The 144179-nt window shown below is 36.1% G+C and overlaps 5 protein-coding genes, 1 non-coding gene and 1 pseudogene across 10 annotated transcripts; 2 read left to right on the top strand and 5 right to left on the bottom strand.

Moving 5' to 3' along the window:
• Nucleotides 1-30620: 30620 nt before the first annotated feature.
• On the bottom strand, nt 30621-33465 carry LOC140874694 (receptor-like cytosolic serine/threonine-protein kinase RBK2). 2 transcript variants are annotated; one of them, XM_073278050.1, is made up of 8 exons: nt 33330-33465; nt 32259-32651; nt 31898-32149; nt 31665-31819; nt 31469-31548; nt 31255-31390; nt 31023-31172; nt 30621-30845 (listed from the first exon to the last, which is right to left on the bottom strand). In XM_073278050.1, the coding sequence occupies exons 2-8, from the start codon at nt 32632-32634 to the stop codon at nt 30714-30716; spliced, it is 1281 nt and encodes a 426-aa protein (XP_073134151.1). In that variant the 5' UTR covers nt 32635-32651; nt 33330-33465; the 3' UTR covers nt 30621-30713. The 2 variants fall into 2 exon arrangements, with proteins under 2 accessions (XP_073134151.1, XP_073134150.1); XM_073278049.1 differs by lacking the exon at nt 33330-33465 and having other exon boundaries at nt 32259-33310.
• A 2149-nt stretch (nt 33466-35614) lies between these two features.
• On the bottom strand, nt 35615-35696 carry TRNAS-UGA (transfer RNA serine (anticodon UGA)). Its single transcript has one exon. It is a non-coding gene; the product is annotated as a tRNA-Ser (tRNA).
• An 18649-nt stretch (nt 35697-54345) lies between these two features.
• LOC140874252 (putative E3 ubiquitin-protein ligase RF298) lies at nt 54346-56500 on the bottom strand. The gene is made up of 2 exons (XM_073277529.1): nt 55073-56500; nt 54346-54567 (listed from the first exon to the last, which is right to left on the bottom strand). Exons 1-2 carry the CDS (start codon nt 56498-56500, stop codon nt 54346-54348), a joined length of 1650 nt encoding a protein of 549 aa, XP_073133630.1.
• An 8986-nt stretch (nt 56501-65486) lies between these two features.
• On the top strand, nt 65487-72140 carry LOC140874250 (bidirectional sugar transporter SWEET5-like). Its single transcript, XM_073277527.1, has 7 exons — nt 65487-65975; nt 70492-70564; nt 70960-70996; nt 71164-71380; nt 71508-71669; nt 71778-71900; nt 71988-72140. Exons 1-7 carry the CDS (start codon nt 65487-65489, stop codon nt 72138-72140), a joined length of 1254 nt encoding a protein of 417 aa, XP_073133628.1.
• Nucleotides 72141-75259: 3119 nt separating this feature from the next.
• LOC140874249 (uncharacterized protein At2g39795, mitochondrial-like) lies at nt 75260-77573 on the top strand (annotated as a pseudogene).
• Nucleotides 77574-93041: 15468 nt separating this feature from the next.
• Nucleotides 93042-106759, bottom strand: LOC140875543 (delta-1-pyrroline-5-carboxylate synthase). 4 transcript variants are annotated; one of them, XM_073279255.1, is made up of 22 exons: nt 106501-106759; nt 104935-105013; nt 104260-104338; nt 102846-102917; nt 102645-102748; nt 102182-102284; nt 101875-102036; nt 101432-101709; nt 98201-98351; nt 97948-98112; nt 97788-97865; nt 97122-97211; nt 96511-96597; nt 96310-96396; nt 96120-96216; nt 95891-95994; nt 95736-95811; nt 95189-95339; nt 95000-95068; nt 94828-94894; nt 94685-94755; nt 93042-93443 (listed from the first exon to the last, which is right to left on the bottom strand). In XM_073279255.1, the coding sequence occupies exons 3-22, from the start codon at nt 104317-104319 to the stop codon at nt 93362-93364; spliced, it is 2154 nt and encodes a 717-aa protein (XP_073135356.1). In that variant the 5' UTR covers nt 104320-104338; nt 104935-105013; nt 106501-106759; the 3' UTR covers nt 93042-93361. The 4 variants fall into 4 exon arrangements, 3 of the variants coding, with proteins under 3 accessions (XP_073135356.1, XP_073135355.1, XP_073135357.1); XM_073279254.1 differs by having other exon boundaries at nt 104260-104326; XM_073279256.1 differs by lacking the exons at nt 104260-104338; nt 104935-105013; nt 106501-106759 and adding an exon at nt 103652-103696 and having other exon boundaries at nt 93044-93443.
• Nucleotides 106760-115175: 8416 nt separating this feature from the next.
• On the bottom strand, nt 115176-118557 carry LOC140874247 (uncharacterized). The gene is made up of 3 exons (XM_073277526.1): nt 118207-118557; nt 117808-118032; nt 115176-115796 (listed from the first exon to the last, which is right to left on the bottom strand). The coding sequence occupies exons 1-3, from the start codon at nt 118555-118557 to the stop codon at nt 115176-115178; spliced, it is 1197 nt and encodes a 398-aa protein (XP_073133627.1).
• Between the last annotated feature and the right edge of the window lie 25622 nt (nt 118558-144179).

Below are 144179 nucleotides of genomic sequence, written 5' to 3'. Positions count from 1 at the left end.
CTCAAATATGTCTATCAATTAAGCTCGAATAAATCGCAAGTACACGAGTCAAGTAATAATATAGTGTACATGAGTATGAGTATCATCTCACAGAGATTGATTTATGACAAAATTACCTCAAGTATGATTCTTTAATTAATTATAACGATAAATGGAAAATAAACTAATAAACTAAAATAAAAATAAGAATTAAAAGCAAAAAAATGAATTAAGCTCAGAAAATAAATAAACAATTGTTAGGATCTCGGTTCACCTACCCCTTTCTTCTTTAATGATTGAATTTTATTTCTCAAGTCATGCTTTTGACGGAATTCCCTAATCTATCAATATACTCTCTCGAGCTTTATTAATCTAATTAACAAATTGTAATAACCAAGTCTCCTTGCGTTATTTAACAATTGCAATTGCATTAATGATTTGTGGAATCCTCTAGCTTTCGACCTGGTGGACTAAGACCATCAACATGTATTGTAAGGCCCGTGATTATTTAATTGAATCCAGGATTATTTAATTGAATCCGAGATTATTTAATTTTAATCCGAGTATATTTAATTTGGAAATATTTAGAGTTTTGATTTAAATTCTAATATTCTTAAATTATTTAGGATTGAAATTGAATTAAAATAAGGGTCGAGGACTGAATTGTAATTTTTGAAGTCTTGAGGGACTTAAGTGCAAATATAATTAAAGTTATCAGATTATTATTTGATGTATCAGCATGTGCACGTGTAATCTCCATCTCCAATTCAGTATTTCAGAACAGAGCAAGTCGATATCCTTTCTTCTTTTTTTTGGTTTTCTGATTTTCAAATCGCCGTATCTTTTGATCCGGTTGTCCGATTTTAATTTCGAAAAGTGTTCTGGAATCCTTACGATGTAGGCTTCGATTTGATGTAAGTCTTGATTTATTTCGACATGTTTTGTAGTTCGAAAGTTGGTAGATATCAGATATTGAGGATATGTTGATGTTCTTCGACGTTTATGTATTTCGATATCGAAACCGGGTTGAAAAATTCATGTTGCTTGTACTTAATCTTGATTTTCAATTTATGTTCGATGGTTATAGCTGCTGTTATCTTGTTCTTTGAGTTGTTATGGTTGAGATAATGTACGTATGAGTTGCATTCGAAGTCGGAAATGGTTTCGATATTTCGTCGGTTACCGATTTTCAGTCGCTATGCTGTCGGTTTATGATTTTAAGCCGTTTTGGTTTTGTGTTGTTTGAACTGAATATGATAGGAGTTCTTAGTGATATGTTGAGATTATAATCACCTTATTTCATATTGCTAAGAATTGACGAGCTCGAGATTGCAGCTGTCAAACCAAAGAAGAGTTGTTGAGGTTTGAAGTTGTTCTTGAGGATGGAACTTGAACAGATTGGTTTCTGAGGTTGATTAGAATTGATATATGTGTTCTTGTTACATGTTTCAGATTTGAAGCTTCAAGAACCAAGACTAAACGAGAAGGTATAAGACGACATCGCAAATAAGGAATTTGAAACTCAAGAATGAAGCTTCTTGAGTTGTCCCGCTAAAATCACATACTTGTTTATTGCTTTGATTATGTTATGATGTTGTCGATCCATCCCATGTAGTGAATCTTATTTGATATGAGATATGAATTGATTCTTATGTCAGGGTCTGAGGCGACCTTATTTTCTAGTCCGAAGAGACGATGATAGATGGATATCCATGTCAAGATCGTATACGAATCTTGATGGCAAAGAGTGTGATAGGAATCAATTCTTTATATATGCGTTTACTCTATTCTTGAGTTGAAATGTTTAGAGTCGATATGTTTTTATTTAACGCGTATATATGTTGATTATACTGAGATTGTATTCTCACCAGACGTTTCAGGATGTTGTCTTGTTTTGTATGTGTGCATGACGACAGATGGGGCAGGAGCTGGCCAAAATCGACGAGGGTAGATCATGAGAGAGTCTAGATATATGGACTCGGGTTGTTGTAGTTGAAACATTGTATATTAAGTCTAGAAAGCATGTTAGAAAATACTTTAGTTGTTGTTCTTGAAGAATTGATGCACACTTTGTATAATTCATGCTTTTGGTTGATTTAAACCTCTAGTTTGATGTATGAGCTTGATATAAACATGTTTAGATCTTGTTTTATATATATTTACATGTTTTGGGACATCATTTTGATGGATTGGAATTGATTGAAAGGATCAAAGTTGCTGACAAAAGAACAGAGCAGGTTTTCTGCCCAGGATGCGCCCACGCGGCATAAAACTACCGCCCGCGCACAGCCTGGAGCTCAGCCTACTGTTTTGGAAAAAAACAGGGGCGCCCGGGCGGTAGTTTTTGACCGCCCGTGCCCACCCCTTTTTGAAAAAAAAAAATAAAAATTCTTGATCCTTATTCTTTCCTTATTAGAATAATGATGCTTATTCATTAATTGCCCCTTAAGATTTGAGATTAGCAACCCGAGGCCCCACAACAGGTGGTATCAGAGCATAAGTTTCTCGGACTGAGAATAGATGAGCGGGGTAGATCGAGTCTTCTATGTTGATTGATTTATTCTTGAAGCATGTTTATTATCTGAAATGATTTACCGCTTTAAGAATTGCATGCTATCTGTTATTTGATATGATTGGAAGCATGTTAGACTGCAACTAAATCAGAACTCGATCTCTTGAGAAGGCATGGTGTGCTTATCAGAGGCGGACTGAAACAGAATTATGTTATGATATGATGATGAGTTGTACACTAATATGTTTGATTATCAGATATGCCTCCTCGACCAGCACCGACTACTAGACAGATTTTGGCAATGAATCAGCCAGAACAGACTAATGCGGCACAGATACCAGTGACAGCACTTGAACATGAACAGAGTAGTACTTCTGCTGATGTGTTTGGTGATGCTAATCCTATGGAAAAACTTCTGAAACGATTTCAATCCTTCAAACCACCAACGTTACAAGGAACTGAGAACTCTGTTGATTGTGAGAATTGGTTGGAGAATATCGAGCAGTTATTTGAATCTCTTGCGACGAAGAGAGCATTTGAAAATCAAGGTACTGTCATTACCTGGTTAGTGTTTCGAACTGCTTTTTATCAACGGTTCTTTCCTGTTTCTTATCGAAAGGACAAAGGAACAGAGTTTGCAAGTTTGCAACAGGGACAGTTGAATATCGAAGAATATGTTGCAAAGTTCACTAGCTTGTTGAAGTTTACTCCACATATTGCTGTTAATGATGAAGCTCAAGCCGATCAATTCATCAATGGCTTGAATCCCGATGTGTTCACTCTTGTTAATTCAGGAAGACCGAATACCTTTGCCGATGCTCTGAATCATGCAAAGGGGGCTGAAGCAGGAATACTGAGGCAACGAGGAGCACAATTTGTACCACAGCCGATGAGACAACCGCAAGAGCAACCACAGATTCCACCACCACCTCGATTTGATGTTGGAGGTAGCAGTAGTGGTAAGAAAAATTTCTTTAAAGGCAAAAGCAAACAGTTTAAGCGTCCAGGTGGTAGCTCTTCGAGTTCAAGTGGATCCAAACAGTTCAGGGGTGGACAGAAATCCAGTACTTCTGATGTTTACTGTTCCAAGTGTGGAGGACGTCATACCAGTGAACAATGCCGAGAAGTTTTTGGTACTTGTCACATTTTCAATCAGAAATGTCATTTTGCGAGAGTCTGCCCACAGCGAGGTTCTGGAGGTGCACAGGGTGCAAGTGGATCTCGAACAGTGACACAGCCTGAGAGGCAAGCATATTCGGTGCATTCATTCCAACCTCAGCAACCGTCACAGAGCCGTACTGGAGGAAATCAAGCTGGGAGTCATCAGCAGAGGCAACAAGCTCGAGTGCTTGCATTGACTGAAGAGCAAGCACAAGCTGCACCTGATGATGTGATTGCAGGTAATTGTTCTCTTTATGGTTATCCTGCATATGTGTTAGTTGATATAGGTGCTTCACACACATTTATATCTGAGAAATTTGTTGCATTACATGAATTGCCTGTTGAACCTTTAGTTACTGTAGTAGCTATATCGTCACCATTGGGAAAAGGTATAGTATATGTAAAGTTTGTCAGAAATTGTGTGCTACAGTATGAAGGTAGTGAGATAGAGCTGGATTGTATTGTTTTTGGTTTATCTGATTTTGATTGTATTATCGGTATCGATATGCTAACCAAGTACAGAGCCACAGTTGATTGCTTCCAGAAAATTGTGAGGTTCAGACCAGAGATGGCTGACGAATGGAAATTTTATGGTAAGGGTTCACGAGCCAGAATTCCTTTGATATCTGTTTTTGCTATGATTGATTTGTTGCAGAAAGGGGCAGAGAGATTTCTGATTTATGCAGTTGATGTACTGAAGACTAGCCCAAAATTGGCTGACTTTCCAGTGGTTAGTGAATTCGCTGATGTCTTTCCTGATGAGATTCCGGGATTGCCTCCATTTCGAGAGGTAGACTTCAGTATTGAATTGATGCCAGATACACAACCGATATCGAAAGCACCTTATCGTATAGCACCAATTGAATTGAGAGAACTGAAAGAACAGCTTGAAGATCTGTTGGCCAAAGGATATATTAGACCAAGTGTTTCCCATGGGGTGCCCCAGTATTATTTCTTAGAAATAAAGACAGATTGATGAGACTATGTATTGACTACCGGCAATTGAACAAAGCAACAGTAAAGAATCGTTATCCTTTACCTCGTATCGATGATTTATTTGATCAATTGCAGGGATCGTCGGTATATTCGAAGATTGATCTACGATCCGGTTATCATCAATTGAGGGTTAAAGACGAGGACATTCCTAAGACTGCATTTAGAACCAGGTATGGCCATTATGAATTCATAGTCATGCCTTTTGGTCTAACGAATGCACCAGCAGTATTTATGGGACTGATGAATAGAGTATTTCAAAAGTATCTAGATGACTTCGTGATCATATTTATCGATGATATTTTGATTTACTCCAAGAATTTATGTGATCATGCTGACCACTTGAGAACAGTTTTGAAGACGTTGAGAGATGAGAAACTGTATGCAAATCTATCCAAATGTGAGTTTTGGTTGAAACAGGTGGTATTTTTGGGTCATATTATTTCAGGAGATGGTATTGCAGTTGATCCAAGTAAAGTTGAAGTTGTGATCAGTTGGCAGAGACCGACATCTGTACCTGAAATCAAAAGTTTTATGGGCTTGACAGGATATTATCGTCGATTCATCCGAGATTTCTCATCTATTGCAAAGCCTATTACTCAGCTTACACAGAAGAATGCACCGTTTGTGTGGTCTGAAGCATGTGAAACAAGTTTTCTTGAGTTGAAGAAAAGATTGACTACAACACCAGTCTTGATAATCCCTTCAGGTACTGGTGATTTTGTTGTTTATTGCGATGCTTCTCACCGAGGTTTGGGATATATTTTAATGCAAAAAAGACATGTTGTTGCTTATGCTTCTCGACAACTGAAACCACATGAAGTCAGATATCCAATTCATGATCTTGAATTGGCAGCAATCATTTTTGCATTGAAGATCTGGCGACATTATTTGCATGGTGAGAAATTTGAAATCTTTTTTGATCACAAAAGTTTGAAGTATTTGTTTTCACAATCTGAACTGAATATGCGACAACGAAGATGGCTCGATTTATTGAAAGATTTTGACTGTGAAATTAAATATTATCCGAGAAAGTCGAATGCAGCAGCTGATGCCTTAAGTAGGAAGGTATGTGCTTTATCCTTGTCTACTATAGGTGTATCTACTTTGATTGAAGATTGCTGTATTTCTGGTTATATATTTGAGACAGATCGAAGACCGATGAGAATTTGTGCTATAAGTGTTGAGCTTGAATTATTGATTCGAGTCAAAGAAGCACAAAAATCTGATTTGAATGTACAGAAGTCGATTGAAATGATCAGATCAGGACATCAGTCTGAGTACAAGGTTAGTGATGATGATATTCTGTATGTGAATAACCGAATTGTTGTTCCCGATCTTTCAGATTTAAAACAGAGTATTTTGAAAGAAGCTCATTGTAGTCGATACAGTATTCATCCTGGAGGCAGAAAGATGTACAACGACTTGAAGTGTCAGTATTGGTGGAAACAAATGAAATCTGATGTGACTCAATTTGTATCAAAATGTCTGAATTGCCAACAGGTGAAGGCTGAAAGAAAAAAACCAGGTGGTTTATTACAGAGTTTATCTATTCTTGAATGGAAATGGGACCATATTTCCATGGACTTTGTGACAAAATTGCCACGATCATCCCGAGGATGCGATGCTATTTGGGTGATCATCGATAGATTGAAGAAATCTGCGTGTTTTATTCCCTATCGAATGACTTATCGTCATGATCAAATGACAGATCTCTATATTCGAGAAGTGGTAAGACTACACGGTGTGCCAAAGTCGATTGTATCTGATCGAGATCCTAGATTTACTTCGCACTTTTGGCATAGCCTACAGGAAGCTCTAGGTACGCGTTTACATTTGAGTATCGCTTATCATCCTCAAACTGACGGTCAATCTGAATGAACTATTCAGACTCTTGAGGATATGCTTAGAGCTATGATACTTGATTTTGGTGTTACATGGCAAGACTCTATTCCACTTGTGGAATTCTCTTATAACAACAGTTATCAGACGAGTATAGAGATGGCTCCATTTGAAGCATTATATGGGAAAAAGTGTCGATTGCCATTGTATTAGGATGATGTGTCAGAGGTGCCTGAGTTGGGACCGGATAGGATTAGACAGATGACTGAGAAAGTGAAGTTGATTCAGCAAAGAATGAGAACAGCACAGCACAGACAGACCAGATATGCGAATGTTCGACGTCGGCCGTTATCTTTTGAACAGGGAGATAGAGTGTTCTTGAAAATTTCACCATTCAGGGGCACAGTTAGATTTGGCAAACGAGGAAAGTTATCTCCGTAATTTATTGGGGCGTATGAGATTCTCGAGAAGATAGACAATCTTGCTTATCGACTCGCTCTTCCTCCATCTTTATCTGGGATACATGATGTCTTTCATGTATCTATGCTGAGGAAATATCTATCTGATGTGTCGCATATTATTCGATCTGATGAAGCTGAATTGGATGAAACTCTTAGCTATTTTGAACAACCGATTCAGATACTTGATAGGAAAGAAAAACAACTCCGAACGAAGACCATTCCATTGGTGAAGATTTAATGGAGTCGACACGAAGTTGAAGAAGCGACATGGGAAGTTGAAGATGACATGAGACAAATATTTCCTTATCTATTCCACTAATGTGAGTTCTTATTCAGTTTTCTGTTATTCTTTCCTCTTATGAGTATACCGATTGCATATCTATACTGCTTATGAATTCGAGGACGAACTCATGTCTTAGTGGGGGAGAAATGTAAGGCCCGGGATTATTTAATTGAATCCAAGATTATTTAATTGAATCCGAGATTATTTAATTTTAATCCGAGTATATTTAATTTTGGAATATTTAGAGTTTTGATTTAAATTCTAATATTTTTAAATTATTTAGGATTGAAATTGAATTAAAATAAGGTCCGAGGACTGAATTGTAATTTTTGAAGACTTGAGGGACTTAAGTGCAAATATAATTAAAGTTATCAGATTATTATTTGATGTATCAGCATGTGCATGAGCATGTGTAATCTCCATCTCCAATTCAGAATTTCAGAACAGAGCAAGTCGAGATCCTTTCCTTTTCTTTGATTTTCTGATTTTCAAATCGCCGTATCTTTTGATTCGATTGTCCGATTTTGATTTTGAAAAGTGTTCTGGAATCCTTACGATGTAGGCTTCGATTTGATGTAAGTCTTGATTTATTTCGACATGTTTTGTAGTTTGAAAGTTGGTAGATATCAGATATTGAGGATATGTTGATGTTCTTCGACGTTTATGTATTTCGATATCGAAACCGGGTTGAAGAATTCATGTTGCTTGTACTTAATCTTGATTTTCAGTTTATGTTCTATGGTTATAGCTGTTGTTATCTTGTTCTTTGAGTTGTTATGGTTGAGATAATGTACGTATGAGTTGCATTCGAAGTCGGAAATGGTTTCGATATTTCGTCAGTTACCGATTTTCAGTCGCTACGCTGTCGGTTTATGATTTTAAGCCTTTTTGGTTTTGTATTGTTTGAACTGAATATGATAGGAGTTCTTAGTGATATGTTGAGCTTATAATCACCTTATTTTAGATTGCTAAGAATTGACGAGCTCGAGATTGCAGCTGTCAAACCAAAGAAGAGTTGTTGAGGTTTGAAGTTGTTCTTGAGGATGGAACTTGAGCAGATTGGTTTCTGAGATTGATTAGAATTGATATATGTGTTCTTGTTATATGTTTCAGATTTGAAGCTTCAAGAACCAAGACTAAACGAGAAGGTATAAGACGACATCCCAAATAAGGGATTTGAAACTCAAGAATGAAGCTTCTTGAGTTGTCCTGCTAAAATCACATACTTGTTTATTGCTTTGATTATGTTATGATGTTGTCGATCCATCCCATGTAGTGGATCTTATTTGATATGAGATATGAATTGATTCTTATGCCAGGGTCTGAGGCGACCTTATTTTCTAGTCCGAAGAGACGACGATAGATGGATATCCATGTCAAGATCGTATACGAATCTTGATGGCAAAGATTGTGATAGGAATCAATTCTTTATATATGCGTTTACTCTATTCTTGAGTTGAAATGTTTAGAGTCGATATGTTTTTATTTAACGCGTATATATGTTGATTATACTGAGATTGTATTCTCACCGGACGTTTCCGGCTGTTGCCTTGTTTTGTATGTGTGCATGACGACAGATGGGGCAGGAGCTGGCCAAAATCGACGAGGGTAGATCATGAGAGAGTCTAGATATGTGGACTCGGGTTGTTGTAGTTGAAACATTATATATTAAGTCTAGAAAGCATGTTAGAAAACACTTTAGTTGTTGTTCTTGAAGAATTGATGCACACTTTGTATAATTCATGCTTTTGGTTGGATTTAAACCTCTAGTTTGATGTATGAGCTTGATATAAACATGTTTAGATCTTGTTTTATATATATTTACATGTTTTGGGACATCATTTTGATGGATTGGAATTGATTGAAAGGATCAAAGTTGCTGATAAAATAACAGAGTAGGTTTTCTGCCCAGGATGCGCCCACGCGGCATAAAACTACCGCCCGCGCGTAGCCTGGAGCTCAGCTTACTGTTTTGGAAAAAAACAGGGGCGCCCGGGCGGTAGTTTTTGACCGCCCGTGCCCACCCCTTTTTGAAAAAATAAAAAATAAAATATCTTGATCCTTATTCTTTCCTTATTAGATTAATGATGTTTATTCATTAATTTCCCCTTAAGATTTGAGATTAGCAACCCGAGGCCCCACATGTATCCAACCTCATATCTATATGCTAGTTGTTCATCCATGGATTATATTACTCTTTCATGTCATAAAATCTCCTCTCGGTATCTATAACATATAAAATCAATAAGAAGTTGATCAAACTCCAAAATTGCAATAAACACAATAATATAATCAAGAACACTTAAAAACCAAATTCAATCTTCAAAAATAAATCAAAACATAGTTTTGGGGGTAGGATCCCCTAAATCCCAACAAATAAAAGAAAAGGAAAAGAGAAAACTAGTGTTTGCGGTCTTGAGTTCTTCAAGTTTTCTCCCTCTTTTCGTTCTTCTCCTTGGATGGTCGCCACTTCCTCCTGCGTTTCTGATGTGTTTTTCCACCCTTGAAACATCTGAAAATGTTCTATATATATTGCCCCTCAGAGTCTTTTCCTTTTAAAACACCCGGAATAAAAATTTCCAACTTTACGCGCGGGCGCTCGGTCTGCGAAATTCTACCGACCGAGCGCTGGGAATTCGCCAACTTTCTGCCGTTTTTTTATCAGCGGGCGCTCGGTCCGCTAAATACTACCGACCGAGCGCCCAACTTTCTTCCCAACGCGCAAAAAGTTGTAAAATTAATAACTTAAGTTCTAACCGTCGGATTGAGCTGAAATTTTGACAGCATCTTCAAAACATCTTGAACTGTAATTTGGACGGTGGAGATTTGATTTAAAGCTCTATAAAATTAAATGTGATTTTTTTACCAAGGCTGCTCTGTAATTTATTCTTCAAAAACCCATTTTCCTACAAAATTAACCCGGAGAGTGAAATACACACACATGCACTAAAACACGTAAAAACACATAAAAACAATATGAATGCATACAAAATAGACATAAAAATATCACAAACTAATGCATACAAAATGCACTTATCAACACCCCCATACTTAAATCTTGCTCGCCCTCGAGCAAGACAAACAATGCAACAAGCACATCACAAAAACAAGAGTAGGAAAATTCATGGGAAGCTGCCTCAGAGAAGTCATATGTCAACTTAAAACACGAATGCTCTCAACCTTTTATAATACACCGTCGATTTAGCATGAACGTCTGTGTGTGCTTTGTCATTCCAGTTTCATGCAACTCAAATAGAATCCGTTTACACGACTGCTTAGTGACCTATAAACACATCAGTGAAAGTTCCTTCTCATGTAACCATTCCTTCCAGATAACACTAAAATTTACACATCCCTCAATATTTTGAAATAACAAAAAAAAAAAAAGGGTGATTTATATTTTTAACGCACCTCTGCCCCATAAATTACTCGCATACTTAGCTACAACTAAGATAGGATTAGGATTTCAATCCCCTCGTCTATAGCCCGGATGGAGCTCCAACCCCATTTCATCCGCATACTTAGCCTTTTATTTAGGGATTAGGATTTCAATCCCTTTTTTTCATGGCCCGGATGGAGTTGTTTTTTATATATTTATTTTTTTTAAAGTGCGTATACAAATCACTCAATTTTGAAGTTACAAAAAATAAATCCAAGATCATGAATGCACTTATTAGAGTATCACCAAAATTCACAGCAATACAATCAAGTTCCCTAATCATCTAGTGTCGTGCAATGGTCAAGCAGTCAAAAAAAAAATCATCAAATCCTTCGCTACAATTCACTAGTTTAACATGAGTGCTTTAAAATATTCACGCTATGTGGGCTCGAAACGTCGCCAAGGATTCGGAACTTGACGGCTTCAACTTACGGTTTCTCATGTCAAGTCAAGAGCAAAAATAAAAACTTTTCACAAAAATCATAAATTCATATCATCATTGGCTCCCATTAATCATCCTACTCAACTCAAATGCAAACAATGACTAAAACAAAATATATTCAAATAAACTAAACAATTATGAATGCAACACAAACATAACAAAATACCAAAATAAACTAGTCTACCCCCCATACTTATCCAAAACATTGCCCTCAATGCTCTAGAAACAATCACAAAATGCAAAACGAACAAATGAAAAGAAAACAAAAATAAAACTCCCCTGGTCATAAGAATCCTCTTCATCTTCCTCTTCGGCAGCATCTTTTGGGATGACAATAGCAGGCTGGATACATCAGTGAGGCACGGAAAACTGGAATGAAAAAGAAGCAAAAATAAAATAAAAAAAAACATAAACAAAAATTAAAAGAAAAGAGCAAGGAAAAGAACACTTGGTTGCCTCCCAGTCAGCGCTAAATTTATATTTTATAGCCCGACTTTGCAGAAGCAACCATCAAAGAGCGGTTGACGCCCAAAGTAAGTGTCATATGACACCACCAATGGGTCTTTGTTCCATATGCCCTCAAGCTTGGCCAGATGTAAGCAGTTTATGCTCGCCACCTCAACAACACTCCATAGCAGCTCATATACATGGGAATAGAACATCTCTGTGGGCTCTCGGAGAACAAATTCTTGTGAAATTGGTATTGGAGGTGTATCTGCATATATTTTCTCCCTCATAACTCCTTCCGGTCGAGGTTCAATGGAAATAGAAGACTCAAACACCTCACGATCTTCAACATGAATTGATTCGCACTCCAAATCATGGTTCTCTGAGTCATCATCATCGAACCAAATTTGGGGGATCACTGTTTGAGTATCTTTCTTCACTTCATGTTCTTGGTGTTCATGGATAATTGATATTTTGAGATTATCTATCTTCTCCTTAAGGTGACATCTAGAATTGATTAGATCTTCTATAGCTCGCTCGTTCATGGTCACGTACTTGTTCACCATATCCTCCAGTGAATGGAACATCAATTGAGAACAACTTACCTCCTCTTCTTGAAGCTCGAATGGTTGGTCTGAAAATTTTGGGTAATGAGCATCTTGTGGGTCTTGGTGGCTCCAAATATGTGGTGTAAGATCCCAATACCTGTTGTAGTCAAATTCCATATCCTCTAGTATGTATATCGCATTGTCATCATCTCAGCAAAATAATGGAAAACCAGTTTGCAAAGCTCCATTAATTACCCATCTCCTTGTCACTGCATCCAAACCATTAAGAAAAAATTTAAGAAGAGAATAATTAGAAAAATCATGATACCGGAATGTGTTCGCCAAATTATTGTATCTCTCCCATGCTGCGTAGAATGGCTCTCCATGTTTCTGGGTAAAACTCGTGAATACTTGTCGATGGAACATCTCAAAGTATTACACCAGATGAATTTCTGCAAAAATAAAATAGAAAATGGTAGATCACGCAAGAATACAATAGAACAAAGAAATAAAAAAAATTAACTAAAGATAACAAGAAGTAAAACTTGTCTATTCAATCCCCGGAAACGACGCCAAAAACTTGATCGAGCAAATAATACCACAGAAAATCAACTCAAATATGTCTATCAATTAAGGTTGAATAAATCGCAAGTGCACGAGTCAAGTAATAATATAGTGTACATGAGTATGGGTATCATCCCACAGAGATTGATTTATGACAAAATTACCTCAAGTATGATTCTTTAATTAATTATAACGATAGATGAAGAATAAATTAATAAACTAAAATAAAAATAAGAATTAAAAGCAAAACAATGAATTAAGCTCATAAAATAAATAAATGATTGCTAGGATCTCGGTTCACCTACCCCTTTCTTCTCTAATGATTGAATTTTATTTCTCAAGTCATGATTTTGACGGAATTCCCTAATCTATCAGTATACTCTCTCGAGCTTTATTAATCTAATTAACAAATTGTAATAACCAAGTCTCCTTGCGTTATTTAACAATTGCAATTGCAATAATGATTTGTGGAATCCTCTAGCTTTTGACCTGGTGGACTATAACTATCAACATGTATCCAACCTCATATCTCTATGCTAGTTGTAGATCCATGGATTATATTACTCTTTTATGTCATAAAATCTCCTCTCGGTATCAATTATAACACATAAAATCAATAAGAAGTTGATCAAACTCCAAAATTGCAATAAACACAATAATATAATCAAGAACGCTTAAAAACCAAATTCAATATTCAAGAATAAATCAAAACATAGTTTTGTGGGTAGGATCCCCTAAATCCCAACAAATAAAAGAAAAGGAAAAGAGAAAATTAGTGTTTGCGGTTCTTGAGTTCTTCAAGTTTTCTCCCTCTTTTCGTTCTTCTCCTTGGATGGTCGCCGCTTCCTCCTGCGTTTCTGATGTGTTTTTCCACCCTTGAAACGTCTGAAAATATTCTATATATATTGTCCCTCATAGTCTTTTCCTTTTAAAACACCCGAAATAAAAATTTCCAATCAGCATCTTCAAAACATCTTGAATTTAATTTGGACGGTGGAGATTTGATTTGGAGCTCTCTAAAATTAAATTTGAATTTTTTACCAAGGCTGCTCCGTAATTCATTCTTCAAAAACCCATTTTCCTACAAAATTAACCCGAAGAGTGAAATACACACACATGCACTAAAACACATAAAAACAATATGAATGCACACAAAATAGACATAAAAATATCACAAACTAATGCATACAAAATGCACTTATCAATGGCTTCCACTAGAAGTCTTTTATTCCAATAATATGTTATTTTTCATTATTTTTCCATATCTAGACATATAATATATATTTATTCTTGCACTATTTTTGCATGCATATAAAAATTTGTGCGTACACACGTATTTGACAACTAACCGCTCTTATGCATATGCTTCCTGAGTGCAGCATCTCTAAAGTGATTTGGACGGACCATATCATATTAATAGATCAAATCATTTGATCTGATATCAATGGCGAAGCCAAAATTATCAATCTATCCGGGCTAGAATTTGAAGCTCTCCAATGCTTTAATTTTTTGAATTGAGTTACCCGGGCTAATATCAAATTATTTCAAAATTATTCAAAATTTACATATAAAAAATTTTGAAAAAATTTTGTGCCGCTTGGGCTAAAGCCCGGGTAGCACTATACACAGCTCTGCCCTTGTCTGCTGTTCGATCTGGTCTGTCCAGATCATGTTGGTACAACTACACTCAGGATAGCATGTACTGGTCCGCTCCTGCAACATTCATATGTATTAAAATATTTGATATTAAATATTTTTGATTAAAAGATTTAGATATTATAAATTTATAAGATTTAAAACTTTAGAGATGTTTGTATAAGAGTTTATGACAATTTTTTCTTGATTATTTAAATATTTTAATCTTCTTGTTGGAACCTACACGATTTTGGGTATTGGCAAAACTAAGCTAAGTTCATGTGTCAAATGATCTAGCCCAACAACAAAGTAAAGTGAAACAAAGACATAAACTGAACGAGCTAAACTGAAGACATCAACTGAGTTGACCATTGACCAAAAAGCTCAACCGAAGATTTGAAGTAAACTGCATTCAGTTTAAGGATCTAAACTAAGTCATTTTTCCTTAAACTAAACGAATGATCGATTGAACTGCCCAAGAGACTGAGTAAGCAAGACCAAATCCACCTGACTCGTGTGGATAAAATGTTTCGTACATGGCTGACATTGCAAAAACCAGAGCACAACAGTATACTATCATGTCATAGAATGTACGAGAAAAAGACAAGTTAACGACATTTATTTAAATTTGACAGAGTTGTTGTCCGTCAAGCATAAATACACATTCAGGGGCTCTTGAAGTTGCATCTGACTCGTAAAGAATTTTCACATACACATTCAAGTTATTCAAAGGTAAACTGAACTTCTTTAGTTCACTCACAAACACTCAGCCGAGAAGCTAAAAGAGCAATATTTCAAATCTTATATTGAAGATTCGAAGAACTCACCCACACGCCTCAAGCATATCAGATCATTTAGGATCACCTTGTGCAAGTGTTGAGTTGTAACACAAGTGTTTATTGTAATCATATTAAGTAGTATCAGTTGAGGTGTTGCAAACCTCGCTGTAACAAGAATCAGTCGAGAGCTGAGTTCTTGAGTCTAGGAGTTATGAGATAAACAATTGTGTGTAAGTCCTAGTATTAGAGAGGGATGTTATTGTAATGACCCGCACCGTGATCACCTACTAATCAGAACTTAAGCATGCAATTAATCAATAAAATAATCTTAATCAGAGTAACTGCGGAATTAAAGTAAGTGAAAAATACCAGGTAAGCAAAACCTAATGGTCAACCCCGCTATCCAGCCTTGGTCACCACCTAACCTCCCTGTCTCCGGGAGAACTACCTACAACTGCCCCATGGAATAGGGCATCCAACCAACAGAAAATAACCGGAAGTGAGCCTAACATGCTCAGTACGAGATTATGAGTATACATTATTATATGCGCATGAATGCAAATGAACTGGGTACCAAGACACTCAGGTCAAGAAACAAGCTCATAGACCGGGCCTAGGGAATATAGCACGCTGCGCCGTCGCATCAGGAGGTGGCTCATATACCCAGTGGATAATGGTGATCTGATACTAGTACATGTCTCCATCCATAAAGGTGACCTGACACAAGACTTACGTATCCAACCATCCATAAACTCGTAGGGTGAGCGCCCTACTATAGGATACCTCTAAGGTAAAAGCTCAATATGCTCATGTATGCAACATACAGTCATGACATGCTGTATATAAAGGCATATAAAACATGCAATCACATAATCCATGCAAACACATAATATATGCATACTCAATTTGGATATCTCGAATAATAACCTACTATAGGATACCTCTAAGGCAGATCCTAGAAGCTCCCATCTAAGTCAAAACCTACCATGCAATACTACAACAAAAATAACCATGCATTACCTAGCATGTCAAACATCATCTACTAGGATCTAAAAGCCTTAATTAAACTATAGCCTACTCGTTATTTACTATAGGGAACCAAAGTCATACCTTCGTCCGTCGTCAGCCCGCTAATGACGCATGCCCCAGAGCCTGGGCATAGCCTAGCTACGACCCCTGGACGCCTCGCCAGAGCTCCGCCGCCTGGCTGCTACTGCCGACACTGTCCGCTATAAAAATACTATTTCCTACTCCAACTCTTAAAGAAAGAGTCCCGAAGCCCTTAAATAGAGCGATTACCGGGAGAGGAAAGGAAAATTTGCTCTTCAAAATGAGGATTTTGAACCTCTATTTATAGGCAAAGTTTGGACGGTCCGAACTGGGTTCGGACGGTCCGAACTGCCACTTGTCCGAGCCTTTTAGACACCTGGACCTTGCGGAGTTCGGACGGTCCGAACTCGGGTTCGGACGGCCCGAACTGGTTCGAAGGGCCCGAACTGGTCCGTGTGCTCCAAACTATTTTGGTCCTTCCGAAGTCATTTTTGGACTTCTTAAACATGTTTTGACACTTTTAAAATTATATATCATTTTCTAACATGTTTAAAATCATTTAATCTTGTAAAATGGAACCGGGCTACTACATTCTCTCCCTACTTAAGATATTTTGTCCTCGAAAAATCTTAAGTACTGAATGCAGTAAAATACTGAATAAACATCTTTTATTCAAATTGATTTATTTTATAAGTTACAATCTGTAAATACGACAATTCAAAATAAATCTGGATAATCTGTACGCATACGACTCTCAAGTTTCCAAGTGGCCTCCTCAGTGCCTAGGCGCTGCCACTGAACTAGAACAAGAGGAATAGTTTTGTTACGTAACACCTTATCTGTATGACCTATGATACGCAAAGGTCTCTCCACGTAGGTCAAATCCGAGTCCAACTGTACCTCAGACGGCTGTAAGATATGAGACTCATCTGCCACATACCGTCGCAATAGTGAAACATGAAACACATCGTGGATACTTGACAAATACGGCGGTAATGCGAACCTATAAGCCAGATCTCCAACACTCTCCAGAATCTCGAATGGACCAATGTACCTAGGAGATAGCTTATCCTTGAGACCAAATCTCAAAATTCTGCAAAATGGGAAGACTTTCAGGAACACTTTTTCTTCCACTTCGAACTTCAAAGGTCTGAGCTTGATATTCGCATAGCTAGCCTGTCGATCATGCACAACCTCTATTCTCTTATTGATCTGCCCAACGATATCAACAGTCTGTTGGACTAACTCTGGTCCCTCTATCTGTCGCTCCCCCACTTCTTCCCAGAACAGTGGAGTACTACATCATCGCCCGTACAACGCCTCAAACGGATCCATCCCAATACTGCGATGGTACCTGTTGTTGTACGCGAACTCAATCAATGACAACTGATCTTGCCATGTTGGACCTAAATCCATATAACATGCTCGCAACATGTCTTTAAGAATACGGATCGTGCGCTCTGACTGTCCGTCAGTCTTTGGGTGATATGATGTACTCAAGCTAAGAGTAGTACCCATAGCGCACTGAAGACTCCCCCAAAACCTGGAAGTAAACCTGGGATCTCGATCGCTGACTATGCTCATAGGCACTCCATGAAATCAAACAATCTCCTGGATGTACACCGTGTCATCCTATCAAAATTGTATTCCCGATTATAAGGAATGAAATGTGCTGGCTTGGTGAGTCGGTCCACCACAACCCAGATAGCATCACAATTCCTCGAGCTCATCGGTAAATGGGTCACGAAGTCCATCGTGATCAACTCTCATTTCCACTCAGGAATAGGTAAACTGTTAAGCAACCCTCCAGGTCTTCGTGCTCTGCCTTGACCCGCTAACACACCAAACATCTAGAAACATATAGATACACACTCCTTTTCATTCCTTTCCACCAGAACCTAGTATGCAAATCCTTGTACATCTTATTGCTCCCCGGATGAATACTCAACTTAAAACAATGAGCCTGGGATAAAATCTGCTCTTCAAAATGAGGATTTTGAACCTCTATTTATAGGAAAAGTTCGGACGGTCCGAACTGCCACTTGTCCGAGCCTTTTAGACACCTGGACCCCGCGGAGTTCGGACGGTCCGAACTCAAGTTCGGACGGCCCGAACTGGTTCAAAGGCCCGAACTGGTCCGTGTGCTCCAAACTGTTTTGGTCCTTCCGAAGTCATTTTTGGACTTCTTAAACATGTTTTGACACTTTTAAAATTATATATCATTTTCTAACATGTTTAAAATCACTTAATTTTGTAAAATGGAACCGGGCTACTACATTCTCTCCTTACTTAAGATATTTTGTCCTCGAAAAATCTTAAGTACTGAATGCAGTAAAATACTGAATAAACATCTTTTATTCAAATTGATTTATTTTACAAGTTACAATCTGTAAATACGACAATTCAAAATAAATCTGGATAATCTGTACGCATACGACTCTCAAGTTCCCAAGTGACCTCCTCAGTGCCTAGGCGCTGCCATTGAACTAGAACAAGAGGAATAGTTTTGTTACGTAACACCTTATCCGTATGACCTATGATACGCAAAGGTTTCTCCACGTAGGTCAAATCCGAGTCCAACTGTACCTCAGACGGCTGTAAGATATGAGACTCATCTGCCACATACCGTCGCAATAGTGAAACATGAAACACGTCGTGGATACTTGAAAAATACGGCGGTAATGCGAACCTATAAGCCAGATCTCCAACACTCTCCAGAATCTCGAATGGACCAATGTACCTAGGAGATAGCTTACCCTTGAGACCAAATCTCAAAATTCTGCAAAATGGGAAGACTTTCAGGAACACTTTCTCTTCCACTTCGAACTTCAAAGGTCTGAGCTTGATATTCGCATAGCTAGCCTGTCGATCATGCGCAACCTCTATTCTCTTCTTGATCTGCCCAACGATATCAACAGTCTATTGGACTAACTCTGGTCCCTCTATCTATCGCTCCCCCACTTCTTCCCAGAACAGTGGAGTACTACATCATCGCCCGTACAACGCCTCAAACGGATCCATCCCAATACTGCGATGGTACCTGTTGTTGTACGCGAACTCAATCAATGACAACTGATCTTGCCATTTTGGACCTAAATCCATATAACATGCTCGCAACATGTCTTCAAGAATACGGATCGTGCGCTCTGACTGTCCGTCAGTCTTTGGGAGATATGTTGTACTCAAGATAAGAGTAGTACCCATAGCGCGCTGAAGACTCCCCCAAAACCTGGAAGTAAACCTGGGATCTCGATCGCTGACTATGCTCACAGGCACTCTGTGAAATCGAACAATCTCCTGGATGTACACCGTGTCATCCTATCAAAATTGTATTCCCGATTATAAGGAATGAAATATGCTGGCTTGGTAAGTCGGTCCACCACAACCCAGATAGCATCACAATTCCTCGAGCTCATCGGTAAATGGGTCACGAAGTCCATCGTGATCAACTCTCATTTCCACTCAGGAATAGGTAAACTGTTAAGCAACCCTCCAGGTCTTCGATGCTCTGCCTTGACCCGCTAACAAACCAAACATCTAGAAACATATAGATACACACTCCTTTTCATTCCTTTCCACCAGAACCTAGTATGCAAATCCTTGTACATCTTGTTGCTCCCCGGATGAATACTCAACTTAGAACAATGAGCCTGGGATAAAATCTCCTCCCTCAGAGTATCATCCTCCGGAACGACAATACTGCCAGATAAACAAAGAAAACCATCTGACTGATAGTGGAATCCATACGAACTATCATCCCTGGCTAAACGAGCCAAACGCTGGGTCTTTGGATCAGCCATCGGAGCATCTCGAATCCGAGAATACAAAGCAGGCTCAGATAAGATCGCAAACATCTGGATACTCTGCATACCTTTCTTATGCTTGAAGGTATACCCTGAAGAACAACAATCTTCAATTGCAATAACCACAGAACAAGTCTGTCGTGCAGACACTCGCACCTTGCGACTTAAAGCATCAGCAGTGAGATTAGCAGCTCCTGGATGGTACTTAATTTCACAGTCATAATCCTTAAGCAAATCCATCCAACGTCTCTGTCTCATGTTCAATTCTGTCTGAGTAAACAAATACTTGAGACTTTTGTGGTCTGTGAAGATCTCAAATCTTTCTCCATAAAGATAATGATGCCAGATTTTCAATGCAAATACAATAGCTGCTAACTCAAGATCATGCACTGGGTAGTTATTTTTGTGAACTTTTAACTGTCTAGAGGCGTATGCAATCACATGCACATTCTGAGTCAGGACACATCCTAGTCCCTGAAGAGAAGCATCCGTGTACACTACATACCCTCCAGACCCAGACGGTAAAGCCAACACAGACGCAAAAGTCAACCGTCTACGAAGTTCACAAAAATTCTCTTCACATTCCGAGGACCACTCAAAATTCACGCCCTTTTGAGTAAGTTGTGTCAAAGGTCAAGCTAGCTGCGATAAATTCGCGATAAAACGACGATAATATCATGCTAGACCCAGAAAACTACGGATCTCAGCTACCATCATCGGACGCGACCAGTTCATGACTGCCTCAATCCCGCTCGGATCTACAGACACTTCATCCTTTGATATAATGTGGCCAAGAAATACCACCCTATCCTGCCAGAATTCACACTTACTCAATTTGGCATACAACTGTCTAACCCTCAGAGTTTGCAATACCAGCCTCAAATGATATGCATGTTCATTCACATTTGTGAATACACCAAGATATCATCAATAAATACGACGACAAACTTGTCTATAAATTCTCGGAATACACGATTCATCAGATCCATAAATACAGCCGGTGCATTAGTCAACCCAAATGGCATTACTAAGAACTCATAATGCCCATACCTGATCCTAAATATTGTCTTGGCTATATCCTGATCTTGGACTCTCATCTGATGATATCCAAATCTCAAATCAATCTTCGAGTAAACCAAAGTACCCTTCAACTGATCAAACAGATCATCTATACGAGGCAAAGGATACTTATTTTTTATTGTTACCCTATTCAACTGGCGATAGTCAATGCACAAACGCATAGACACATCATTTTTCTTCACGAACAGAACAGGTGCTCCCCAAGGAGAAACACTAGGACGAATGTAACCCTTTTCCAACAGATCCTGAAGCTGCTGCTTCAACTCACGCATCTCTGACGGAGCCATACAATATGGTGCTCGAGAAATAGGCGAAGTCCCTGGCATCAGCTCTATGCCAAACTCAACTTCGCGCACTGGAGGAAATCCTGGAATCACATCTGGATATACATCTGGAAATTCATTCACAACAGGAATAACTTCTATACCAAAACTTCCAGTGAATGTATCAACTTCATAGATGAGGTAGCCTTCCACGCCAGATTCCAAAGCTCGACAAGCTTTAAAAGCTGATACCAATGACATCTGAGGTCGCGCTCCCTCTCCATAAAATAACCAATTATCATCGCCAATCGGATGAAATTTTACCAATCTCTGGTAACAATCCACAGAAGCTTGGTATGTAGTTAACACATCAATTCCCAAAATGCAATCGAAATTCTCCATTGCTATTATCATGAGATTCACCATCAAGACATTCCCTTCGAACTCTAAAGGGCAACCCATCACTAGACGCTTAGCTGACGCAGACTGACCCATCGGGGTAGAAACAACAACCACTGTGTCTAGTGAAATGTATGACAACTTATATCTCTTAACAAAACGTGCAGATATGAAAGAATGAGATGCATCAGTGTCAATGAGTGTAAAAGCAGGTATATCAAATAACAAGAACGTACCCGTTATAACTTTCTCGTTCTCATCCACCGCCTGATCATGCCTCAAGACAAACACTTGGCTGGAAGTACGAGGTTTCAAATTAGAACCCCTTGTCGACTGTCCCTGTGGCCTCTGCTCCCCCAGCATGTGGGACAATCCTTCTTCAGGTGTCCAATCTCTCTGTATCGAAAGCACGCCCCTGAAACCTTTCGGTACCTGTTGGCAGGATGATTCCCACCACAATGCTTGCAAGGACCCTGATTCTTTTTGCCGAAACGCATCACATCTCCAGATCCTGAGGAAGAAGAAGTAGAACCAGACTTCTTGAACGACTGAGCACGGGGACCCAAAGAACTCGCGGGTCTAGATGAGTAGAAGGATCTGTTACGGCGGATGCTGTCATCTGCCTGGTGACATCGGCTCACTAATCCCTCGTAAGTCATGTCATCTCCCACAGCAACTCGGTCATGAATCTCCGGATGAAGGCCTTGAAGAAACAGATTATACTTCGCCTCAGTGTTATCAGAAATCTGGGGGCAATAGGGCAGTAACTCAAAGAACTTCAACTGGTATTCCTCGATCGACAACGATCCCTGCCGCAAACCCAGCAACTTACTTGTCTTCGTCTGTCGGAGAGCAGGAGAAAAATACATCTTATGAAAAGCCGTGCGGAACTCATCCCAAGTAGCAACTCCTCGGGCTGCAATAAAAGGCGCAGAAGTAGAATCCCACCACTTCCGAGCTCGTCCTTCGATCAGGAAATCAAGAGTCTCCATCCGCTGCTCCTCAGTGCATCGGAACTCCCAGAAACAAACTTCCATACGTCGTAGCCAGTTTCCCGCATCCTCCGGTGACTCTCCTCCGACTAAAGGTTTCGGACCATCTGCATAAACCTATGCATGCTGAAGCGCCTGCAATCATCATGGCGATGGTAATGACGGCCCCGACGATGCTCTCGATCGTCCTGATCATTCCAGCGTCCACCTACGCTGCCATGGCTACTCTCGTCACCATGACCCGCCATCTACACGATTATTAAAGGTTAAACCCAATTCCAACAATCTATATCCCAAGATTACTATGCATTCTCTGATACCATAAATGTAGTGACCCGTACCGTGATCACCTACTAATCAGAACTCAAGCATGCAATTAATCAATAAACTAATCTTAATCAGAGTAACTGCGGAATTAAAGTAAGTGAAAAATACCAGGTAAGCAAAACCTAGTGGTCAACCCCGCTATCCAGCCTTGGTCACCACCTAACCTCCTTGTCTCCAGGATAACTACCTGCAAGTGCCCTATGGAATAGGGCATCCAGCCAACATAAAATAACCGGAAGTGAGCCTAACATGCTTAGTACGAGAGTATGAGTATACATTATTATATGCGCATGAATGCAAATGAATTGGGTACCAAGACACTTAGGTCAAGAAACAAGCTCATAGACCGGGCCCAGGGTATATAGCACGCTGCGCCGTCGCATCAGGAGGTGGCTCATATACCCAGTGGATAATGGTGACATGATACTAGTACATGTGTCCAAACATAAAGGTGACCTGGCACAAGACTTACGTATTCAACCATCCATAAACTCGTAGGGTGAGCGCCCTACTATAGGATACCTCTAAGGTAGAAGCTCAATATACTCATGTATGCAACATACAGTCATGACATGATGTATATAAAGGCATATAAAACATGCAATCACATAATCCATGCAAACACATAATACATGCATACTCAATCTGGATATCTCGAATAATACTTCCGTACCTTTCTAAGGCAGATCCTAGAAGCTCCCATCTAAGTCCAAGCCTACCATGCAATACTACAACAAAAATAACCATGCATTACCTAGCATGCCAAACATCATCTACTGGACTCTAAAAGTCTTAATTAAACTATAGTCTACTCCCTATTTACTATATGGAATCAAAGCCATACATTCTTTCGTCGTCAGCCCGCTGATGACGCATGCCCCAGAGCCTGGGCATAGCCTAGCTACAACCCTTGGATGCCTCGCCAGAGCTCCGCCGCCTGGCCGCTATTGCGGACACTGTCCGCTATAAAAATACTATTTCCTACTCCAACCCTTAAAGAAAGAGTCCCGAAGCCCTTAAATAGATCGATTACCGGGAGAGGAGAGGAAAATTTGCTCTTCAAAATGAGGAATTTGGACTCCGAACTTCCACTTGTCCGAGCCTTTTAGACACCTGGACCCTGCGGAGTTCTACGGTCCGAACTTGGGTTCGGACAACCCGAACTGGTTTGGAGGGCCCGAACTGGTCCGTGTGCTCCGAACTGTTTTGGTCCTTCTGAAGTCATTTTTGGACCCCCGGGACCTAGCCTATCATTTTTGGACGTTCCGTATCTGATTTTCCACTTATTTTCACAAAATAAGGACTCCTTAAACATGTTTTGACACTTTTAAAATTATATATCATTTTCTAACATGTTTAAAATGACTTAATCTTGTAAAATGGAATCGGGCTACTACAGTTGTAAAATGTTGTAACAGTCAAAGTCTTCTAGAGCGAATCTCTCCGAGGTGGAAGAAGGGGTGACATAAGAGTATTGAAATCTCGGAACATCCAAAAACAAACTCTTGTGTATCTTACTTTTAGTCGACCACTTTCACCCACTCACCAATCATTTGAAATAAGTTCAATATGCCTCATTACACACTTATTCAAGTTAGTTGATTAACATAAACACGTGGGAAGGACAGTAGTTCAGTTGACCAACTTCAACTGAACTCCATCTTAAAGATTAAGTGGTCAACTGCTACATTGACATCAAAGCAGTTTACCTAACCCCAAACCGATCCCTATCACTTTTTATTTTAATTTTGTGATGTTTTATAATAATTTATTTAAAAAATATACATTGATAGTGATATAATTTTTAATTAATTTAGATAGTAATGGAAAAAAAATTGCATTTAAATTTGGATAAAATTTAAATAGTTTTATATTTAGTGAATTTACCATAACAGAGTAGTTTTCTCCATTTTATTTTTCAATATTAAACATTATAAAAAACTATATATAAATGAGGATTATACATACCGGTCGAATTAGTTAGTCTAAAAACCTCAAGTCTAATAATTATGTGTGCTTCTATACACACTATACATGCATATATATTAAATATTTTTGTTTCAAATAAATTTTTGTGAAAAATTAAAATTAAAATCTTTGATAAGCTCATAATATTTATATTTTTAGTATCATATTTCTCAAGTTTTTATCTTTTGCATATGTTAATTGATGCATTTTTGTCGTGTTTTGTAGTTGAAGGAAGTTTGATGATCTTGGTGAAAAATTTGGGCTAAAAAGTTGAATTCTATCACATTTAGAGTTGCCAAGAGAAATTTTGAGAAATTGAGCAAACTAGAAAAGGTACTGAAGCAAGGCGTGGGCGTGTTGTGTTACTACGATGTTACTGTTTGGTGGGAATAGAAGATTCCAAAATTTGAAATGAAAATATCATATTTGAGGAATTATAAATATGACCTTTAAGTTATGGAAGATTTTTTTGAAAAGAAGATTTTTAGATAAATAAAGATAGTTGGAGATTTTTTTATTCAAAACAATATCTCCACATTATCTTTTAGTTAGGCTTTATCTTTTTGTTTTTAATTTTAGACTTTATCTTTTTCCATTTTTACAAGTCCTTTACACGTTAAGTTTAGGGATGGAGAGAATCCCAGATTTCTGTTCCTGCGTTCTGCACGGCCAGAGAAAGGAATTTTCTTCTACTTTTTTTTTCATAATTTCTAGATTTAATCTTTTTTTTTTATTTCTAGGGAATTATGAAGCCAACTATGTTTGGCTAAGGTTTTATTTCTGATTCAAGGGATATTTTCCTGTATTTCAATTCATCACTGTGAGGTTATGCGTTTGAATTGATGTTCTTACTGGTTTCTAGTATTTGTTGATTTATGATTTATTTCATGAAAGTTGTAAGTCAATTAATCTGACAAATTAATTGGTTTTACGTTTTTTGAATACTATCCATGAATTCAGTGATCCGTAATTGTCATGAATGATTGTGGTACTTTGAGTAACGATAGATTATGTGTGTTGTGTTATCATAATATGTTTGATCTAAATAAATCAATGAAACTAGGTTTAAAAATTGCAGCTATCTCGATTGTTAGATTTTAGGATTAACTGTTTCACAAATCTAAAAGCTATTTTTAATCAATATGGAACGATATCGTGCCCAGTTGGTTATTGATAAGTTTTGACTGGATGCTGAGTTTGGTCAATTAAAATAGGAAAACACAAAAATCTTAGTGGTTATCCCTATGATTTTAAGGTTAATTGCTAGAAAATGCATGAATAAATTATTTGTTAGCCAAAATATGAAAATTCCTTGAATCAGAATTTGGTAAAGTAGTAAATTTTCTCTTTTAATTATTTGTTCATCTCATTTATTTAATTCTTGCTTATTTTTATTTTTATTTCCACTACAAAGCACAAATCCCTCTTTTTGTTTGTTATTCCTCAAAAGAAATAAATATCCGTTCCTTGTGGATTCGACTCTGCTCACCACTACACTCTTTTTTGTTAAGGAATAGGTATTTTAAGTTTGTTGGCTCACGACGGGCCCATCAATTTTTAAATTTTTTTATTGTGATATGACTAGCTATTCTAAAATTCTAAAATATAAATAAATATAAAATATAACTAGTATGATAAAATAGTTTTAGGTAAGATACATATATATTTTTATGATTTTTTTAATTTATAAAAAATAGAATTTTTTTGTAATAATTTGAGAAGGGGAGTATTTTTTATTTACAAAAAAATACGAAAAGACACCAAAATCAGCTACTCTATTCCCTCAACTTAGAATAATATAGTAGTATAGAAGTGTGTGTATGTATGTATAGTAAGTAAATTAATGTATAATTTGAATAGATAGATAATACCACACACATTATTATTATTATTATTATTATTTTTTATTTTTTAATTTTGAGTAAAGATATTATTTTGGAACAAGAGAATTAGGCGTCAATAATTAATGCGTGAGGGATGATTTATAAATTTAAAGACCAATTTCTTCTTCTTTTTTTTCCCGTTCTTCTTCTATTTTTTTTATAGTCCACATTACTATATATGGTCCTGTCGAGTGAGATTAATTGCACGTGAACACGTGTGGAGGACACCAACCAAGCAACCCATCATCGATCACTTGGAGCCAAAAATATTATTCTTCTGATGGACCAAAATTAAAAGCCTGTGTTTCAAAAAAAAAAAAAAATCTTCTAACGCAGTATATTCTCGTTCCATACTCAAAAAATAAAAATTGGATTATAATTTTAAAAAGCCATCACGTTGATGATTTGACCACATAAGTAGTGTTTGACATAGCTTCTAAAAAAACTTGGAAGTGATTCTTAAAAGCTATCTCAAATACTACCTTAATCGAACGAATACTCAAAGCAGCTGACGAATAAGTTCGAATCACAAACATTCGATTTTTCGATGGCGATACGTTGAATTTTATCCAAAAAATGTTAGGGAATTGTTGGGAGTGTACAAGTCCAGCGAATGTGGTTTTCGTGTCCCTTTCATCCAGCTACACCACTAGCATTTGCTCTCCCATTTCCACAGAAGAGAGTGATGGAACATGCAACACTTGCTTGTTAAAGTAACTATTTATTATTCACTAAAATGCCACCCGAAAGAAAGTGGGCTTCTTTATTTGGGCTTGAATCTTTGATTGGGTAATAGTTAGCCCAAAGGTTTAGGTTTGATTTGATGAAACAGCCCATGATATTGGTTTGGCGGGACGAAATATGTAAACAGCCCATGATGACTGTTGTCTGTCTCTACACCGATTTGGGCTTGTGGGCTGATCTTCAATTGCAAGTGATTGGTATGATTGGTTTTGGTATTATTTACGGTTCGTGTTTTGATTTCAAGCCAAGAATTCTTCGGCGTAGTGGTTAAGAGTTGACCTCAATATCAAAAAGTTGTCACATCGATCTTATACGGATCGATTCGACCTATATTTACAATTAAAAATAATATTTTTTCATTAGTCAGATCAAATAGGAGATTTGTCTCACAAAATTGACCTGTGAGACCGTTTCTTAGAAGTTTTAGCGTATGCGTACAAATAATGAGTTTAAAACGACTCGATCCAAATGCACAAATTTGAAATTTCTAGATTTTGTGCAATGTAAGTGCACATTCACAAATTTGAAAATTCTTGATTTTGTGCAATGCAAAATTTATTGATTTTGTGCAATACAAGTGCGCATGCACGAATTTAAAAATTTTTGATTTTGTACAATGCAAGTGCGCATGCACAAATTTGAAATTTATTGATTTTGTGCAATACAAGTGTGCATGCCCAAATTTTAATTTTCTTGATTTTGTGCGATACAAGTGCGCATGCACAAAATTGAAATTTCTTGATTTTCTGCAATTTTTCTTGATTTTGTGCGATACAAGTGCGCATGCACAAATTTGAAATTTCTTGATTTTGTGCAATACAAGTGTGTTTGCACAAATTTGAAATTCCTTGAAATGACAAATTTAAAATTTTTTGATTTTGTGCAATGCAAGTGCACATGCAATAATTTGAAATTTCTTGATTTTGTGCAATACAAGTGCGTATGCACAAATTTTGAATTTTTTTGATTTTGTGCAATACAAGTGCGCAAATTTCTTGATTTTGTGCAATACAAGTGCGCATGCACAAATTTAAAATTTCTTGATTTTGTGCGATACAAGTGCGCATGCACAAATTTAAAATTTCTTGATTTTGTGCCATGCAATGCGCATGCACAAATTTGAAATTTCTTGATTTTGTGCAATGCAAGTGCACATGCACAAATTTGAAATTTCTTGATTGTGCAATACAAGTGCATATGCACAAATTTTGAAATTTCTTGATTTTGTGCAATACTAGTGCGCAGATTTCTTGATTTTGTGCAATACAAGTGCGCATGCACAAATTTGAAATTTTTTTATTTTGTGCGATGCAAGTGCACAAATTTGATATTTCTTGATTTTGTGCAATACAAGTGCGTATGCATAAATTTTGAAATTTCTTGATTTTGTGCAATATAAGTGTGCAAATTTCTTGATTTTGTGCAATACAAGTGTGCATGCATAAATTTGAAATTTATTGATTTTGTGTGATACAAGTGCACATGCACAAATTTGAAATTTCTTGATGTTGTGCAATGCAAGTGCACATGCACAAATTTGAAATTTTTTGATTTTGTGCAATACAAGTGCATATGCACAAATTTTGAAATTTCTTGATTTTGTGCTTGAAAATTTCTTGATTTTGTGCGATAAAAGTGTGCATGCACAAATTTGAAATTTTTTTTGATTTTGTGCAATGCAAGTGCACATGCACAAATTTGATATTTCTTGATTTTGTGCAATACAAGTGTGTGTGCACAAATTTTGAAATTTCTTGATTTTGTGCAATACAAGTGCGCATGCATAAATTTGAAATTTCTTGATTTTGTGCGATACAAGTGCCCATGCACAAATTTGAAATTTCTTGATTTTGTGCAATGCAAGTGCACATGCACAAATTTGAAATTTCTTGATTTTGTGCAATACAAGTGTGCAAATTTCTTGATTTTGTGCAATACAAGTGCGCATGTACAAATTTGAATTTTTTTGATTTTGTGCAATACAAGTGTGCATGCACAAATTTAAAATTTCTTGATTTTGTGCGATACAAGTGTGCATGCAAAAATTTGATTTTTTTTTGTTTTTTGATTTTGTGCAATGCAAGTGCACATGCACAAATTTGATATTTCTTGATTTTGTGCAATACAAGTGCGTATGCATAAATTTTGAAATTTCTTGATTTTGTGCAATACAAGTGTGCATGTATAAAGTTGAAATTTCTTGATTTTGTGCGATACAAGTGCGCATGCACAAATTTGAAATTTCTTGATTTTGTGCAATGCAAGTGCACATGCACAAATTTGAAATTTCTTGATTTTGTGCAATACAAATGCATAAGCACAAATTTTAAAATTTCTTGATTTTGTGCAATACAAGTGTGCAAATTTCTTTATTTTGTGCAATACAAGTGTGTTTGCATAAATTTGAAATTTATTGATTTTGTGCAATGCAAGTGCACATGCCAAATTTGATATTTCTTGATTTTGTGCAATACAAGTGCACATGCACAAATTTTGAAATTTTATGATTTTGTGCAATACAAGTGCTTATGCACAAATTTGAAATTTCTTGATTTGTACGATACAAGTGCGTATGAACAAATTTGAAATTTTTTGATTTTGTGCAATATAAATGGGCATGCACAAGCGCGCACACAAATTTTATTGGTTCTTCTTGTCAAATTTATGTTGAATATGTACACCCATAATTCATATATTAAATAAAAATTTCGTTATTCCCCCATTTTTCAAATGGTTTTTGGAGTTGAATTTGTTTTAGATGTACAAAATTAAACTGATACAGCTAACTAAATTATTGGGCTACATGACCCATGAATCTTGACTTTTTTGACACAGCTACTTGGGCTTGGACCAATTAAATTAAATACTCCAAAAGATTCGGTGACCGTTACTGAGAATCAGAGCTACATTTAGGCCATTGGTCTATGTAGTATCTACCTTTATATTAAAGATTTATCAGTTGCAGAGTCAAATGTGAAAAAAGCTAGGGATGTTGAATTCTAAGAAACAAAATGATGCATAATTTAAACTTTTTCTTTCTTTCTTTTTGTTAAACTTAATGTTTCTCGACATTTACAAAGGAATCAAACAAATTTGTTGCAAATCTTTACCAGTACTACTCAAGCTTTTCTGGTTGAAGTCTGGTCTTCTGCACTAAAGAGCTCTTCATAATACTTCTTCCAGCTGGAAAGCTTGTTGAATTTTCTGACCAGCTCTAGGTCGCCGCAACGTCCTTTCAAGAGCATCAAAACCTACATCAAAGATCACAATCAATACGAGGTTTAAGCTATCAAAACTTGAGTTCGAAACAGGATATACTATTCGGACAACATAGTCAAGAAACCATGCTGAAGCTTTTCCTAGTGTTATTTTCTCGATAGTGTATTTATTTTTCGTTCCTTGTTTCCATTTGTAAGAATGGGACATGCCTGGCGCATACGAGGGCGTTTAGTGGAAGACTGTTGCACACAGAGAGAGGCAGCCAGAATCATGAGATTCATCTGTGAGGGATTGTAGTCGTTGGAGAGCGTGGAATCCACGAGCTCTTGGACTTTGTACTTCATGAGAAACGGTTTCGCCTGGCAGAAGCAAATCATCACAATATTATCATGAAAAACAGTATATATTCAGCACTCCTTTGAAAAAATTGAAATACCATACCCATATAACGAGGCTTTGCTGTGAATAATCAAGGGCTCGACGCCCGGTGATTAGTTCCAAAAGCAACACTCCAAAGGCAAAAATATCCGTTTTCTCATCTACTATTCCATGCATCAAGAATTCTGGTGCCAGATACCTTCAAAGACAAGGATTATGGCCAATTTTAATCATTCTAAATTGGATTGAAGATTGAAAAGCTTTAGATTCTAATTACCCGAAAGTGCCTTCAAACTTTGAAACTGTAAGGTGAGTCCACCGTTCCGGGAGCCATTTTGCAAGGCCAAAATCACATATCTAAAAAGAAAGAAGCTCTTATATTAATCCACTCAAACTCCTTGATTAACGCATGCAATTTTCTTGATCTTTAGGCCTACACATTTTATGCATATTTTGGACTTTGGGGAATATACCTGAGGTTCAAAATCATCAGCAAGCAATATGTTCGCAGCTTTAATATCTCTATGAATGATCCTTCTTTGACAACCCTCATGAAGATAAAGCAGCCCTTCAGCGACTCCTAGCGCAATCTTGTACCGAACATCCCACCTCAGCTTCTCCTTGGAACCTATTTAATTTGAAACATCATCAATTTGGTGCTTATAGAACGGAATATGAACTACAGATTCAAGAATTATGAACCAACTCTGAAGCATAGAAGCCAAGCTTCCACGGGGATATAACTCCATGATGAGAAACAATCCACCCTCGATCCCATATCCAACCATTGTAGCCGTGTTTGGATGATTCAGATGACCCATTATTCCGAGTTCTGATAGAAAATCGAGCATTCTCTCTCCCAAGGGCCCTCTTGTCAAACGTTTAACAGCTACTAGACGACCCCCGCGTAAACGTCCCTTGTAAACATCAGCATAACCACCTTTTCCAATCAAATTTCCTAGTCACATAAAAAAAGAACAATGTATAAACGAATATCGGATAAAGTTGGGACAATGTAAAGTTCAAATATGTATTGAACAGCTCTTTTCTTGAGCCAACTCAAAAACCTTGGGAGAAATTGCTGGTTGCCTTTTTAAGTTGGGACAATGTAAAGCTCTTCCATTGAGGCTTGAAGTACTGCAAACTGGAGTCAGTTAGAGGATCCAAGCTGCCACTAAATTCGACCATCAAATTAACACTACCACCAAATTTCTTTGACAGTTTGAGGGATCCCAAAGGATTCAATGAAGCTAATTTTCTTCTTGATTTATTCCTCAACGATGCGAAAAACCCTGTCAATGGGGTAACCGAATTGGCCTCGTTTTGCTCCTCTGATTCTGAAGTACTTGCTTTGGATGAATCTGTTAGATATTCCTCAGTTCTCAAGAAGTGTTCAAGAACTGAATCAGGGGAATAAACACTCCCTTCATCTTTCTGTTCCATTCTTGAAAATCGATTCTCTAACAGGGAAAAAACAGGTAGATTTAAATCAAACAACAGAAGAACCATGGAGATATGCCAAAATATTAACAACAGAAGAACCATGGAGATATTATTAAGCCGAAGAATGTATGAGATTAATAAATACATGACATGAACGTGAAAGAAACTTCAATTCTCATGTAAATTTCACGCCATAATACGCAAAATTGCGCACACAACCAAATCTGCAACTGGATAGCAATAATACAACATAATCTGTGGGATTAATTTGTTAAAGCTCAAATATTATAAAATTCACCCTCGAAGCTTCAAGAATGGAGTTTCAAGGGAGAAATTTTCTTGAAAAGCAAGTAACAGTAAGCAAATTCGAAGATATTACTAAATCTCAGCCCTGGAATCGAAACCATACGAACTACTGATACCCATTGAAAGACAAACTCAATGCAGCAAAAAAAAAAAAAAATCACCGCCAAAATTGCATAAGAAGAAACCAACGTTCTCTAAAACCCACAAAAAGCCAAAAATCAAATCTTCACAAAATTTCACCACAAAATAGAGATTGACACTTCTTAGAAACACAGACGAAAAAGAACACAACACGCAGGAACAAGAAACTCTCGATTCTTGAGGGAATTTTTCTTTCAGAAGCAGATGATTTTGTTGTTCATACATAACGAAAAAGATGGGATTTTTACTTTGTACACTTTCTTGGCTTTCGTTATACTCCTAATTCTTTTAGATTACAGTGCATGAAGTTGAATTGTAAGTGTCCTCCAAGGTTACTCTCCCAAGATAAAGCTGCAGAGCTTTACCCCACCTGACCAATTCTATTGGAAAGAAAGCGAAATTGCTGGAAAGAAAGATAATATGGTATATATATAATTTTTTTGTATTATTGTTCATAGAAATTAGAATTCGAGGAGGAAAAGGATAAGAAACGGAAATATATTCTCGTCCGTCTTTTGTTTTTTGTTTCTAAAATCTCTGTTGCTTTTTCAAGCTGGGTCATCACGTGTATATTAAAATTTCGCATAAAATCGTCACACGATTACCAGACGATTTTATGGTACGGTTCAATTTTATTAGATAGATATTTTATTTAACCTCGTAAATATAAAGTTATTAATTTTTATATTATAAATATTATTTTTATTATAAATATAGATCGAATCAATTCGTATAACAAATCATCATATGAGACACATAACACATTCAACATAAAATTTTTACGTTGCTATTAAATATTTTAGAGATATATGAATAAAAATACTTGAAATTAATTTTTTTCATAATATTTTTTTTTTTACGTTGAGATGATGTGATAATTTAAAATTTAAAAGTATCGATAAAGGTACAACAAAGATTTTATTAATAAAACTTATTAAAATATGTTTTTATGATATTTTATAATTAAACGAAAATAGAGTACTTTCCTAATTTTGTAAGTATAAGATAATTTATTTTTGAACGCTCGTGTTTTATAATTTAGTAAATGTAGTAGATTATATAGATAATAATTGTTATTATGTATTTTAAAATTAAAGAAAAAAATCATTAGTGATACAATTTATTTAAAATAAAAAAACTAGTAAGATTATGTTTAAAGGAATTATATATATATGATACGTAATAGAGAGTGAAGATAATATACGGATAAATTAAGAGGATTTGTTAGTTTTTTTTTTCCCCTTAGATTTGTTAGATTGTATTTTTTAAATATTTGTTCAAATATGTAAAATATATATATATATATATATATATATATATATTTAGAAATTTTCAGTTTCTCAACTAATGATGCCAACTCGTCTCCAAACACTAAAATCCAGTACCGTATTTTAGTTATACGAAAAATCAAAACAAAAAACAACTAACGAGAACGAAGTGAGAAAATATTGTTGGACAGCTGAAAAGTCATATATATATATATATATATATATATATAATTAGTATGCGTTTTTGGGTTGAGTAGACGCTACCCGCAGGGTAGTGCCCTGCGGGTGACGTGGCGGCTCATGATTGGTCAAAATCAGTAAGCCCCACATGAGACCCACTATTTTTGACCAATCATGTGGTTACACGTCACCCGCAGAGCACTACCCTGCGGATGACATATACTAAACCGCGTTTTTGTTTTAAAAAAACTAAATGTCAAGATATGTTATAGCATAGTAAACCATCCAATCAAATTAAATCCTTCGCACTGGATTTGCACAAGACTTGCATTGTGGAGTGCAATCAGTGCACGTGTATATTAGAATTGGGCTTGATCATTGTTTCAATTTTGTCTTGGACTCGAGATCTCTAGTTCAAATTTAGAATATTGATATCAAATAAATCATAAGTGGTTCACGAATATCTGGATCATCACATGCAAAAAAAATTAATACATTTTCTTATCATCTTGATTCGTATCGAACCGTAGGTGCTGAAAATCTTCTATAAAATAGGAACTTCCAAAAATAAAAAAAGAATTGCTAGCTAGGTGAACCCGATTCGAACCGAGGCCAAAAACATCCGACCTTAACTCGATATTTTTCAAACCGACTCGTGTTGAATTGACAGATTAAGTTAATTTTTGACACCCTTATAGAGAGCTACACCGTGCTTTGAAATCATGCATGCATGTTTTAAGAGTGAAGTTTGGTTGCGGCGCATTTTTCCATTATTTCAAACATGCATCAAATCGATTCATAGTTAAGGTATTAATTAATCAAATCACAAATTATTATTATTGGAAGAGAAATCACAAAATTAATACGTCAAGAACTGTGGGTGTCCAGACATAACATCAAAATATGAGGTTCTTCACCGAAATGGGCCAAAGTCCAGCCCAATAGCATGCTGAGAATCGGCCCAAATTTAAACCAAAAGGGTAAGTAAAAAGTCGCCGAAAACAGTATTCGGGCCAAAGTCCAGCCCAAGAATCTGGCTGAGGATAGGCCCAAATTTAAATCAAAAGGTAAAGTAGAAAAAAAGTCGTCGACAGCAGGGTTCGAACCTGCGCGGGCAAAGCCCAACAGATTTCAAGTCTGTCTCCTTAACCACTCGGACATATCGACTTAGTATTCTGATTTGGTTAACATGTTTATATAACATATAATACAAAAATTTGATTGTCCATTTGACATTTCTCACCAAGGTATATCAAATTTCACCCCATATCGAGGAATTTTATAAAAATAAAATAAGATAACTGTTTTATAACTTTCCCCTAATTTTAATTCATTTTTAGGAAAGCTCGAACATGTTAAGAATATCATTTTTTTAAAAAAATAATATAAATTAACCGTACCATTATGCAACATTTTATCCCGTCTTAATTTTTTTTCTCAAGAATCAAGATTAATTGATATTACAGCTATCTCTGTTGGTTCCAGGTGCGGCATTACGAGATAAAAACTATGGAAATTGAAGAATAAAATAGACACCAAGATTTACGTGGAAAACCCCCAAAGTTATTAGGGTAAAAACCACGGGCAAAACCAAAAAATTCCACTATAATATTTGGAGAATTACAACCTCTCTTTGTGTTTCCAAAGAGACACTCACTCTCTTATACAAAAAAAAAAACATATCTCACAAATATATATAGAAATAATTAGGGAGAGAAGAACATTCAAGATCAGAAGAATGCTTGAGGCTGAGGGATACATCTTTTGAAGGAGGGGAGCTCTATTTATAGAGCCCCCTCCGCGCACAAACGTCAAAAGGAAAATTGACAATTGAATTTTCCTTCAATATTTATCGTACACATGTCTTCAATATTTGCTTTTGAATTGCCACCTATTGCCTTATTAATTATGTTGGCTCATGTGTTTCCGACATTTCTCCCACTTGAAGATTTGATTGAGAATCAAACACATCTCCACACATCCTTTCAATCTTGTCATTCCCGCTGCTTACGTTTCTGCTAGGCCACTTGAGGATCTACACCACTCAAACTTCTCTGTACTCACTGGCTTGGTCAGAAAATCAGCTATGTTATCCTTTGTATGGATCTTCAGCATGTCCACACTTCCTTCCTCTACTACTTCCCGAACAAAGTAAAATTGAACTCCAATGTGTTTAGTCCTGGAATGAAAGGCTGGATTTCTTGCAATGTGCAATGCACTCTGACTGTCACAAAACAGAAGAATCTTTTCTTGTTTGTGCCCAAGCTCCTCCAATAACCTTTTAATCCATATTGCCTCCTTGCAAGCTTGAGTAGCTGCCATGTATTCTGCTTCCGTTGTAGATAACGCCACAACTGTTTGCACTTTTGAAACCCAGCTGGCTGCACCTCCTGCAACTGTAAACACATAACCAGTAGTAGATTTTCTTTTATTTGGATCACCCGCATAGTCTGAATACACATAGCCCCTGAGTGTAAAATCTGATCCTCCAAAACATAATGCAGTATCCGAGGTACCCTTAATATATCTAAGGATCCTCTTAACCGTGCTCCAATGCTCTTGTCCAGGATTCGCCATATACCGACTGACTGCTCCCACTGCTTGTGCAATGTCTGGTCTTGTAAAAATCATGGCGAACATCAAACTTCCCACTGCTGATGCATACGGTACCCGAGACATCTCCATCTTCTCTGCTTCACTGCTAGGACACATCTCAGAAGATAACTTGAAGTTAATAGGAAGAGGGGTTGAAACTGGCTTACTATCTTGCATGTTGAAGCGCTGCAAGACTTTCTTCAAATAATTTTTCTGGAAAAGCCAAATCTTCCTTTTACTTCTGTCTCGATGAACTTGCATCCCTAGAATCTTGTTTGCTGGTCCTAAGTCCTTCATATCAAATTCCCTAGTCAACTCTGCCTTCAATTCTTGGACCCAATCTTTGTTGGGGCCTGCTACCAACATGTCGTCCACGTACAACAGCAAAATGATATAATCATCATCACCAGACCTCTTGAAATACGTACAAGGGTCTGCACTGAGTCTGTTATACCCAAGGCTCATGATATAGGAATCAAATCTCTTGTACCAACACCTCGGTGCCTTTTGAGACCGTACAGAGATTTGTTCAACCTGCAAACCAAGTTCTCTTTGCATTTTTCTGCAAAACCTTCTGGCTGGAGCATATAGATTTTTTCTTCAAGATCGCCATGAAAAAATGCCGTTTTCACATCTAGCTGTTCTAGATGTAGGTCAAACACCGCACACAATGTCAATACTGCTCTGACTGTTGAAAGTCGAACCACAGGAGAAAATATCTCATTGAAGTCAATACCTTCTTTTTGAGCATACCCTTTGACAACTAATTTTGCACGATACCGCTCCACTTGGTTATTGCCATCACGCTTGATCTTATAAACCCATCTGTTACCGATAGCTTTCCTCCCTCGTGGTAGTGTAACAAGATCCCAAGTTTTATTCTTGTCCAATGCTTCCAATTCTTTCTGCATCACTGTCATCCACAGGGATACATCCGAGATTTGAGTAGCCTCATGGAAACTCGATGGCTCATCATCCTCTGTTAATAGACAATATGCAATGTTGCTTTCAGTGACATAATCTGAAAGCCAACCTGGTGGTCTTCTCTCTCGAGTTGACTGCCTCACTTTGGAAACCTCTGACTCAACTAGTTCTTGTTCCTCGTGCTCCGGTACTGCTTCACAAGAAACTTGATCTTCGTCTGTATTATTTTCCATCTGAATGATAGTAGTTTCTGAATTCAGTGTGCCTTTGTCTCCCTTCACTTTATCTTCCTCGAAGATAACATCTCTGCTGATGATAAGCTTGTGAACAGTAGGATCCCACAAGTGAAACCCCTTTACTCCATCAGCATAGCCCAAGAAGATATATTTTCTGGATTTAGAATCCAACTTTGATCTTTCTTGCTCATTGTACATAACGTACACCGGACTTACAAATGTATGTAGCCGAGAATAATCAGCTGGCTTGCCAGTCCACACCTTCATCGGAGTCTTCAAATCAATCGCCACTGAAGGAGAACGATTGATTATGTAAGAAGCGGTTTTGACTGCTTCTGCCCAAAATGACTTTGGTAGACCCGTAGTACTCAACATGGCCCTTGTTCTGTCCAACAAAGTTCTATTCATCCGTTCTGCCACTCCATTCTGCTGAGGCGTATACGCCGTCGTGGACTGTCTTTTGATGCCCTCATGCTGACAAAATGCATCAAACTCATCACTGGTATATTCTCCTCCATTGTCAGTCCTCAAACACTTGATTTTCTTGTCAGAATCAAGTTCAACCCGCGCTTTGAAAACTTTGAAGACTTCGAAAACATCTGACTTTTTCTTGATTGGATACACCCAACATCTCCTAGAGAAATCATCAATAAACGAGACAAAGTATCTTGCTTCTCCTAGGAACACCACCGGTGCTTGCCAAACATCAGAATGAATCAGCTCCAATATGCCTTTGCTTTTGGCAGTAGATGTGCCAAACTTAAATCTGTGTTGTTTACTGGTAACACAATGCTCACAAAAAGGTAGAGTCACTTTTGTAAGCCCTGGCAACAGCTTCCGTTCAGAGAGAATTTTCATTCCTCGTTCTGACATATGTCCAAGCTTTCTATGCCACAACACTGTTGATTCTTCTCCCGAACCAATTGATGCAACAGCTAGTTTCGCCTGTTTGTGTGTTTCCCCCAACAATACATATAGATTTGCAGCAACCTTTTCCGCCTTCATAACCACAAGCCTGCCTTTCACAATTTTCATGATCCCTTTCTTGATACGGGTTTTGCACCCAATATCATCCAGTTGCCTCAAAGAGAAAAGATTCTTTGTTAAGGCCTTCACATGTCGTACCTCCTGTATGGTGCAAATAGTGCCATCAAATATTTTGATTTTGATGGTACCGACCTCAGCAATTTTCAAGACATGATCATTTCCCATGAATACAGATCCTCCTGAGGCTGGTTCATACTGATCGAACCATTCTCTCCTTGACGTCATGTGTCACGTCGCTCCTGAATCCATAATCCATGCATCACAAAATTTGTGTCTGCCTTCCGCAATTGTTGCTGCTTCGCTGAATAATATTTCACCACTGCCTGAAGTACTGGCCACATTTCCTTGAGAACCCTTCTCGATGCTCTTCGTACACTCTCTCTTGAAGTGCCCTTTACCGCCACATTTAAAGCAGTAAATATTCTTCTTCTTACTTCTTGACTTGGATCTACCATATCTGTGGCTCCCACTGGAGTCACGCTCCGTCAATCTTCCTCTCGTCATCGGTAAAGCCTCTGCTTGCTTCGACGTTGCCAACCTATCTTCCTTGTTCCTTCGACGACTCTCTTCTCCAAGAACCGCAGTTAAGACGTCATCAAAATTTAAATTATCCGAAAGAACATTGTTGGTAACATTGATGATGAGCTGATCGTATGAATCTGGTAGAATTTGAAGTAGAAGCTCCGCACGTTCTTTTTCCTCTATTTTATGCCCCATAGATGTGAGCCGGGAAAATAAAGTATTCAGTGTGTTGATATGCTCGGTCATCGATGAGGATTCCGCCATCCGAAGAGTATAGAGCTTTCTCTTTAGGAAAATTTTGTTGTGTAGTGACTTGACCTCGTACAATTTTGTCAGAGTATCCCAAATAACTTTTGCGCTTTTTATTTCAGAGATACTTGACAAAACTTTCCACTATAGCCAAGTGCAAATTGGCAACATCATTGTGATTCATCTCGTTTCACTTTTGATCGTCCGTGACATCCGCCGGTCTATCTCCAATAGCTTCCAAGCAACGTTCCTTTGTTAGAATTGCTTGCACCTTCAATTTCCACAGCAAAAAATTGCTTCCGTTGAACTTTTCTATCTCGTATTTTGCCGACATCTTGACTACAAGAATCCTGCCTTATAAAATCTTCAAAAAATCTTTTCTAATGTGGAAGATCAGTCATAGCTGCAACCACAGAGCATACTCAGAATTTTAAGAAATTTTATGTCAAGGCTCTGATACCACTTGTTGGTCCCAGGTGCGGCATTACGAGATAGAAACTATGGAAATTGAAGAATAAAATAGACACCAAGATTTACGTGGAAAACCCCCAAAGTTATTAGGGTAAAAACCACGGGCAAAACCAAAAGATTTCACTATAATATTTGGAGAATTACAACCTCTCTCTGTGTTTTCAAAGAGATACTCACTCTCTTACACAAGAGAAAGCCTATCTCACAAATATATATAAAAATAATTAGGGAGAGAAGAACACTCAAGATCAGAAGAATGCTTGAGGCTGAGGGATACATCTTTTGAAGGAGGGGATCTCTATTTATAGACCCCTCCGCGCACAAACGTCAGAAGGAAAATTTACAATTGAATTTTCCTTCAATATTTATCGCACACATGTCTTCAATATTTGCTTTTGAATTGCCACCTACTGCCTTATTAATTATGTAGGCTCATGTGTTTCCGACAATCTCCTCTTATTTTATTTATTTATTAAAAAATATATTTTGTGCGTTAGATTTTATAGATTCAATCAAATAATTTTCCCAAAAATCGAAAATATAAATATTTTTTAAAAATAAAATCCATTTCGATACCCATTTTATCATCAATAACTACCCCAAACAGGTCTACTTTGTGCTCATTTAATTCATCAATTTTTTTTTTTTTCTGGTCATGAATTTTAATCAACTACGCGAAAAGTAAGTTCAGTAATTTCAGACGATTTAAAAACTAGAATTTAAGACATTAGAAACTAAAATTATTGAATCATCAATTAATTAATCAATTGTTTCTAAACTGATAATTCAATAAAAAAAACACACACACAAAAAGAAAATTTAATTTGAAAACATAAACTTCCAATAAAAATTGAAACAAGAAAAAAAATACTGACCTAAGATGTTTTAGAAAAAAATTAAAATTTAAGAATTTTTCTCACGATAATAACTTGAATAATCAGAATAAAATAAGTTGAAATTTTAAAACATGGCAATTTTCAAATTATAAAACATGTATACTTGTATTAATTTACACATTAAGAAAAGATACATAAAAGTAATGAGCATCCAGGGGCGGATCCAGGATTTAATGTTTAGGAAAGCCGCAGTTTATGTGATGACAAGTGATGCTGTCAAGTGTCGAAAAATGTCGTATACTAACGACATCATATTTAAGATTTATAAAGTATTTGTTATTGTTAATTTTGTTTAGTAATGCTAAAGTTACAACAAAAATTGTAAAAAAAATTCTTACACCATAAAAAAATTAAAAAACAAAAATTTTATTTATCAAATCTTGTAATACACTAAATAAAAAATCTCGCGATAAAATATCAAAATATTACGATACAATAGCAAAAATTTATTTTTTAAAGATATTTTTAAATAAGAAAAAAATTAGTGAAATAAATTTAAAAATTAAGGTTTTAGTTTCATATAATATTTCTTCGTTTAATGATAATACATTATAAAAAAACAAAAAATTCAGTCATCTCAACAAAGGCTCATTTTCAACTCAGAAAAATAAATATTGAAATTTGACGTCTATTAAATCAAACATAGAAAAATAATTAAAAATTTAAAACAAACTCAAAAATAGATAAATACATAAAAATTTTAAAACAAACTTAAAATTAATAATAATGATGAAAGATATTGAACCATGCACGGTTAGACGTAACCAATTACCTTGTCATTTAAGCCACGGCCCCCCCATTTTTTTTTTTTAAATGGTGTGTGTCTCTCTCTCTATACTAGCCATTTTGTTGTACTCATTGCGTGCTAAATAGTTTATTTTTATAATAAAATTATATTTTAATTAGAACTGCCAAATAAAATTATTGTATTATATATTAAATACAAAATTTGGTGGGAAAATAAAAAAAATAGTTAAATGAAAAAAAAAAGAAAAAAAGAAATCATAATTGATGGAAAAAAAATGAGATAGTGGAAGGAAGCGGTTGGGTGTTTTTTTTTTAATTTATATATTATTATAATGGGCATTAAAAAATGGGCACACCAAGAGACCACTATATGGCTCTTACATAATATATAAAAATATATATATATTTACTGCATGATATATGTAAATACAATAGGCAGAAAATTCATACTCAATCAATCGTTAAAATTAAAATTAATATTTTTGTAAACATTTTTTTGATTATTGTTAGTTTATACTTAAAATATCATTAGAATATACGAGAGATGTGAATTGTCTCACTACATATATACTTGGTTTTTAGATTTTAGAGAGCAATGTTAAATTTTTTTTTTGGCTTATAAAAATTGAATTAGATGTTTGTGTCAGAATCGAGTTGCTACTGCTACTGGATTGACAAGTAGCTAGTGAGCTACTATTGTTTTGATACTCATATGATGGTGCAGTAGCTCCTTGCTGCTGGTGAGTTCAGTAGTGTGAGCCACTGAACTTTCATTTCTTCTGAATCTCGAAAGTCGACCAACAAGTATACTTGTACGAAAAGTGGTCAACTTAGGAGAATGAAATGCATCAGTTGGTTAATTCTACTGGTTTTGTGAGTGTGTAAAACAGTAAATAATATAGATTGTTTCTGGATGTTCGGAGATTCAACTGCTCCTACGTCACCCCATCTTCTGGTTCTACCACAAAGTAACACTAGAAGACTTTGAGTATTACAACTCTTGCAACACTCCACCTCAACTAGGGCTTACTCTACTGCTATAACTGAGACTCCTAGATTCAACAAATCAGTTCTTGACTGATCTTACAAGAGTGTTTTGATCAGTTCACTCAACTGATTAGTTACATAGTTTGTACAACTCAACACATAACACAAAGTGATCCTAAGAGATCTGATATATCTTGATTGTGTGTAATAGTATTCTTTGGCTTCTGTATATGATCTTCTATGTAAGCGTCGAACTCTTCTTGTATGGAACAACTGAAAGTGAGTTGTTCTTTGCTAAGTTGTAAGTGGTGTGAGTTCTTATAAGCCGATATATTCGTCTGTATGTTGTGGTCTCTATTTACATGTACATGATAATTGTCATCTTAATTCAAATACATCCGTTGATAAATAACCGTTTTCTTGTCTTTTAGTTCACTGTAAAAAGGTACACTATGGCTGCGCAAGTCGAAGTCTACTCAGGGTACTAGAGACCTTTGGATCAGGGGTGGAGCCGGGATTAAATATTGAGGGGGGCCAGTAACAATATTGAAAAAAATGAAAAAAAGTTATCATATATAACAATAAAATTTAAATACGTTATAGTTTAATCAAATAATAATCAATATCCATCATTAATAAAAATTCTGAAATACATCGTTACTTTCCGAATAAATTAGAATTTAGAACGTTTCTCTTGCATCTCATGAAAAAATCTACTAATTTTTTTTTGAGCAACTAGCTTCTCAATATATATATCAACAATAGTAATTAAGAATATTATTTATTTAAATATAACACATTTTAATAGAAAAAAAATCTATCAATTTCAAGTTTTACTTTGTATCATAATGATCATTTTATCTAGTAATAGAAAATTAATATCAATGAAGTTTTTTTGTTTAAAACAAACATGTCTTACTAAAATTTAAAAGTGGATTAGAATTTAAGATAATAAAGATTGATGGAAAATCCTCACATAAAAGTGAGATGAATGGAGGGAAGAGACAAAAAATTGGAGTCAACAGATCATGTTTATAATTAGTTTTGTAAAATTAGTTCAAAAATTTAAAGATGCATTAACTATTGTTATATTAATTAGACTTTAGATATTAACTACAAGGAGTATTCATACAATAACTAAAAACTGTCATTATATTTTTTTAGATCGATTAAAAAAATTTTGAGCTTTTTATTACGAATGAAAAACAAAATATATATATATATATTGGTAATAGCTTTAACTAATTATATATCCGAAATATGATTATGTGCTTTGGGGCTTTGTTAACTTGTATTTTGGTTGATTGTTGTCGCCCGGGGATATCCGGCGTACTTGTATATATATTCATTTACCTTTTAATGAATTCTTCATTCATTAAAAAAAAATAGTTTTGACTAGTTAATAAGATAATCTGATCTGGTCTTCATCTACTTGTTTGTTATTTGAGTTTTTTTGCTTCTGCTTCTGCTTTTGCTTTTTGTTGTTAAGCTCTTTTGCTTCTGTTTCTGTTTTGCGGTTAAGTTCTTCTGCTTTTGTTTCAGCTTTGTTGTTTTTTGCTACTGTTGTTGATGTGCATAGTTATTTTGTTAAACACCAAAACTTAGATATTTGATTTTCTAACAGTTTGCGTTTTAGATTTTACAGAGCAATAAATTAGAAGTTTGTGTTTTTCATATTCACGTTTTAATTTTACAGTTAAGTGATTTGTGCTATTTAAATTTTGGCTATATAAATTTAAATGTTTGTTGGTTAAATAATCCTTGCTCATTGAAGTATCATATTTAAATTTTAGTTACATAATTCAGTGTGTCATGTGTGTTGGTTTATTAAATAATCCGCGCTACTAGTAGTATCCTATTTAAATTTCAGATATATGATTTAAATGTTCGTTGATTGAATATATAATCCGCTCGCTCTTAACGGTATTATAGTTAAATTTTAGCTACGATATTTTGGCTCGTACTATATTTATTAAACGAAAATTTTACCATCTATATCTTTTTACCATCTATATCTAAAATATCATCAAAGGATTATCATGTATGCATGTATAAATTTTTTTTTAGATGTCTCACTTATTAATTTTATGAAACGGATATCTGACCCGATTTAACTAATAAAAGATATCTTATACGTCAATAATATTATTTTTTTACTGCAGATAGAATTAGATCGACTCGTCTCATATATAGAAATCTATAAGACGATCGACGTTCAAACGAAAGACATGCAGATACTTTTAAACATGAGACGTTGGAGGTTTTTTTGTTTGTTTTTGTTTTTTTTTAATATTTATAAAATTACTAATTTCATCAACCTATACCAAAATCATGCTCTAAATTTTTTTAAAATAATATTATAAACAAAAAATAAATTTATTTTTTAAAAAAATTATTCCATAAATTTATTTTTGATTTCCACACGAAAATTTCTTTTTTTTTTTTCCCTTCTCTGTACCACGCCTAGACCTAAGAAATTTCCATCTTGATGCGTACTCTGATCCTAAGGATAAACCCGACCCCATGTTATACAATAAACACGCCCCGGACGGGGCAGAATAAGTAGATGACCAGCTGGGACGGAGCCACCTTGTCTCTTGGGGCCACCCCAACACCCCCCACCCAAGTATATATTGGCTATTTAATTTATCCTGGGCTCCCAAAGTACAAATATTGTTTTTTAATATTTAATATATCTTTTAGTTGATTTTTTAAATAAAATACAGTAATTATATTTTAAGTGGGCAAGTGGCTATTCTCTCTAGGACTGGGATTCCAAACCAAAATACCTACTTTTTGAGATACCGTACCGAAATATTTTCAAAATATAGACATTTTTTTGGTATGTTGAATTTTTTTGGGTATCTATACGGTATTAGTATGAATTTTTTCAATACCAAAATTTCATAATTTCAATATCGGTATCGGTATGAATTTTTTTCATACCAATATTTTTGATACGGTATACCGAAAACCTACCCCTAATCCTCTCGTCGTCCAGATTCTTCTCGTCTTCTTTATTTTTCTCTCTTCGACTCTTTTGAGAAAGTTTGATTTCTGAGTGGTCAAACAACACACAACACGACAACACTCAATTAAGATAATTTCGTAAATGTTTTATCAGCTTTTCTTTTGTGTATTTTATTTCTTCATTTAAGTCCTTTTTTTTTCCAAAAAAATTAGGTTTTAATTTCTTGAGAGCTTATATTTATGAATTCTTCTCTTTATATTTTTTTATTTAATTAAATCTTTGTTTTATTTAAATATGGAACTGATTGACGGAACATTTTATATCATGTTAGAAATACTAAAATTTCTTGTAGAAAATAAAATTAACATTGTTAATTTTTGTACGTGTCTTTGATTATTTCTGTTTGACTGTGTGTCTGTTTTTATCTATTGAACAATTGGTCAAAAATATTTGTGGGTAACAATGTATTTTTACTATATTCATGAATCATAATGTAATTTAGTTGATAAAGATAGACTAGATAGTGTTAAATAAACTAGCAAAAAATTGAAACAACCATGTTTTTCATTAAAATGTGTTATTAGCTATTGATTTTGTTTAATTCATTTGTAAATTAAAATATATGATAAGAATATACAATGTTAATTGTTAGGTACTAAGGTCATGATTGGTACATTGTAAACGAATAAGGTAGGAATAAAATTGATTTTGAAATGGAATGAGATTGGGAATGGAATGATTGTTTTATTCAATTCCAACGATTGATATTATTAAAATGAAAAATGAATGAAATGAAATAATTTTTAATAAAAAAATCATATTTTAACTATATATATCAAAATAATAGTAATTCATAAACTTTTTATTATTATTAATATTGAAGTTGTAGAAATTATTATAAAATTATCATTATATAGTTTCAATAATTAAAATTTTTATTTTATTATAATAATAAGATAAAATTATAATATTATTTTTTAATTTTTATAATTATAGATAAATAATATTAATTATTATTTTCAAAATAATATTAAATAATAATAAGTTTTTGTAATAAATAAATAAAAATATTTTTATTAATACCTTTATAAATAATAATAATAAATAAATCATAATACTAATAATTAATATTACAAAATATCATTATTAATATAATAATAAAATAATAACATAATTATTTTTATATATATTATAATATATTGTTATAATTATATAAGTAAATATTAATTTAAATAATTTAAATATGGAAAAAATTACACATAAATATGAAAATGGGAGGTGGGAATGGAATGGTCATTCCCATGTTCATGGGAATGTCCATTCCCATTCTCATGCCAAACCAAACATGAATATAGAAAATGAGATGTGAATGCTCCTTCCATTCCCACCTCATTCCTTTGTATCAATCATGCCCTAAAAATTGAACTATCATAGGAATGAGAACTAAAAAGTAAAAAATCTACCCACTTGTGTTTAGAGTCGTAACACTTATTCTCACGCTTCCAGTTTCTACGGCTACCACTGAGCGATTTTTTTTCTGCTATGAACATAGTCAAGACGCTTGATAGATTCGAAGAATAATGTTGTATTTTGAATATTATATGATGGAAATACAATATATTTAAAGTTTAGTATTATATAATAAATGTTTTATTTTTCTTTTCTGTTGACCCCCTTTTACGTGATTCTGGCTCCGCCCCTCATGACCAGAAAAATTGCGGCTAGGGATCCATATCACTCATGATTAGACATTACAATATCTCTATGATTGTTAAGAACCTTAAGGACCATGCATAATTGGTCATCTCTAACACAAACTAAAAACTTAATTTATCATAATTTGGCCTGGTGACATTATCTCGATTTCTTTTGATGAAATATTTTTCTTTATTAAAAGAATTATTTAATAAAAAACATATTTTCCTTACCTTTATAAATTATTTTTCTTATATACCATGTATAAACAATATGTGAGTATTAAATATTATTAATAACATTAACCAAACAACACAATTAAGTTGATCTAAATCCATGGGTTTGAAATCCAATTCTAATTCTAAATCCAAAACCAATTCAAAATCTCATTTTTAATTCTTTCAAGCATATATACACTCAGAAATCCGTGGTTAAGTTAGCAACGAAATATTAATTACTAATTTGGAACTAGTAGTGTGAATCAAGGTAATCAAGGTTAGGGCTGGGTAAGGTACGGTATACCGTACCGAACTACGATACCGTATATCGTACCATATCATATCGATATGAAGAAATTCATACCGGTACCATACCAAAAATTCGGTATGCCGAATTTTCGGTATGGAGAATTTTTATACCGGATACCGTACCGGAAATAAAAAAAATTTCGGTATACAGACAAATTTCGGTATACCGAAAAAAACTCGGTTACCGTGAAATTTTTTTTTAAAAAAATTTCGATATATTCGGTATACCGAAATAAAAAATTTTATATACCGATACCGATACCGAAAATTTCGGTACGATAGGTACGGTATCATATCGTACCGAAATTTTCGGTATACCGATTTTTCGGTGTATTCGATAAATTTTTCGGTACGATATGACGATATTTTCGGTATTCAGTATTTTTCTCCGGCCCTAATCAAGGTAAGCATCGACTTCGTTAGCTCTGCATTCAACTTATTGTATTGTAATTACTAATTTGGAACACATCAAAAACAAATTAATTATTTTTCAAGAGTGCCTGGAGCTGTTGTGCCCTATGATTTTCCCAATCATATTCTGGAAAATCTTCATCTTCTTGTGCCCATTGACTTCGCACGAATCTCGATCGATTCGTCAAACGAAGTTCAGATATCAACTTATGAACTAAAAGTGCACTCACAAAATCACGGGAATAATATATAAAGGCCCCTCCACACTTTTATCAAAAAAAAAAAAAATATCAAGACAACAAAATTATTTATTTTAAGACTCAACTTTAATAAGATAATATCGTATAGATAATAATATATAGATATAGGCAGTTGGGTTGAATTTTTTCCACCAACTTTGTGTTAACCTCACCAGTAGCATAATTTTCCGGTGGATTCTATATTAATATCCCAATACTAAAAAAACACAAAAAACAATAATTATTTTTTAAAAATTCTAAATCAAATTAAATAAAATTTTAAAAAAATATATTTGAACTTATATTATTTCATATATATAGATACATTTATATATTTCAGATATTAGTAAAACATATATATATATATATATATATATATATATATATATATATATAAAGTTCTTTTATGGTGCCCAACACTATATGTCCACTTCATGCCCACCATGTACAATAGATGAGTTGACCGGTACAATAGATGAGTTGACTTGTACATGGTGGGCATGAAGTGGGCATATAGCGTTGGGCACCATAAAAAAACTCTATATATATATATATATATATATATAATAATTTCTCAAATTTAAGCATGTGTCGTGCATGCAAATAAAGAAGACAAAAAAAAAATTTTGGTTCATTTTTTTTGTTTATTGTTTTTAAAATAAAGTTGGTAAGAGCATTAATTTATTTTAACATTTGATTACGTAAGTTCAACAAAATGAATTTATTGCATTTATACAAATATATATATATATATATATATATATCTAATTATTCAATTTTTTTAGTCTTTTTCCATAGATATACTAATTTCAAATTATAACTAGACACTATTTACAAATTTTGTTGCCACTAAGGGATTGTGGCACATCCGATGAGTGTATTTCATAAAAAAAAAAATCAAACATAACATAAAAAAATGTAATTGCATACCGTAAATAATGTATTTAGTTTGATAAGATTGAGGGTATTTTAGGTAAATATAAAATTACACAATGATCTCATATAGTTATAAGTATATGATTCTCTTATATATATATATATATTTATATATAATATATTAATATATAGAATCAACAACTAAACCTTTTATACATAAAGGAACATTTTGCTATACCAATTTGATTAGGAATAGGTCTTTCACGACAAGAAAAAATCAAATACACAACGCAAAAAAAAAAGAGAACGGTTTTAAGAGATACAATTTTGCATATATGTATGTATATATATATATATATAATACAATTTTGCATATATGTATGTATATATATATATATATATATATATATATATATATGTAACCGTAAGACATGTTAATCTAACTAATTATATCTATCTATAATAAAAAATACTATTTTTCAAATATATAAAAATAATACTTTTTTATTGATCGGAGTAAATATGATTATAAATGATATATCTCACCAAATTGATATGTGATATCATCTCATGATGAAAGTTTTGTGTGTGTGAGTAATTGGATGAATTATAAATTATTTTACCACCAAATACATTGTGGCAAATAGACATTTTTGTATAAATTCTTTTAAATCTTGCACCACAAATTTAGGTAACGTACAAATATTATAATCGGACAAAATTCATATATAATCGTCAAATTATATTTTTTTTAAAACTGTCAAATAACTTTGTTTAGTTAAAAAAAAATAAGTATAAATAAATTAAAACGTACGTCCTGCCATTGTTTTTAGTTTTTGTAAAAGAAAAAAAAAAGTTAAAAAAAAACTGTCCAACGGACGCATCTCAAATTTTAATGCATTTCTTTCATATTGGTAACACGTTTCAAAAACCAAATTTCAGTACATCGCAACTTTTCATCAAATTTTATTTGCCAAATAGGCCAAACCTAATAATTCTTATAATTTTATTGAATAACTTTGTAAAGTTAATATATAAAAAATAAAAACAAAAAATTAGAACACATGAATAATATAAAATCCACGATAAATTTAAGAGAAAATAAGTTTTTTGGTCCATTAACTTGTCCATATTTTGGTTTTGGTCCATCAACTTTTTCGACGTAGGTTTTGGTACTAACTTTTCATTTTTAGTGATTTTTGGTCCAGCTGCATACGTGTCAACTTCTGATTGGGCCAAAATGATGACGTGAACCAATAAAAAACTGACACGTATGCAATTGGACCAAAAATCACTGAAATTAATGAAAAGTTAGTGTACCAAAACCCACATCGAAAAAGTTAATGGACCAAAACCCAAAATAGGTAAAGTTACTGGACCAAAAAAAGGTATTTTCCCTAAATTTAAACTCTATCATTTTCTTTGATTATAAGTGCCTTATCTCCACGGAGTAGGCTCTTGAGAGATCCATATCACTCATGAGCAGACACTGCAATGCTTCTGTGGTTGTTAAGTTTGGCCTAGTTCTGAGGATCATGTTGGTCATCTCTAACACGAAGTATTTTGCCAAGCTCCTTAGTCCATTAGATCCACGATTTGGGCAATAATTCGAGCTATAAACCACTTCATTAGACCCACATTCAACTTGTTTTATTGCATTTTGGAAGTGCACGAGCAAATTATTAATCAAGAGTGCTTGGAGCTGATGTGCCCTGTGATCTTCCCAATCATATTCCGGCAAATCGTCATCGTCTTCTCGAGTAACAACATGATGATTTTCAGGTCTTGAAGAAGAAGATGATCCCATCTTGTGCCCCTTCATGATTTCACCAAACCCATAATTGCCAGCCATGATCAGTACTACTCTTGATATATCAACTACGTACATGAAAAATTAAATATTTGAAAAATCATCAATCCTCTGTAAGCTTCCAATAAAAATGAGAAAAATTAGAATGTGTTGATCAAACCTGAGATCATCCTCCAGCAAATAGCATGCAAAAATATATAAAATATTTTCAATTCAGATTGTACTAAAAGGCTACTAAATTCCAATTCAAAAGGCTAGCTAGCTACTAAAAGATAGCTGCAAAAAAATGTTTTGGAATTCAGAACAAACAAATCTTAGCACAAACTTTGCTTCAATTCAAATCACAAAAAACCATCGAAACATTGGCACTCACAAGAAAATCACCAAAGAAATAGACAATCACAAAAGCTCGTGAATCCAAAATGTGTCTCCACAATAATTTTTCACACCAAGTAATGAACATTGAACGAAATATATATGTCTTATATATATAGGCTGTTAGGATTAAATTTTTGTTATCCGCTTTTTGTCAACTTTCACTCACAATATATATATATATTCACTAGCAAGTGAATTCTGTAATCCAAATAACAATATTACATGAAAGATGCCCGTAATTCAAATTAATGTTTCACACCTTTTTGTATCAGTAGCATCTGTCTCTCTCTTCGACCAGATTTTCCTATTATTGTTTTACTACATGATGTAATACAATATGCAGACAATTCCAATTCAATAAATCATTAAAAATATTTATATTTATCAATTAAATTCACATGATATTTTGTAAATATTTTTTTATTACTGGTAGTATATGATTAAAATATCATTAGAATATAATATACTCGTGAGATGAGTTGTACGTCTCACTACATATATTACTTGGTTTTTAAAATTATATTTAGAGAGCAATGTAAATTTTGTCTACTTAAAAATGTTAAATGTTTTTTGTATTTTCCATAATGGCGTTTATATTTTAGTTGGTTAATTTAGTGATTTATGCATGCTAGATAATATATATGTAGGTAGTGTTTGCAATTTTATTCTTTTTTTTTTTTTTGTCATAAGATCAAAGACAAATACAATTTACTTTTTCGTGTAATATATTAGAATATATTGCATGTGTAACCGACTCTTTCTCAGTTATTTTACACAATGTGAATGGTTTGTGATATTATCAATTTCAGTTTTTAAGTTATTTTCTCATTTTCTAAATACTTCTTTTTACATCGTTGTTTATTTTTGAACATACATTGCTTGGGTTGTGTTAATATGCCTTTTTTTGAAAAAGAATTGTCGGCGTATTTCATTAAAGCTCGCTCATGTGTTTATGGATGGATTTCTTTTGGCATTTTGATCGTTTTAATTTTGACATTTTCTGGAAAACAAAAATTAAATAGTTGTATTATATTATTGCCAATATGTAAATACACTTGAATTTCCATGGTATTGTACTTATTTCATATTTATACACACACATTGTGTGTGTGTCGATTACTAGCATATGTAAACTTTCGTCTATCAAAATCATGGTCTAATTGTTCTTTTTTAAAAAAAACATTTTAAACAAAAACTATTTTATTTTATTTAAAGAAATTATTCAATCAATTTAGATCAAAGAAACAAATTTTACATATATATTTATATTATATGAATATTCAATATATTTGAAAAAAAAATATATTTCAAATATACGAAATGCCTATATGCAAAAGGTTTTCTCAAAATTTACCACATGTCCTGCATGCAAATAAAGCTAAAGACGACAAATTAAAATTCAAAACGCAATTGACTCGTGAGGTTTAACAAAATCATGGTGTAAATGTTTTTTTTAAAAAAACATTATACAAAAAAATCATTTTATTTTATTTAAAGAAATAATTCAATCAATTTATATCAAAGAAAATAAATTAACAATATATATTTATATTATGTGAATATTCAATATATAGAATTTTTTTTTTGAAATATACGCAATGCCTATATCCAAAAGGTTTTCTCAAAATTTACCACGTGTCCTGCTTGCAAATAAAGCTAAGAAGAACAAATTAAAATTCAAAACACAATTGACTCGTGATGTTTAATAGATTCTTTTTCCCTTTATTACTACATACACTTCTTGTAACCGCGGGAACAAAAAAAAGTTGGTGAGAACATTTGTTTTGGAAAACACAAACGAGGGTTCGTTTGAATTTTTTTTAAAGTATTTTATGAATTCAAAAATTTAAATATATGTTTGGATAAGATTTTTCTGAAATATTTTTAAAATTTTTAGAAGTCAATTAAATATTTAAAATTTTAAGAATGATAAGAATCTAATCTAAAAATTTAAAAATACAAACAAAGATAAAGCATGTCATTTTGGTAAATAAGATAAAATCTAATGGCAAAAGAAATAGGAGATCATATAAAATGAATAATTTGTATAATAATTTTGGTTTTTATTTTGGAATTAAATTAGGATAATATATACATTTATTATGTGCGACGTACGTGCACATGCCGGGCAGAAAGAAAAAACTGAAAGCTGGAAGATTCAATCTCAAAAAGCCTCCAACAGTATCAACATAAATAAAAACCTGGCCTCGATCGATGGGAAGAAGATGACATGAATTAAACCCGATCACGAAATCGAACCGGAATCCGTCTCTGGATGGTGGCTCTGCAGGAAGGGCAGTCGTTCATCCCAGGTTGCCTTTGGTGGAGGCCGTTGCACTCCAAGCAAAGCACCTGATGTGCACAAGGCAAGAACACCACCGCTGTCTCTTCGTGCATGCACATCACGCACTCCCTCGCACGTGCACGCCCCTCGCTGCAGGTCGTTGTCGTCGGCTGCTGCAGCCCGCGGAACGTGAAGATCATATCGCCGATTCTCGATCTCTGTCTCAGCTCGGAGATCCTTCTCTCCAGGTTCTTGATTTCGTCCCTGGTTTCCTTGATGTTCGTCTCGGCCATTTGTGCTATGCTCTCTGCCTCAGCACTGGCCACACCTTCATCTTCTTCTTTCTTCGACTGAAGGTATTCCAAACTCCCAATAGCCTTCGCTTTCTCCCTCTCCTCTTTCCTCAGCAAACCCTGCATGCATATAATTAAATGATCGATCGATCGTCACAACATACATATAATTAATTAAGCGTACCTCAAACCGGAGTCGGCTTTCGTTCATCTTTCCTAGCTGATTGCAGTTCAACTCAGCTATTTCATTCTTGGAACTTTCCAGTTGATCCAGGAACAAACCCTTTTCGGTTTCCAGCGATTGGCACTTCCTTATCGCCTCCTTCTCCCTCTCAACGGCGTCCTCCAAGAGTTGGAAAGACTGCGTCGCTCGCAGATTAGAAACCCCCATCCTCGTCTTCAACCTCGAATTCTCCTCTTGAAGCTTGAGGAAATAAGCGTTAGTCACCTCCATCTGCTTGTTGGCTTTGGACAGTGCAGTTTCAATCTCCAAGATCCTCTTACTTGCACTGTCCTTCATGGCTTGCTTCTCCTTGCGCAACTTCTTCAACTCCCCCTGCTCTTGTGCAAGCCTTGTGGTAGCCTGCACAACTTTCTCCTTCGCCCAGTCGCTCCAGTATTGGAGCTTCTTCTCGAGTTCTTGAGTGAGAGGCACCAGTGTCAGGATGTGTCTCTCCTTTTCATCGCGTGGGATGTGCTTTTCAAGAGTTTCGTCGTACGGGATCCCAGCGTAGTAATCAGGAGTTTCCCTTACGGGTTCAACCACCTTGGTCTTGCCCTTCAAACGAGGATCTTGAGGAGGATTGGATTTGGCTTTGACAGATGCAGATGCAGAAACAGGAGCAGGAGATGTGGATGCGTTTGCTTTTGCTTCGGCAATCTTCGCTAGGAGATGAGATTGTGACTTCAGGGTTTTCTCCAGCATTGCTTTCCCTAAGACACCAATCTTTGCTTTGGACTTGCTCTTTTTACTGGCACCGGCTTTCTCATTCATGGTCGCTCCAGCTTGTGCGGCCACCAAACGAATATGTTCTCTTGCAACACGTAAGTTGCACCTCATTTCCTCGACGGAAACCGAAACCTTATCCCATTTTGTCCCCGGATAGGTTCTGGATTTTGGTGGATGGGGCGTGGAATCAGCCATTGGCTTTTTATCATCACCTGAATGACTGGTTTGCGAAGCTCCGTCCTCTGCCGCCGCCGGACACGCCGTCGACAAATTCATGTCGTTCTTCAGCAGACAATACATTGCTTCTTTGGTTGTGAAATCTGGCCTTGTTTCAAGGATCACATTGGTCATCTCGAGTACCAAGTACTCTGACATCCTCTTTATCCCATCAAATACATGCTTGTTTGGTATGTTGCACTCTTTTTCTGTCTTAAGCATCTCCAAAGCCCCGTCCACAATATTCGACAGCACGTCTTTACTACCTCGGCTTAGGCCCGCGTGCAGTACCGCCCAGGCGGCGGCCACCTTGCTATATCCACATTCAACAACCTTGTTGATGGCGGTTTCCACGATCGCAAGCATGTTATTGTTCAAAACCACCTCAAGCTCACGGGCCGGATGTTCGTCCCACTCGTATTCCGGCAAATCATCATCCGCCGGTTGTTCTTCCAACTGATCTTTCAAAGCCATCGCCTTGTGGCCATGAAATTCATTCAGAGGTGCGGCCGATTCGTCGACCGGAGTTTCTATCACAGGCGCTGCATCAGATGAGATTGTGGTATAATTGCTACCACTTTCTTTATCAATGGTACTTGTCGATAGAACTCTGCTGCTCTCTTCTGATCCACGTCCGTGAGAATCCATTATAAAAACAACTCAAACCTGTTGCAAATCAATCGTCTGTGTGATTGCTACCTACCATGATAAAAAAATATATTTAAGAAGTCAGAATTAAAATTATTTTGCAAGCGACAAATATCATTAGTCTATATATCATGAACTCCTGGTCGATGACAAAAACACTAGAAAGAAAAGTCCATTTGAAAACACCAGATTAATTCCATTGAAAATTGCAAAAAAGAAAAAAAAAATACTGAAACCTGGGATCGATCTTCTGCACAAAAGCAAAAATTCTTTAGGCAAAAATTAACGACTTTTCCTGCACAAAAATCACTTGAAGAATCAGATTAAAACAAATTAGAGGCAAGAAAAATAAAGATTCATTCATTCCCGTTAACATCTAAAACATCCCCATTCCATACCAACAAATCACAAACACCAAAAAAAACTCTAAATCTCAATCCAAAAAGGCCAGATCAAAAGCCTCTCGACTTGATGTCACGCGATCTTTCCCAGACGAGGCTGGCCTAGTTTCAAATCCTCCACCCCTAATGTACGTATATACCCAAAAAAGTAAATTCTCAACCCAAAAAAAACTGTTCCAAAATGAAGAACAAGTAAATTCTTGCTTGAACTTGAGATCAATCTTGATTCAAAGTTACCAGCAAAAAGGGCACTCGCTAGCAAGAAAATGTGAATCGAAAACACACAATGCACACTCACTCACTCACGTTTTATGGTCTTTTGCAAGCCATAGCTTGTCTTATATAGGCCATTGGGCTACCAACTTTTTTGTTAAAAAACGTAATATTTGCCAGTGAATTTTGAAAACCAGATGGCAAGATTACAAAAATGGATTCCCTTAATACTCTTTAATGTTTCGCACCTTTCAGCCTCCATTTTTTTTAATCTCTTTTTACCAGATTTTCCCACTATTTTTTTTACTAAATGGTGTAATGTATTCAAATCCAATGAACCCATAATCCATACTCAGTCATATACATTAAATATATTCAAATCTAACGAATATATTGACATGATTTTTTTTTCTAAAAATTTTGTGATTATAATTGCCAACATATTAAAATAATATTATTACATATATATGCTTGTGATGTTGCACACTAACATACTTCACTTGACATATATTTCAGTTCAATCATGAACTATATAATTTAAATATTAGTACTGTTCGTCTAATTTGATTTTTTTTTTTAGTGGTAGCCTATTTAAATTGAAGTCGATCACGTAGTTTAATTTATGCCTATTTAGTTGGTTTAAATACATTTTTTTTAAGTAATTCGCGCTTTTTAGTGGTATATTATCGTTCTTAATTTCAGCTATTAATTTAAATGTTCATTGGCTAAATAATCCGCGTGTTTTGAATTTTAGTTATATAATTTAAATTTTCGTTGCCTAAATAATCCGCGTGTTTTGAATTTCAGTTATATAATTTAAATATTCATTGGGTAAGCAATCCGCTCTTTTGGTAATATTGTATTTGAATGTTATATAATTTAAATGTTCGTTGGCTAAATAATCCGCGTGTTTTAGTGGTACCATTTTTAAATTTCACCGATATAGTTCAAATGTTTGTTGGCTGAATAACTCGCGCGTTTTCAAAGTTCGGTTATATAATTTAAATTTTCGTTGGGTAAGAAATCCGCTCTTTTGGTAATATTGTATTTGAATATCAGTTATATAATTTAAATGTTCGTTGGCTAAATAATCCGCGTGTTTTAATGATACCGTTTTTAAATTTCACCGATATAGTTCAAATGTTCGTTGGCTGAATAACTCGTGCGTTTTCAAAGTTCAGTTATAAAATTTAAATGTTCGCTGGATAAATAATTTGCGCTTTGAATATATTATATTTAAATTTTAGTTATATAAATCAAATGTCCGTTGGCTGAATTCCTCGCGCGTTTTCAAAGTTCAGTTATATAATTTAAATGTTCGTTGGGTAAATAATTTGCGCTTTGAGTATATTATATTTATAGTTTTGCTATGTTGCCCATCCACCGTGTCCAACTAATGTGCCACCATGAGGCGGCATTAATCTATTGGATGTGTTGAATTGTGCATCCAATAGTTGAGTAACACATCATCGTGAACACATTAGTTGGGCATGATAGATGGACAACATAACAAAACTCATTATATTTAAATTTAGTTATATAAATAAGTCAAATGTCCGTTTGGCTAAATACTTTCGTGCTTATGGTATTACCTTATTTAAATTTCATTTAGATAAATTTTATTGTTCGTTGGCTAAGCAATTCGTGCTCTTAAATTTCAAAACTAATATAAATCATTCGACTTATTATTCTTAGAGTCGGTTTTTTGTAATATAGTCTCACAGATCTTTATTCGATCGTGAGATGGATCAACCTACTCTTATTTACAATAAAAATTAAAAATTTTGACATAAAAAATAATATTTTTTTATAGGTAACCCAAATAAAAGATCCATCTCATAAGAGTTTTTGCCTTATACTTATTAACGTAAATTTTACAACTAATACATCTATATATATATATATATATATATATATATTATATTATACCATATTATAAAGCATGAGAGCATTAATTGATTAACTATTTTCAAGTCTTCTTGCTGCCACATTTTTTAGGTACCAAAAATAATTCCTCTCAAATTTTTTTTACAAAAATTACAATTTTCATTTAATAAAAAAATCATAAAAATATATTTTAGTAAATTTGTAACTTATATATTCATACCTAAGATATCTTCTTCATTTTCCAAAATATTTTAAATTATTAAACATATTTATTATTTTTATCTATGTTTTAAAAAAATTAGATTATTATATCAAATAAAAAATGAAAAAAAATAATTTGAAAATAATATGTTTAAATTATTATTAAAGCTTTACAAGCATAAATGTAAATTGTTTAAATTTATCAAAATTAATTTTATCAAGCTGCAAAATCATGATCCCAAACAAAGAAACAAATATTCAATACACAAAAAAAAAAATACACATTTATTTATTTAAAAAAATCGATCAAACTAGTAAAAGTACAAAATATATTTTTATATTTATTTTGTATAGTTTTATTTTATTTTTTGGAAAATATTTTGTGAAAATATTTAGTATATAGAAAATAGTTTTAAACTATAAACAAAAAATAGATATAGAATAATATTTTCTCAAATTTAAGCATGTGTCGTGCATGCAAATAAAGAAGACAAACAAATTCAACGTAATTCACATTCTTTTGCCCTTTACTTGGTTGGAAAAAAAAACAACGGTGGTAAAAGTATTCTTTTTTTTAAAAAAAAATTAATTAATTTGGTGGGAGCATTAATTATAAAATTCCATTACGTAAATCCAACAAAATGCATTTATTGCATTTATACCGAAATAAAAATATATATATTGTTTCAAAATTTTAATAGATTCACTTAATATTCTTTCCAAAGATAAATTAAATTTAAATTATAATGAGATACAAACTCACTGTATATTATTATACTTGGGAAATCTAATGTAAAATTTGTAACCTAATTTACCAATATATTTGCATTCAAAATGATAATTAAATGACATGAATTTTTGGCTTGATAAAGATTTACAATAATCTTACTAAGAGGAAAGTTTTGGAACATAAATAACGATTGAAATTTGATATAGGCCGGTCATCTATGAGCTCGTTTTACAAATCTATATATGTGAGACGGATCGATCCGATCATATTTAGAATGAAAAATAATATTTTTAGTTTAAAAAATAATATTTTACATGGATCAGGTCGAATAGGAGAATCGTCGATCAAAATTGTACCATGAGACAGTTTCATTTTGTAATATGAGCATTAGATGATGACACGTGGTTTTTCATCACTGATGGACCTCTCACCATCACCAAAGTAAACACTGCAGTGGACATCTCCAGTGGTGGACCACAATATATCAAAAAACCAAGGATTGAATGGACTGCTGAAGATAAGAAGAAAGCAAATCTTGACAATGTTGCCAAGGACATTCTGTATAAACCCCTTGACAAAAATACTTTCAGCAAAATCAAAATGTGTAAAACTGGAAAAAGAGATTTGGGAAAATTGATTCAACTTTGCGAAGGAAATGAGCAGACTAAAGAGAACAAACTGTCTGTTGCTACTCAAAAGTTTGACAACATCAGAATGAAGCCTGGAGAATCAATGACCGAATTTGATGAGAGACTCAGTAGCATTGTCATTGAACTCAATGCACTAGGAAAGACATATCCCAACAGGGAAGTCATTCTCAAAGTTATTCGTGGTCTTCCCAAAGAATGAGATGTAAAGACAATGGCTATGAGGGAGTCAAAGGACTTGAATAAATTGGAACTGCATGATTTTTTTGCGGACTTAAAGGCCTATGAATTTGAGTTGCAAAATCAAGAGGAAGATCAGTCTACCTCTCAAATAACCAAGGCCTTAACAATAGTCAAAATAGAATCACCTACTCAACCAGAAAAGACTGTAGAACAGTTAAGCAGTGATGCCATGTCCTTATTTGTGAAGAAGTTTGGAAAATTCATTAGAAGAAATCAGTAGGGATCTTATAGAAGAAAACTTCAAAACAAGGATGCCGTCGAAGAACCCAGAAGTTGTTTCAATTGTGGAAAAACAGGGCACTTTATAGCCGACTGTCCCAAACCAAAGAAAGACAAAAAAAGACCAGTGGAAAAAGGAAAGAAGAAGTTCGAAGGTAAGAAAAGCTCTAAAGATGCCAAGTATTCTTCATGAAAGAAGCATGAAGCACTGGTCGCAGAGGACAGCAAAGCCAAATGAGCAGAAACGGATAGTGAATCGGAAGAATCCAACTACTCTTCCAGTTCCAGTGACGATGATGAAGAAGTCAAGTGTCTCATGACAAATGATCACGAGCAACCATCCATTAGTGAACACGTATTTGATTTCAGCTCTGAAGAGTTTAACAGAGAGGAATTGATCATGACACTATATGATATGGCCAATGAGTATCATCAACTGTCCATAGCATTCGATGAAGTCCGAGCCAAGAAAAATGATATGCAAGATACCTCAACTGAACCCACCTGGGAACAAGCAGTTGAGAAAAATTGTCTAAAAACAGAGATTGCTGCGCTCAAGACTGAGATTGAGCAACTCAAGATCAATATCATGAATCTTATCATAGAAAAACATAGGATGGATGATCTAGTAAGATCATGGAATAGATCTTCGAGTATGCTGACAGAAATGCATGACTTAAAAAAACTCTTAAATGACAAAACTGGTCTAGGGTATGGTAAAACAGTTGACATTGGTGAATCAAGTACTCTACCCAAACTGAATATGTGCAAAGAAAAGTTTATAAACTTTGTACGAGCAGTTAAGGAACATGAACATGATAAACCCAATCTTATGACTTGGCAATCAATAGAGCAGACAAACAGAAAAAGATTTGGTATTGGCTTCAATCCTCAGGAAACTAAGGTTGAAACTGCTCAAAGTCCTGAAAGGACTAACGCATATCAACCTAATCCTATGAGAGGAAATCGGGGTCAATATCACAATCAACGTTCAGTTCAGAAGCGATATCGAAAAGTAAAAGATACTGGAAAGGTAAACAACACATGGTTTCACAAGCACATCATACTTCACAATCTAGGGAACATAATTTAGTATGAACCTATAGGAACGCTACCACTGGTAAACTGGTCAAAGTATTCCAGGTTTGGGTTCCTAAAGGATTAATCTCTCGTGGACCCAAATAGATGTGGGTACCAAAAGTTATTCAACTCTGTGAATGCAGGTAAAAGGTACTAAAGAACAACCAGATGAATCATGGTATTTAGACAGTGGATATTTGAGGCACATGATGGGAAATGATAAACTACTAACGGAACTTATCAAATACAATAGTCCAACCATCACATTTGGTGACAACTCACAGGGTAGGACCGTAGGTAAGGGTAAGATTATCCACGGTAACATAATTGTTCAAAATGTTCTACTAGTTGAGAACTTGAAGTATAATTTAATTAGAATTAGTCAAATGTGTGACTATGTATATTTTGTTGAATTCCAAAGACTAACTTGTCTTGTTAAAGATGCTTCAGGTAACATTATTTTGACAGGAAACAAATGTGAAAATACATATAAAGTATGTTGGAATGTTCAGTCCAGAAAATCAGTTTGCCTCGTCGCTTCAACATGCTTGATCAAGACCCAAACTACAGTATAAACAATGAAAATCACCCTGACCCTAAACTAAAATGTTCCAAGAAGCACCCATTAACATCGATGATAGGAAATCCTTTAGCACCACTCAGGACACGAGGACAAATTATCAAAGAACTTCTTCATGCAGCTTCATATCTCAAATTGAACCCAAGAAGATTGACGATGCACTAGCTGATAGTTGTTGGATAGAGGCAATGTAAGAAGAATTAAATCAGTTTACTAGAAATTCAGTCTGGGATCTTGTTCCAAGACCATCACATCAAACCGTTATAGGCACCAGATGGGTCTTCAGAAACAATCTTAATGAAGATGGAACCATCATTAGGAACAAAGCTAGATTGGTAGCTCAAGGGTATAAGCAAGAGGAAGGAATTGATTATGATGAAACTTATGCACCAGTAGCTAGAATGGAAGCCATAAGAATATTCCTTGTTTATGCCTCATTCAAAAACTTCAAGGTTTATCAGATGGACGTCAAAAATGCTTTCTTAAATGACAAACTTCAAGAGAAAGTATTTGTTGAACAACCACCTGGATTTGCAAACCATCAGTTTCCAGATTATGTGTATCATCTCAACAAAGCTCTCTATGGACTAAAAGAGGCTCCTAGAGCTTGGTATGACACTTTAACAAAATTTCTCCTTGAACACGAATTCACCATAGACACAATTGATAAGACATTATTTACATTCACAATCACACACTTTTAGTCCAAATATATGTTGATGATATTATCTTCGGATCAACTAACCCCAAACTGTGCAAGAGATTCTCTAAGTTAATGCAGAAGAAATTCGAGATGAGCATGATGGGTGAACTGAATTTTTTTCTTGGATTGCAAGTTTGACAAATGGAGAATGAGATATTTATAAGCCAAACTAAATACACCAAGGAACTACTTAAAAGGTTTGGAATGGAAAACTGCACAGTTTCAACTACTCCCATGGGTGCATCAGTTAAGCTTGACAAAGACAAAAGGGGAATCCCAGTTGATGCAACAATGTATCGAGGTCTAATAGGGTCATTTTTATTTAACATCCAGTAGACCTGACATTGTGTTTGCAGTTTTTCAGTGTGCCAGGTTCCAATCCAATCCAAAGCAATCACATTTCACACCCGCTAAAAGGATACTAAAGTATCTTAAAGGAACTCAGAACGTATTTGTGGTAAGCTAAGGATAATTCTTTCAACTCAGTTGGATACTCAGATGCAGACTATGCCGGATGTAAACTCGATAGAAAAAGCAGAAGCGGATCATGTCAATTCATCCGGGATAGACTGATATCCTGGTTTAGTAATAAGCAAACATCCATAACCACTTCTACCACGGAAGCTGAGTATCTAGCTGCAGGCAGCTGCTGTGCTCAACTACTCTGGATGCAACAACGGTTGAGGGATTATGGAATAAAAGCAAAGGAATCACCTATATTTTGTGACAACACCAGTGCCATTGCAATCACTTACAACTCTATTCTTCATTCCAGAACTAAGCATATTGAATTCAGACATCATTTTATTCGAGATCATGCACTTCAAAAACACATTCGATTGGAACATATACCTAGGGGTGGGTCGGTACGGTATACCGTACCGAAAATCAGATACCGTATACCGTACCGAAAAAATCGGTATGAAATTTTTCCATACCGATACCGTACCGTATACCGAATATACCGAATTTTCGGTATGGCGAAAATCTATACCGTGTACCAATACCGAATTCAAAAAAAATTCAGTATACCGAAAAATTGCCGGTATACCGAAAAACATTCGGTATACCGGCAAAAAAGTCGGTATATCGAAAATTTTCATATATATATTTTAAAAAAAAAATTATTTTTCGGTATATACCGGTATACCGAAAAAAAAATTTATCATACCGATACCGATACCGAAAATTTCGGTACGGTATCATACCGTACCAAAATTTTTGGTATACCGATTTTTTCGGTAATTTCGGTAATTTTTTCGGTACGGTTTTCCGGTATTTCGGTATTTCGATATTTTTTTCCACCCCTACATATACCAACAGAGCAACAAATTGCAGATATCTTCACTAAACCACTTTCAGAGGCTAAGTTTTCTTATTTTCGAAATAATTTAGGGCTTATTGAACTGACTTAAATTTGTTTCGTTTTAAATTTTATCTTTTAAATTCTCACCAGTTTAGTACGGTCTAAACTGAATATAGTTCAAAATCATAAATCGCTCTTTACTTACTTGATTTACTCTTAATTTTTGGTTTCTAACTCATTTCTTCGTAGGTAATTCCTAACTTATAATTTCTTTTGTTTATTATTCTTTATATACTAACGTCATAGGCATATTTTAAGGGGGAACATTGTTACTTCATTGTTATTTTAACAGTTTATTCTTTTGCAGTTTATCAACAAGAAGCATCACGTATAAGTAAATTTCAAAGAAACACCAAATAAAAAAAAATCAAAAGAGAGAATTGTATTTCAATAATGGCCCAGTACAATTTCGATTTCCAATTCGACTGCCATTTTTCACAAGGACATGTGTTCCTCTAGCTCGCCCTCTTTTATTTCTTCAAAGCTGTGGAGGAAGGACACCACCCTCCACTTCTTCTTCAAGAGCAGCAGTTTAATGCCCTCCCGGCTGAGAACATAAGCAGGATCGTTGACTCCAAGCACCTGCTTATATTTTTCCAACTGTCGCACATCTTCAGGATTAAGGGCCTCCAACCCTCTGAACTGCATAAGGATAACTTTTGCCCGCAGCAGGGCAACTTTCTCATCAACAAGATTCTCATATGCAAACCTTTACCATGGCTACTTCATCAGCATTATACGGTCTCAATGCTCTCACCTTTGATTATGAATCACTTTACAAGATGAACAAACAGGGCATCACAGAGATTTGTAAGGCACTTGAACTATCTGGTCTTCGATCCTTTCTTGATCTCAAAGCTCTGGAATACTATCAAAAGGATTTACTTTCGTTATACCACAAGAGTAAGATCAAAGAAAATGGCCAACTCATACTATCTGTCGGCGGACATCATGAAGAAATCAGTGAAGGATTTTTTGCCGAAACCTTCAATTTACCTACTTCAGGTACTATTGACTTCAGCGCTATATCCACTACTGATATCACTGAAATGAAACACTCGTTTTCTGGGTCAAATCAACCAATATCTCTATCTGGATTTAAAAGAGACTTGAAGCTTGAATATCAACTATTAGCCGATATTGTTGCTAAGAGCATTTTGTCAAAAGGAGGATCCTTCGCCAAATTAACTGTAAAAAAGTTCAGAGTAATGACAACAATCATGAAAGGAGTAAAAATCAATTGGAGCGGTTTTCTATTCAAGATCTTCACTCAAATGATGACTGCCTCAAAACAATCTTCCGGATATGTGTTGCAAATTAGCAGAATACTTGAAAATAGGAGTGATTCTTCAAGATGTGATAAGTGCAATTTATGCACTTAATTTATATATGATTTGTCTTGACATTTGTGATGTATCGAGTGGATTTTATGCGTATTGGTTGTTGTTTTTGTGAGTTGCAAGGATTGAAAGAAAAGTATATAGCAAGAAAAAACGGAATGATACATTATGGAGTATCAACTTCAGAAAATTACCAGGAATTATTGAGGCATCAAAATCCAATATCCACCATTCATAATAAAGTTTAGGATTTTTGAAGCCGATGTCAAAATTTCAGCTCAATTCGACGGTTAGATTGTGAGATATGATTTTTTGAAAATTGTCGCGTGATGCAGAATTTCAAACCCGAGAGGCATGCGCGGGCGCGCCTATCCTCATGCGCGGGCACGCCTATCCTTATGCGCGGGCGTGCCGTCTGAGAAATTTTGAGCGTATAGGGATCAGAATCATATGCGCGGGCGCCCCTCTTCTAAAGCGCGCCCGCACCATCTCGAAAGTCAGTTTTTTGGGTTTTTCGGGAAGGAAACCTTCGGACTTTCGTGGGCTTTTATTTATTGGATTTGAAGCACATATAAAATGGATTATTTTGTACATAATTGAGGGAAAATCCGCCGCACATCGGAGGAGAATCACACGCTCGATCGAGAGAGAAAATTGAAGGAAAAATCTACGCAAACTTGAAGAGAAAATCTGGAACAAGGAAGAAGATCGCGTTATCCAGACACGGCATCGCATCTTTGAATTTGTTTTCTTTATCTTTTTTCATTAAACTTTGATTTGATGTCTAGTTTTATGAACATGATATATTTTTGCAATATTTTGATTATGAACTAAATTTCTTAGTCTAGAAGTTGATGTAGCCTGGTTGAGACCTTTTACAACTTTTTGATATTTTTGGATTGAATTCTAGTAGATTAATTGTTTTTCTAGTATTGATTGTCGTTTAAATTACTTGATCAATAATTGATTTGTTATATTTATTTGGAATCCGTCACTCGGGAGAGGGGATTTTGAATAGGAACAATAGAAATAACACTGTTAATTATTTATATAAATCGTGAGGGTTTATAATTTTAACAGAGCCTTTAGAAGAACATTGTTTTACATAGATCACTACAAGTAGATTCTTAATAGGGATATTAGAATTGAACTGTAGTTGATACATATTATTCGGCACTCGAAAGAGGGAATAATACACTTAAGTGTTCTTGGTAGGGATGTAAATGAGACGAACAGTTCGCAAACTGTTTGGGTCTCGACTCGTTAAAAGCTCGTTCGAGCTCGTTTAATGAGGCTCGTTAAGGCAAACGAACCAAGCTCGAGTTTTACAATATTCGGCTCGTTAGCTCGTGAACATGCTCGTTAACAGGCTCGTTAACAAGCTCGTAAGTCATCTCTTAGACGAAAAAATAATAGTATTGATATTTAATTTATAAATTTACACTTTACTTATGAAAAATATTGAAAAATCTATAAAAATTAATTTATTATAATAAAATTACAAATTTTAATAATAATATTATATTTTTTCAAATATATAATTTAGTTTTTAATTAATTTAATGAATATTTAAATTTATAGTTTAAATATATTAAGCTCGTTTAGGCTCGATAAAAGCTCGAATAAGCTCGTGAGCCATGAATATATTCGTTAAATAAGCTCAGGCTCAGCTTGTTTATAAATGAACCGAGCTTGAACATTCAAAAGTTCGGCTCGGCTCGTTTGCATCCCTAGTTCTTGGCTATTAATTGAAAGGAATTCATGAAAATAAATTATTTAGGAGTGATTGTTGTGAAAACCAGGTGAAATCTAAACCTCTAGACCATTTTTCCTTTGATTGATTAATCTCTGAACTTTGTGTGCGTGCTATAAAATCCTCTGCTTATTTAAATTTTATGCAAATCTTTTGATTATTGATTTTCTAAATAAAATTAAGACTATTTTAATTACAAGTACTGAATATTTTCATTTTACTCCTCGTGGGAACGATACTTGATTCATCACTTTATTAAAACTTGACATCGTGCACTTGCGGGCACAAATTACACAACAAGTTTTTGGCGCCGCTGTCGGGGAGTAATTTTTGAATTTATTTTAGTTTTGTTATCAATTAGTCTAGATTTTAATTTAGAGCTTTTATTTATTTTATTTTTAATTACAAATTAATTTGAATTATTCTCACTTGCAGTTTATGCGACGATCTCAAAGCGCTAATTCTCTACTCTTTGATCCGGAGATCAAACATACTGCAAGAGAACTGAGACGACTGAGGAGAAAAGAAGAATTGAACATGGCTGAATAGAACATTAATCAAGCTCCCATGGTGCCAATCAGAGATCACTTCAGGCCGACGATCCAGACTCACTATTCTGAAATCGCTCGAGGAACGATAAATGCCAACAACTTTGAACTGAAGCCGACTTTGATCAACATGGTTCAGCAGAACCAGTTCAATGGGAGCGCCCCAGCTGATCCTCATCTACACGTGCGAACTTTCCTGGAAATCACCGATACGGTAAAGATGAACGGTGTTCCTGAGGATATTATACGCTTACATATTTTTCTATTTTCTCTCAGGGATCAAGCGCGAAGTTGGTTACAATCACTACCGCTAGGAAGCATAACAACTTGGGAGGACATGGCGGTAAAATTTTACCGAAGTATTTTCCACCGGCCAAATCCACTCAATTGAAGATTGAGATCAGCACCTTTCATCAGCATGATTTAGAACAGCTATATGAGACATGGGAAAGGTATAAAGATTTGTTGAGATGTTGTCCTTTTATGTGTCACGTCTGTTGGTGTCTTAGGGGGGTGTATTAGTTGTATACTTTTAATGACTTTTATGGAGTTTAAAAGTCTATAGGTATTCAATCTAGACTTTTATATACTCCATAAAAATTTAGTGTTATTCAAGATGAACATTTGTAGAATTTTAAAAAATCATGTACTGGTATTCAAACTTGACTTTTAAAAACTCTACAAAAGTTTAGAGGTATTCAAAATGTCAATGAACTTTTAAAAACTTCATGGAATTTTATTAAGTACAATAATTAATATTAAAGCCAAAGGTACAACAATAAAATGTTCATAATTGTCTTTGGTTGAACCTAAAGATTTGGATGAACATTTTCACATTTTTTTTCATTTCTATTAAAATAGTCTATACACTAGCCACATAAATATTAACATATTTTTTCTATTTCTAAGAACCAATACACCCCTTCAAAATAAAATTAAATAAAATAAAATTTTTATCATTAATATTTTTTTGAATTTTAATTACAAAATCTCACGAGAATTAAAATCATATTGATTAAACTTTTAAATAAAAACTTATTATAATATTTTATTAATCATAAATTAAAAATAACAATAATTATTTTTATAATTAATTCATTATTAATTATATAAAATTGATGTTTTAATTATTTTTTATATTTTTTAATTTGTAGCTTAATTTTTATTATAACTCAAAATTTACATTTTATTCACTTTAATATACATATGTATATACATAGATAATAATAATAATAAAAAAAAATAATAATAATAATAATATATATTTATATGATTTATATATATTGACTTGATATATTGACATAGTTTTAAAAATTTATTAACATGAATGTGTGTGTGTATATATATATATATATACATTATATAAATAAGAATATACTATATAAAACTAAATATTTTCAAATTTTATAGATTCATATTAATTTTTTAATTGCAATAAGTTTAATAATACTTATTGATTTTTGTAAACCAAATTGATAAGTAAAAATTATTTATATGATAGATAAAAATATTTTAAAGAAATATAATTATTTTAAAAAAAGATAAATATATGTTATTGATACTCGATTAATAATTTCAATAAATAAATCAAAATCATGAATTACAAAACACATATGGTTCTATAAAAAAATTTACAAATGTTAATAAAAATCATGAAAAAAGTTTACAAATGTCAATAAAAGTCATGAAAAACAAATCTGCAAGATTCTGTGAAAGTCATTAAAAGTCTGTGAGATTCTATAAAAGTCTGCAGAAATCTATCAACTCCACAAAATTCTGTCATTTTAAAAAAATAATATATATATATATATAATAAAATTTTTTAATAAATTTGAGGCCCCACGGGCGGGCAGGGCCGCCCCTGATGACCGATGAGACTGTCTCACACAAGTGTTTTTGGATTTTCTTTCTATTTCAATGACAATAAAATTCTAATTTCTAACTTCTAATCCTAATAGCGTATCTAATTAGATTTTGAGTAGGACTCCAATATATATATGCCTATATATATGTGCGGTCTCAACCCCAAGTACATTACCTTACTCTTATTTTCCTCTTTCATCTTTTAACTTTGATTCAGAGTTTAGTTAATTTTGTTGAGGAGATGACGCACCCGGGACAAGCTCTAGCTCGCACCATAGTCGGCATCGTCGGTTCGTTTCATTTTCGTGCTTCCCTCCAATCGTATATTAATTATGTTCTAATTATTTCTTCCTTTTACTTTGTTTGTTATAGTTTCTTAAAAATATTACCGGTCACATTGTTTTTTTTCTTGATCCATAGAATATAACGGGGAGAGTACGTGTTGAGCCATTTGATTTTTGTTCTATGACAATTTTTTTTTTTTATATAAAAAAAAGCGCGTATCAGTTAGTTACAAGAATTCTTTTGGAAGTAAAAAAAAAAATCAAATCGTATAGATATGGTTTCGATATAATTATTAATTATCTTAATTATCCATTCGTATTCTATTTTATTATCATTATTTAAAAAAAATCAATTTTCGATTTTTGCCTAACTTATCCATCTTCTAAAATTTGTTTTGCAGGCAATGTTATATCATTTGGTCTCTTTATCTCTCCAGCGTACGTAATCTCCCCCCACCCTCTCTCTCTCAGCTTGTCAATCAAAATTTGATTTTATATTTCGACCATGATAAATTAGATATTATTAAAGAATGAAATAAAAAAAAATTAATTTTCCTGTAATAATTAAAACCAACTAATTAATTAATATATATAATAATGTATAGGGCAACTTTCAAGAGGATATGGCAGAAGAAGAGCACAGAGGAGTTCCATCCATACCCCTACCTTCTGTGTGTGCTCAACTGTGCATTCTGGGTGTTCTATGGTTTGCCGGTGGTTCATCCCGATAGCACGCTCGTCGTAACCATCAACGGCATCGGCCTGGCCTTGGAGTTGATCTACCTCGCCATTTTTTCCGCCTACACCAGCAAAAAGAACAGGGTACGTACGTAAGTGCATGCATATATATGATCATCGAATTAATTAATAGCTAGCTAGATCAAATTAAACTTACTTGATATATATATACCAAATTAATTAAAGTTCATGAATGAATTAATTTGTTCAGAAAATCATAGTGGGTTTTCTACTTGGAGAGGCAGCGTTGGTTGGGATCATAGCAACAATCACACTCCTTTGCTTCCACACACACACCAAAAGATCAACTTTTGTTGGGGCCATTTGTGTGGTTGCTGGTATTCTCATGTATGGATCCCCTCTCTCCATCCTTGTAAGTACTCCCATCCCATCCCGTCGGTTTTGATTCTTAATTTAATTAATCATCACTGCATAATTAATATTGATTGATATATTATATGTTTTTGACTCGACTCTACAGAAAAAAGTAATCGACACCAAGAGCGTGGAATTCCTCCCATTCTGGCTTTGCTTGGCTGGTTTCGTCAACGGCCTCGTGTGGTTTACTTACGCTAACCTCAAGTCCTTCGATCTCTTCATAGCCGTAAGTTAATTTATCAATTCCACATAAGTCGTATGTACCAAAAATTTCATAATTAATATGCTTTTTGATAATTATTTCAATGCACAGATTGGAAATGGAGTTGGAGCACTCCTGGGGCTCGTGCAACTCTCCGTCTACTTTTATTACAAACTATTCGGCAAACCCGCGGTCCAAGACGACGTGAAACCCACGGGAGAGGTGCAGCTCCAGACCTCCGATGTGGCATCGCTGCCAGTTTGAGACAAGAGATCGATGTTCTTTGTTTTGCTTTTAATATTCTCTTTTTACTTGTTTTGCTTTTATTCTCTTTTTTTTTATTATTATTATTATTATTATTGGATTGGATTTTATGAGACTTCATAATTCTTTCATTAGTGACTTTATACTTATATATTTCTTCGTGTCATTATCATTTTATTATTTCTTTATTTATTTTCTCGCGTTGCAAATTTTAAATAAAGCCATGAAGCAAAGAAAAAGAAAAAAAGAAATAGACTAAAATGTTATGAATTGACGATCAATTTAGTGAAATTGTAATCAAATCGAATTATTGTATTTATTAAGTTATTTTAACTCAACCAAAGTTTATATAATTGACATTTGTATAAAGTATATATGTAACATTTACAGTGAATTAACCAAAATTTCTATATATTCTTATTCAAAATTAGTATTTAATTTAATTATAATGTGTTCCATTTTTAACTTGAAATTAAAAATTGTAGACAGTTATCTTAAAATTTCATCAATAATAAACAGCTCGGATTTTCATGTTATAGCAAGATATATATATATATATATATATATATATATATATATATATATATATATATATATTTTTTTTTTTTAAAACGAACAAAGCTTCCTTCTATTAAAAAAATCACTCGGAATAAAATCAAATTTCTTTAAATTCAACGGAGTCTACTAAAGTTTTATTTGGGTGGAAGAATTTGATGTGAGAAGAGATTTGGATGATAGAATTGAAATGGTACATCTTGGGTGAATTTTCATATCCATCGCAATCATCATTATATTGCATTTATCTGACTATATTAGTATATATAGTAGAGACTCTTTTAATTAAATATTTTCATTTAATTGATTAAGCTTAAAATGAAATGACGATTAAATTTAACTGAATTCCCAACTAAAGCAGAATGCGTTGATGAAATTTATGAACTAAAAATTTAATCTTGATGAAACTGATGCATATTGAAAATCATGTAATCTGAAATTCGTGGAGGCGAGGATGATTAATTAATCGAGGAAGCAAAAGAAGAATTCGTTAGCGGATAGTTTATGTTATATTTAAGGAATCCAAGAAGATCAATGTCCATGAAGATCACATCCTTTGGATTCTATTCCAACTAGGAAACTTATATTCTAATTCTACTAGGAAACTTATTTTTGTTATCTTTTAACTGGATATAGATCCTCTAGACTGTGCTCCATCCACAGCATTGGATGCTGTGGGAGTTAATTATGAACTTTTTAGTCATTAGGAAATTAATTATGTTAACTTAAGTAATTTTAAATTCTTGTTAAATTCAAAATTTAAATAATAGTTAGATATATTCTTCTTCGAAACTTCTGTTAACTAATGCGTAAATTTTTTAAATAATTATATATATATATATATATATATATATATATATATCAAATTCTTTTTAATTTTTTGTAATATGAAAAATAATATATAAGAAATTATATTAACTTAAATTAATGATTTTACAATTAATATGATTATATTAAACTTTTACCTGTTAAAAAAATTACTTTGTATCATTTTTTTTCCGAATTTGATGAGTATTGATATTTTAATTTACACCAATGATCAATAAATTTTTTAACAATAAATATTATGAATATGTTAACACTTACATTTAATTTAGTACAATTTCAACATGCAATATAATTAATTAAATTCAATATCATATTTCCATCAAAAATAAATAATTCATGCGTTTTGAGGTTTTATTTCAATTAACATTATTAATCTGTTATTATTTCAAAAGAAAGACAACTACTGTTGAATCCTAACTTTTGGTGATAACAAAACAATACATCGTTGTTTTAGATCGGCCGTCGTTTACATGTATAACAGATGCTCTACCGACTCCAACATATCAGCTGACCTAGAGATATCAACCGGAATAAGCAGTATCAGTTGATCGAAGCACTTCAACCGTTATCTGTCAACCGAGCTAAGCATATCTACCAGCTAATGCTCAACTGATCTGGGTTATCAAAGCAAGGATATCTACCGCATTCAAAATTCACAAATCCCCAATTTTTTGGAAAGTTGACAAGACAACTTAAATGCAAAGGACAAAGCATTTAAGGAGGCATCTGATAAAGTAAGAAAAGCCATAAATAGCATTTAATGCGAAGACACATTGAATAGACAATTAAAGGCACTCCCAGTTCAAATATTCAGAAGATATAATCACAATTCATATTTCAAGGATTGATATCTGACACTCTAGACGTTTTTCTACCGTTTTCAAAAGGAAAAAGACGTTGGAGAAACTGATATAAATATCAGAGCATATCAACAAGGAAGAGAGAGTTACGCTTTCAAATATTTGCATACTTGAGCACTTGAAACTATCTTGAATACTCGACTGCTCATTCAACCCTTCGCTAAAAAGAATATCCGATATACAAAGAGATCTTTTCAAGGGTCACTCAAATCCTGTTGTTATCTGAAGAGCGCCATCTGCTACAAGGATTTGAGATTCTAAGCCTTCAAAAAGCTTAGACATTCTACGTCATCAACTGAAGAAAAGTTTGATAAGAACTTTAAATCTTATCAGTGTGAATCTAGGAATTCCATATTGGGCATTTGATAAGTCCTAACTTGGATCGGGTGTATTGCAAGACGTTGTAATAACCTAATTTTTCTAGTGTATCCTTCCCGTGAGGAAGAAGGGGTGACGTAGGAGATTGAGCTCCGAACATCCAGAATCATATCTGTGCTTATTTACGCTACTGCATTACACTATTTTATCATTCTTATCTAGTTTAATAAGAGCTGTTTCTGCACTACTCTAAGTAGCTCTTATATATCTGGAAAACCAAAAGAAAATCGGTTGAGTGAACTAACATTTGCTCAATCATATAGCATTAGAGTTAAAGGTTTTTCGAGTGTGTATTCACCCCCTCTCTACACACGCTATCGATCCTCAACAAGTGGTATCAGAGAGAGTTTTTTCTTTTAGCTGTTGATATTCATCATGACTTCACTAAACAAAATCTCTATGTTCTCTAAAGAAGATTATGATGACTGAAAAATTAGTATGCAAGCATATCTTTCTGCTCGAGATGATGATATGTGGTACGTCATCACTGACGGACCCATGAAAATTCTCAAAGTCAACACTGTTGTACCCATATCAGGAGAAGAACCACAGATAGTTGAGAAACCCAGAGCAGAATGGAGTAATGAGGACAAGAAGAAAGCAAATCTTGATGTTTTAATTATTTTTTATATTTTTTTGAATTTTAATTACAAAATCTCACGATAATTAAAATCATATTGATTAAATTTTTAAATAAAAACCTATTATAATATTTTATTAATCATAAATTAAAAATAACAATAATTATTTTTTATAATTAATTCATTATTAATTATATAAAATTTGATGTTTTAATTATTTTTTATATTTTTAATTTGTAGCTTAATTTTTATTATAACTCAAAATTTACATTTTATTCACTTTAATATACATATGTATTAATGTATATACATAGATAATAATAAAAATAATAATAAAAATAATAATAATAATAATAATAATAATAATAATAATAATAATAATAATAATAATAATAATAATAATAATAATAATATGTATATGTATATGATTTATATATATTGACGTAGTTTTAAAAATTTATTAACACGAATGTGTGTGTGTATGTATATATATATATATATATATATATAAATATTTTCAAATTTTATAGATTCATATTAATTTTTTAATTGCAATAAGTTTAATACTACTTATTGATTTTTGTAAACCAAATTGATAAGTAAAAATTATTTATATGATAGATAAAAATATTTTAAAGAAATATAATTATTTTAAAGAAAGATAAATATATGTTATTGATACTCGATTAATAATTTCAATAAATAAATCAAAATCATGAATTACAAAACACATATGGTTCTACAAAAAAATTTACAAATTTTAATAAAAGTCATGAAAAAAATTTACGAATGTCAATAAAAGTCATGAAAAACAAATCTGCAAGATTCTGTGAAAGTCATTAAAAGTCCGTGAGATGTTATAAAAGTTTGCAGAAATCTATCAACTCCACAAAATTCTGTAATTTAAAAAAAGTCAGTAAATCTCTGCAACGAATACACCTTCTTAAGTTTGTGTCCCGCGTCGATTGGTTATGAGGTTTTAGATTATCTTGTGGTTATAAGAAATCAGATTTTATTTTGGATAACTGTTTTAGTATATATATCCCCACGACTAATTTTTTCTTGTTATTTGTTTCTTTCTATCCAGTTAATTTAGAAGCCAAAAGGATAATTGGCTTGCTTTGTGTTTGCAATATTTGACAATTTGAACCATCATGGTTCTCTCATTTCCAATTATTTTGCAGGTTGAGGAGGTTCGACAGGGTTTCCCTTTTAAAATTGAAGACCATCACGGACAGCAGACTATAACTATTAACTCTAACCAGAGAATATCAAGGGGAAACCATATCTGTTGAAGTTCACATGCCTGACATTATTACTGGTGCGGAGGATGATGCTGATGACAATAATGAAGAAGGGGAGGAAAGTGCAAGCCAGCCTAGTATATCATTAGTCATTCAAGTTTCATATTCTTCTCTACATTATGTTTTTTCTTAGCTCCGAATAGGTTTTTGCATCTGGCGGAAAGGTCACGACCATATCAATGTGTTATGTTGAGATAAAAAGTCGAGTGAATGTTCAAATACAAGTTTCTTATTTTGAGTTGAGGGGTATGGACCACACCCCTCCTTACGCGCTTCCAACGGGGTCTATTCCTCCTTTATGATTTGTACTTTACTTTGTGATTTCTGGTGATATGCTAATATGTTTCCCGTGTTTTTTCAGGGATTTGAACGAGAATTTGCAGAAAGCTTTCCACAAGTATTTGGAGATCAGGGTGTTAGAAATGAGACTTGGACCTAACTCACCTCAAAAGCTAGCTCAAGAGGTGAGGTTTGCCCTTGTTCATATAAAGAGGTCCAGGTTATTTAGTCAACCTATGTGGGACATAAATCAATACACCAACACACCCCTCTCACGCCCAGGAATGAAACGACTGGAGCGTGGATATATGAAATGAGTGGCCAACTATGGGACGGGTGAGGCCAACTATGGGCCGTCCAACACATAACGGGAACCCGGGCTTTGATACCATGTTAAAAATGAGACTTGGACCTAACTCACCTCAAAAATGAGTTAGCTCAAAAGCTAGCTCAAGAGGTGAGGTTTGCCCTTGTTCATATAAAGAGGTCTAGGTTATTTAGCCAACCTATGTGGGACATAAATCAATACACCAACACAGGGGAATTCAGGCCAGCACAACCAATTTCTTGCATGGTTACATGGTCGACAAGGACAGCAAAGAGTACATAACATGGTTGAAGAACCTCGAGAAGTTCATTAAAGATTAGGAGGCAGAAAATTTACCTTTTTATTGTAAGAGTGGGTGCCCAGTGAGCCAACTGTGTGGCTATGGGCTTTGATGACTCTTTGTATAAACAATCTTTTGTTTAATATTATTTACACTTTTATTAATGGCAATGACTTTATATTACTTCATATTGTTATATTGTGATATACTATTGTTGTTTTGATAAAGACCTTGAATATACTATAGTGTATGTAAGATGTGGTAGAACATGGAGATGTCTATCATGAAATACATCTTATAGTCACTGTATATTCTAAACTGTTCCTAGTCGATTGAGCCGTCCGATAATAAGGATAAGGATCGCTCGAGTTTGAGACTAGAATTTGCGATGCGGAGTACCACGTTTCATTGGTAGGGAACATGGAGATGTTCGAAGCATGCAAATGGATATTCATAGGATGAATAGTCGAACTACCCTATCCGGACTTTCCAAGTGGTTATCACTTATCGAGTGGATAAAGTCCGCGGTTTTGGTTGTACACCATTAGTCCTTACGACTTGAAACATCATGGAGACTCTATATGCTAGTGCTGTGCTTTGACTCGTTTACCGACTCTATGGGGGTCATCAGGTGTCGAGATTGGGTACAGTTACGACACATATAGGAGTCGATGCATTGTTGTCAAGGATTCACCACATACTTGCGAGTGTGGATATCCTATGCGATCTGAGGAGATATTAGTGTGACAAATCTCTGGCCAGAGTACTTGATGTGATTTAAGAAATGGTTTCTTAGTAGCACATGCGATGTCACTAATTTGATCTTCAAGATGTATTGCATAGTTATCGAATCTTGAGCGACTCTCGATATACCAATGGTTGTTGATTCGATCGGGATATATGGATGAAGGGACCGTACTGTACGCTAACCAAAATCTACTGGTTCTTGTAGGCACTATCAGTGATACCTAGGGAATCATGGGGCGATGTTGCTAGGCGCTTTACCATGATTCGTTGGGCAAGTCGGAAAGTGTTGTTCCGAGTCACAAGGAGTTGTGAGCCCACGGCTAGCTGTATCCCTGAACCATTGAGGGTCACACAGTGTAATGGAGTTTTAATCCCCGTTGAGATAGTTAAATTTAAAGAGTTAAATTTAATGAACTAAGGAGTTGGACTTCTTAAATAAGAGTAAGGGAGTAGGATTTCCTAAAATGACATAGGGATGAACATTTTTGGAAACCACTGAATTCGGATTCAGGAAAATTTATTTTGACTTTAAAATGTGCAGAAATGGTTTCTGTGCACATTGGTGAAATCAGTTCATCAATCGGAGTCACGATGAATTTTATATTAATTTCTGAACGAGCGGGCTTTGCTTGTCGGGCCCCAGCTTATGATTAATGGGCCCTAAGGTGTTAGTGGCCTGCATTATAAATAAGTTATTTCAGTACAGAAATTACACACAACAGGTCATAATTTTTGAGACAGAGAAAATTTTCGAACCCTAGCTCTCTCTCTCTGTTCGGCCGACCCCTCCCCCTCTGCCCGAGATTTTCCGGTCTGTGATTTTAAATCGCAGTAAGGAATAACGAATCAGATTCGTTTATTCTCTTCGCAGAAAACTTCTGATAGATTTTCTAGTGCAATCTATCAGAGGGATTAAACCTCTGTTCGTGGACCTGATTGAAGGAGTTCATCGGTTCCAGGGAGAGACAACAAGAGCAGATAAAATTTGTTGGTGTCCAGTAATCTCGTTGCGAGATTGAAGGTAAAATTTAATAACTGTTATTTAAATTTTACACACACAATAATTTAATCGTTGAACGGTTGATACCCACACTATGGAATTGTTCCATAACAAAATTTTAAACTTCCGCTGCACCGGGTATCAATCGTGATTGATCTGACCGCCAGTTTTTCCAACAGTGGTATCAGAGCCAGGTTGCTCAGATCAAACGATTAAATTAATCAATTGTACAAAATTTTTGAGTCTCGGTTTTTGAAACAAAATAAATATTTTTAAATAAAAAAAAAAAAAAAAAAATTTCGGGGCAAAACCCGGGCAGCGATTGGATCGCTGCCCGGTGGGGCAGCAATTGTTGCTGCCCCGGGCGGCGCACGGCGCCGCCCAAAGGGGGCGCACGGCGCCGCCCAAGGCGGCGACCGTCGCCGCCCAGGGCAGCGCTGCGCTGGGCGCTGCGCAGGGCAGCGCTCGGCGCCGCCCAGGGCAGCGCACGGCGCCGCCCAGGGGCGGCGCCAGGCGCTGCCCCCGGCCCGCGCCCCGGGTGCGGGCCGGCCCGGGAGTGTCCCGGGCGGCCCGCGGGAAAAATTATATTTTTATTTAAAAATTAATTTTAATATTTAAAATTTTATTTTTGGTCCGGTCAAAAATTGTTTTTGATTGGTTCACGAGATTTCGGATCGAATTGTTCGAGTCCGTAAATTTTAAAATTGATTTTGGATAAATTTGAATTTTTGGAAAATTTTAATATTTTATCCGTAAATTGAATTTTGAAATCAATTATTTTGGTACAATTGATGATAAGATATGATCTTATGATATATTAAGTAAAATATGATTTTATTTGTAAAATTGGATTTTATAGATAAAATATGATTTTATTTGATATAGAGATAAAATATGATTTTATATGTGAAATGAGATTTTATATATAAAATATGATTTTATCTTGTTTAAATTTGAATTGCCACAGCATGTTATCCAATAAATTAATTTTGAATTAAATGTTATTGGATAAGGATGATCGATTGCCATGACCAATTTTGTAGGTGTATGTTAGGAATTTACATTTTGTCTTTATTATTGTTGGTTTTATTAATGGGCCTGGTTTATGGCCCGATATGAATGTCATATGTAATAAAAGTGGGCTTGGTTTATAGCCCGTTCCCACCCCCTAAAAATGTATCCCCTACTTGTCATTGTTATTTATTGTAAATACATTAGATTTAGTGGGAGATCAAGATTTGAAGATGGTGGGCCCAGCAGACAATGAAGACTGAAGAAATGTAAATTGGAAGCATATGTAATAGGATTGCATTTGCATACTGCATATTACCTAGGATTGGACTAAGACCCGTGATTGGCAACCACGGGTCAATTAGAAATGGAATCGATCATCCTATATAATATGTGATATTATGATTGTATGCATGTTTAGACATAAATTGCGTGAATCCGGCAATGCATGCAATAAATTAAATATGATGAGACAAATATTTTTATAAATAAAATCCCTCATTTTAAATATGATTTAAAATTTATATCAAGATAAATAAAGGAAATTTAAATATTGTTTAAATGTTCCTACCTTCCATCAACGGTCAATGTATGTGATGCTACCCGCGGATACGGTCCGGCTCATATTATTGGGGGGGCCCGTCCGTCGGAAAGCTGTACATTGGATTGACAAATGTTGTAAGTTGGGTGGAACTCCCATGGGATCGGCTCATATTATTGGGGGATCCACATGGCGACCGTCCATCACAACTTAATATTGGTGGGTCATCTTGACATGTCACTTTAAACGGCGTCATATTATTGGGCCCTTATTGGACATGAGGTAAATACATGGGGGTTGCTTTGGAAGCAATTGGGCTCTACCTTTTGAGAATTATGGTTGGCTGATATTATTCGGGACCATAAGTTTGTCAATTGGACTCCATGTTCTCACTAAGGAAAAGTTTCCCGTTTTCACTAGAGGGTGGTGAAATCGTTAAAATAGTGGGAGTGAGATTCATAAAATTAAATTCGCCTATTTTATGTCTTAGTAAATTGTTAAACAATCATTGATATATGTCTGTTTTCCTTTTCAGTATTTCATACAATGAATTCGCGAAATCCTTTATTCTCGATCCTCGAACAAAACAAGCTGACTGGCGCCAACTATACGGAATGGTTCCGGAAGTTGAAGATTGTCTTAACTTCGGAGAAAATGCTCTACGTGTTAGAGAAAGCACCTCCGAAGGAAGCACCAGCTGACATAAGTCCGGAGGAATTGGCCAAACTTGATGCATGGTGTGACCATGACATCAAGACCAAATGCTATATGCAAGCCTCGATGTCTGATGAACTCCAGAGGCGATTTGAGGACACGGTGAATGCTGCTGACATTCATACGCAACTCAAGGAAATTTTTGGGGCTCAGTCGAGGGCTGAAAGGTTCTCTACTGTTAAGGAGTTGATGACGTGCCGCATGCGTGAAGGGACTTCGGTCCGTGATCATGGGGTACGAGTGATTTGGCTCATACAGAAGTTAGCGACCCTTGATTTGGTGTTGGAGCATGAACTCAATGTGGACTTGCTGCTTCTATCTCTTCCTTCTTCATTTGATGGATTCGTGATAAATTTTAATATGAACAAGATAGAGGCCACCCTTGAAGAGATGGTCAATATGCTCGTTACATATGAATCCACACTTAAGAAGGATAAGCCAGCTTTCTTGGTGGGCTCCTCATCTTCTGCTAAGAAGGGGCCAAGTATGAAGGGCAAGAAACGTTCTGCCCCACCCAAGAAAGTGGAACCCGAGAAGAAGCAAAAGACAAAGGCTTCAAACAATGGAAAATCCAAGGATGTTTGCCATTACTGCAAGAAGCCGGGTCATTGGAAGCGCAACTGCAAGGAGTATCTTGAGCAGTTGGGAACTGCAAAGGGTATGTTCTATATCGAAATAAACATGTCACTTAATACAACTTCTTGGGTATTGGATACCGGATGTGGATCTCACATTTGCAATGATTTGCAGGTGATGACAAGAAGTCGCAGGCTTAGAATGGGTGAGACCCAGCTGAGGCTCGGGAATGGTTCCAGAGTTGAAGCTACGGCCATTGGAGATGTTTGTTTGATTTTGCAGAATGGTTTTAAATTATTGTTGAGAGATGTTTTATTTGTGCCAGATTTAATTAAAAACATTATTTCTATTTCTATGCTTGATAGAGATGGTTATTCTTGTAATTTTGTGAATGGGATTTGCAATATTTACAAGAATGAATGTTTAATTGGAAATGGACAACTTGAAAACGATCTATACAATTTAAAACTAAAAGACGTTCCAATTAATTATTTTGATAAACCGGCTACAACAAACAAAAGGAAAATCGATAGTCAAAACCCGGCAAACCTTTGGCACGCTAGGCTAGGTCATATTTCCTCAAAGAGGATGAACAAGCTAGTGGGAGAGGGCATGTTTGATATGTCTGATATTAACTCTCTACCTACTTGTGAATCCTGCCTAAAAGGAAAAATGACTAAATCTCCTTTTAAGGGGAAACCTGAGCGTAGTCAGAATCTGTTGGATTTGATCCATACAGATGTTTGTGGTCCATTTAGAGTAGGGACTCAACATGGCCACACCTACTTCATTACCTTTACTGATGATTATTCAAGGTATGGGTATTTATATTTAATGAAATATAAGTCTGAAGCATTTGAAAAGTTCAAAGAATTCAAGGCTGAAGTAGAAAACAAGCTAGGTAAAAGTATTAAGGCACTTCGATCGGATCGAGGTGGAGAATACTTGAGTACCGAGTTTTTGGACTATCTGAAAGAGAATGGGATTCTCTCTCAGTGGACTCCTCCTATGACACCACAGCTTAATGGTGTATCGGAGCGTCGTAATCGAACTTTGTTGGACATGGTTCGATCTATGATGAGCTTCACTGAGCTTCCACCTTCGTTTTGGGGCTATGCGCTTGAAACGGCGGTATTGTTGTTGAACAACGTCCACACTAAAGCAGTGGACAGAACACCATACGAGTTATGGAATGGCAAAGCTCCTAAGTATTCGTACTTGAGGATTTGGGGATGTCCTGCTTACGTGAAGCGGACAGTGGGAGATAAGTTGGATAGTCGATCCAGCTTATGTTATTTTGTAGGGTATCCGAAGAATTCAATCGGATATTATTTCTATTATCCTGCTGAAACAAAGGTGTTTGTTTCTAGGAATGCCACCTTCTTGGAGAAGGAGTTCTTATTGGATAAGAAAGGCGAGATGATGGAACTCGAAGAAGTTCGAGAAGAACCCGAAATACAAAATAACGATCCTACACCTCAGGAACCATTGCTGGACACGCCTGAACCTAGAAGATCCGAGAGGACTTCTAGACCTCCTATTCGATATGGTCTTCTTCTTGAAGGGGATCAAGATGAACCCGACATTGGATGTGATCCAAGAAACTTCAAGGAAGCAATTTCTGATGCGGATTCGAATTTATGGCTTGAAGCTATGCAGTCAGAATTGGATTCGATGCATACAAACCAAGTTTGGTCTTTGGTAGATCCTCCCGATGGAATTGTTCCAATAGGGTGTAAATGGATCTACAAAAGAAAGCTTGGGCCTGATGGTAAGGTATTGACCTACAAGGCGCGATTGGTGGCGAAAGGTTATACTCAAAGGCAAGGAGTTGACTATGATGAAACCTTTTCACCAGTTGCTATGTTCAAGTCCATAAGAATCCTTATTGCCATAGCTGCATGGTATGACTATGAGATATGGCAAATGGATGTGAAGACTGCTTTTCTTAATGGAGACATTAAGGAAGAAATCTATATGAAGCAGCCTGAGGGGTTCACATCCATGGGAAGCGAGCATAAGGTATGCAAGCTTCAGAGATCAATTTATGGTCTAAAACAAGCATCAAGAAGTTGGAACCAGAAATTTGATGAAACAATTAAAGATTTTGGTTTCATCAAGAACCCGGAGGAACCTTGCGTGTACAAGAAAGTATTTAAGGATGCGGTGACATTCTTAGTACTTTATGTTGATGACATCCTACTCATTGGGAATGATGTAGGGATGTTGCAGTCAACGAAGATATGGTTATCAGGTAGATTTTCGATGAAGGATTTGGGTGAGGCATCCTACATTCTAGGGATTCAGATCTATAGAGATAGATCTAAGAGAATGATAGGACTCACTCAATCAACCTACATCGATACCATATTGAAACGGTTTTCAATGGATGGGTCCAAAAGAGGACATCTACCCATGTGTCATGGAGTTTCTCTATCCAAGTCTATGTGTCCCAAGACTGATGAAGAGATAGAGAATATGACACATGTACCATATGCGTCAGCTATAGGTAGTATCATGTATGGGATGATATCTACCAGACCGGATGTAGCATTTGCTCTGAGTGTCACGAGCAGATATCAGTCTAATCCTGGTCAAATGCATTGGAAAGCCGTGAAGGACATTCTTAAGTACTTGCGAAGGACTAAGAATATGTTCATGGTTTATGGAGGACGAGAACTCAAACTGGAAGGCTATACCGACTCTAGCTTCCAAAGTGATGTGGATGACTCGAAGTCTACCTCTGGATTTGTGTTCATGCTCAATGGCGGTGCTGTCTCTTGGAAGAGTTCCAAGCAGGACACCACAGCGGATTCCACCACTGAGGCTGAATACATTGCAGCATCAGCTGCTGCTAAAGAGGCCGTTTGGATGAGGAATTTCGTCCAAGAGTTGGGCGTCATTCCTAAATTTGTTGGTCCAGTCCCGGTGTACTGCGACAACACGGGTGCCGTTGCTCAAGCAAAGGAACCAAGGTCTCATCAAAGATCCAAACACGTACTGAGGAAATACCACATCATCCGGGAGATTGTGGAAAGAGGAGACATCACTGTCGAACGAGTGGCCTCTGCAGACAATATCACTGATTCGCTTACTAAGCCTTTGCCAGGACCATTGTTTGACAAACATCGCGAAGCAATGGGTCTACGTAGTATGACTAGTTGGCTATAGGGCAAGTGGGAGATTGTAAGAGTGGGTGCCCAGTGAGCCAACTGTGTGGCTATGGGCTTTGATGACTCTTTGTATAAACAATCTTTTGTTTAATATTATTTACACTTTTATTAATGGCAATGACTTTATATTACTTCATATTGTTATATTGTGATATACTATTGTTGTTTTGATAAAGACCTTGAATATACTATAGTGTATGTAAGATGTGGTAGAACATGGAGATGTCTATCATGAAATACATCTTATAGTCACTGTATATTCTAAACTGTTCCTAGTCGATTGAGCCGTCCGATAATAAGGATAAGGATCGCTCGAGTTTGAGACTAGCATTTGCGATGCGGAGTACCACGTTTCATTGGTAGGGAACATGGAGATGTTCGAAGCATGCAAATGGATATTCATAGGATGAATAGTCGAACTACCCTATCCGGACTTTCCAAGTGGTTATCACTTATCGAGTGGATAAAGTCCGCGGTTTTGGTTGTACACCATTAGTCCTTACGACTTGAAACATCATGGAGACTCTATATGCTAGTGCTGTGCTTTGACTCGTTTACCGACTCTATGGGGGTCATCAGGTGTCGAGATTGGGTACAGTTACGACACATATAGGAGTCGATGCATTGTTGTCAAGGATTCACCACATACTTGCGAGTGTGGATATCCTATGCGATCTGAGGAGATATTAGTGTGACAAATCTCTGGCCAGAGTACTTGATGTGATTTAAGAAATGGTTTCTTAGTAGCACATGCGATGTCACTAATTTGATCTTCAAGATGTATTGCATAGTTATCGAATCTTGAGCGACTCTCGATATACCAATGGTTGTTGATTCGATCGGGATATATGGATGAAGGGACCGTACTGTACGCTAACCAAAATCTACTGGTTCTTGTAGGCACTATCAGTGATACCTAGGGAATCATGGGGCGATGTTGCTAGGCGCTTTACCATGATTCGTTGGGCAAGTCGGAAAGTGTTGTTCCGAGTCACAAGGAGTTGTGAGCCCACGGCTAGCTGTATCCCTGAACCATTGAGGGTCACACAGTGTAATGGAGTTTTAATCCCCGTTGAGATAGTTAAATTTAAAGAGTTAAATTTAATGAACTAAGGAGTTGGACTTCTTAAATAAGAGTAAGGGAGTAGGATTTCCTAAAATGACATAGGGATGGACATTTTTGGAAACCACTGAATTCGGATTCAGGAAAATTTATTTTGACTTTAAAATGTGCAGAAATGGTTTCTGTGCACATTGGTGAAATCAGTTCATCATGACTCCGATCCTTAGGGCAGCGCCTGGCGCCGCCCCTGGGCGGCGCCGTGCGCTGCCCTGGGCGGCGCCGAGCGCTGCCCTAAGGATCGGAGTCATGATGAACTGATTTCACCAATGTGCACAGAAACCATTTCTGCACATTTTAAAGTCAAAATAAATTTTCCTGAATCCGAATTCAGTGGTTTCCAAAATGTCCATCCCTATGTCATTTTAGGAAATCCTACTCCCTTACTCTTATTTAAGAAGTCCAACTCCTTAGTTCATTAAATTTAACTCTTTAAATTTAACTATCTCAACGGGGATTAAAACTCCATTACACTGTGTGACCCTCAATGGTTCAGGGATACAGCTAGCCGTGGGCTCACAACTCCTTGTGACTCGGAACAACACTTTCCGACTTGCCCAACGAATCATGGTAAAGCGCCTAGCAACATCGCCCCATGATTCCCTAGGTATCACTGATAGTGCCTACAAGAACCAGTAGATTTTGGTTAGCGTACAGTACGGTCCCTTCATCCATATATCTCGATACCTTTTTATGAGGAATGTTTTGATGAGCAAGTATTTTAAGTATTATTTAGGACACTTCGAATTTAAAACGTGGATGCACTGAACCTGGTTGGTTCCCAAATTATGAAAACACCGCTTGCAATGGTAATTGCATGGTGAACTTAAGTGAATTTGCTTGCAATAAAGCTTTGTTTTGCAAATTTTGAACACTGCTTTCGAATTCGTTTTTACTGGCTTGCAATACATAAAGGATTCAGGTGCTATGAATGTTCTTATCCCAGCACAATGAACTAGTGGACAAGCTTTTTCGTATTCAAATTTACAAGTTTCATGATCCGGTAATCAAGTCTATGTTAGCTGAGCCTTTTTTGAATCGTTTCTTGTTCTTATCCCAGCACAATGAACTGTTGGCTAACTTGTAAAAGAATTTTTGTCTGAACCAGAGAGCAACAGAAAATATACAACAGCTTTGTTTGTAAAACATTCAAGCTTCAGCTGATCGATATGCTGATTTAGTGATCGAGTATTTTAAGAAATGAATTGAAACTACGCGACCAAGTCGAATATATGCAGTGATATGATCGGTACCAGAAGGTTAAGGAATACAAGAATTATAGAGATTGGAAAGAGTTAGTTTAGAATTGCTAGTCTGAGAAGAATTAGATACACTTGTGATTTTTCTCGCATTTTTGCGTGAGTTGCCTCGATTGTTAGGAGAAGAAAAACTTCTTTAAGATTAATTAAGCTACTGAAAAAATCCAAGATGAAAAAGCCACCAAAACTTGAAGAATTAATGTTTTGGAGGTACAGAGTCATAATACAAAACTGAAGAATCCATTCATGTTCTTTTTTATTTCTATTTTATGAATTACCTGATATTTTGACGTCATTTATTTTTTTGAGATAAGAAATTATAAAAACTGATAAACTAGATGTTTGTAAGAGATTCCCATGAAAGAAAAAGTAGATATTTATTTATACGATCTCATGAATATATACTCATGACTCATAATGAGATAGTCTCATGGATTTATATCTGGAGACCGATTAATCCGGTCTATATTTCAATTAAAAATATTAATTTTGACGTAAAAACGTAATAAATTTTATAAATCGATCGAATTAAAGATATGTCTCACAAAATTAAATCGTGAAACAATTTCACCGAAGTTTTTGTCACGGAGGCAAATAATAAGGAGAATGCTTACGGGCAGTGGTTATTATTTAATTCAATTTGTGTGCTGTAAGATTTAATTTTGCCAGCAAATAAGGTTGGCTATGTGCATAATCCTAGCATATTAATTGTGATTTAAATTTTAGATTGGCTAATGTAATTGATCTGAATTGTATTATTTAATCAAATTCATATTGAAGAGAGACTTTCTTGGAAAATAATAATTGTCAATTTGTATTTATGCCATATGGTACTTCTTACATTTAAAAGTTTTTTTCTCCATCATTATTTTACATTTTTAATCATTATATTAAAAAGAAAAAAAATAAACAAAATTTACTTACCTCATACATATATAATATACATTATAAAAAATTTTGATCCTCTGCACGCTACATATATATACATATGGCTATGCTTGGTACGTGTGATGAAATTATTAGTGCAAAGACAAATTGTGGGATAAATATATATTTTAATATAATTATGAAATATATTTAAAAACTTTTAATTTGTTTGTTTGGTTTTTTGTATGTAGGATTAGAAGTTGGACTACACAATTTTTACCAAAATTACCCCTAGTCATTGTACAAGCACGTGAGATTTAAAAAAAAAAACATAATATCTATTTTCACTTTTTCTCCTCCAACTTTGTATCAACAGTCCACGCACACTCCATTATCATCCTTGTTTCTTGGTTTCAACCTATCATCCTCAAGGATGACCTCTGGAATCCAAAGACCCACCTCTGGAATTGGTGTAAAGCAACCTGTTTTGACTCCGCTGCCGCAATTCATTAGCTTTCAACCCGCGAGTCAGACTCAGCTCCGAGTGCCCGAAATAGAAGCGGAAGAACTCAAATATATATAGCTGAAAGACGTTGTAAAGCTCGTAGGTGTTGATTCCGTCAATCTCCGTGATATCATAGTAGCAGTAGAAATAGAAATAGCTGAAGAGGCGGTGGAAGAATTTGAGGGAAGTTCGGTGAGAAAACTGTTGCCATGGAGTCTGGATGAGGACGAAGGGTAGTGGGAGAAATGTGGGGCAGTAGATACGTTAGGCGAAGGGTAGATAGGTAATTTCGCTCATAATCCAAGGGACTGTTCATGAGAGGGACTGTAATACCACGGTTCCCCCATGTACTATAATCAACAACATTGTCCCATGAATAGGGTTTTTATCACGGGCCGGTGGTTAACAACCAAGACCTTAAAAACGAGACAAACAGTAGATAATTTGACAATCATGGCTTAATCCAATGTACCAAACACAGCCATACAGATAAATTTTCAGCTGTTCAACCATGTTTTTCCACTTGATCCGCGACCACTAAAACCCGGTAGTGGGTTTTAGTGGTTTTTTTTTCGCATCACTAAAACCCACTACCGGGTTGACCAAGTGGGAAAACATGATTGGACAGCTGAAAATTCCTCTACATATACATACATATATATATATATATATATATATATATAAATATAGTTTCGATCATATGGACAACCACCATGGACAACTACGTGAGCAGAGCCGATCCTTATTGTTCAAGGCAGTGTTTTTATAACCGGACCGATGATCGAATCGGTTTACCTGGAAAAAACGGTCCAACCGGTCGGACCGTTTTAACCGGGCGGTCGAACCGGAAAACCGTTTATATAATTTAATATAATAAATAATATATTTTAAAATTTAAAAACTCAAAAATTATATAAATAGACAAAAAAATATTTGAAAACTAAATAAACATTTAAATATATTCAAAATAAAAATTATAATTATAAATTATTTAAAAAATAAATTATTTAATTTTTAAAAAACAATTTTTTAAATAAAGTAAAAATTCTAAATAATAATGTATATATATATAAATAATAAATTTAAAGTTTTAAAAATAAAAAAAATCTTAAATTTTAAAAAATAAATAAAAAAAGTCGAAAAACCGGTTCAACCGATTGAACCGGTTTTCCGGTTCTTGACCGGTCCAACCGGTTCTTGACCGGTTTTGATCGATTGGACCGGTTTTCCGGTTTTTGGAGTTGGTCCGGACCGAAGAACCGACCGGTTCCCGGTCGAACCGGTCGAACCGGCCGGTCCGATCCGGTTCCAAAAACATTGGTTCAAGGGCCCTGGGCGAAACCATGAATTATGCCCTTATCTTCCAATCAATAATTTTTCTTTCACCCCGAGCACGAAATAAACTTTTACATCATCGATCATAGAACATATGTACCTACAAAAAACATCAAAATAACTCATTTAAAGTGTTGTCTTGAAGCACTTTTAGAGACAAAATCATCAATAATATCATCATAATAAAACCTGGATTCGATGGGAGATGGTTGGACCGCTGGATGCATGTAATATGAAGAATTCGAAATTCACTTGTTTAAGACCTAATAACACAAACTTCGTCTTCCTAAATGCTGCAAGTGTTAAGAATTTGATCCAAGTATTATTTTGAAAATTTTAATACTTGTCAAAGCACTTAAAAGGACAATAATTACATACCTAGGGCCGTGTTCTCTTCAATCTTCGCAAATTGATAATTGTTGAATGTTGTGAAGAGGTCGAAAATAAAGAGTGAAAGTTTTTTTTTTTAAAAAATGCTACAGTGGAAAAGAGTGGATGGTTAAGGATAAAGGGTTTATGACTCTTTTTTCACGCAAAGAATTTTGAGAATGATGTATTGGAAAGATACTAAGAGCTTCTCCAATTAGGCATCAATTACGCCAAATTGGTGCTTGAATTGGAGCTCCAACCCAGCATTATTTTTGGCGTTGGGTTGGCGTATTGCTACAGTGTTGCACGGGTTGGCGTATTGCTACAGTGTTGCATCAAATTTGGTGCAACACTGTAACTACGCCATCCCTTCTCCCTTTTTTTGTTTTTTCTTTCTATTTTTTTATTATAATAAATATTAAGATTTTTTATTAATAATTTAATTATATTATTATATAAATTTTTAATTATTTATTTTAAAATTTTAATTTATTCAATAATCAACTAAATTACATTTTGATTTATTCGGATTATTTTTACGTGTGATTTTAATGTTTTTTTAATAGTTAATTATTTATATTCAATTAATTAAGAAGTTTAAGTATTTAAATAATGAAATTAAATTTTAGAATTTTAAAAAAAAATATCTCCTAAAATAGATTTAATTTAAAGTTTTAATTCATCAATATTTCTAATTAATATCTATATAGAAATTATTTTAGGTATTATTGATATTTTAATTATGGTGTTTAAAAATATTTTGTGGAATAAATTAGTTGTTGTGAATAAAATAATAGAGAATATTTTGAGAATATTCTTTTTAGTGTAAAATTTAGAGTTAATGGGTTGGAGATGAGTTTTGAATTTGGTGTAAAAATTACATTATTTTGAAGTTAGTGTGACACCAAGATAGCGTAATGGGTTGGAAATGGCCTAAGGCCTAAGATATGATGGACTTATATTTGGGTTTATTTTTTTGGAATTTATATATATATATCTAAAAATTTTGGGCCCTAATTTTTTTAAATTTTTTTGGGCCCTGGGCAAGGGCCTTGGTAGCCCTCCCCCAGGGCCGGCTCTGTACATGAGCAACAACTTACGTGACACCTTGTACACAGGGGCAGAGCTAGGATTTTTATTCAGTGTAGGCATCAATATACTATAATTAATAAATAAAAAAGAGCACCGATTAATCGATAGTCGAAAATAATATTTTTTAAGGTTTGAACACATGTCTACACATAACCAGTAGCACCTGTTAATTGATGTTAAAACACCGAAAATATGACGAAGAACAGAGCGTACATAATTTTCAATAAAAAAAAAAATTGATATAAAATATAAATCTACATTTGAAAAAATGCAAAAATCATTCTCGATTGCAAAAACAACACAATTTTAAAACAATTGAATGATTGACTAACAATGAGAAAATAAATTACGAACCTAAATTTTGGTGAAATTTTAGATTTTATAAACAATATGGAAGGTGAAACAATAAGAAATATGCATTGAAATAATTATTAATCAAAGTGTACGAAGTTTTTGACTTGTGAGAAGAAAATATTGTAAAGAATTCTAAAAATTTGAGCCTAAAATTTGGGTATTAAAATTACTAAAAGAAAAAAATTATTGTTTTCTGGATCCGACATCTAAGCATGTAATTATAATAGGTAAAAAATTTAAAATTTAGGTAAAAAAAATTATATACATACATATGTATATACATATATATGTACATTATTTTTTGGGTCCAGTGTGGGCAAAAGCCCACACTAGGCCTAGGATGGCTCTGCCACTACTTGTGCATCCAATAAGTGATCGCCACGTAAGTTGTTGCTCACGTATTTGTCCATGGTGGTTGTCCATGTGATCGAAACTCTATATATATATATACATATATATTGATTGAAGTGGATGTACCTTAGATATATTCTACCAAGTACTTGAAAGTTTGATCAATTGTGTCACGTCTTTCAAGACAAATTTGGGGAAATAAATTTAATCAAACTTTGTTTTAGAATATAATCTTCCCCTTATATTGGACCGGCTTGCATTTCTTTTTTCTTTTTTTTTTAAGTTCAAGTAAGAATAATTTTTGAACTGTCCCAATTTTCATCTTGTATTTTTTTAGCTTGGAAGAGGCTTGATATAATTAACTTAATAACCAAAAATATCGTCTCAAAGTTGAAACTTTGATGCGAGTTAACAACCAAATAGAAAAGATTTAAAGACTAGCAATAACTTTTCCAAAAAAAAAAGACTAGCAATAAGTAACATTCAGAATATCAGTCATGCAAAATACATGGACATGAATTGAACTCACGATAATAAGGCTGAATGAACTCAAAATTCTCAAAGAATTCAAATATTATTTCTAAATGAATATCCTCAAATCATCTGATTTCTAACACATAATTGATCCTACAAGTTCTCATTCTTGCAAAATTTGACCCATCGAAATCTCAGTTATAATACAACATGATCATTATATTCTTCTCGTCAAAACATCAAACTGCCATTTCATCACATCCAAACCGAGCGATTTCCGGGGATAATTAACGAAACGGAGGGTCGGAGACCATTTCTTAATGCTGAAGCTTGCTTGGCCTCAAGATTTCAGGCTCAAGTCTTTGTGAGTGTACACAATGTCTTTATCACCATTCACCACTTGGCCATTTCCTCTGGCAATCCTGTTATCCAAACAAGAGCGCACGAATTCAATGGCCTCAAGATTAGTCGTTGAATGATAAGTAGAATCGTTCGAGTTAAAGTAATACAAAAACCCATAGTTAAGTGGTATTTTTACAAAGCACCAAAAGGCTTTGGACCTCTGGTCGATGGTACAATGAGATGGACTTTGTTACCGTTTTCATCACTCACACACTAGTCCGGTACTAATCAAGGTCAGTCATTTAAAAATAAATAAACCAGGAATCTAACTTGCAAAGCCTCGGGCATTCTCAAGACCCACTTGATTCTTCTCTATTGTAAAAGCATAGGTGTCAAAATTCGGACGTAAACGGAGCAAGTGAAGTAGAAATATCAGTGAACAAATTCCAAATGTAAAAAGTCCAGAGGCTGATATTTTATCAACTAACAGGAAGGACAACGAAACTGCAATCAGAACAGCTATATAAATACAAGTTTTTAGAGTACTGTGATCTAGCTGCTAAAGCAATCAATAGAAACTTCCAAGTCAAATTATAGATAGATATATTGACAATGGAATTATTTGAAAGAACTTTTAGTTCATATCCAAAAGAGGTAAGCAGTTAGCAGCGTTCTAAAAATCGGCGCTAGGCGGTTGTCCACCGCCCCGATTTTTAAACAATTTAAGTTTCTGAAAGTTATTACATTAATTGACCGTCTAGGCTGCCTAATCGCCGCCTAGATTACCATATAATATTTTATATTTTATATTTTTTTATTTTTAAAAAAATATTATTTGATATATTTGTCCATCAATTTGTATGAAAACGAGAAATATGTCATGTATGTCGAGTTGAATTCGATAACGAGGAATTATTGGAGATATATTAAGATGAACAAGAATAATTAGATATTTAGACTTGAAAAAACACCACTTAGGCAGGTAAATTAGATAAAGAAGAATTATTGGAGAAATATTAAGATAGATCGGACTAGAATAATTAAATATTTAGGCTAAAAATAAAAAACCGCCTAGGCGGCCGCCTAAGCGTCTAGGCGCTAGGCGGTGGGTGACCGTCCGCCTACCGCCTACCGCTTTTTAGAACATTGGAAGTAAGTAGCTAGTCAAGACATATTTCATAAATAATTTTATCTATTATTCAATCAAGATTCGGACAAAGGAATTGTTCCGTCGATTAGGCCAGACTATTGGTGACAATGAACATCATCAGGGAAAATATATATTCAATTTTGTCACAACAAAAAGGTCTTTTAGACATACCATCTTGTTGTAAGCAATCCTTCAACACCCACAGGACCTCGAGCATGGATGCGACTAGTACTAATGCCAACCTGTCAAGGACAACAAATACATGTAAATAACACATATCTGTAACTGATTCAACAGAAATTCTAATAGCATACCTCTGCGCCTAGTCCAAATCGGAAGCCGTCAGAAAATCTTGTACTTGCATTGTGAAATATTGCAGCACTGAAAAAAGTCAACATTTAATGCTGAGTTCATTGAAGTGCGAAAAATGCAATCACACTTATACCCTCATCTTTCAGAATTTGCTTCGATTGCATGGTTCATTACCTGTCAACTTGACGTAAAAAGATTTCTGCAACTTCAGTATCTTCAGTTATAATGCTGTCAGTGTGCGCACTGCCATTAAGAGAGCCTGATTAGTTCATCTGCATCCTCTTACCATAATAGAAGCAACAACCATACAGAGCACGAGAATCAAACTCAAAATAACTATAGGATTTCATGACGCTAACATGCCTTCCATGGAGATGAATATGATCAATGGCAGCATACACATCATCCACAATTTCAACAGTGCATGCGAGTGAACTGTATTCGTGGTGCAAGGAACGAGCTTGCGGAATATTTAGTATAGAGCTTGCTCGAGGTCCACCAAATATTGCGACACCTGAGATGTATGCACATCATTGCAGCATTATGGCCAAATCAAGGATTGTTTGAAGGGTAAATGGCTCCCGGATCAAATTTTAGTATACTCGCAAAATATTTATTAAAATCTGTCCAATGTGTTTAAGGTCCTTCCATACCAATTTAAGACACTTCTTTTAAGCTTACAGTAAGAGAATGATTCAACTTTTATTATTATTAATTTCCAATCACCCAGCTCAAAAAGATGCACAATTATAAAATAGTCGGGTGATAATCATAATACTGGAATTCATGTTCATACATATAAATAATGAACTTCTTGCCATCAATTTCTCAAACCAAGAAACTCCGATTAATTTAATCACCCACACAAAAAGGATTTTGGGGAGCGAGCGGGGATTTGGGAAAGCCCAACCTTTGATTTGAAGTTCCACAATAAGTTCATTTAGACCCCGAGTCTCTACCAAGTCCTTATGAACAAGCAGTGTTTCCTTCAAAATATAGGGAGCACCGTGGTGAGGGTCTATTAAAATTTTCAACAATTTTGTAATAATGAAGAGTTGAACACACCATTGCATTACATGCAGCAGGATAATCTGTTTTTGCGTCTAAAACGATCTGCTTCGCCATATCCATATTAGCTGATTTATCTACAAAAACATGACAGATTCCATCTGCGAAGAAAATAACACAGCTATTAAATTTCCCAGTGCAACGCATGCATGACTATTTGATCAAGAGTTATTAGCATTAACGTGCAAATGTATTAACTTAGAGTTAGAAATAAATTACATCCTACCGGCATGACCGAGAACAGGGATCTTGGTTGAAGCCTTAATTTGAGAAACAAGTTTATTGCTGCCTCTCGGGATAACCAGATCAATTACATCATCCAGCTTTGCCAGGAACAAAAAAAATTTAATTCCAAACTCATGTTCTGTGGACTCATGCGGGGTTTAGTACGATAAAAAAAAAATAACGCAATCCACCTTAAGCAATTCAGGGAGCTCTTCCCTGGAAGTTACAAGTCCAATAAGCCGTTCTCCAACACTTTTTGGGATGGCAGAAGTAATAATCTAACCACGAAAAGGGACAAGACAAATTGTAGAAAATGAAAAAAATAAAAACTGTCAAGACAAGTAATAAAACATTAGGTTAAAAAAAAAATCTACTATTAACAAGACTAAAACCTTATGCAGGATTGCATTTGTTCGTCTAGCTTCTTTTCCACCTTTTAACAGCAGACCATTCCCACTCCGAATTGCTAATGAAGCTATCTGTTAGAAGTTAAAGAATGACATGATTAATTATACATTCTTCAAGTCCATAGTTTAGATGTTGATGATAGTTTAACAAGTTTTCACATGACACAACAATGATAAAAAAGTAGTGGGAAGAACCATGTGAATCGTAAAACTGGATAGGAAGTGGATATAAGACAAACAATTCTTGCGAAATTCGAAACTAACTTGGTATTTTTGTAATGAAACTTTTTCTTGTCAGAAAAGCTTCAAAATTTTGAGAAAGGATAAAAGTGATGGCGAGGAGAAACTTGAACTTGTTTAACATGGGTGAACCAAGGTAATGAGGAAAATGAATGGCGAAGGTTTTTAAGTCATTCAAATGAATAGATCAAAAGAAAAAAAAAATCAAAATCATAATACGATAGCAAGGTTCAAACTAATAAAAGGACGTATGTCGAACTTCAACTTTTTTTCTTTTTTTGGTTGAGAACATATCACAGTAGTTGATAATATTCGAATTTACATGTAGACAGCCTACACAGAAAAGTTAATCTCACCTGAACTAGTGCATCAGGTCGAGACTCGAAAATGATCAAAAGAACACCCAAGGGAGATGACATCTTGTCCAATATAAATCCTTCTGAAAGCTGCAGTAATAATTGCCAGAAATTCGCAAAACGTGCCATAGTAAGTCAAGGTTATGAGATTTCCAAGAACATGTTCAGTACAAAGAGTCATTAACTTAAACTCTCAATCGCTAGAGGAAAACCAAACCAACTCAGGAGCTCTTTGCTCTCGGGTCAAGATTTTCATCAAGGACAAGTTGGTCAATTAGTTCGTGACCAAGTATAATAAAACAGAGGATTAATAATTCAAACTTTGATAATGATGTGTAACATGGAGTTTAATGTTAGAGACCACATGCAGACGATGCCTTAGTTTGAGTTTTTGTAATGTCTAAATTACATTTAGATAAGCTTAACATAAAGATAGCCTTTTCAAGTTTATTACCCATGCATTTCAACATGTTTGTCATTCATTCTCGTTATAACACAATTTGGTTTTCCGTTCAACGCCAGCTTATAAAGATTACACTTCTTCCTGTCCCAGAAGCTGGAGCGGCTAATTGCCTTTTGGACAAGGTTGACAGATCATAAATCCAATCAGCACATATTTGCTTTCATGCTATAACCACCAAGATCTTCAATAGCCCATATCCTTACCTCTGTTTTCTTCAAAACTCGTCCAATGGGCTCCTCCATGTTTGCAAGCACGCGAATAGCATTTGAAAGACTTGAAACCTACAAATGATATACCCTTTTATAAAGGGATAAATGAGATCTGAAGTCCTATAGAAATTTGAATTCACAAGCAGTATTTTACCTTACCAGGCTTCAAAGCTAGCCTAGAGATCAAAGCCTTTTCATATCCAGCTTGCTGTGCTTCAGAAACATCAGCTTCATTTTCAGCAAGTATCAACTTTTCACTCGCTTCCAGAGCATCAGCTACATCCAGCAAAATTTTACTCCTTTCTTGTGAAGGCACAGTCTACACGTTAGAAATAAACATGTTTATTAATAGCACTTGCTTTTTTTGTAGTAAAAACTACAAAAACTGTGCCACTTCAAATGATTACTTGCAGTCGTCTTGAACTTTCCCTAGCTGAAACCGCCATTTCAAGGGCTCCAACTTCTCCTTGAGGGGACCACTTATGCGCGTCTCGGTGAAACAACGTGCCGATACGCTTTCCATTTAGAACTTTTATAATATTGTCAGCGGCAAAACCACTATAACCACAAAGATAGGAAAGAATGGGAGCAAGCGAATTTAAATCTTGTAAACGGTAATTTTTTTCTTTTAATCATAATAGCAATCCAAATGTAAACTCATTTGACAGCTTGTTGCAGTTGAAGAAGTGATAAACTTCTAACTTTTACTGCATGACACAGTATAGTTACTAGAAGTGGGTCATTTCCAATTTAAGAACAAACCAAATGCAGATTCCTTTTCTTGCAATTGATGAAGAAACAAAACCAAGATTTTACTCCTTTAACAAGGCAGAGTAGCAAGAAATGAGCCATTTTCCCGCATTAATAATTATTTTATTCATTGCTGTTGGATCTCAAATATATACAAGTTGGACCCAATGAACATGCTCATGCAACATCTGAATCTTTTATTTAAATAATTGAGGAGCAAGACTCACAAAAGCACTTGGATATTATAGACCCTACGCGCAAATGCTGGGGAAGGCACATTACTTGCACATAGAGGTATCATATCCTAAAATCTACATATTTCAAAACATCTTCATGACTAGTCATTACCTGTTACGGACCTGGGCCTAGATCTAAATAGTCCAATAGGCATAGAAGAGTCTAGAAAGAGTGTATGAAATAAATATGTGAGGAACGTGAGTTGGGAGGCATTCAGTTCATTTTTCTTAAGAGTGAGAATATTAACTAGCTTGTGCTAGGGACTAGCTTGGGTAGGGACAGAGATTTCTCTGGGTTATCTTCTCTATTTCCAGATTGTTCATCCTTTATTCTTATAAGAAAAAAGTGTGGTTGTATCAATTGGTCCGACCTGCCGGATAATTTTTGGGAGAGAAGAAATGGCAACCACAGAACGAGAGACCTTGGAATTGGTGCAGCAAATTGTGCAGGAGACAAAGGCGATGTTGGATAAATACCTCAAACAGTAAAACCAGACTGATGGAAGAAGTTTCAGCTTGAATTCCAGAAACTCTACCCAAAAGCATATACACGATCAAGCTGAAGAAGAAACTAGTGAGGAACAGGCTGATGTGCAGGAGAGTGCAGAGGACGATCATAATCCATTTACAAAGATGCCGATCGATGACACTGACATGGAGGAAATATCAGTACCAGATTTTGTGCGAGTTAAGGAAAAAGGTGAATTCTCATCAGACGAAATGCTTGGCATTGAAGCTGAACCATATTCTGAACTGACCATTGGTTCTCCGATCAATCACCGGGAAGTCATGTTCAGTTGTGCGGAGGATTCCGCCCATCCTTGGTTTCAGGGGACGAAAGAAAGGGTTCGAGAAAATGCGACGCATCGTCGGTTCCAATGGGTTAAAAAGAAGAAGGCTCCAGATAAGGCAATAGAACCATGCAAAGGAATCGCCGATTGGAAGCCATGGCGGCGGAATCCAAGGCTTCAAAGCGAAGGGTTGCAGACTAAAAAAATTGAGTGGGCTTGGGCTAAATTACCATGCATAGTCCTGGTGTTTAAGGGGCCCAGTGAAAAAATTGGAGCAACCCTAATAAGGGTGGGCTGAACGCAAAAAGGCCAGTATACAAAGAGATTAATAGCTGGGCCATGGAATGGGCCCGATCTATTAAAAAACACTCAGATCAAGGCGATGTGAGTCCATTTATCAGCCGAGGCGCAGATCGAGAATGGACGAACGAGCTAGGGGTGTCGCGCTTGACGTTTCTCCACGAAAGTAAGGCCGGAACAAGCATCCGAGTAAGCCAATTGCAAGCACATAAAGAAATTGGAAAAAAGAAAGGGCAGGGCAAAGGCTTCAATGAAGCCGATATCTAACAGCCTATAAGTAAGCGGAAGGAGACTAGGAAGGCAGAGTCAAGATTTAAAAGGGCCGAAGATTGGAAATTGAAGCTCATAAATCAACTTTTGGATCAAGTGAAAGGTAAGTTTCAACTTAATAATCTGAGATCCTTTGATATGATTAGTGGATATGCACTTTTAGTATGGGAGGACAGTGATGGCAGCCACAGTTATATCTTTAGATCCTTATCAAAGGAGTTGGGCCCGCTGCTCCTTAAGAAGGACATGGTTGAAGTATGGGTAGGAGATGGGTTTCATGATAGGGTGATTGAAGTGTGTAAAGGCCTGGAAATAGGAGCTTGTACAATTACAATGGATAGAAGAGTTTTTAGAGTGAAATGGGTGGATTTCACGCTAATAATTGCTTGGACGTTATGTTTGGATGAGATGGCTGCATCAATTGTGCACTGGATAAGAGTTAGATGGCTGTTTGGGCAAGAATCTCCCTTAGATTTGGAGATTGATATGGCAAGTAATTATGAACCAGGGCAGATTTTAGCAAGAAGGGTCAAACGCCAAGAGGATGAAACTGATAAAAGGAAGCTATCACTCAGAGCTGCTGGATTTCTTTTTAGATTCAATGCTGCTCTCGGGATCGAAAGAGAACTCAGAGAAGCTAATTATGTGATCGTGAAATCCAATACAGGAAAGGCGGGGAGGAAGGGTTGTTGTGGAATGACCACTCAAGACTCTAAGAAGGTGGAGTTGAGGGATTTCTCTAGCAGATTTATTGTCGACAAAGCGCATTTTGGAAAGAATAAGCTTCGTAATTTTTACTCAAAAGTTGCAGGAATGTAACAATGAGTTCTTCGATCTTGGTTTTGAGGTTATTGTCTTTGATGTTGGCTGGAGGGAAGCAAGATTCATGGAAGATCAACTTTCAAGACTCAGCCTTGAGGACAAGGCTGATTTTGAAGACGGTGGTATTGTTACGGACCTGGGCCTAGATCTAAATAGCCCAATAGGCTTAGAAGAGTCTAGAAAGAGTGTGTGAAATAAATATGTGAGGAACGTGAGTTGGGAGGCATTCAGTTCATTTTTCTTAAGAGTGAATATTAACTAGCTTGTGCTAGGGACTAGCTTGGCCAGGGACAGAGATTTCTCTGGGTTATCTTCTCTATTTCCAGATTGTTCATCCTTTATTCTTATTCTTATAAGAAAAAAGTGTGGTTGTATCATTACCTTGCATTTCACTTTGAATTCAATGTTAGTAAAGTTAAGATGTGGTTAACGTTGCTCCGAATCTTTAAAAGCACACAAGGGAGTTTACCTGGTAATAACAACTGGAATGCCAGCATGAGAAGAATAAACTGCAGCTTTTACTTTGGCAGTCATACCCCCTCTTCCAACCCGAGACTTGTCTCCAAAAGTTATTACTCCCTCGTGCCTATCCTTAACGTATGTGTGAATTAATTCGGAATGTGGATCACTTGGAGGACCACTATAAAGACCATCCACATCACTCAACAATACAAGGAGGTCAGCTTTTAGCTCCATAGCTAACAATGCTGATAAACTGTCATTGTCCCAAAATATTCCCGAAGAGTCCTACAAAATGCCATGAGGCAGGAAAATTGTATGAGTTTGAGATTGTGCAATAAGAGTTGTGTAAATACATTTGTATCTCAGTAGGAATTTTATAAAAAAAATTAATCCCCTTAAGACTGTCAACAATCTCGTGAATGAGAAAATGCTGTAAATATAAATGCATACTTCATAAGGAGCCTTCCGGGTACTGACTGCATCATTTTCATTAAATATAGGAATAACCTTCAAAGAGAGCAGTGATTTCACAGTCTCATTCAGCTGCTTCCTAAAATCTGGATCTCTAAAGTCGCTATCAGTAACTAAAAGTTGAGCTGATGTAACATCCAACTGCATGAGAAAAGTGAAATCATCAAGAATAATGGACATGTGTGCAATGTAGTAGCACAATCATCGGGAGAAGACAGGGCATCCTTAAGTGAAGACTAAAAATATAGCAAAATTTTGCATTAAGGCACTGAAATTGTGATTTCACCTGACTGAACAAAGTATCATAGAGAGCCATAAGACCATTTTGTCCAACACCTGCACAAGCTTTCCCATCAAGCTCTACTTGTGGTTTTTGCAGATCAGCAAAACTGGAAAAAAATTTCAAAGTTCACGACAGTTGCGGAGAATACATGGAAAAATTGATTAAACACTGCTAAGTGAGGAAGTCAATGATTTTTAGGATAAAGCCATCCAAGGACTTTGCAAATTTGTTGTTGTTGGGCCAATAAAGTTCAGAATCAAGATCCTTCAAAATTTTTAGCAGTATAATATGTTCTATAGAACAGTTCCGTGACATGTCCACACAAACGCTACATTGAGCACAAAGATTGATTACTGAAAAAACACAGCTACAAATTCCTAACTATAATTTAGAAGGTAAATCTTTTTTCCCAAGTGCTTAACACTGTAATCCGAATTCTAAATAAGAAAAGATTAGGGAAAAAAACCTGCTGTTGACTAATTTCCTGTATCTAAGCCGCTGGCGACCAACACCAACGGCACCGGATGTCACCAAAATAACCTCATATCCCTGATGATTCAGCTCATGTATCTGTATTCACAACTCGAACATATAAGGTCAAGAAAATAATTGACAACTCATAAACCAAACATTAAAAGTTTAAGCCAGTTATAATCCTCTTATTCACCTGCTCGCAGAGTGCCCCTAATCTTCCAAGAGCTATCCTTCCATCAGCTCGAGTGACAACAGCAGTTCCAACCTGAGGTATGTAAGATGAAACATCAGTGAGAACTTCACATACATGGATTTCAAAGTATGTATTAGAGATAACGAGGCAAGAAATAATATTAAGATCAATGAAAACTACGATGTAAAATATTCAATTAAAAAGAATGAAAGCCATAATCACACAATCAACTGTTAATTTACACCTTTTCTCTAACAAAATACTGTTTAGAGCCCTTGAGCAAGAAACCAGAGGTATTGTTGGTGAAAGATCATATACTAACAGGATCTGGAGTCTACACCAAAGAATTTCTCACAGCTAGGACTCTATTTCAATTACATGCAACCAAGTTTGTTCAACAATAGGAAATTCCCTCGCCGCACCCCTACACCTCTGTTCACATGGTTAGATTATCGCGTTGCGCAAAATATTCATTTGGCGATAAAAAAAAACATAGGCCGCCAACTTGTGATACCAGAATGAGTGGTCAATCTATGCATGACTAAGAGAATCTATGCAAACCAAAAACTAAAAGTTTGCTGTCTAAAATCCAGAAGTTACACGCTCCTGCAATATTTATCCACATGCATGGTTTTCTTCTGAATGAGCGAAATAGAAATCTTGTTTACTAACATGCACAAAATTCGATTTTATGTAGAAATCTCTAACTTCTGACGACGAAATCTTAAAAATTCTTCACACTTTCTATCAAAAAATTATGATTTTATGCTACACAACGAAACTTTTGCGATTAAGTAAAGTCAAACCTTGTCAAAGCAAAGGTACCAAAATGAGATTCATTCCCTGAATTCTCAATTTCCAACATCTCTTTCCCCTCTAACTAACAAAGACAAATTCCAAAAATCAAACAAGCTTGAATGTCCAATGATGAACTAATATCATTGTGATACATATTCGTAACTACCCCAAAAATCATAGCATCGCCACAATTTTATTAAAAAAAAAAAGAAAACACTAAACCTTTCAATCCATTTCCCACCCCATTCCCATTACAGGAACTGCTCAATTTCCAGAATAGCTCAAATACACAACATCTTGTTCAATTAGAATCACCTCTAATAGCCTGATCACACAAGATTCCACCAAAAAACTAAAGTAAACCGAACATTCACAACACGACAAACAAACAAAACTCTAAAAATCCTATTTGCATTGACAACGACTTCACAGTCATTCAACTTTCTTCACTAACCAAAAAAAAAGCCAAAAAGCTTCCCCACCAATTACAAATCAAAACTCATGAATCCTCCATCAAAATAAACCAACATCTCAAAACAAAACCAATCAAATGAAGCCCACCAAAATCAATCAAATTCCCAGCAAGAAAATGCAAGAACAAGAAACAAAATTTGACCTTCACGATGACACGCTTAACATCCCTTACAAACGAACGAGTCGAATCCACAGCCTCCATTGCTTGGCTGCAAAAGGAACTGGGTTTTTCGTTGACAAAGGACAGCGGACAAAAAAAGTTCAAAAATAATAATAAAAAGCTGAAAATATTTAGGAGTAAACAAAAAATGAGGTGACCCGTGAGTAATCCTTGTATTTTATATAGGTTTTGCACGTTGTCTAGCGTACTGCCAAATTGCATGTCTCATTTAAAATTTTATATTGCCTCTTTATATAAAATTAAAAATAATATTGTTTCATGAGTATGTTGAATAAAAAATCCGTGAGAATGCTTCATAATTTTTTTGGTATTTTGTTGAACATCTCTATAAAATTTAGAGTATCCAGGTCTCTACGCAGTGAGTAACCTATATTCTTTTCTTTTTTTTTTTTTGAAGAGTGGCTAACCTATATTTTAACAATGATATAGCAAGATTTTATACATACACACAAAACAGAAATTCAAATATGTACTATATACCGAGTGCTTACTTTGATGATGATCATTCAAGTCCTATACTCCTAATTTTTTCTTGCGTTGACTAAAAATATTCAAAAACTAAAACCTAAGAAACCAAAAAAATTTCTTGCATGCAAGTACTCAATAAGGACAAGATAAATAAACAGATTAATTCACCTCTAACTTCTTTGCTATTAGCAAGGGAAAAACAAGATATTGGAAGCAAAATCTTGAATGAACTCTTCAACCTTGCAAGCTGCAACAGAAAATGGCATCAAGAAATTAATAGAATCCTACAAAAAATAATGTCAAGATTACTGGATGCTCATATATTCATAGTTAACTAGAATCCAACAACTGACTAGCTAGACACCCATCAGTCACACTTAGGGGTGGTCACGGGTCGGGTAGTACATGTTTCGGGTTATTCGGGTCGGGTACCCGATTAGTCGCGTAGAATTTTAAACTACTCGAAACCGAACCGACACCATCGGGTACCCGACTAGTCGAGTACCCGATTAAGTCGGGTTCGGTCCGGGTCAGTTCGGCTTCCTGCTTTTAAAAAAAATGAATAAAAAAGGATGCACACTACAAAATTAATTAATGTACTAAGAAAGAAATTCAAAGGTTATCAAAATATTCTTATCCAATGTCCACAAGTTCCAAGATAAAAACATAACATATATAATAAATTAAAAAATTTGATAAATCCAATCTTGACATCGTAACGTGTCTGAGGGGTTCTGAAATCTTTGATTGACTTCGCCATTGGGTTATCGATGTTGTGCTTAGGGGCGGAGCAAGGATTTATGTTCAGTGTAGGCAACAACATACTATAATTAAAAGAGCAAAAAACAAAAACACCGGTTAATCGATCAACTTGAAATAATATTTCATAAGCTTCGAACACGATCTACACACAACCATAGCAACTCTTAATTGATGTTAAAATGCTGGAAAAATGACGAAGAATAGAGTGTACAGAACCCACAATAAAAAAAATTGATAGAAAATATACTCTACCGTCGAAAATTTAGCATGAATTCATTCTCAATTGCAAAAAGAACACAAATTTTTTTAAAAAATTGAATGATTGACTAACAATGAAAGAAAACAAAACCTAATTTTTTGTGAAATTTTGGATTTTGTAGAGAATATAAAAGGTAAAATAGTAAGTAATATGAATTGAAATAGTTGTTAATCAAAGCGTGTGACGTTCGTGATTCGTGAGGAGAAAAGATTGTACAAAAAATTATTTACTAGATACCTAGGTAATAATAATATGTAAAAATTTGAGCCTAAAATTTGGGTATAAAAATTATGAAATGAAAAAAAAATGTTATTTTTCAGATTCAGCATAGATATATGAGCATGCAATAATAGTAGATACAAAATTTATAATTTGGATAAAAATTTATATATATATATATATATATATACACATACATATATCCATCCCCACATATGCGAGTTAGAAAATAATTGGGAGCAGAGGAATCAGCAAAGAAAAGATAGATAAAACATAAATTACTTTTCAAGATCACAAAAAATTTGCGACGACAGTAGATTTGCATAATTATTGAAAAATTTCTAACCCATACCACCAACACGAAGCTACTAATGTAATGAACAAAATCCCTCAAATGATTCGAAATCATCATGTTGGCCGAAAAAGCTATTTCAGATTACACAAATTTCTATCAAATATAATATATAAAGATTCTAAAATCCTAGCACACTTACCCGTTACCAGAGCAAGAAGCAAGCCGATAGAAGCTGAGGATAAATGAACTCGAACAGTCGAACTCCAGAAAACTCTTCAAGCATCGAAGCTGAGGAAAAAGGAACTCGAACTCGATTCCTTTGGCCTTTGATTGAACTCTCGAAGTTGATGATAAAGGAACTCGATTGCTTTCAATAATTGAATCGATGGTTTGTGTATAAGTGTATTATCGACGAGTGAACACTCCCATCCCCATGGAAGAACAAGGGCAGCGGCGGCTTTCTTCTCATGTCTCATTTCTGCTGGGTTACAAACTTACGGTCCAAAGCTAATGGGCCATATAAAACCTAATACTAACAGCCCATATAATATTTTTAAAAAATATATATATAAAAATAAATGAATACCCGATCGAGTAATATGGGTAGTGTTAAAATACTCAAACCCGAACCGACCAAATACATATCGTGTTCGGTTACTACCCGAACCCGACTAAATACCCGAACTACCCGTTTTATCCACCGATCGGTATCGGGTCGGGACCCGAAAAACCGGATCCGATTGCCCACCCCTAGTCACACTATTGTTTCTCTAATATCTAGCTGCTATAATTCAACGTGATTTCTTGAAGATCAAATTTATATTTCCCACTTGCGTAACAAGCTTCGACACAAAGAAAAAAAAAATCTAAACTTCAAATCCTTCGGTTGCAAATTTCAGCAAAACATCTTTTCACTTTGAGAACCCATGGATGGAAGAAGAAGATTTTACTAGAAATGTTACTTATATGTGGGAGTTTACGTCATCAGAGGTAATGATTGACAAACTTCAAGTGTTATCTACTAATCGTAGTACATGGAGTAAGACACTGTTTGGTTCGAGGATAGGATAAATAATACTTGGATAAGTAATATAATGTAATATAAAATAAATAGAAAATGATAGTTAATTTAGTATTTGATTTGATTGATAGATTATAGTTTATTTGATTTGATTGATTGAATTTTATATTAAAAATATAAATTACCATTTTGTCCTTTTAAAATAAATAAAATATGAATAATATTATTTATAAGGGTAATATATTAATTAAATTCAATGATTTGATTAATGTAAGATAAATGATTAATGATTTGATTGATGTAAAATAAATAATTAATAGATGGATAAATAATATGACGAGAAGAACGTGAGGAGCTTAAACTATGATAATATGTTACTTATATCATCTTGTTCTGCCGAATCGAATAGAATATCTGAATCAAAATTCAAAAGCCAAAAAAGGCGAGCGGGGATGATTTCCAAGAGCTCCTAGATCTGCCGCAAACGAGCGAAGAAAGAACGAGAGAACGATTAGGGTTAGAGAAAAGGGGGATTTGTGAGTGGAGTGACTCATTTTCTTTTTGACCCGACCCATGACCCATTTGATCCGTGTTTTTTTTTCTTCAAAAAACACAAAAAAACATCTCACTTATTTTTCAAAAATTTTATTTTAAAAACACTTTTTAAAAAAAAAATTAAAAAATGTTATATCAAATCTTGTCCAAACACATTTTTAAAATTTTTGAACTTAAAAAACACTGAAAATATTTTTAAAGTGGTTGAGCTCATCCATAAACAAACTCGTGTTTATTTCTTGATCGCATTTACTTACTTTTGCTAATGTTTTTAAGATGCGTTGTTGAAGTATTTTATGTGTTTTTCATAGATCAAAATGTTGCATACAAAGTTTTTAATAAAATATTTCAACTAAACTGATTTTATTATTTCAACTTGCATCGTTTTCAAATGATATACAAAATGTTAAACTAGTTTATACGAAGGATTATTTTGAGTGTTTTCCGCTTGGTTTGAAAATCAAACTCGATTTAATTTATCGATACTCAATATTTCAAGAATCGAGCTATTGTAGCTCAAAATATTTTTAAACTTGTATATTTTTTCCCAAACACGATCCTATCAATGTATCTATTTTTTTCTATTATTTTTAGGAAAACGCCATATATATATATATATTTTTTAAAATTTTACAATTTATTTTATTTTTTTCATTAAAAAACTGGACTGTGTTACATACTTTTTTCGTTAAAAAAAACGGATTGTATTATATACGGTTTATTTTGTTTTTAAAAAATTATACAGTTTAAAATTTACGATACATTTCTGATTATTGGAGTTGATCTGAGCAACGATTCCAAACCTTACACTTACTCGTGATTATCATCACACTAACATATTATATACATTACTTAATTTTGAAATTTCAGATGGCAACTAACGTTAATTTGTTGTCTACCTATATAATTTAAATGTTCGTCGTATTTGATTCTTTTTCAGTGGTATCATATTTAAATGTTTGTCCATCGAGTAATTTATATACGCATATGTAGTTGATTTAAATTTTTTTTTTGAAGTAATTCACACAATGTTCTTAAAGCTATGTTGATATTGGTTAAAAATTCGTGTGTTTTGAATTTTAGTTACTATGTTGGTTAAAAAAAGCTATGTTCGTTAAAAATTCGTGTGTTTTGAATCTTAGTTATATATATATATATATATATATGTATATATATACACTACTAAAAGAATGGATTGCTTACCCAACAAATATTTAATAATATAGATAAAATTTAAAAATAATACAGCGGATTATATGAACAATGAACATTTATATATATATATATATATATATATATATATATATATATATATCGTTTTTTAATTTCAGTTATATAATTTAAATTTTGATTGGCTAAATAATTCGCATGTTTTAGTGGTATATCATTTTTAAATTTCATCTATATATTTCAAATGTTCATTGGGTAAATAACCCGCAAGTTTCAAAGTTCAGTTGTATCATTTAAATGTTCGTTGGGTAAATAATTTTTGCTTTAAATATGCTATATTTAAATTTTAGTTATATAAATCAAACATTCGTTGACTAAATAATTCTTGCGCCTATAGTGTTACCTTATTTAAATTTCATTTAAATAATTTATTGTTTATTTGGTAAACAAAGTGCTCTTAAATTTTACAATTAATGTAAATCAGTCGACGTTTATATTTATCAACGTAAATTTTACAACTAATTTATCTATTATATATCTTACTATTTTATTATAGTAGAGATCATTTAAATAACAAACTTTTTATTAATTGGTGAAACTTAAGATGTAATTACGATTATATCCTACTTAATTTCCAACAAAACTAAAATTATTAAACAAATTAATCATTTTATATGTTATCCTCTTTTTTCTGCAACAATCTTATTTATCAAAATGACACTAGCTATTTGTATTTTTTAATTTGTAGATTAGATAGTTTTTTTTATAACTAGTAATTTTCCTTTTTGAAAGATTTAGATTAAATAGTTATCACTCTTAAACTTTTGAATATCAAATTCATCGTGTGAGTTCGAAAAATAACATGAAAATTAATTAATATAAAAAACTTTATGTATATATATACCTATCGCGTGCAAGAGAAGATAATATATATATATTATAAAACATGAGAGCATTTGATCAACTATTTTCATTTTTCAAGTCTTCTTGATGCCACAATTTTAATTAGGTACCAAAATAATTCCTCTCAAATTACAAAAAAAAAAAACTCAATCTTCGTTTAATAAAAAAATCATAAAAATATATTGATGCTAAGATCATAAACTCGGTTTCCGAGAAGAATACAATAGATAATTATTGCAGTAGTCCAGTTCCATTTTTACAAGATTAATTTAACTAAACGTGTTAGATTAAGTAAAACATGATTAAGTGATTTTAATCGGATCAAACGAACCAAGAAATCGGATCTAGAATGTCAAAAAATAGTTAATGGGCTTATTTGGGTTCGGGTGGTTCGGAAGGTCCGAACCCAAAGCCTTGTAGGGATCGGACGGTCCGAAGAGATCGGAAGCGGCGAAGGAGTTCGAAGGCTACAGACGAGTTTGGAACGTCCGAACATGATCGGAGCTTCCAAACAAAGTTAGGCCATGCGCATTATCGACGTGTCAACTTGCTCGGACACGCAGGAGATCGGAACATCCGAAGGTGGGATCGGAGCGTCCGATATTTGCATTTATGCAACGTGGACTGCATGCGAGTTCGGAGCTTCCGAAGGCTCACTTTTATCTTGCCAATTCACAACTTTCCCTCTCGTTTCTTAGGCCATTTTAGGGGTTTTAGTATTCTTCGATGAGGGTGGGGCCTTGGCAAGGTGTCTCTGGAGTCGTGGTGGAGTTGTGCCCATGTTCCGAGGCATTCGACATCAGTGGGCTGACGATGGACGCAGATATATCTCTAGCTCCTTGTAGAGACTAGGGAGTATGCAATAACTTAGTTAAACTTTTAGAGCAAGATTATTAATGCATGGTTATTCTGCATTATAGTGTTGGACTGTAGATGCATGAAAATCTAGGATTATTATTGAGTTACATAAGTACTAACTGAGATAGCAGCGGATTTGCATGCTTATGTGTTGCATATTATATGACATGATGCATGTTACTTGATAAGAATTCTTGATGCATGAAAAACAAACACGATTATAAACGAATCACACCCTCAATTCAATAACAAAACAGATTCTAGTTGTTGTCCCAATCTTTTGATCAAGTAAGTTTTGGATATCCACCTCTAGTTTACAGCGAAACTAGCAACAGATAATCACGAGATAAACAATTAATCATAACGGAACCTTCAGAAAACTTGTTCCTGACAATCCACGAAGATAATCAATTGGCAAACGCCACAAAGTTTATGAAACTTTGATAAGTTTGATTTTTGGATACACAAAGCAAAGCTTTGTCATAATTCTAGAAAGAATTATAATTGATAAAAATCAATTTCCATAATTTTCATTCTATTTTCAATAATGAACGTATATGTTGTATTTATAATACAACTACAAAATAATAAAAGATAAAGCAAAATAATACAAAATATATCAAAAAGATATCATCTAAAAGTTTCCTAATAGGCTTAGAATACTCAAAATAATAAAAAATACTCAAAATAATAAAAAATACTCAAAAATCCGAAAACACACAGTACATGCCTTACTGTGTGAAAATCCCGACCTGGCACTGGAGCGCTCAAGATGCAGTGTTGGGGCGTCTGGAGGCTTTTATTTCGTGCAGTTTTCTTGCAAAATTCATATCCGAAGTTCTAGTTGTCGGATCGGGCTGAAATTTTAATTGTAGCTTCAAAACATCCTAAACTACATTCTTAACGGTGAATATTGGATTTGAATATCTCTAGAGTCACCAATAAATTTCAGTCCTCCACCTCGAGCTCCATGCATTCCAACTTGGCTCCCTTGCTCCCCAACTTGATTTTCATGGATCCCAATTCCTTCTAATCTCGATGGCAAATTATGAGAAAAATCTTGGAACAATATGAATCTTCAATAGCCTTCTAGATTCATATCATTACTAATTTGAGATATTATATTGCATGTGCATATCATATTGAACTTGTATCTCCTTCGAGATAAGCTAGAGTTGTAGGGAGTTCAGCCCTTATTAGGACGTTTTGACACTGAGAGTCACAGTGACCGACAGTTCGAGCGGACTCTAGTGATCTAAGTGACATTTTGATCCACTTCCATTGAGGAGTGAGTGGATGTACCCAGTGGTTTGAATCCACGATGGTACTGCTCATATCTTAGGTGCCAGTCTAAGCAGATTCTAATTTGTTTACCTCATATATGGATACCCATTCATTACATTGCATGCATCATATTTGTATGTTTATCTGTACTAGCGTATTGAGCTTTAGTGCTCACATCCAGTTGTTTTCTATTTTTTCTTGACACCCCATTCGACGAGGCAGTTTCAGGTAGTTCGCCCAGAGACCTAGAGTAGTCGGTGATCAGGGTGTGACAGCAGATTTAGCTGTTACGATGTATCTTTTTGTATTAAGATTTATTCGATTGAGTTGTACTAATTGAGTTTATTTAATCGGTTGTATTCTTTCGGTCCAGTATTTATTTGGTATTCCGCAGTGCACTTTGATTATGTTTAAATTGCATGCTTAATTTTCTGATTAGTAGGTGATCATGGAGCGGATCACTAAAAGTAGACAATTGTTCGGGAAGTCCGATAGATTGTAAAAGGTAGTTCTGAGCGATTGGGTTGACAGCCCTCCTCCCTATTATACTCTCTGCGCACAATAAAGTAAAGAACTCATCAATGGAACACCAGAGGATTCTCCGGCGGTGCCACTCCAATGCTGAAGTTAGTTTACAGAACTCAGGAAAAAGAGTGGGCTTATTGGTGAAGAACGTATATTGTTTTTGAAATTTAGTGAACATACCATAACTATGTCTGACACTGGCTATTTATAGGAACTCTTTGAGAGAAAATCCCTCATGATGACCCCTTGTGGCCTTCTGACACAACTCATTGGGAAGAGCAATTTTCCCAGAATTCTTGGAAATGATCATATTGACTTTTGAAATGACTCTTTGGGATAGAAATATCACACGATAGTTCAGCTTGTTCTCTTTGTAACCACTAAAAATAGGTAAACCCTGTTATCCGATCACCGGGGCTTCTTTCTAGCTCTTTCCCGGGTATTTCACTTTATCTCGGGCATCTTTTGTCCGGACCTTGTTCTCGGGTACTTCACTCCAACCCAGGCATCCTCTGCCTGGACTTGGGCTCATGTCCTTACCTTCCTCCCGACTCAGGCTTGATAATTACCTGGGATACTTTATCAGGGTATCACCACTTCTCCTAAAAATAGTCGGGCTAGAACTTGCTTCGATGTCCCAAGTTACCTTATCCCAAGACCGAACGCAAAAATGCTCTCTTCCTGGAAAATCTATTAATCAAACTAGGGCTGATGTAAGCGAGGTATCAGCTCTAACCGCCCCTCAAAAACACTTGTAAGAATTTGTCAGACGTCGTTTCATCTGAATGCCCGCCCACCTTTTGATCTCCACCGTCCATTTGAATTGAAACGACTCAGATCCTCCGAGGGTATGGTTATTTACTTGCTGCCTTCGTTATCTTCTTCACTTCCATCTTCTTCCTTCAGCAATCTCCCGGTCTCGCAATCTCTTGGCATTTACGATCCTCAATCAATCATCCAACCTGTAAGTCTCTATTCCCTTTTAATCATGTCTGATTCCACATCCTCCACATCTCTATATCTTGTTTTCGGCCCCTTTAAAGCATGGCTCACATAGTACATTGGCTTCTGATATTTCCCTTATTCTTTGATCAACACAAAACTTACAGCATGATCGGTTGTGGAGAGATAGACCCATAACTTCTCCTCGGGGTCGGGCTTAACCAAAACTGGAAGATTTGCCAAATGCTCCTTGAGCTGCTGGAAAGCTAGTTCACATTCTGTTCCTCATCCAAATTTTTGAGCTTTTCTCAACACTTGAAAGAAATGATAACTCCGTTGAGCTGATCGAGATATGAATCGGGATAGAGCAGTTATCCACCCCATCAAGCACCGGACTTCTCGGACCAATTTAGGGGATCGAAGGCATTTCCTAGAGGATCTTCATTTTATCGGGATTCACTTCTATCCCTCTCTCCGTCACCATGAATCCCAGGAATTACCACCCTTGACCCCGAAAGTACATTTAATCGGGTTCAACTTGACTCCATATCTATCCCTCTCTCCATTACCATGAATCCCAAGAATTTACCACCCCTGACCTCAAAAGTATATTTAACCGGGTTCAACTTGACTCCATACTGCCTCAGGTTAGAAAAAGTCTCTTTTAGGTTTGATATGAAATAATCTCGGGTCCAAGATTTAACAAGAATATCATCCACATACACCTCCACATTTCTGCCCATCTGACTCTTGAAAACTCGATCCATCATTCTTTGGTACGTGGCCCCAGTATTTTTTAACCCTAAGGGCATGATCATGTAGCAAAAAGTTCCCCCATAAGTGACGAAACTGACCTTATTCTGGTCTTCCCGGGCCTGGGGAATCTGATGGTATCCCAGATATGCATCCATAAAACAGAGCAATTTGAACCCTGAAGTGGAATCCACCAATTGATCAATCCGGGGCAAAGGATAACAATTCTTCAGACAAGCCTTGTTCAGATCCCGAGAATCAATACACATCCCATACTTACCAGTAGTCTTGGGCACTAAAACCACGTTGGACAACCAAGTAGGAAACTATATCTCCAAGATGTGGCCAGATTGTAGGAGCTCGTGAACTTGTTCTGCTATCACTTTATCCTTCTCTGCCTCGAAATGCCTCTTTTTCTGCTTAACTGGTCGAGACCCTAGGATAATATTTAACTTATGCTCGGCTATTTCGGTCGGGATCCCAGTTAAATATGCTGCAAACCAGGCAAAAATGTCAACATTTTGATCTAGGAAAGTTCTCAACTTCTCCGCTAACTCGGGCTGCAGGTCCCGAGCAGTCTTAGTGACTTTTCTCGATTGCCCGGGAATCAACTCCACCTCCTCCTGCTCTTTTTTCACCTTCTCCGCAGCATGTACCTATCCTCTTTCTCGATTCATATTCCCTTCCCCCTTCTGTGCCCACTTGCTATCTGACTCAATTGTCTCTTCATAGCACTTTTGGGATGATGATTGATCTCCTCGTACCTCTTCTACCATGTCCCCCACGGGGAATTTGTTCTTTTGATGACAGGGGGAAGCTACAGCCATGAAGTCAGTCATAGCCGATATTCCCAAGATGATATTTTAAGAATAAATAGCATCCACCAACGCAAATAAGATCATAGTTGTCATCCTCAAATCGCCTGATCCCAGAGTCAAATGCAATAACATCTCTCCTTTGGGGTGGACAGTATGTCCAGCAAAACCATACAACGCTATTTTCATAGGACTTAACTCATATCCCTGTAAATCCATTTGCTCGAAGGCTCCTTGGAAAATGACATTGACTGAGCTTCCCGAGTTCACAAACACCCTTCGAACATCATGATTGTCCACCTTGGCCTGTATCATTAGAGCGTCTTTGTGTGGAGCATGAACTCTGTCCAAATCCCGTTGTCCAAACGTAATGATGGGAATATTCCTTTGCTCCTTCACTTCCGCACACAAAATCTCCTTTCTCCCCCGGGCTTTTCGAGTCCGGTTAGAATCTCCATCAGTAGACCCGCCCGAGATCATTTTAATGACACCTCGGGATGTCCTTTCCTCGCGTTGTCGGTCTGTCTTCCGAGGGTTGTGTTCTCTATCTCTTCTTCTATCTGGATTAATAGGTTTTGGTGGAATGGAAGCATTGGACCTAACAATCCAAGGTAGACCCCGAGGTTTTTTATCTGTCTGTTTCATCTCTTCCAGGTTGGACCTCTTTTGCTTATAGTTAATGTTGGAAAACGGTGTTCAGATCAATTAGAATTGATACCCGGTGCAGCGAAAGTTTAAAAATTTTATTTTATTAATATGGAACGATTCCATATCTGGGTATCAAAACTTTTACGATTAAATTTGTGTAAGTAAAACAAATAATCACAATTAAATATTTTACCTTAAAATCTCAAAGCGAGATTATGGACACCAACAAAATTTAATCTGCTTTTGTTGTATATCCCCGGAACTGATGAACGAACGTTTTTTCAATCAGGTCCACGAATAGAAAACAAAAACCCTCTGATTGACTGCACTAAAAATCAATCAGAAGTTTGCGTAGAGAATAAACAGATATGATCTGTTAATCCGGATTGTAATTTTTCACAAAAAACACAAGACCGAATTTTCTCCAAAAGGGACAAGGATTTTCGAAAAACCCTTAGAAAATAATATGTGTGTGTTCGAAAATTTGATGAATGAATTGCATGCAATTTTCGAACACTGCACATATATTTATAGATAATTTTTAGTTATAATTGTATCAGGACTCTAACTCCTTAAAGCCCACAATCCATAACTTAAGCCCAACAAGCCAAGCCTGTTGTTGTAGAAATTAATATAAAATTCATCGTGACTCCGATTGATAAACTGATTTCACCAATGTGCACAGAAACCATTTCTGCATCTTTTAGAGTCAAGATAATTTTTTTGAATCCGAATTCAGTGATTTCCAAAAATGCCCATCCCTATGTCATTTTAGGAAATCCCACTCCCTTTAGTTAAGAAGTCCAACTTCTCTTTCATTAAATTTAACTATCTCTACGGGGTTTTAGTAATCCATTACTTGTGTAACCCTCAATGGTTCAGGAATACAGCTAGCCGTGGGCTCACAACTCCTTGTGACTCGAAACAACAATTTCCGACTTACCCATCGAATCATGGTAAGAGCGCCTAGCAACATCGCCCCATGATTCCCTAGGTATTACTGATAGTGCCTGCAAGAATCAGTAGATTTTGGTTAGCGTACAGTACGGTCCCTTCAACCATATATCCCGATCGAATCAACAACCATTGGTATATCAAGAGTCGTTTGAGATTCGATAACTATGCATAACATCTTGGAGATCTATTAGTGACATCGCATGTGTTACTAGGATAACCCATTAACCTAAAACACATCATGTACTCTGGCCAGAGATTCGTCACACTAATATCTCCTCAGATCTCATAGGATATCTACACTCGCAAGTATGTGGTGAATCCTTGACAACAAAGCATCGACTCCTATATGTGTCGTAACTTTACCCAATCCCGACACCTGATGACCCCAATAGAGTCGGTAAACGAGTCAAAATACAGTACTAGCATATAGAGTCTCAATGATGTTTCAAGTAATAAGGACTAATGGTGTACAACCAAAACCGCGGACTTTATCCACTCGATAAGTGATAACCACTTGGAAAGTCCGAATAGGGTAGTTCGATCATTCATCATATGAATATCTATTTGCATGCTTTGAACATCTCTATGTTCCATACCACTGAAACGTGGTACTCGGCATCGCAAATGCTAGTCTCAATCTCGAGCGATCCTTATCCTTATTTGCGGACGGCTCAATTGACTAGGAACAGTTTAGAATATACAGTGACTATAAGATGTGTTTCATGATAGCCATCCCCATGTGCTACCACATCTTACATACACTATAGTATATTCAAGGTCTTTATCAAAACAACAATAGTATATCATAATATAACATTATGAAGAAAGATAAAGTCAATGCCATTATAAAAGTGTAAATTATATTAAACAAAAGATTATTTTACATAGAGTCATAAAAGCCCTTAGCCACAAGTTGGCTAACCGGGCACCCACTCTTTCAGTTAAGCCTCTTGCACTCACTGGTTTCATGAGTTCCTTCCTTATGAAATTTTCAAAATTTAGTCCTTGCTTTCTGAGGCACCTCCCGAGACTCCGTCTCCTCTTCGCAAACATTCACTACCCTATCTCGAGCTACCTTTTGAGGGGCATATGAAGATAGCCTCCCCAAATTATCACTTCTACTAACTGGATTCCCTTCTCTCACCCCTTGATCTTTACCTCCTTCCTTCTGGGCCATCTCTCTCTTCTGCCTCCAGGATTCCTCCATGTTTATATATTTTTCCGCCTGATCCAACGAATCCTCAAAATCCCGAGGAGTTTTCTTCACTAGTGATTTAAAGAACTCCCTCTCCCTGAGTCCCTGGGTAAAAAAAGTTGTCTTGGTCTCCTGGGCACATGCAGGTACTTCTGAGGTCACTTTATTGAAATTTTTGTTATAAGCTCGCAAAGATTCCTCTCCGGACTGCTTTACCTCAAACAGGCTAAAAGCAGTTTTCTTTTACCTCTTACTGCTACTGAAGTGTTGTAGGAAAACCTCATGAAAATTGGCAAATGATCGGATGCAGCCAGACTCCAACTTCTCAAACCACCTTTGGGCAGAATCCACCAGGGTGGTCAGAAAGACTTTGCACTTGATTTTATCTTCATAAAAATGTAGCATGGCCACATTTTCAAACCATGCTAAGTGTTCCTCCAGGTCAGTACTGCCATCATAGTCCCTGATCTTGGCGGATTTGTAATGAGCAGGTAAGGGCTCATTTATCACTTCTCGGGAGAATGGCCAATTTTGAGCTTTAACTCGCCGAGACTCCCTAGAGACTGTTTCCTCCAACTTCTGTATTTTATGCCGCAATTCCCTCAACTCATCAGCCACAATAATGTCCATGTATTCCATACATGGGTATGAACCACCTTGAGATTCTTCCTCCTACCACACCTCTATTTCCTTCTCCTTCTCCTGCTGGCGCATTTGGGTTGTTAGTACTCTCTGTGCAGCGGCACTAACCATTGCCTCGTACTGCTAAGCAGACATAGTGATTTTTTGCTGGGAACTTTTCGGAGGTGGTTCATTAAAGAGAACCATATCTATGCCTTGAAACTCAAGTTCCCATAGACGGCGCCAATGATGCTAAGATGATAAACCGGGTTCTTTAGAAGAATACAATAGATAAGTAGACAATTGCCCATGAAGTCTGATAGATTGTAAAAGTTAGTTCTGAGCGATTTATTTGATACCCCTCCTCCTTATTGTACTCTCTGCGCACAATAAAGCAAAGAACACGTTAATGGAACACCGGAGGTGTAATGTCTCGCACTGTGATCACCTACTAATCAAGAGTTTATGCATGCAATTAAAAACATAATAAATCATAATCAGAGTAATTGCGAAAATAACTAATACGTAGTGGCTAACCCTGTAATCCTGTCTTAGTTGTCACCTAATATCCAAATCCCTGGGAGAAATACCTGCAACTGCCCCATTGAATGGGGTGTCCAGACAACAGAAAATAACTGTACATGAGCATAAAACGCTCAGTACGCTAGTATGGATAGACATACAAATATGATGCATGCAATGTAATGAACGGGTATCATATCTGGGTAACGAATCAAAAATCCACTCAGACTAGAGCCTAAGATGTGAGATGTAATCTCGGGGATTCTGTAGTGACCCGTACCCAAAATGAGTAATTAATTTGTTAATTATAATTAAATTGGGTCAATATTGATTAAGAAAGTTTCAGATGGGTCTAAGGAGTTCAAAAATGGATTCAGAACACTTGATAATTGTCCGGAGGGTCTCGAGTTGAGGGAAAGATTGGAAGCTATGTTGGTGAACAGAAGCAGTGGTGATCGAACGCTCCGATGATGGATCGAACATTCCGATCAGAGGCAGAAATCTGTCACTAAGGTGACTTTAGCGTGTTGACGTAAGGGATAACATTATGGAGATAGATCGGAAGCTCCAAAGTCGTGATTGGACGTTTCGATGTGCTGGCAGGACGCGTGGCTTGCATGCAGTGATCGGACGTTCTGATGGGCAGAACGGACATTCCGATTGTGCTCTATAAATAGAGGGTCCAAGGGGCTTATTTCTTGCACCTTCACATCTCTTATCTCTCGATTCCTAGGGGTTTTAGGCGGTTTCCTAGATTCTAGGCGTACCCCGGGAATTGGCGAGGCATCCCAATAGTCTTAGCGGAGCTGTGTCCAGGTATTGGGGCATTCGACAACAACGGGCTGACGATAGACGCAGGTATAGTTTTGGATCCCTAGAATTTTTTGGAGTATCTGTTAGCTTAGTTAATAATTTTAGAGCGGTATTAGTGACCCGGATAATATTGAATTGTAGGATTGGAAACTAGAGCGGTGTACTAGAAATTTGCCTACTGAGATAGAGGTACGTAAGTATTGACCGAGATAACCGGCATGATATATGATCTTATATGCTGCATTTGTATGTGCTTTGCATACCATGTTTTACTGTTTTAGCACATGCATGATTTTACACTAGACTCGTATCTCGTTATGGAGATGGGTCAGGATAGGGAGGCTTGGACCTATGGTTTTGTCTATCAATGGGAGACGCCGCGACGGTGGAGACTGACGCTACAGTGATAGGGGAGTGATAGTTGTGTTGTGTTGCATATTTTAATGTCATTTAGTTGTTGTTTTGCATTCGTTTATGTGTTTTATTTATGTGTTTTGTTCGTATTTCATATTTTGTGTCTGCATAATCTGTTTTCCGATTTGTTGTGTAGGTCATGCATTTTGGAGGAGGTATGTACGAAACTATGGAGCGAAGGAAAAATGCTGAAAAGTTTTAAAGAAAAAGTGGACCGCTCGATCTGCAACAATCTACCGATCGAGCGGGTCATGTGAAGTTGCAAAACAGTAGACGATGGAATTTGCTCGCGCTCGATCCGCAACATCTTACCGATTGAGCGACCGCATATTATTTGAAGGACAGTAGGATTAGGATTTTGCTTGCGCACGATCGGCAGACTTTAATCGATCGAGCGCGAGGCGCTGTTCGGGAGAAGAAATTTTAATTTCGGAAACTCTTTTATTTTGGACTCTAGACTTTTATTAGGCTTATTATTCCGTTTTTCAGAGATAATTCATCAGACTTTGAAGCACTCTATTGGCGGCTAGGTTTTGTATTCCAACTTTCTCAAGATTTCTTCCTTTCTTTTGAATTTATCTTTAGTTTTTCATGAATCGTTGTAGCTAAAATTTAATACTTGGTTGAGTAATGCGAACCCTTGATTTAGTTTATTCATGAGATTCAAATTTTTTAGTGTTTAATCATTATTGAGTATCAAAAGTTGTTCTGAATTATTTCATGTTTGTATGTGAGATTTTTAGATTGGCCATCTTAAGATTTTACTATACAAACTATAGCTAAATTAGAATTCAAATCCGTAATTATTTGAAACATCTAATTTGTGAAGCAACTGCGTTTAATATTTTCTGATGTTGAATTTGTTAAATCGTAGGAACAACAATTGACTAAGCTAAATACAATCGCTGGTATATGTGTTGTCTGGATTCATCAGTTTTTATCAATTGAATGCTACCTTAAATTTAAATCTAGATAGCTGGTATCCGAGTTGATTTATTGGTAAGGGTTAATCTAGAACGCCGGTGTCTAATTAACTAGGATTAAGGTGAAACAGGAATTTAATTTTTAATGATGAATATTTGATAGGATTAATTATTTTTAAGAAAATGATGATTGAATGAATGATATCAAGGGTGTAGTCGACCGATACCAAGGCTTGTTTCTCATTGATTTTTTTCGTTATAATTTAATCTTGAATGCTAGTGATAAAATTTCATTTGAATTGATTTAATTCTTCAGTAGCTAATTTCAAATAAAAAAACCCTTTATTTTATTTTAGAACACATTAAATTTTCATTTCCTCGTAGGAACGATCCCTACTCACACTACTACATATTTTGGTTATCTGATTGAGTTGAGTAATTTGGGCGTGACACGATTAAGCGCTACCAAATTTTGGCGCCGTTGTTGGGGAACAGTGTTTAATTTATTGTGTTCTTTTTATTTTTGTTTAATCTCACTCTCTTCTCTTTTCTTTGTTTCTATTTTTTTTCTCTCGTTCATGCTTTCAGGTGATTTTCTGACGAAGAATTCTCCTACGACCCGGAGATCTAAAGAACTTTACACAAGCGAAGGAGAGAAGCTCGTAGAAGACAGGAAGAGGAATATATTCGTACTAAAATTCCTGAGCAAGAAATGGCTGCTAACGCTAATCTGAGTCTTAGACAATTGGGCACTCCTGATCCAAACCAACAGCCCTTGTGCATTACTTTTTATACTCTAGAAAATAATGCAAATTTTGAGCTTAAATCTGGATTGATTCACTTATTGCCTTCTTTTCATGGTCTTGCAGGTGAGGACCCTAACAAGCACTTGATGGAATTCCATGTAGTTTGCATAAGTATGAAACCCCAAGTGTGACAGAGAAGCAGATCCAACTGAGGGCCTTTCTTTTCTCTTTGAAGAGTTCTGCTAAGGATTGGCTGTATTATTTACCCTCTAGATCCATCACGACTTGGACTGAGATGAAAAGAATTTTCCTGGAGAAGTACTTCCCAGCTTCTAGAGCCGCTAAAATCAGGAAGGAGATCTATGAGATAAAGCAATACACTGGGGAATCACTTCATGGATACTGGGAGCGGTTCAAAAAGCTTTGTGCTAGCTGTCCGCAACATCAGATAAGTGAAAACCAATTAATTCAATTTTGCTATGAAGGTTTGTTGCCTCATGACAGTAGTATGCTAGATGCGGCCAGTGGAGGAGTTTTTGTGGATAAAACTCCGGTACAAGCGAGGAATTTAATTGAGAACATGGCTGCCAATTCTCAACAATTTGGCACCAACAGGAATGATCATGTACCATGGAAAAACAATAATGTAAATGTATCTTCCCTTGAGCAACAACTGATTGAACTGACGTCTCTTGTACGTCAAATGGCTGTAGGGAATGGACAAGCTGCAAAGGCATGTGAAATTTGTGCTGCAGTGGGACATGCTACTGATATGTGTCCTACACTTCAAGAAGAATCGGTTGAACAGGTTAATGGTACTGGCGGATTTCCTGGACCACCACAGCGGAAGTATGATCCCTATTCCAACACATACAATTCTGGTTGGAAGGATCATCCAAATCTCAGATACGAAAATCCTCAGGTGAATCAACCTGGCCCTCCGGCACCACCGCACAACCAAGCTTATAGGCCACCGTATCCTCAACAGCAGCAGCGTCCTCAGATTCCAAATCCAGGTGAGTTTCTCGAAAATATTGTTAAGGATCTTGCTACTAATAATGTAACTTTTCAACAAAAAACAAGAGCAAGTATCCAGAACTTGAATACCCAGATGGGACAGCTCGCCACCGCAATCAATAAGTTGGAAGCACATCATTCCAACGCTTTGCCTTCCCAAACAATTCCAAACCCAAGAGAGAATGCAAGTGCTATTACTCTAAGGAATGGGAAGAAGTTGAAGATCAAGGAGAAAGAAGTTGATGCTTTGCCGAAGGAGAAGCTGCAAGAAGAACCGAAGGCGAATGATGAAGAAGCATCAAAGGAATAAGCGCCAAGAGGTAAGTTTCCTCCCCTTTCTGAATATAAGCCTGTTGCCCCTTTTACCTTAGCACTTAAAGAGTCTAGAAAATATGAAGGGACAAAGAAACTATATGAGACTTTTCGTAGATGTGAGGTGAACATTCCATTGCTAGATGCTATTAAGCAAGTACCTCGATACGCGAAGTTCTTGAAGGAATTGTGCACATCAAAGAGCAAGCAAACACTAAAGGGATGTCAAAAAGTGGAGTTAGGTGAGAATGTGTCTGCTGTGATCCAAAGGAAATTGCCCGCAAAATGCAAGGATCCAGGTATGTTTTCTATTCCATGCACTATAGGGAATGTTAGACTAAGGCCATGTTAGATCTAGGCGCATCAATCAATGTTATGCCATACTCTATTTATGCGTCCTTGAACTTGGTCCGTTGAATAAAACTAGAATTTTCATACAACTAGTTGATAGGTCTAATGCATACCCTAGGGGAATAGTAGAAGATGTGTTAGTGCAAGTGAATAACTTAGTATTTCCTGCGGATTTTTATGTGCTTGACATGGAAAACGGTAGTAGAAGATGTGTTAGTGCAAGTGAATAACTTAGTATTTCCTGCGGATTTTTATGTGCATGACATGGAAAACGGTGATCACAATAGTCCTATTCTTTTATGCAGACCGTTCTTTAAAACATCTATGACTAAAATTGATGTTCACAGTGGCACACTCACTATGGAATTTGATGGAAAAGTAATGAAATTCAATATTTATGATGCTATGATATTTCCTGACAGTGATTATTGTGTATATTATGTTGATATTGTGAATTACTTGGCACAAGATTATTGTGAGCATGCATTAAAAGATGAGCTAGAGGTGGATATTACAGCACCCATTCAGCAGGATGATGATGGAATTGGAAGAAGTGAAGAAGCACAAGAAATTGAGAATATTCTGAACAGTGCTCATGAGCTACCTCGATCAGGTAATGTTTCTTATTTATCTTTACCAATTTCTAATAATTGGCGCCTCCCATCTATTTTGCAGGCCCCAGTTGTTGAACTGAAGACACTTCCCAAACATCTTAAGTATGTTTTTCTTGGAGAAGGAGAAACATTACCAGTCATCATCTCCAACAGTTTGGAAGCCGAACAAGAGGAACAATTGGTCAAAGCTCAAGGAGCACAAAACTGTTATTGGGTGGACCATAGCAGATATTAAGGGAATCAACCCTTCTACATGCATGCACAGGATTCTGATGGAGGAAGGAGAAAATCCCTCGCGTAAGCCACAAAGAAAGTTAAACCCACATATGATGGAGGTGGTAAAGGCTGAAATTCTGAAACTCCTTGAAGTATGAGTCATCTACCCAATTTCTGACAGTCAGTGGGTCAGTCCGGTCCAAGTGGTACCCATGAAAACCAGAATTACTGTGGTGAAGAACAAGGATGACAAATTGGTTCCCACCCGCATTCAAAATGGGTGGAGGGTTTGTATAGACTATAGAAAATTAAATGCTGAAATCCGAAAGGACCACTTTCCTTTATCCTTTATTGATCAAATGATTGAAAGGTTAGCATGTCATTCTTACTATTGTTTTTTTGATGGGTATTCTGGTTATTTTCATATCGCAATTGCGCCAGAAGATCAGGAGAAGACGACGTTCACTTGTCCGTTTGGAACCTTTGCATATCGACGGATGCCCTTTGGACTTTGTAATGCACCGGCCACTTTCCAACGGTGTATGGTTAGCATTTTTTCTGAATATATTGAGCATATCTTGGAGGTTTTTATGGATGATTTTACTGTCTATGGTGATTCATTTGAAAAATTCTTGTCTCATCTTGCTCTAGTCCTGAAGCGGTGTGTCGAAACCAACCTAGTTCTAAATTCTGAAAAATGTCATTTTATGGTTGGGCAAGGTATTGTTTTAGGCCATGTAATCTCATCTAAGGGGATAGAGGTAGATAAAGCTAAAATCGATATTATTCAGTCTCTACCTTACCCCGCAAGTGTGCGGGAAGTGCGATCTTTTCTTGGCCATGCAGGTTTTTACATGAGATACATTTAGGACTTTGCCAAGATCGCAACACCTATGTGCAAGTTATTGCAGAAAGATGTCCCGTTTGAGTTTGATGAACCATGCAAAAAGTCTTTTGACAAAATGAAGGACTCATTGACATCTGCACCAATCATCCAACCATCGGACTGGATAAAACCGTTTGAAATCATGTGTGATGCCAACGACTATGCTGTAGGAGCGGTTTTGGGATAGAAAGTTGGGAAAGCATCGCATGTTATCTACTACTCTTCGCGTATTCTGAACGATGCCCAACGAAATTATTCTACCACTGAGAAAGAAATTTTGGCTGTAGTTTTTGCGTTAGAAAAATTTCGCTCTTATTTACTTGGTGCTAAAGTCATTATTTATTCTGATCATGCATCTCTTCGTTTTTTTTAATGGTGAAGAAGGAGGCAAAACCAAGACTAATAAGATGAATACTACTCTTGAGCGAATTCGATGTGGAAATTAAGGACAAAAGAGGAACGAAGAATCGAGTCACTGACCACTTGAGCCGTCTAATTCATATTGACGAGTAGCTGAGCTTGCGAGAAGAATTTCCTGATGAGCAACTATTTTCAGCAAGCACAGAATTACCCTGGTATGTGAACATTGTAAATTATTTAGTTACTAATGGATTTCCATCTGAATTTTCTAAGGCACAGAGAGATAAAGTGCGAAGCGATGCTAAGTACTTTGTGTGGGATGATCCATACTTGTGGAAACACTGCGCTGATCAAGTCATACGACGATGTGTACCGACAAGTGGGGTAATTCCTATTCTCACATTTTGTCACTCATATGCTTGTGGTGGTCACTTTGGAGCGAAAAGAACAGCGAGGAAGGTGTTGGATAGCGGATTTTTTTGGCCTTTCCTATTTCGAGACGCTTACATTTCTGTAAGTCATGCACTCAATGCCAGAAGACAGGTAATATATCTCAGCGTAAGGAGATGCCTCAGCAACCTATTTTAGTTTGTGAAATATTTGATGTTTGGGGCATCAACTTCATGGGACCTTTTCCTTGTTTTTATGGATACATATATATATTGCTTGCTGTGGATTATGTCTCGAAATGGGTGGAAGCAAATGCCACCCATACTGATGATTCTAAAGTGGTTGCAGAGTTTATCAAGCACAATATTTTCTCTAGGTTTGGAATTCCACGAGCCATCATCAGTGATAGAGGAACGCACTTCTGCAATCGAACTGTGGCCAGTTTGCTGAAAAAGTACCATGTGATGCATAGGATCTCCACTGCACACCATAAACAATCCAATGGTCAAGCTGAGGTTTCGAACCGAAAGATCAAGTCCATATTAGAGAAAACAGTGAATCCTACAAGGAAGAAGTTGAGCTTGAGATTGGATGATGCTCTGTGGGCTTACAGAACCGCGTTCAAGACGCCAATTGGAATGTCCCCATATCGGCTGATATTTGGGAAACCATGTCATCTGCCCATGGAATTGGAGCATAGAGCCTATTGGGATATTAAACACTTTAACATGCAGATGGATGAGATTGGCGAGGATCGAAAGTTGCAGTTGCAAGAATTAGAGGAGATACGCAATGATGCATATGCCAGTTCAAAGATTTACAAGGAAAAGACGAAGGCATTCCATGACAAGATGATCTCCAGAAGGGAATTCGAAGTCGGTCAGAAAGTCCTTCTCTATCACTCACGACTTCGGTTATTTTCAGGTAAGTTGCGTTCACATTGGAATGGACCGTTTATTATCACTAATGTCTTTCCCCATGGTGCAGTCAAAATTCAGAGCTTGGACACATCCAAAATATTCAAGGTGAATGGTCACAGACTTAAACACTACTATGAAGGAGTCCAAGCGAATGCAGGAGAGGAAGAGCACGATCTCACACTAGATGCTCCGCCAGATGTCGAATAAATTGCAGCATGCAGCCGAGCTATAGACTGACTATAAATTTAGCGCTGAATGGGAGGCAACCCAGTGTTTTATTTTTCTTTCCCTTGTTTTTTTATTTTTCTAGTACTTTTTCTTTTCTTCTTTTTAGTTTGTTTTTTGAAAATTAGAAAATCCAAAAAAATATTTTGAATTTTTTTTGTCTCGCTCGATCGGTTAATCCTTACCGATCGAGCGAGAGCATTCTTTTGCGGAGGCAGTAAGGTCTTTAATTTTTGCTCGCTCGATCGGTTAATCTTTACCGATCGAGCAGGCGTGTTTTTAAAAAGTAAGGCAGAAGCTTTGAAGTTTGCCCCGCTCGATCGGTAAATCTTTACCGATCGAGCGGGAGTTTTATTTAATGAGGCATTAAGTTTGGGTTTTTGGTCCCACTCGATTGGTTAATCTTTACCGATCGAGCGAGACACATTTTAATGCGATTAATATCGCGATTCCCTTCTCCCCTCTCTCATTATTTCCTTTCTATTCTCTCAAATCCCTAATCCCCAATTCTTCTTCTCTCCAATTCTCACGCCATATTCTTATTCTCACATCGCAGGTCATCACTCCGGTCTCACATCCGCTGCCCCAGATTCCTCGGTCGTTCTCCAGCCGCGTTAAAAACTTGATCGAGCAAATACTACCACAAAAAATCAACGTAAATATATCTATCAATTAAGCTCGAATAAATCGCAAGTGCACGATTCAAGTTATAATATAATATACTGAGTACGAGTATCGTCCTCAGGGACTAACGAAAATAATTTGTCTTTTCAATTTTTAACTACACAAAGTATCGAAAAAGTGATTTGTGAATTAACTAACATCTAAAATTAAAACTCAATATAAATTGACTTAAATTTCACAACCAAGCCAACAAATCTCAGAGTGAAGAATAACAATTCAAAATTATTTTGTTGGAATTTCGGTTCACCTTTTCCCTAATTGAACTGGACGATTGGAACTTAATTTATTTTTATAAATTTAACAGAAGTTCCTATAACATTGACATTCTCTCTCGAGGCGATGCCAAACTAATCAAATCAGTGAAATAATTAAATCTCTCTAATTATTTATCACGACTGATTGCTTTGCGTTCTATGAATTCTACAACTTTCAACCTGGTGGTCTATGGCTATCAACATGTACTAAATACCATATCTCTATGCATATTTTAAGTCCATGGATTATATCATTCGTCCTAATTATAAACCTATCTCTCGACAGCAATTCATAATTTACGAATCTATGTTAAGGGGAGCTAATCATCAACATAGAAAGAAAAACATGATAAAATCAATTATAAACATAAATCAATTCCCAATACGTCCGGTGATTCAATCACACTACAGTGTTTCGGGATTAGGATCCCCTCGATTCCAACAAAATAATAGTTTAGCTACTAGAATTCATTACAAAAATTCAATCTCCAAGATGTTCAACATAAAAATTAAGAAGAAGAAGAAATGGAAAAACTCCCAACGGAGAAGAGAAATCTCCAACGTTCAGCCGCCAGTAGTCTCCTGATATCCGTCCCGTCTAACCCTCAAAAACTAAAGAAATAATTGTATTTATAGTTCCCCAGAATCCTCTTCGAAATAAACTCTCGAAATAATAAAAAAATAAAAACTGCGCGACGCGCCCGAGCGGTAGAAATTGGCCGCTCGGGCGCCTCGAAATTCCTTGCGCTACTGTCTCAAAAATACGTGACCGCGCCCGAGCGGTAGAATATGGCCGCTCGGGCGCCTCGAAATTCCTTGCGCTACTGTTTTTCTCAACCGTGTATGCGCCCGCGCGATAGATAGTGACCGCCCGCGCGCCCTTTTTCATTTCCAGAATTTTGCCTTTCTTCTTGTTCTATCTGCATGGCCTCTACTGTGCATCACCTTCCCACCAAGTATCGATATTTCTTGGTGATTTCCTGCCATAAAAATAGATAAACCAGAGGAGTGAATACGAACATAATAAAACAATAAAAAGAACAAGAATGGAAAAAAACGGACAATAAGTAAACAAAACGAAAGCAAAACAAACACAAAACAAACAATAAAAACACATAAAAATGACTCCTATCACCAGTCGTTCACCATCTATCACCGCCGCACATCTCACATCTGCCACCTTTGATTTTTCTGGTTCTTGTTCCGCCGCCTCCGATCATCATCCTCGACCGTCCACCTCCACCGGCCTTCATCTTCTCTGATTGGTCTCACCTACCTCGGAGTCCACCGACATTTTGTTTTGCACGCCAGCTGTTCGACGAATCGCCCCTAATACTATCTGTGTACTCTTTGGGATATCATGCCAGCTAAACGCACTTGAGAGACCGGCGAATCTTCTCGCCAAGGCGCCAGGGCATCCAACACTTCACTCAACCTTGCCGGCCGATTCGTCAATCAAGCGGCCCGGGATAGATATGATCACGCTAAGGCCCATCGCTCCCCTATTACTGAGAGGGGTTTTTAACTTGATTTTACAGATAGCGAGGTGGCTATAAAAGTTGCTAACCGTGGTTGGGGGACATTCTGTAAGCAGCCCGCTCCGGCCGTTATCCCTCTTGTTCGAGAATTCTATGCCAATGCTGCAGAACGTGCTGATGGTAAAGCCTTCGTCCGAGGTACTTTGGTTTCTTTTGAGCCCCATGCATTGAATAGTTTGCTAGACACGCCGGATGTCGACGACAGTCTCTACCAAATCCTCTTCATCGACCCAAATTTAAACGAGGTTCTTACTCAATTGTGCTTTACCGGTGCTGCCTGGCAGAATCCTGTCATTTACCAGTGTTTTCAGGATAAATACCTCTACTTGGGCCCGACCACTTGGTTTACTTTTTTATGCCGCCACATGATGCCTATTTCACATACTAGTGAGGTCCACATTGAGCGTGTCTTGCATCTCTATGCTCTGGATTTGGATTGGCCGATCAATGTGGCCACGTGATACACAATCAAATAAGGCATTAGATTACCTCCAAGACGACTGGTCTTTTCTTCCCAATGATTATTACTCAGCTCTGCATCCGCGCCGGTGTGCAACCTCGAGTCGACGAGGATTGGTTGCAACCGATCCGCCCAATCGACAAAGCAGCTATAGACGCTAAAAGAGCATATCGGAGAAGTCAATTTGTGGTGGATAATCAATTCGTTCCGGTCCATGCTACAACACGGCCACCTCAGCCTACTTGTCGCTCTCAGGCAGATTCCATCCGTGAGCTTACCGCCTTTGCTCATCACCAGAATGACTTCAATACTGTGATGGCTCACAACGCTCAAACTATGGACTCTCTCATTTGGGGTATATGCATCTGGGCATTGATACCACCGTCGTCCCTACTGCTCTCCCATATCCGCCGCCTTTTACATTTCAGTACGCCGCTCATGTTCCCCCTCCTGAGATTGAAAAGGAGGACGTCGCCGACCAGTAGACCAGGGGAGTTTCGTTTTACATTTTTGCATTGCATTGTGTTTAGTTTGTTGTTTGTGTTTGTGTTTTGATGAATTGAGGGAAATGCTTCATTTAAGTGTGGGGGTGCATTCATTCCATTGCATTTGTTTTTTATTGCGTAGTTGCATTTAGTTTGCATTGCATTGTGTTGTTGCTGTTCATGTTTGTTCAAATGCATGAGTAGAGGATGAATTTGTTAGCCTATGATGATGAAACGAAAAAAAAAAATATTGTTTTTAGTGAAAATTTTTTACTCTTGATTAGATATGAGAAACCATAGGTTGATTGTTGAATATCCCAAGCACGCTTGTTTAACCGGTGAAGTGTAGTGATATATTAGATTTTGTGGATGTCTGTTGGACCATTGCATGACAATAGGTGTTTGTGGAACTTGATAGTTCTTGAGTCTCGATGATCTTGTTGATATAGCATATACTCTCTTGGGTACTTTTAAAAACAAACTTTTATGACATGTTTATGAAAAATTAACTCCATCCGAGTTGCGAGCAAGATGTTTGAAATCATATTCGTCTTGTTTGTGGCTAAGTATGCGGAAAAAAATGGGGTTCAAATTTGAAAATTTTAAAATAACGATTCCATCCGGGCTTGAAATGTGAATGAAATCCTATTCACTATTTCATAGCTAAGTTTGCAGATTCCATGGGATTTTAGTTCCATTCGGGCTATAGACGAGGGGGTTGAAATTCGAATCCTCTCTAGTCATAGCTAAGTTGCGGGTAATTATTGGGACTTTAAAAGAAATCGTAAAATTTGGTGCGTAATCATCTTAAGAGAGTTGTGTTTTGTTGGTGGATTGTTGAGAGGAGAGTTCTTGATTGTGAGACTTGCACCGAATTGTTTTAGGTCGGCGAACAGTCTTGAAACTTGTCTTTTGAAGTTGCATGAAACTAGGGTAACATGTCACACACGCACGTTCGTATTCGACTAAAGGTGTATCGTTGATAATCGAGAGTACTTGTGCATTTGTTTTTTGTGGAAAACTTATCTGAGACTATGTTATGCTTGATTCGTCCTTGATTTTGTGTTTGTTGTGTTTTCATTCTGTTTTTGCATGACTTAGTCGAGGGCGAGTAAGGAGTAAGTGTGGGGAAATTTGATAGTTGTGTTTGTGTTGCATATTTTAATGCCATTTAGTTGTTGTTTTGCATTCGTTTATGTGTTTTATTTATGTTTTTTGTTCGTATTTCATATTTTGTGTCTACATAATCTGTTTCTCGGTTTGTTGTGTAGGTCATGCGTTTTGGAGGACGTATGAACGAAACTATGGAGCGAAGGAAAATGCTGAAAAGTTTTGAAGAAAAAGTGGACCACTCGATCTGCAACAATCTACCGATCGAGCGGGTCATGTGAAGTTGCAAAACAGTAGACGATGGAATTTGCTCGCGCTCGATCCGCAACATCTTATCGATCGAGCGGCCGCATATTATTTGAAGGACAGTAGGATTAGGATTTTGCTCGCGCTCGATCGGCAGACTTTAGTCGATCGAGCGCGAGGCGTTGTTCGGGAGAAGAAATTTTAATTTTGGAAACTCTTTTAGTTTGGACTCTAGACTTTTATTAGGCTTATTATTCCGTTTTTCAGAGATAATTCATCAGACTTTGAAGCACTCTATTGGCGGCTAGGTTTTGTATTCCAAATTTCTCAAGATTTCTTCCTTCCTTTTGAATTTATCTTTAGTTTTTCATAAATAGTTGTAGCTAAACTTTAATACTTGGTTGAGGAAGACGAACCCTTGATTTAGTTTATTCATGAGATTCAAATTTTTTAGTGTTTAATCATTATTGAGTATCAAAAGTTGTTCTGAATTATTTCATGTTTTTATGTGAGATTTTTAGATTGGTCATCTTAAAATTTTACTATACAAACTATAGCTAAATTAGAATTCAAATCCGTAATTGTTTGAACCATCTAATTTGTGAAGCAACTGCGTTTAATATTTTATGTTGTTGAATTTGTTAAATCGTAGGAACAACAATTGACTAGGCTAAATACAATCGCTGGTATATGTGTTGTCTAGATTCATCAGTTTTACTCAATTAAATGCCACCTTAAATTTAAATCTAAATCGCTGGTATCCGGGTTTATTTATTAGTAAGGGTTAATCTAGAACGTTGGTGTCTAATTAACTAGGATTAAGGTGAAACAAGAATTTAATTTTAAATGATGAATATTTGATAGGATTAATTATTTTTAAGAAATCATTGATTGAATGAATGATATCAAGGGTGTAGTCGACCGATACCAAGGCTTGTTTCTCATTGATTTTTTCGTTATAATTTAATCTTGCATGCTAGTGATAAAATTTCATTTGAATTGTTTTAATTCTTCAGTAGCTAATTTCAAATCAAAAACCCCTTTATTTTATTTTAGAACACATTAAATTTCCCTTTTCTTGTGGAACGATCCCTACTCACACTACTACATATTTTGGTTATCTGATTGAGTTGGGTAATTTAGGCGTGACACGATTAAGCGCTACCAAATTTTGGCGCCGTTGCCGGGGAACGGTGTTTAATTTATTGTGTTTTTTTTATTTTTGTTTAATCTCACTCTCTTCTCTTTTCTTTGTTTCTAGTTTTTCTCTCTTTCATTCTTCGAGAGAGTTAAAGGAAGGCAAGGGAGTGATACTCGGGGGTGACTCTTCTGACAAAGAATTCCCCTGCGACCCGGAGATCGAAAGAACTTTACACAAGCGAAGGAGAGAAACTCGTAAAAGACAGGAAGAGGAAGAGATTCATACTGAAATTCCTGAGCAAGAAATGGTTGCTAACGCTAATCTGAGTCTTAGACAATTGGGCACTCCTGATCCAAACCAACAGCCCTTATGCATTACTTTTCCTACTCTAGAAAATAATGCAACTTTTGAGCTTAAATATGGATTGATTCACTTATTGCCTTATTTTCATGGTCTTGCAGGTGAGGACCCTAACAAGCACTTGATGGAATTCCATGTGGTTTTCACAAGTATGAAACCCCATGGAGTGATAGAGGAGCAGATCCAACTGAGGGCCTTTCCTTTCTCTTTGAAGAGTGCTGCTAAGGATTGGCTGTATTATTTACCCTCTGGATCCATCACGACTTGGACTGAGCTGAAAAGAATTTTCCTGTTGAAGTACTTCCCAGCTTCTAGAGCCGCTAACATCAGGAAGGAGATCTATGGGATAAAGCAAAACACAGGGAAATCACTTCATGAATACTGAGAGCGGTTCAAAAAGCTTTGTGCTAGCTGTCCGCAACATCAGATAAGTGAAAACCAATTAATTCAATTTTGCTATGAAGGTTTGTTGCCTCATGATAGGAGTATGCTAGATGCGGCCAGTGGAGGAGTTTTTGTGGATAAAACTCCAGTACAAGCGAGGAATTTAATTTAGAACATGGATAAAAATCCGGTACAAGCGGTACTTCCTCTTCTTCTTTTGGATCTGGCGGAGTTCATCGTTTCTGTAGTAGCCTGACTCTATTTTACAATATTAATTAAGTAAAAATGGTTAAGCATGGATTAGAGGCTTAATTTAGCTTTAATTGCATAATATTTGGAATTTTGGCCAAGGTAAGCTCGGAGCGTCCGAACTAGGAACGGAGGGTCCGAACCCTTCGGAGGCATGAACCAAGGATCGAAGGCTACGGACAGATCGGACCGTTCGAACCCAGATCAAACTATCCGAACTCATTTAGGCCATGCAAGTGTTAAGGTGTCAAGGTTGATCGGACACGTAGAAGTTCGAAGCCTCTGAAGTAGGATCGGAGCGTCCGAACGATGCATACAGTGACGTGTTGCGCATGTAGCGATCGGAGCATCCGATCTCCCGATCGGAGCGTCCGATCTCCGCCTATAAATAGGCCATCCAAGAATTCATTTCTCACACCAAATTCAGAACTTTATCTCTCGATATTTAAGATTTCTAGGTGTTTTTGGGTGTTTCCAGCCTTCCTAGGCTTGGTTCGTAAGTTGGCGAGGCGCTCCGGGATTGCAACAGAGAGGTGCCCAAGTTTTGGCGCAGTCGTCATCAGTGGGCTAACGATGGACGCAGGTATAACTCAGGATCCTTATAGTAAATAGGGAGTATGCTATATTTTAGTTAAGGCTTTTAGAATAAGATTATAATGCATGAGTATTTTGCATTGTAGTACGGACGATAGGCTTGAACATAGAGTTGGTTAGCTTGCCTAAGTTATCAGAGGTACGGAAGTAGTATTCGAGATATCCATATTGAGTATGCATGTATTATGTGTTTGCATGTATTATGTGATTGCATGATTTATATGTCTTTATATACAACATGTCATGACTGTATGTTGCATACATAAGCATATTGAGCCTTTACCTTAGAGATATCCTGTAGTAGGGTGCTCATCCTACGAGTTTGTGGTAGTTGGATACGTAAGCCTTGTGTCACGTCACCGTGATGGTTGGACACTTGTACTAGTATCAGGTCACCATTATCCACTGGGCATATGATTCATATCCCGAGGCGACGGCGCAGCGTGCTATATACCCTGGGCCCGGTCTATGAGCTTGTTTCTCGACCTGAGAGTCTTGGTACCCAGTTCATTTGCATACATGCACGTATAATATCGTATACTCATACTCTCATACTAAGCGTGTCATGCTCACGTCCCGTACTTTTTTTATCTGGACACCCTATTCCATGAGGTAGGTCTGTGGCTGGATGAGGCGGGTGGTTCCAGGAGAGTTTAGGCTATTGATGGCCAGCAGGGTTTTGTCTAGGATTATGGATTTGATGTATTTGGGTTGATACATTCATTTTTTCGATATGGTTGTATAACAATATTTTTATTGTTGTTAACGATTTCCGTTGTTATTTCTCTGATTTATTTTGATTAAGTTAAATGCATGCTTAAGCTTCTGATTAGTAGGTGATCATGGTGCGGGTCACTACATTTATGGTATCAGAGCATGCATAGTAATCTTTGGATCTAGATTGTTGTCTTGGGTTTAATCTTTAATCATCATGTAGATGGCGGGTTATGATGATGAAAGTAGACATGACAGCGTAAGTGGACGATGGGGTGATCAGGGCAATCAAGAGCATCGTCGGGGCCGTCATCACAATCGCCATGATGATCGCAGGCATTTCAGTATGCATATGTTTATGCAGATGGTTCCTAAACCATTGATCGGAGGTGAGTCATCGAAGGATGCAAAGAACTGGCTGCGGCATATGGAGGTTTGTTTCTGGGAGTTCCGATGCACTGAGGAGCAGAAAATGGAGACTCTTGATTTCCTTGTGGAAGGACGAGCGCGGAAATGATGGAGTTCTGCATCTGCACCATTTATTGTAGCCCGAGGAGTTGCTACCTGGGAAGAGTTCCGCACAGATTTCCACAAGCTGTATTTTCCTCATGCTCTCCGACAGGAAAAAGTAAGAGAGTTGCTGAGTTTGAGGTAAGGATCGATTTCGATCGATGAGTACCAGCTGAAGTTCTTTGAGTTGCTGCCCTATTGCCCTCAGATTTCTGATAGCATGGAGGCGAAGTACAATCTGTTCCTCCAGGGCCTTAATCTGAAGATCCATGATCGAGTTGCTGTGGGAGATGACATGACTTACGAGGGATTAGTGAGTCGATGTCACCAAGATGAGGATAGTATCCGCCGTAATAGATCTTTCTTCTCGTCTAGACCCGCGAGTTCCTTGGGTCCCCATGCTCAGTCATTTAAGAAGTCTGGTTATACTTCTTCTTCCTCAGGATCCGGATATGTGATGCATTTTGGCGGGAAGAATCGCGGTCCTTGCAGACATTGTGGTGGGAGTCATCCTGCTAACAGGTGCCGTAAGGTTTTAGGGGCATGTTTCCAATGCGGGGAGATTGGCCACCTGAACAAGTATTGTCCACAGGCCAGGGGAGCTGGTTCAGGTTCAGGTTCAGGTTCTTAGGCTTCAGTGCAGCAGAGGGCACAGGGACAGTCAACAGAAGGTTCTAATATGAAACATCGTGCTTCCATCCAAGTGTTTTCCTTGAGTCTTGATCAGGCAGTGGATAAAAACGAGAAGGTTATAGCGGGTACATTCCTGTTATTTTATATACCTGCTTTTGCACTCATTGACAGTGGTGCATCTCATTCTTTCATTTCTGCATGTTTCGTTAAGAGGTATAAGTTGTCATACATCTCATTAGACACAGTTGTTGTTGTTTCTACTCCGAAGGTTTAGTCTGCGTCGGCTAAGCATCTAGTGTTGGGTTGCCTTTTAGAGTTTGAAGAGAATGTTTTGATGGTGAATCTCATGATATTAGCAATGGAGGATTTCGATTTCATTCTGGGATTGATGTGTTAACTACATACCGAGCTTCAGTGGATTGTTACCAGAGATTGGTAAGATTTCATCCGGTTGGTGATGATAGTTGGTTCTTATACGGTGAGGGAGCGCAACCTCATATGCCCTTGGTATCAGCTTTGAAAGCTTGTAGAGCTCTGAAGTCTGGCATGGAAGGCTACCTCATATATACAGTTGATACATCCGCTGGAAGTGTTGGTATTGAGAGTATTCTAGTTGTGAATGAATTTCCCGACGTGTTTCCAGATGAGATTCCAGGATTTCATCCAGTGCGCGGAGTTGAGTTCGGCATAGACTTGATGCCAGGGACTTCTCCTATTTCTCGAGCACCGTATCGTCTGGCTCCGTCAGAGATGCATGAGTTGAAGCAGCAGCTTCAGGATTTATTGGACAAGAGTTATATTTGTCCCAATGTTTCTCCTTGGGAAGTGTCTGTTTTGTTCGTGAAGAAGAAGGATTAGACTATGCGTTTGTGCATTGACTATCGTCAGTTAAACAGGGTAACAATCAAGAATAAGTATCATTTTCCTCAAATAGATGATCTTTTTGATCAGTTGCAGGGTACTTTGGTTTACTAGAAGATTTATTTGAGATCTGGCTATCATCAGATGAGAGTCCGGGATCAGGATATAGCCAAGACAGCATTCAGGACCAGGTATGGGCATTATGAGTTTTTAGTAATGCCATTTGGGTTGACTAATGCGCTGGCTATATTTACGGACTTGATGAACAGAGTATTCCGAGAATTTTTGGACAAGTTTGTCGTCGTGTTCATAGATGATATCTTGGTATATTCACATGATGTGAATGAACACGCGTATCATCTTAGGCTTGTGTTGCAGACTCTGAGGGAAAGACAATTGTATGCCAAGCTGAGTAAGTGCAAGTTCTGGCTGGATCGGGTGGTGTTTCTTGGCCACATTATATCTAGGGACGGAGTGTCTGTAGATCCGAGCAAGATTGAGGCTGTAATGAACTGGTCGCGTCCGACGACAGTAGCCGAGATCCGTAGTTTTCTGGGTCTAACAGAATATTATCGTCGATTTATTTCGAATTTCTTGTAGCTAGCTCGACCCTTGACACAACTTACTCGGAAGGGCATGAATTTTGAGTGGTCCTCAGAGTGTGAAGAAAATTTTTGTGAGCTCCGTAGACGGTTGACTTCTGCGCCTGTTTTGGCTTTGCCATCTGGATCTGAAGGGTATGTGGTATACATAGATGCTTCTCTTTAGGGACTGGGATTTGTCCTGACTCAGAACGGGCATGTGATTGCATAAACCTCTAGACAATTGATAGTTCACAAGAATAATTATCCAGTGCATGATCTTCAATTAGCAACAATTGTTTTTGCATTTAAGATCTTGCGTCATTATCTCTTTGGCGAGAGATTTGAGATCTTTACAGACCACAAGAGTCTCAAGTATTTGTTCACTCAGGCGGAATTGAACATGAGACAAAGACGTTGGATGGATTTTATGAAAGATTATGATTGTGAAATCAATTACCATCCAGGGACTGCTAATCTCACTGCGGATGCCTTGAGTCGCAAAGTGGGAGTGTATGCTCTCCAGACTGGTTCTGTGACTAGTATAATTGAAGATTGTAGTTCTTCAAGGTATACCTTCAAGCATAATAAAGGTATGCAGAGTATCCAGATGTTTGCGATCTTATCTGAGCCCGCTTTGTATTCTCAGATTAGAGATGCTCAGATGTCTGATCCTAAGACCCAGCATTTGGCTCATTTAGCCAGAGATGATAGTACGTCTGAATTTCACTATCAGTTAGATGTTTTCTCTGTTTGCCAGGCCTTTATTTTTGTTTCGGAGGATGATACTCTAAGGGATGATATTTTATCTCAGTCTCATCGTTCTAAGTTTAGTATTCATCAGGAAAGCAACAAGATGTACAAGGATTTGCGTACTAGGTTATGGTGGAAAGGAATGAAGAGAAGTGTGTATCACTATGTTTTGAGATGTTTGGTGTGTCAGCAGGTCAGGGCAAAGCACCAACGACCAGGGGGGTTGCTTCATAGTTTGTCTATTACTGAGTAGAAATGGGAATTGATCTTGATGGACTTCGTGACCCATTTACCGGTGACCTTGAGGAATTGTGATGTTATCTGGGTTGTGGTGGACCGACTCACCAAGCCTGCACATTTCATTCCTTATAACTGAGATTACAGCTTTGATAGGATGGCACGGTTGTACATCCAGGATATTTTTTGATTGCACGGAGTGCCTCTGAGCATAGTCAGCGATCGAGATCCCAGGTTTACTTCCAGGTTTTGGGTGAGTCTTTAGCGCGCTATGGGTACTACTCTAAGTTTGAGTATTACTTATCACCCAGAGACTGATGGTCAGTCAGAGCGCACGATTCGTAATCTTGAAGACATGTTGCGAGCATGTTCTATGGATTTTGTTCAAGCTTGGCAAGATCAGTTTACATTGATTGAGTTCGCGTACAACAACAGTTACCATCGCAGTACTGATATGGCTCTGTTTGAGGCGTTGTATGAGCGACGATGTCGTACTCCACTGTTCTGAGAGGAAGTGAGGGAGCGACAGGTAGAGGGACCAGAGTTAGTCCAGCAGGCTATTTATATTGTTGGATAGATCAAGAAGCGAATTAAGACTGCACAGGATCTACAGGCTAGTTATGCGAATGTTAAGCGCAGGCCTTTGTAGTTTAAGGTCCACTTGAGATATTGGAAGGTGTTTGATATTTGGATTATAGGTTGGCGTTACCGCCATATTTGTCGAGTATCCATGATGTGTTCCATGTTTCACTGTTGCAACGTTATGTGGCAGATGAGTCTCATATTTTACAGCCATCTGAGGTACAGTTGGATACAAATTTGACATATGTGGAGATAACTTTACGGATCATAGGTCATAAGAATAAGGTCTTACGCAACAATATCATTCCTCTTTTTCTAGTTCAGTGGCAGCGCCGAGACACTGAAGAAGGCACTTGGGAACTTGAGATTCGCATGCGTACAGATTATCCAAAGTTGTTTTGAAATGTTCTATTTCGATTGTATCTTGTAAAATGTTCAGTTTGAATAAAATATGTTTATTCAGTAATAACTTCATTCAGTACTTAAGATTTGTTCGAGGACGAAATATCTTAAGTATGGGGAGACTTTAGTAGCCCAGCTCCATTTTACAATATTAATTAAGTAAAAATGGTTAAGCATGGATTAGGGGTTTAATTTGGATTTAATTGGACAATTTTCGGAATTTTGACCAAGGTAAGTTCGGAGCATCCGAACTAGGAATGGAGGGTCCGAACCCTTCGGAGGCATGAACCAAGGATCGGAGGCTACGGACAGATCGGACCTTCTGAACCCAGATCAGACCGTCTGAACTCAGTTAGGCCATGCAAGTGTTGAGGTGTCAAGGTAGAATGGACACGTAGAAGTTAGGAGCCTCCGAAGTAGGATCGGAGCATCCGAACGGTGCATGAAGTGACGTGTTGTGCATGCAGGGATCGGAGAGTCCGATCTCCGCCTACAAATAGGCCATCCGAGAATTCATTTCTCACACCAAATTCAGAACTTTCTCTATCGGTGTTTAGGATTTATAGGTTTTTTGGGGTGTTTCCAGACTTCCTAGGCTTGGTCCGAAAGTTGGCGAGGTGCTCTGGGGTTGCGGCGGAGAGGTGCCTAAGTTTTGGGGCAGTCGTCATCAGCGGGCTGACGACGGACACATGTATAGCTCTGGCTTCTTATAGTAAATAGGGAGTATGCTATAGTTTAGTTAAGGCTTTTATAATAAGGTTATAATGCATGAGTATTTTGCATTGTAGTACGAACGATGGGCTTGGACATAGAGCTGGTTTAGCTTGCCTAAGTTATCAGAGGTACGGAAGTACTATTCGAGATATCCAAATTGAGTATGCATGTATTATGTGTTTGCATATATTATGTGATTGCATGATTTATATGCCTTTATATACAGCATGTCATGACTGTATGTTGGATACATAAGCATATTGAGCCTTTACCTTAGAGGTATCCTGTAGTAGGGCGCTCACCCTACGAGTTTATGGATGGTTGGATACGTAAGTCTTGTGTCAGGTCACCGTGATGGTTGGACACTTGTACTAGTATCAGATCACCATTATCTACTGGGTATATGAGCCACCTCCTAAGGAGACGACGCAACATGCTATATACCCTAGGCCCCGGTCTATGAGCTTGTTTCTTGACCTGAGAGTCTTGGTACCCAGTTCATTTTCATAAATGCACGTATAATACCGTATACTCATACTCTCGTACTGAGCGTTTCATGCTCACTTCCCGTACTTTGTTGTATCTGGACACCCTATTCCATGGAGCAGGTTTGCGGCTGGATGAGGCGGGTTGTTCCAGGAGAGCTTAGGAGATTGATGGCCAGCAGAGTTTTGTCTAGGCTTATAGATTTGATGTATTTGGGTTGATACATTCAGTTTTTCAATATGGTTGTATAACAATATTTTTATTGTTGTTAAAGATTTTTGATGTTATTTCTCTGATTTATTTTGATTAAGTTAAATGCATGCTTAAGCTTTTGATTAGTAGGTGATCACGGTGCGGGTCAATTCAGTTTTGGTGGTCAACGGATGAGCCGTTGTGGTCAGTGTAGGAGGTGACACCCTCCAGGCCAGTGTAATCGTGCTTCTGGTGCTTGTTTTCTCTACGGTGAGATGGGACATTTGAGGAGAGACTGTCCCAACCTTGTTGGAGCAGCGAATGTTTCGGGTAGTGGTGATGGTTCTCAGGCTAATGTCCATCAGCAGCAGTTACCGCAGCAGTCGCAGCAACATCCGCAGCAGCAGCGACTTCAGTCTTCTTCTCGTGGTCATTCTACTTTGCGCCCTCGTACCCAGGGGCAGTTCTTTGTGCTGAACCAAGATCAGGCTCAGGCTGACAGTGAGCGCATGATTGCAGGTACTTTCAGTTTTTGTGGTTTTCTTGCATATGTTTTGATCAATACTGGTGCGTCCCATTCTTATATCGGCTCGTTTGTTAAGAGACTTAGACTACCGTATGTTCCTTTAGACGTGTTGGTAGCTGTTTTGACTCCTATAGGTCAGGAGGTGTTGGATAAGCGTCTAGTGTTGGGTTGTGTTTTGGGTTTTGAGGGTCATCAGTTGAGTGCTAACCTAATGGTTTTAGTGATGGATGACTGATAAGTGTGTTTTTATGCATTATTTTGTGCTAGTTTCGAGTCAAGTTTACATGCATTTATTATGTTTTTAGAGTTGTTTTTGTTTAATTTATTTATTTATTTCATTCATATAGTCTACATTTCATTTTTCTTGGTTCAAATGGAGGAGCAGTGAAGAAATCAAGAATTTGGAGCAATAGAAGAGCCGCAAGAATGAATTACGAAGCATCCATGGTCAAAAAATTATTTTTAATGCTATAAAGATTTAAATTCAATCTTCACTGTTAAAAATAAATTTCAAGATGTTTTGAAGCTTTTGTCCAAATTTCAGCTCGATCCAACAGCTAGAACCCCGGATATGAATTTTTAAAAAACATTGCGCGCTGGAAAAAATGTGAGGCGCTCGAGCGGGAGAAAGCTCTGCTCGAGCGCGAGCTGATTAACCAGTAGAGTGCATAAAATTGCGCGCTCGAGCGGGACTTTCTCCCACTCGAGCGCGAGTTTGTGAGAAAAAATATTCCGAAAAATCCTTGTGTTGGAAGGAAATCTTTTATTCGGGGATCCTGGCCATATAAATAGATTTGATAACATACTTTGAAGGGTTCCAGAACGAGACGGAAGAGGCGGCTAGAGGCTTGGAGATTTTCTTCTCTTCTATTTTATTTCTTAATTTTTGTTGATTAAACTTTTGTTTGAATATTGTTTTCGATTATTGAGTAGTTTTTCTTCAACCAAGATCACAAGATTGGGTCGAACTTAATTCAAGTTTGAGACTTGGTTGCATGTTTGAATTAATTTGGATATTCTCAATTATTGACTGATGTTAGTTTAATATTTCTTATGAATAGCCTGATCACCTAGTCACATGTATGTTGATTAATCACGAATCGAAAGAGCATTGATTAAATATAGCTTCAAAAATATCAATCAACATATGGTTAAACCGACTAGAAATAGTATTCGATTTCAGTATGCGGTTTTAGGTGAAAACTGAATTTTCATAAATATTGAATGCGTTTGAGTTTGATTAGAATTAATTAAAAATAATTAATCCGTCCAACTTGAATAGGTTTAGCAAGTCTAGAAATAGATTGTTGAATAAGATAGGAAAATTCACCGTGATTGGAATAAAAATAATTTTCAGTCTATGCCACTTGGATGCATAAATCAGCTCGATACCTTAGTGTGTCTTGGTTGTCTCGTTTTAATTAAATTTATTCTTCAGCTATTTTAATTATTATTTTTTTAGTAATTGAACTTTTATTCAACCCATCGCATCTTTTTTATTATTTTGTCTAGATTAAGTAAAATAATCAAATCTTGAGAATTGACTACAGTCTGCAAGTCTCTGTGGGATCGATACTTGGACTCGTCGTCCATATACTATAACTTGACCATCGGGATAGACCTTTTGACTGCCTATAGAGCTGTGGTGGATTTCTACCAGAGGTTTGTCCAGTTTCACCCGGAGGATGAGGATGCATGGTATTTCTATGGTGAGGGAGCGAGAGCCCCGATGCCAGTGGTTTCTGCTCTGAAAGCATGTCGCGCTTTAGAATCTGGAGGGGAAAACTACCTTATCTACGCGATTGATGCATCCATAGAGGGTCCGAACATTCAGGAGATACCAATGATCCACGAGTTTTTGGATGTGTTTCTTGACGATATTCCTGGTTTGCCACATGTGCGTGAGGTAGAGTTCGGTAGAGAGTTTTTGCCAGGTACATCCCCTATTTCCCGAGCTCCTTATCATTTGGCTCCATCTGAGATGCGAGAATTGCAGCAGCAGTTGCAGGATCTTCTTGATAAGGGCTACATTCGACCTAGCATTTCGCCTTGGGGAGCCCCAATGCTGTTTGTCAAGAAGAATGATGGTTCAATGCGTTTGTGCATAGATTATCGATAGTTGAACCAGGTGACAGTTAAGAACAAGTATCCTCTTCCATGGATAGATGATCTGTTTGATCCACTTCAGGGGATTTCTGTCTATTCCAAGATTGATTTGCGGTCAGG

The sequence above is a fragment of the Henckelia pumila genome, chromosome 1, assembly GCF_033568475.1.
Source record: "Henckelia pumila isolate YLH828 chromosome 1, ASM3356847v2, whole genome shotgun sequence".
In the NCBI taxonomy this organism is placed as follows: Eukaryota; Viridiplantae; Streptophyta; class Magnoliopsida; order Lamiales; family Gesneriaceae; genus Henckelia; species Henckelia pumila.
Note: the sequence above shows the minus strand (reverse complement) of the source record. Positions and strands in the feature narration are given on the sequence as shown.

Excerpts from the sequence above, each read along its gene's own strand:
- LOC140874694 (XM_073278049.1), bottom strand. The coding sequence starts at position 32,781 with ATGTATTTATTAATCTCATACATTCTTCGGCTTAATAATATCTCCATG. Across the intron at positions 31,549-31,664 it reads CTGATGATTTTGAACCTCAG|ATATGTGATTTTGGCCTTGC; the intron begins GTATATTCCCCA and ends CTTTCTTTTTAG. Across the intron at positions 31,391-31,468 it reads AAGTTTGAAGGCACTTTCGG|GTATCTGGCACCAGAATTCT; the intron begins GTAATTAGAATC and ends TTGTCTTTGAAG.
- LOC140874252 (XM_073277529.1), bottom strand. The coding sequence starts at position 56,500 with ATGGATTCTCACGGACGTGGATCAGAAGAGAGCAGCAGAGTTCTATCG. Across the intron at positions 54,568-55,072 it reads GGTTGAAGACGAGGATGGGG|CAGCCGACGACAACGACCTG; the intron begins GTTTCTAATCTG and ends CGCGGGCTGCAG.
- LOC140874247 (XM_073277526.1), bottom strand. The coding sequence starts at position 118,557 with ATGGACATTATTGTGGCTGATGAGTTGAGGGAATTGCGGCATAAAATA. Across the intron at positions 118,033-118,206 it reads CATTTGCCAATTTTCATGAG|GGACTCAGGGAGAGGGAGTT; the intron begins GTTTTCCTACAA and ends TTTTTTACCCAG. Across the intron at positions 115,797-117,807 it reads CTTCATATGCCCCTCAAAAG|CAAAAGAGGTCCAACCTGGA; the intron begins GTAGCTCGAGAT and ends ATTAACTATAAG.
- LOC140875543 (XM_073279255.1), bottom strand. The coding sequence starts at position 104,319 with ATGGAGGCTGTGGATTCGACTCGTTCGTTTGTAAGGGATGTTAAGCGT. Across the intron at positions 98,352-101,431 it reads ATTCCAGTTGTTATTACCAG|TGGTTTTGCCGCTGACAATA; the intron begins GTAAACTCCCTT and ends TTGTGGTTATAG. Across the intron at positions 93,444-94,684 it reads GGATTGCTTACAACAAGATG|GATTGCCAGAGGAAATGGCC; the intron begins GTATGTCTAAAA and ends TTTGGATAACAG.
- LOC140874250 (XM_073277527.1), top strand. The coding sequence starts at position 65,487 with ATGGCTACTTCATCAGCATTATACGGTCTCAATGCTCTCACCTTTGAT. Across the intron at positions 65,976-70,491 it reads TAACTGTAAAAAAGTTCAGA|AGTTTAGTTAATTTTGTTGA; the intron begins GTAATGACAACA and ends ACTTTGATTCAG. Across the intron at positions 71,381-71,507 it reads ACACCAGCAAAAAGAACAGG|AAAATCATAGTGGGTTTTCT; the intron begins GTACGTACGTAA and ends TAATTTGTTCAG.